At 47.1% G+C, this 103,701-nt stretch overlaps 2 protein-coding genes and 1 long non-coding RNA gene across 7 annotated transcripts; 2 read left to right on the top strand and 1 right to left on the bottom strand.

Annotated features, from left to right (window-relative positions):
- The first annotated feature begins 11,740 nt into the window (after positions 1-11,740).
- Positions 11,741-56,283, top strand: VOPP1 (VOPP1 WW domain binding protein). 3 transcript variants are annotated; one of them, XM_008261854.4, is made up of 6 exons: positions 13,930-14,137; positions 14,258-14,356; positions 37,945-38,003; positions 46,008-46,085; positions 47,914-48,050; positions 54,002-56,283. In XM_008261854.4, exons 5-6 carry the CDS (start codon positions 47,924-47,926, stop codon positions 54,190-54,192), a joined length of 318 nt encoding a protein of 105 aa, XP_008260076.3. In that variant the 5' UTR covers positions 13,930-14,137; positions 14,258-14,356; positions 37,945-38,003; positions 46,008-46,085; positions 47,914-47,923; the 3' UTR covers positions 54,193-56,283. The 3 variants fall into 3 exon arrangements, with proteins under 3 accessions (XP_051709092.1, XP_069914527.1, XP_008260076.3); XM_051853132.2 differs by lacking the exons at positions 13,930-14,137; positions 14,258-14,356 and adding an exon at positions 11,741-11,763; XM_070058426.1 differs by lacking the exons at positions 13,930-14,137; positions 14,258-14,356 and adding an exon at positions 13,434-13,646.
- Positions 56,284-61,668: 5,385 nt separating this feature from the next.
- On the top strand, positions 61,669-63,886 carry LOC138845521 (uncharacterized). The gene is made up of 2 exons (XR_011382806.1): positions 61,669-61,808; positions 62,884-63,886. It is a non-coding gene; the product is annotated as an uncharacterized lncRNA (long non-coding RNA).
- A 2,600-nt stretch (positions 63,887-66,486) lies between these two features.
- Positions 66,487-102,297, bottom strand: LANCL2 (LanC like glutathione S-transferase 2). Of its 3 annotated transcripts, none has more exons than XM_008261841.4 (9): positions 102,161-102,297; positions 88,266-88,383; positions 87,049-87,256; positions 85,787-85,934; positions 84,816-84,962; positions 79,787-79,969; positions 73,367-73,543; positions 70,926-70,998; positions 66,487-68,723 (listed from the first exon to the last, which is right to left on the bottom strand). In XM_008261841.4, the coding sequence occupies exons 1-9, from the start codon at positions 102,194-102,196 to the stop codon at positions 68,608-68,610; spliced, it is 1,206 nt and encodes a 401-aa protein (XP_008260063.1). In that variant the 5' UTR covers positions 102,197-102,297; the 3' UTR covers positions 66,487-68,607. The 3 variants fall into 3 exon arrangements, with proteins under 3 accessions (XP_008260063.1, XP_008260062.1, XP_017199837.1); XM_008261840.4 differs by lacking the exon at positions 102,161-102,297 and adding an exon at positions 100,491-100,819; XM_017344348.3 differs by lacking the exons at positions 66,487-68,723; positions 70,926-70,998; positions 73,367-73,543; positions 102,161-102,297 and adding exons at positions 75,205-76,039; positions 100,491-100,824.
- Positions 102,298-103,701: the final 1,404 nt, after the last annotated feature.

The following is a 103,701-nucleotide window of genomic DNA, read 5'->3' as shown; positions in this document are numbered from 1 at the left end:
AAATAAATAAAAAAAGGCAGAGTTACACAGAGGGAGAAGCACAGGCGGAGAGAGAAAGAGACAGAGAAGGGAGATCTTCCATCTGCTGGTTAACTCCCCAAATGGCCACAATGGCTGGGACTGGGCCAGGCTGGAGCCAGGAACTAGGAGCTTCTTCTAGGTCTCCCAAGAGAATGCAAGGGCTCCAGTACTTGCGCCATCTTCTACTGCTTTCTCAGGCACATCAGCAGGGAGTTGGATCAGAAGTGGAGCAGCTGAGACTTGAATGGCACCCATATGGGATGCCAGTATTGCAGGCAGTGGCTTGACCTTCTGTGCCACAGTGCTGGCCCCCCAATCATACTTTTAAAAGAATTAACATTTGCTTCTTATATGCAATTACTAAGTAAATCTAGAATTATTTTTCTATGATTTAAGGTGGGATTTAATTGAATTATTTTTTTCTATCCTTTAACAAAGTGCCTTCCTTCTCTATTAATGTAAAATATTCTTCATTCGTACACTGTGCTGGAGTCTGTTTCTAAGCTAATAGGTTCTGTGTGGAAAATACCACTATTTTAATAATGGCTATTACCCAGTCAACCATGATGTCTGACATAAAGATTTATTTGTTATTTTTACTGCTATCTTTATAAAGTTAATTTTGAGAGGCAGAGGGAGACACATAGAGTGTAATATAGAAAGAATTATCATCTTGATATGACTTATTCTCTTTTACTAACTTAAATCTCCATTTATTTAGGTCTTCTTTTATATGCTTATCATTTTATAATTTTCTTCATAAATACCTTGCATAGCTTTTTAAGATGAATTCAGCTTTTATGCTATGTTTTACAGGGTGAATACATGCATTGAATCAGGTTTAGAACAATACACATTCATGTGTAGTTATCAATCACATTGAAACTCAAAGAACATCTCATGGAAAATTTAAGAACTCCTGTGTGATTGTTACAGACGCTTGGTCCCTGTTCCCAGTGCTGAATCAAAATAACAAGGATACAGTTTGTGGGTAGAGGAAAGAGAAAGCTTAACCTATCGATAGATGAGGAGGTAGTAGGAGTTTTTGGTCTCAAGAACTACCATTCTGGGGCCATCATTGTGGCATGGAGAGTAGAGCCGCCATTTGAGATGCCAGCATCCAATATGGACACTGGTTCGTGTCCTGGCTGCTCCACTTCCAATCCAGTTCCTTTCTAATGGCCTAGGAAAGCAGCAGAGGATGGCCCAAGTGCTTAGGCCCCGGCTACCCCATGAGAGACCTAGATGAAGCTCCTGGTTCCTGGCTTTGGCCTAGCCCAGCACTGGCTATTGCAGCCATCTAGAGGGTGAACCAGTAGCTGAAAGATCTGTCTCTCACTCACTCTTCCAAACTCTCTGTAACTCTTTCAAAATAAATAAATGTCTTTAAAAAAAAGGAACTAATGTCTTGCTGAATGGGGGTCTTTAGAGTTTGCAAGGAGGAAGGGGTAGTCAGGAATAAGGAGAACAAAAGGTATGAACAGTTCTTGGTGGGGCTCCAGTTAAGCAGTAAGGAGCTGATTGGAGTCACAGCGTCGATTTGGTCTGGTTATATGTCCAGTTTGTGTCCAAGTTCCTGGTTGGTCAGCAACGCCATATTCTTCAGGAATTTTTATGATGGTCAAGTGGGCTTCAGCACTTTCCAGTGGATCTGAAAGTCCCCTAAACAAAACCCTTCAAGATAATACTAGTCATCAAGATGATATGAGATAAGTCAGGGACATGAGCTGGAAGTCACACTTACCCCACCCTATGCAATCTTATCTACCTACTTGTCATTCAAATAACCCCTTTCCCAGGAAGTATCTTCCTCACCTGGGACTGGACCTGGGGTTGTGTCATGTAACCACTCCCCTTTCAACCTCATAAGAGGCCAACAACTGGGAGGGACTCTCCTTTCTCTGCAGACAAAACTGGGAGCTATGGCACCATCTCTACCCCATCATTTTCCCTTCATGGCCTACCCATTCTACTCCTGAACAAAGCCCACATATGTATGTGTGTATCTGTGTGTATTTCCCTCACCTTTTAAATAAGCTTTATCACTTTATGCACCTTATTTAGAACTGTGCCTGTACTTAGAATGCTTCTCTAAATAGAAGGCAAGAACTTGGAATAGGAAGTTATCTGTTGGAGAAGCAGATGATCTCATGAGTCTGATGATTACAATCTTGTAGGACTGGCTGTACCACTTCCTCAATTCAGTGCATGGAGCTAAGAGAGGGAGGCTAGGAGATTGGGGCCTGATGGTAGCATCTGCATTCAAGGCACTGTTTGGGACAGTAGCAGACTTGATTATTGGTGGCCCATTACGCTCCCACAAGGAAAGTCATCCATTTGTAGGGAGGGGGCAAACCATGGGACTGTTAATCACTCTCCTTACAACAGCTTTAAGATGAAAAACTCATTCCGTACAGTCAATGCTTCCTTGGCCACAGGTGACACCTCCTTGGCCACAGGTGAGGTCCGTTGAATACATCATGTTAGCTGGAAACCAGCAGCAGGGCATCTTCAGAATTCAGACAGCATCTCTGCCAGCTTGAGCCTCAGAGGTCACTATTCGTATTCACACTTAATTGCATCATTCAGACAATGGTATCATTAATCATTCTTCCTATAATGGCCTTAAGACCTACAGCTAACTCCACCTATCCTGCTCACTCCTTCATGAACATAAAGCAGATGCTTTATATTCAAAGTTAGAGATTTGAGGAAGGCATTTGGTGCAGCAGTTCAGAAACCACTCGGTAGGCCTGCATCCCATATCAGAGTGACTGGGTTCAATTCCCAGCTCCACTTCTGATTCCAACTTCCTGCTAATGCACACCATGCGAGGCAGCAGGTGATGGTTCAAGTACCAAAATAACAGATGCAAACCCTACCTTATCATTCCTTACAATAAATGTAACTATTAATCTTGCAAAATAAAAGGCAGAGTTTTTTTTTATATTTGACAGATAGAGTTAGACAGTGAGAGAGAGAAGCAGAGAGAAAGGTCTTCCTTCCGTTGGCTCACCCCCCAAATGGCTGCTATGGCCGGAGCTATGCTGATCTGAAGCCAGGAGCCAGGTGCCTCCTCCTGGTCTCCCATGCGGGTGCAGGGACCCAAGCACCTGGGCCATCCTCCACTGCCCTCCAGGGCCACAGTAGAGAGCTGGACTGGAAGAGGAGCAACCGGGACTAGAACCAGCACCCATATGGGATGCTGGCACCACAGGCGGAGGATTAACCAAGTGAGCCATGGCACCGGCCCCAAAGGCAGAGTTTTTTTAAAGATTTATTTTATTTGTTTGTAAGTCAAAATCAGAGAGAACAAAAGGGAGAGAGAGATTTTTCCATCCTCTGGTTCATGTCCCAAATGGCCACAGCCAGGATCCAGGAGCTTCTAGGTCGCCCACATGGGTGCAGGGGTCCATGCACTTGAGCCATCTTCTGCTGCTTTCCCAGGCACATCAACAGGCAGCTGGATCAGAAGTGGAGCAGCCGGGCACCTACATAGCTACTTAACCCACTGTGCCACAGCACTGGCCCCAAGGCAGAGACTCTTAAAGCTAAGCCAGAGCACGTTACCCTTCAGCTCAAAATCCCCAAGTTATAATCCGTTTCTTTCAGAACTGAATCCAAAATCCTTTCCAGTAATGACTTTGTGTTTGAACTCAGGTTCCACCACCTCCATGGGAGCACAGAGCTCCAGCCCCTTGACTGTCCAGGAAATTCCCCAGGCCCCAGCTGCCCTGCCTCAGACCATGAGATGAAAGTTTTGTTAAGCTCCTTTGTGTCTCTGCTCATGGCAATTTGCCACAGGGGCCTGGCCTGGCACTCCTATTTTTGGTAGCAGCACTATTTCTCAAGTGCTTTGCTCTATTCTTCTTGGCACTTACCACCACATGATTTATACATATTTATTTATTCTATTATCTGTCACCCCTCACTAGACTGAAGTCTATCTGATGACAGCTACATTGCCTTTTTTCCCCTCCATTTCTTTGTTTGGTTCACTTTTCTGAACACCCAGAACTGTGTCTGGCCCAAAGTGGATGTAGGTAAATAAATATCTGTCCATCAAATTGCATAGCCTGCACAGAGGTTTTGCAGGGTGACTGCGGGTTAAGCCCTGCCCTTTTCTGCTACCTCAGGTTCTGGGATCCTCCCTCATTAAACAAAGAAGCCTGGCTGGAGTGTGAGTAGTCTTTCTCCCAGAAAACTGATCAGAGAATTTCTTCTAACCCCAGTTCAAGCTTTCTCTGAGGGTTGTTCTAATAAATACAGTTTTTTCCACCTTGTTACTTTTTCAATAATGTTTTGTGGCCTTATAATAACAAGAAAATAATACAGAAACAGCCTGGCTGACCAGACCCTCACCCCACTCTCTTTCGAGAGAGCACATAGAAGAGAGGCTACGTTGGGAGAAAAGCATCAGCAATGTTCTGAATTTATACCTGGAAAACTTTTTCACAAATTACAGGGAGCTGAACTCCACATAACTGTCTTTTCAGATAGAGATTCCAGAGGGAGGAAGGGGTTTATGTCAGGCAGGCAGTATTCAAAATGTAATGGAAACACAGTTAGCAAGTACACAGTGAATGCACCCCAAGGCCCCATTTACCCCACAGGAGAGGGAACCAGGAGGAAGACACAGCTGCCTCAAAGGAGAACGAAGGCAGCTGAAGTACATTCCCCAGCAAGCGCGGAAGAAAAGGGAATCTTTGAAAGGAGGTTGAGAGTTCCAAGATGGTGGAATAGGGAGGGAGCACACGGATGGTCCGGGAAGGGAAGGTTCAAAGAGGGGTGAGAATTTGTAGTTTCAGGGAAAGGGAAGCTTTTCTGAAACAGGGGAGACAGGGTGGACCTGTGAGGAGGACACGGACGCCTGAGGAGCAGGACACCAGCAGGAGTGTGTACGCACCAGCATTGGAAGCTGAGGTGAGACAGGGCGCTCACCCAGCACTGCTGTAGCAGCCGCCGCCACCCCTCCCCCAACCCACCCAGGGACAGACACTGAGACACGACTGAGTTGGGGAGGAAATAGAAAACGGAACAGAGTGAGTAGTGCCTGCGGAAAGAGTGAGCGATTCAGGGGGTCTGATTGAGGGACTGAACAATCCAGGATCCCTTCCCCAAGTCGGAGCTGCAGTGGGTGGGAAGCAGCCATTTTGTTTGTTTACATTCAGGCTTAAAGGAGAACTGCCTCTGCCTCCGCACTAACCTTTGGAGGCAGAGCCCAAAGGTGGAGTGGAGCGACACGACACTCCTTGCGAAAGGGCCGGCAGCGAGGGAGGGCAGCTCAAAGCCCTGACACCAGTCTACTCAAGTTACCAGAAAAAAAAAATTGAATAGCGCCCGCGGGAAGAGGGCAGGATCCAGGGGGACAAACTGAGGGATCAATAATGCCAGGATCATTAGGACCGCCCAACCCACAATCAGAGCTGCAGCGGGCAGAGTGCAGCCATCTTGTTTGTTTACATTCCGGCTTAAAGGAGGCTGGCCTCTGCTCCAAAGGAGGAAGCAGCAGGGGCGGAGTCCAAAGGTGGTCTGGAGCTACTTGACACTCCTCACGCAGGAGCTACAGTGAAAGAGAGTGGCTGACCAACGAACCCCAGGCACAGACACGTAAGGGCGAACATAGGAACAAGGAAACCGGTCCCCCAAGGGGCAGAGATTGGCACCTCAAAGCCCTGACACCAGCCCACTCAAGTTACAAAAAATAAATAAATAAGTAAAAAATAAACAAACAAACTCTAGAAGGCAGAGCAGCCTGCTTACACTGGATATTGGTACAGACTCACAGCAGCCCATAGCAGAGGGAAATCAACCTGAAAAACCACCCAGACGGAATGCCAAAAAAACAAAACAAAAACCCACAATAAGAATATAGAAGAACATATAAACTCGCCAATGGAGCAGGCTAAACCAACCATAACAGAGGCTGAAGGAGAAGAAGAATTTGAAACTATGCCAGAAAAAGAATTCAGCAAATTAATAATCAGAATACTTAGAAATAATGAGAAACAGTGTTGAGAGCTGAACGAAAAACAAGCCCAAGGATTAGAGATCCTAAAGAGAAGCCTGAATGAAATACTGGAAATGAAAAACTCAATTGACCATATAAAAAACACCATGGAATCCCTTGGAAATCGAACAGATGAAACAGAAGACCGAATATCAGACTTCGAAGACAAACTTCCAGAAATAATACAGTCAGTTCAAACACAGGAAGAAGAAATTAAAAAATTAAAAAATATGGTCGGAGACCTACAAGATTCAATCAAACGGTGTCATGTTCGGATAATAGGAGTCCCTGAGGGGGTGGAAAGAGAGAATGGATTGGAAGCTGTTTTCAATGAAATAATATCAGAAAACTTCAAACAAAGGCAGCTGGATAACAACAGGCAAATTCAACAGACAGCCAGGACTCCGAACAGGGTAGACCAGAAGAGAAATTCACCGTGACACATTGTGGCAACACTCAGCTCAGTGACACACAAAGAACAAATCCTAAAATGTGCCAGAGAAAAATGACAAATCACATTCAGGGGTAAGTTAATCAGACTCACCCCAGACTTCTCATTGCAAACACTACAGGCAAGAAGACAATGGCATGATATATTTCAAGTTTTAAAAGACAAACAATGCCAACCTAGAATACTATACCCTGCAAAGCTATCATTTATGAATGAAGGGGAAATAAAGATCTTCCAAGACAAACAGAAACTGAAAGAATTTGTATCCATGCGTCCAACCCTACAACACTTGCTCAAAGACATGCTGCACACAGAAATACAAAAACAAGAACTTCACTACAAAAAAAAAAAAGCGAATGTAGAGTAACCTACAAACAAAGTTCAAAATACATTAACAGCTCGTTTAGGAAACATGAATGGGAAAAGACAGTACTTAACAGTAATCACACTGAATGTGAATGGTCTTAATTCTACTACCAAAAGACATAGACTAGCTGATTGGATCAAGAAAGAGAATCCATCTATATGTTGCCTTCAGGAGACACACCTTATCAGCAAAGATGCACGCAGACTGAAAGTGAAAGGATGGAAAAAGATACTCCAAGCTAACAGAAATCAAAAAAGAGCTGGTGTAGCCATCCTGATATCAGACAAAATAGACTTTAACATAAAAACTATTAAAAGAGACAGAGAAGGACACTATATAATGATTAAAGGATCTATCCAACAGGAAGAGGTTACTATTATAAATGTATACGCACCTAATTACAGGGCACCTGGCTACTTGAAAGAATTACTAAAGGATTTAAAGGGAGATATAGATTCAAATACAATAGTAACAGGGGACTTCAACACCCCACTCTCACCAATGGACAGATCAACCAGTCAGAAATTCAACAAGGAAACAACAGAGTTAATTGACGCTATAGACCAAATAGACCTAATAGATATCTTCAGAACCTTCCACCCCACAGCCAAAGAGTTCACGTATTTCTCCCCAGTACATGGAACGTTCTCTAGGATTGACCATATGCTAGGCCATAAAAGAAGCCTCAACAAATTCTAAAAAATTGAAACTATACCATGCAGCTTCTCAGACCATAGCACAGTGAAACTCGAAATCAACAACCCAAGAATCTCTACACCATACGCAAATATATGGAGAATGGACAACATGATCCTAAACGAACAGTGGGTCATCGAAGAAATTAAAAGAGAAATCAAAAGATTTCTAGAAACAAATGAAAATGATAACACAACCTATCAAAACCTGTGGGACACGGCAAAAGCAGTGCTAAGAGGAAAGTTTATAGCAATTGGTGCCTACATCAAGAAGCTGGAAAGGAACCAAACAAATGAACTCTCCATGCACCTCAAGGATTTAGAAAAACAGCAGCAAATCAAGCCCAAATCCAGAAGGAGGAAAGAAATACTAAAGATCAGAGAAGAAATAAGCAGAATTGAAACCGAAAAAACAATACACAAGATCAACAAAACCAGGAGCTGGTTCTTTGAAAAAATAAATGAAATCGACACACCATTGGCCCAACTAACCAAAAAAAGGAGAGAGAAGACCCAAATCTGTAAAATCAAAGATGGTAATGGAAATGTAACAACAGACACAACAGAAATAAAAAGAATCACCAGAAACCACTACAAAGAGATGTATGCTAACAAGTTGGGGAACCTGGAAGAAATGGATAGATTCCTGGACAAATACAACCTTCCTAAACTGAGCCATGAAGATATAGAAAATCTAAACAGACCCATAACCATGGAAGAAATTCAATCAGTAATAAACGCACTACCGAAAAAGAAGAGCCCAGGACCGGATGGCTTCACCGCCGAGTTTTACCAGACATTTAGAGAACAATTAACCCCCGTTCTTCTCAAGTTATTCAAAACAATTGGAAGGGAGGGAATCCTCCCAAATTCTTTCTACGAAGCCAATATCACCTTAATTCCTAAGCCCGGAAAAGACACACAGAGAAAGAAAACTACAGACCTATCTCCCTGATGAACATAGATGCAAAAATACTCAACAAAATTCTGGCAAACCGAATCCAATTGCACATCAGAAAGATCATTCACCCAGACCAAGTGGGATTTATCCCTGGTATGCAGGGATGGTTCAATATTCAAAAGTCAATCAATGTAATACATCACATTAATAAATTGAGAAACAAAAATCATATGATTATCTCAATAGATGCAGAGAAAGCATTTGACAAAACACAACACCCTTTCATGATGAAAACCCCAAGCAAATTGGGGTTAGAAGGAACATTCCTCAACACAATTAAGGCAGTCTATGATAAACCAATGGCCAGCATCATATTGAATGGGGAAAAGTTGGAGGCATTTCCGTTGAAAACTGGCACCAGACAGAGATGCCCACTCTCACCATTGTTATTCAATATAGTCCTAGAAGTGCTAGCCAGGGCCATCCGGCAAGAAAAAGAAATTAAAGGGATACAAATGGGGAAGGAGGAAGTTAAACTATCCCTATTTGCAGATGACATGATACTATATATAGGGGACCCGTTAAACTCCTATAAGAGACTACTGGAACTCATAGAACAGTTTGTTAAAGTAGCAGGATACAAAGTCAACGCTCAGAAATCAACAGCCTTTGTATACACAGATAATGCCAGGGCTGAGGAAGAACTTCTAAGATCAATTCCATTCACGATAGCCACAAAGACAATAAAGTACCTTGGAATAAATTTAACCAAGAATGTCAAAGACCTCTATGATGAAAATTACAAAACACTAAAGAAAGAAATAGAAGACGACACAAAAAAATGGAAAAACCTGCCATGCTCATGGATTGGAAGAATCAATATCATCAAAATGTCCATTCTCCCAAAAGCAATTTACAAGTTCAATGCAATACCAATCAAAATACCAATGGCATTCTTCAAAGACCTAGAAAAAACGATGCTGAAATTCATACGGAGAAACAGGAGACCCAGAATAGCTAAAGCAATCCTTTACAATAAAAACAAGGCCGGAGGCATCACAATTCCAGACTTCAAGGCATACTACAGGGCAGTTATAATCAAAACAGCCTGGTACTGGTACAAAAACAGATGGATAGACCAATGGAACAGAATAGAAACACCAGAGATCAATCCAAACATCTATAACCAACTCATATTCGACAAAGGACCTAAAACCAACCCCTGGAAAAAGGACAGCCTCTTCAACAAATGGTGCTGGGAAAACTGGATGTCCACATGTTGAAGTATGAAGCAAGACCCCTACCTTACACCTTATACAAAAATCCACTCAACATGGATCAAAGAACTAGAGATGCGCCACGACACCATGAAACTAATTGAGAGCATAGGGGAAACCCTTTAAGATATTGGAACAGGCGAAGAATTCCTGGAGAAGACCCCAGAGGCACGGGTAATCAAAGATAAAATAAACAAATGGGATTACCTCAAATTGAAGAGTTTCTTTACAGCAAAGGAAACAGGAAAAGTGAAGAGGCAACCAACAGAATGGGAGACGTTATTCGCAAACTACACAACAGATAAAGGATTAACAACTAGAATCTATAAAATGATCAAAAAACACCACAAAATCAAAACAAACAACCCAATAAAAAGGGCCAAGGACCTTAACAGACATTTTTCAAAAGAGGAAATCCAAATGGCCAACAGACACATGAAAAAATGCTCAGGATCCCTAGCCATCAGGGAAATGTAGATCAAAACCACAATGAGGTTTCACCTCACTCCGGTTAGATTGGCTTACATACAGAAATCAACCAACAACAGATGCTGGCGAGGATGTGGGGAAAAAGGGACACTAATCCACTGTTGGTGGGAATGCAAACTGGTAAAGCCACTATGGAAGACAGTTTGGAGAGTCCTCAGAAACCTGAATATAGCACTACAGGACCCAGCCATCCCATTCCTTGGAATTTACCAAAATGGAATTAAAGGGGAGAAAAAAAAAGAGCCATTTGCACCTCAATATTTGTTGCAGTTCAATTCACAATAGCTAAGACATGGAATCAACCTAAATGTCCATCAACGGATGACTGGATAAAGAAACTATGGGATATGTACTCTATGGAACACTATACAGCAGTAAAAAACAATGAAATCCGGGCATTTACAACAAAATGGAGGAAGCTGGAAAACATCATGCTGAGTGAAATAAGCCAGTCCAAAAGGGACAAATATCATATGTTCTCCCTGATCGATGGCAACTAAACGAGCATCTAAAATGATACCAATTGAAGTGAAATGGACACTATGAGAGACAATGACATGATCAGCCCTTGTCTAGACTGTTGAGGAACAACTTACTATTTTATTCCTTTTAGTATTTTTGTTGTTGTTGTTGTTGCTCTGTTTGTTCTACATAAGACCACTGGTTGAACTCTGTAATCAATTCACAATCATTCTTAGGCGTATAAAATTAACAGAAAAGTGATCTCTGTTAAACAAAGGAGTGGGAATAAGAGAGGGAGGAGATATATAGGTTGTCACATGCTCACTCGGACTTACCTTCAATGGTGGAACTAGAAATGTGGCAGGGGATTTCAACTCAATCTTACCAAGGAGGCAGGTACCAATGCCAGCACACTTGGTAAAGTGATAAGTATAAATACACAACTGATCAAAAAGATAGGGTATGTGTCGATGAGATTTCACAAATAAGACCAGTGTAAGCAACTAATGAAGGATAGAATTAAAAGGGAGAGAATGACCCTGCGGGGGAAACAGGACACACAGCAGACTCATAGAATGGCAGCACTCCTGCCTCAGAATCAACCCTTGGGACATTCGGATCTGGCTAAAATGTCCATGAGAGTCTCACAGGCATGGAAAGCCATGACACGGTGGCAAAAAACAATCTAAATGAAAGTTCCTGGTGAACAAGACCCCAGCAGAAGGAACAGGCCATCAAGGAGAGAGGCGCCTTTCTCTGAAGAGAGGAAGGAACCTCCACTGTGATACGGCCTTGACTAAACAAGTTCAGAGTCGGTGAACTCAAGGGGCTTCCATAGCCTAGACAGCTCATAGCAAGAGTCTCGGGTGATTGCTGACGTCATAAATAAGAGTGCCAATTGTTAAATCAACAAAGGGAGTCACTGGGTACATGCTCCCCACGTAGGATCTCTGTCCTTAATGTGTTCTACTATGAAACTTAAAGACAACACTACTAGTCGAACAATACCCTATACCTTGTGCTGTTGTGTGAGTACAGCCTGTTGAAATCCTTGCTTAGTATATACTAAGTTGATCTTCAGTATATGAAGGTAAATGAAAATGAAATGTGATGAAGGGCGGGATGGGAGAGGGAGTGGGAGAGGGGAGGGCCATGGGAGGGAGGGAGGTTGGGGGGGGAAGCCACAACAATACAAAAGTTGCACTTTGTAAATTCACATTTATTAAATAAAAAATAACTATATAACAAAAAAAAAAAAAAAGAAAGGAGGTTGACAAATTAGAAAGCCTGGTACAGTTCTAACCATATCAGAGGGCACATGAATTTATAAAGGTTAGGATCATCTGATTGGTTAGGGCATAGACCGCCCCTTGACTGGATTGGCTGCCTTGGATATATAAGCAGCTATACCAACTGAAATAAACAAGTCTGCAGGCTGCTTGCCTCTGACCTGCTTTCACCCGGCTCCTGGCATCTGTGTGGTGACTCTGCGCCTCTTGCCTCCACTACATTCCTCCTCTCAGAACGAATCCACCTCAACAAGAGGGTACATGAATTTATAAAGGTTAGGATCATTTTACACCACTATTGGAAAAAAAATGTGTCTCTATCCAACAGTAAGCTTTCAGTTTAGTTTCTAGAAGTAGACTTCTGCTCTTAAAAAGAATTCTAAAATGGTATTGAGAGCATTGCAGGGTTGCAGCACAGGTGCCTAGCATGGAAGGCCAGGCACCTTTCTCCTCACCAGCACTTGCCATTTCTGGTGGGTGCAGCCTGATGGTGCATGGTCTGTACTCATTAGCCACGTGTGTGTGTGTGTGTGTGTGTGTGTGTCAGGGGCTGGGGGGGGGGGTTGTGAAAAAGTGTTTGGGATTTGTGAACAGGACTTGTGACTTGTTTCCCATATCCTCTGCTAGGGCCAGTTATCCCAGTACCTCCTACAAGCTCAACAACCTCACGAATGAGCTAGTCTCTGGGCCTTGTTATGGACAGCTAAGCGACTGCCAGGAAATGAGCACTGGGCAAAAGGGTAGGCTTGAAGGTGCCACCACTTGCGAAGGTGTTCATGTAGGTCAGAAAGATGTGTCATTAAAAACCCAACATTTGGAGGCAGGCATTTAGCAGTCACATCGCAGGGCCTGGGTTTCAGTCCTGGCTCCAGCTTCCCACTAATGTGCACCTGCGCAGGTGATGGCCCAGGCATTTGGGTCCTGCTGCCTACACTTGGCCTGGCCCAGCCCTGGCTTTTGGGCATCTGAGGAGTAAACCAGCTGAAAGGAGATCTCTTTCTCTCTCTGTCTTTCTAATAAAATAAACAGGACCAGCGCGGTGGTGCAGTGGGTTAAAAGCTGCTGTCCGAGGTACTGGCATCACACAGAGGCTCCGGTTGGAGTCCCAGCCCCTCCACTTCTGATCCAGCTCTTTGCGAAAGTGCCTGGGAAAGCAGCACAAGTGGCCCTGGAACCCACCTGGGAGGCCTGATGGGTCAGGCCCAGGTCCGGCCATTGGGGCCATCTGGGGAGTGAACCTGCGGAAGGAAGACCTATTTCTGTCTCTTCCTCTCTAACGCTGCCTTTCAAATACATAATACATCTTTAAAAAGAAAACAAGAAACACCGAGCAGCAGCACTTCAGCGAGAAGCGCATGGGATCCGCTAGTCAGGCCCTAAGGCCTGCAGGGCCGCAAAGCTCCGCCCCTTTCGGTCTCCCAGGGGCCGCCGGCACCGCCCCTCTCCCCGCCCCCGCCCCCGGTCCCGCCCCCGCCCCCGGCCAGCCCGCGGGCCTCGCGGACGCGCACGTCGGGAGCGCGCGGGCGGGGGCGGAGCTCGGCGAGGCTGCGGCGCCTCCCGGCTCCCTCCCGCCGGTGCTCCTGGCTCCCTCCCGCCGGAGCTGGCCCGAGAGCCGGGAGGACGCGGAGCCATGGGCCGCCTGCGCCGGAGGACCGCGGCGCTGCTGCTCGCGCTGCTGGCGGAGGTAGGGGCTCGGTTCCCGGGCCCCCGGGACGCCCGGGGCAGGTGTAGGAGCCGTGGGGGCCCTGGAGCCCGAGGCTCCAGCTTTCCCGCTGCTCCCAGGCGGCACCGGCACGGGCCTCGGAGTCCTCCGAGCGGGGCAGGGCCGGGCGCGCGGGTTCCCCGCGGGAGGCGCGGCCCCCAGCCCACGTGCGCCGCGCGGTGGTGGCGGGAGCGGGGCCGCTGACGTCCGAGGCCGTGGGCAGTGATTACCTCAGGTCTGCTGGGCCGTGCCCTGCGGGGAGTTCCTGCTTCCCTGGGCAGAGGCCCGCGAAGGCCGGCGTCGCGGGAGGAGGAGGAGGGCGGCGGCCCGGCCCGCGGGGCCGAGCGTGGCCGCCTGCCTCGGGCGCAGGGTCCCCTGGACCTGTGCTGGAGTCCCGCCCGGGGCTGCGAGACCCTCGTGCCGCTTCAGGCCGAGTTAGGAAGGGGGTCCCGACCGCTGGTGACGGAACTCAGGTGGGCGTCGCCAGAGCCGGGTGACCTTGGAGCGCTCCCGCCGCCCGGGCCGGGGTCTGCGTGGGACCCCGAGGGCCGCGAGGACCCGGTTCCTAACAAAGCAGCTGTTCCGTTGCATAGGAATTCATCATCATCAGGAGGAGTTCCAGGTTCCAGTCGTGTCTGAAGGGTTGGGAGACACTTAAAGGCAGAATCGCGTCCGAAAACTACAGCCTCGAGGTCTGAGATGATTGGCATTTTGTTTTGGGGGGGGGTGCGGTGTCACCCACCGAATGCCATACTCACCCAAACACTTGCAGTGGAGAGCTGCCGCCCAGAATTGAGGATATTTCGTCATAAAGCGTTTTACACCTGAGATTTTTCCCCTTGATTTGGTTGCTCAGCATGTATTTTATGAGGCTATTCTGATCTTTGAAGACTGGATTTCCTGTAGTGAGGAGGCCGAGGGCTCTGGTTTATTGAGTGCACACAAACAATGGAGGGAGGTGTTTGAAAGCCCCTGGCTTCTCACTGCTCCCTGCAGACTGGGACGGTTGTCTTTGTGTCTTTATTCTGCTTGAGCTGGTCTCACTGTGCTCTGTCATTGATTAGGAACACCTGGAAGGACAGGGCCTTCTGGGAGTGGCTGCTCCGCTGGCTGGCCCTGCCCAGGAGCTCCCAGAGAGGGTTCTGAAGCTGTTCTGGGAAGGGCTTTCCTCCCCGGCCTCCCCACCCTTACCTGCTAGACACATTCACGGAGTGCTCACCCTGAGCACTTCACTAATACTAACTCATGAATCCTGGCAGTGGGAGATGGGAACACCTTGTCTAGCCTCAGTGCAGCTGAGCTGGGGGCTTGAGAAGTAAACCCAGGCCAGCTGGCTCCACCCAGACCTCACCATCATGCCCTGCTTCCCTTCCAGCCACTGCCTAGTTCTGAACCTGTGAGGAATTTGCACTTTGTTTATCCCAAAGATGGGGTGGGGGTGGGGACCCTTGTGACCCCGTATATAGGTGTAACAGCAAATTACCCTCTGGGAGCACAGTCACCCCTTAGAAGGAACGTAGAATTTAGCATTAAAACTGTGACACTGTTACCGGTGAATGGCAGGGTTCTTGTCTTTGCTCAAGAAAGAATTCAGGCGTGAGACAGAGAGTAGTGGAAAGCAACATAGCAAGGTTTATTAGGGAAGGGACATCTGTAAGAACGGATGGGCACCTCTCCAGACAGGACCTGAGAGAGAGTGCCCAGTTGCTCGGACTGGGGGAGAGCGAGGTTACAGGGTTCAGTGGAGAGAGTACACCTGGGCAGGCCAGGTGGGCAGCTCAGCAGCAAGGCAGAGTGCTGAGCACACAGTCCGGGTGAGGCGGGGGTTGGGGGGTGTTAGGGGATGGGCCTTGCCTTGGACCTCTGCTCCTCTTGGAACAAATGACTTTTTGGATGTAAATACTAAACACTCCTGAGTTTTCCCCCTGAAGTTATCAGACTAGGGGAAACCTGGAAAGGTGAGCCTAACCCTTGGAGGATCCTCGGGAGCAGGATATTTGAAATGCAGATATCAGGCAGAAGGGGCGGGGACCCTCACCTGGCTGGGTAGAAGGGAAGGGGCAGGGCAGGATGCAAATGCTGGATGACTTTGAGATGCATATGCTGGACCCAAACCTTTCCTTAGGCCTTTGTCACACACACATAAGCTCATATCTGACTTCCTAACAAAACTACTCTGTTAATGACTCTGCCTGGATGGCAGGTGTCCACAGGGTGTCCCACAAACCCTGGCTGTGTCCCCACCCTGCGGCCATTGAGGAGGAGGAGGCAGCTAACTGCACGGACCCCCTCCCAGGGAGGGCTTCTTGAGAGCTCCTTACTGGAGTTACTTTTTTTTTTTTTTTCTGTTAAAGTTTCCAGTGAATTACATGAGCAGGTAGTGAGGGCTGTATTTCACCTCTTTCCTCCCAATCACTGTATGTCACCTGGTTAAGACCCAGGGACCCAGGCAGGCCACAAATATGGCATATTCTGTAGGCTGAGCACAAGCGTTAATTCCCACAAATAGGAGAACCCCAAAACCCATTTTGCGTCATAAAGTACAAAGGTTCCTTGCATCTTTCCTGCCACAGACAGTCATCTCAGGAGGAGTAAAGATACTGAGCTGTCTCCTGGATGCAGGAATTCCCACTGGGCTTTGCTGGGCACAGCAGCGCTTCAGAAATCAAAAGAAAAAGAGGTTTAGACCTTAGAGAAGTTTGGTTGAGCCTGGAGACTAATCAGGCCCTAAGCATGTGTATCTCCCTGGGGCTTTCCAGCAGAGTGCATTGTTTTCTAGATACTGTCACCTTTGAAATAGCTTTTTTTTTGGGGGGGGGGGGGGATAGGGCATCCATCAGAACGACAGAGAGTGCCAGGTCACTTGGACTAGGGGATGAAATAGCTTTTATTAGAAGGGACCTGTCCTTGCTGAAGTGAGCCCAGAAATGTACAGTGCACTATTTAGTATAAAATTTACCAGTGCCAAGTGCTGTAGGTTCTTCTGTCCACAGAGGGGATGAAGTAATTATGTTGAAGGATCAGCCTCAGTATCTTTCTGATCCTTTCCTGGATAACTCACTTCTGAGGCTGCTTCAAAGTTGTTCTGCAAAAACGCAGCCCTCTTTATAATAGAAAAAAGAGTGGTCATCTTTTGGGATGAGGTGAGAGCCCGAGGTGGGGGTTGTAAACTGCACATCTTTAGAAACTATTGAAAATAAGATACATGAGTATTCTAAAATCTTGTGTATTTTCAAGCCTGGGGACCTCAAAATTAGAACCGAGTTATGCTTAAGAGTGTTTTTCACCCCTTGCCAAATGATTTTCATGCCCTGGAATTCCAGCAAGTGTGGCAGTCCCTGGCTGCTGGTCTTCAGAGATAAAACTTTTCAGCATTCCCTCTCAGAGTTTTTAGCATCTGAACGACTTGCAACTGGAATGAGGAGAAGCCTGTAGGTTTTCTTTTAATCTCTGGAAGCTTCCTGGGAGGGGGGTGCTGATGGGCGAGTCTTGGCAGTGATAACTGAGCCAACACACTTGCTGGCTGGGACCTGATGGCAGGGATGCTGATCTGAAGTGGAAAAGCTCAAGGGAAGGTGTTTGGGGAGGACTGGGGCTCCACCTGGGGCTGGGTTTGGCCTTTGCCGCCTTTTAGCTTGTGCAGAGCTGTGTAGGCTAATGGGCAAGGGGACTCCAGAAATGCTTGGTGAGGCTCGGATGGGGCTAGTGGCCCTTGGATCCTTTGGCCTCAGGATACAAGTAATTTGCCTGCTACTCACTTTCATCATGGCCATCTTGCCTTGGTCACTCGATTTCCCTCCTTTCCAATACCTTCAAAAGTGATGAAATTTACTTTCCATCATGTAAGCACTTTAGGGTCAAAGATTATGATCCTAGCAGAGGTGAAACTCACTAGATATTTTAATGAATGAATAGATCAGTGGGTAATGAGGGAGGAGAGGAGAGGAGAGGAGAGGAGGTGAATGATTACTTCTGGGCCCTGAAGAGGGGGCACCTGTGCTGCTACTCCTGATCTTAGACCTGATCTATGCCCAGACACTGAGGGATGGACTCTCACTGTTTCTCAAGCAAAGCCACAGCTTTTGGGAAAACTTTGTCAAAGTTTTATATTACATGTCAGGGAAATGGTGGCATCATTCCTACCTTGTCCTAGTTCCATACTATTAGGTGCTTCAGATGTGACAGTCCCTCAGTCCTCAAAAATGGCTGTCATGGCCTTCGCTAAATGTGTTCATCTCCAAGCCTCTTTTCTGATTTTGACTCATCCACCCATCCTTGTAGCTGCAGTTTGAAAACTGCTGATCTGTACAGTGAGGATTTCTCAATCTTTATTGTTTGAAAATAATTGGTTCTCAAAAAAGGCCAAATCCATTTGAGCGGGTTAAATTTCCATAGTTAATATTGGGGAAAAGGTCGATTGGGTGTTTATTTTAAGGACACAAAATTCATATTGTAAAAGTAAATTAAGGGGCCGGCACTGTGGCATAGCAGGTAAAGCCGCTGCTTCCAGTGCCCACATCCTATATGGGCACTGGTTCAAGTCCCGGCTACTCCACTTCCAATCCAGCTCTCTGCTATGGCCTGGGAACCCAGTAGAAGATGGTCCAAGTCCTTGGGCCCCTGCACCTGCGTAGTAGACCCAGAAGCAGCTCCTGGCTCCTTGCTCCAGATCAGCGCAGCTCCGGCTGTTGTGGCCAACTGGGAAGTGAACCAGCAGATGGAAGATTTCTCTCTCTCCCTCTCTCTCTCTGCCCCTCCTTCTCTCTCTAACTCTTTCAAATAAATAAATATTTTTTTAAAAAAGTAAGTTAATTCATGAGTCAATTTTGGGGAAGAGTAATTTTCCTGGCACAATTCTGTGAGTTTCCCCTTGCATTGGACTTCAGTAGCTTGATCACAGGGAGGTTTTGCCCTGATGCTCTGGGCGTCAAGCACTACCCCACCCCACCCCCGCTTCTCTTGGTCCAGTTCATTCATGTTGCTCTCCTTTGGGTACCTGCTGGGTTGTTATAAATGGCTTGACTTCCAGGTTCTTTATTACCCTGACTTCCTGGAGATTCTGCAAGGTGCTTGTCAGTTTGTATAGTATCTGTTCTGAGATCAGAGGTGACAGAGCTGGAATGTTGAATGGGCACTGGGGTGTTGGTGGATTATTCTAGAAGCAAGGAGGTTTCTGGTAAAGACACAGTCATGATGCCCTTGGCTCGAACTTCTCACTGACACTTCCAGGAACAGTGAGGACACTGATCTGTGGCTCAGATCTAACTGGCACTGTCAGAACCTAGTTTGGACCTTGTCATCATGCAGATAAGATTATATTAGCAAGCCACTCCTTGCCAAGAGATTCACATTGAATTTTCGGTGAGACTTAAGTGTTTTAACAAGTGCTGTTTCTACCACAATCCTCACAACAGCTTTGGAGTTGTTTATTACTTTTCCAGAAACCTAAATTGAGGAATGTGAACTGGTTCTAGCTATATTTCTTGTAACTTCATCTTGTCGCCTTAAGCTTATCAATTTCTTGTTTTTTAAAGATTTATTTATTTATTTGAAAGAGTTACACAGAGGCTGGTGCCGCAGCTCAATAGGCTAATCCTCCACCTGCGGCGCCAGCACACCAGGTTCTAGTCCCGGTCGGGGCTCCGGATTCTGTCCCGGTTGCTCCTCTTCTAGTCCAGCTCTCTGCTGTGGCCCGAGAATGCAGTGGAGGATGGCCCACGTCCTTGGGCCTTGCACCTGCATGGGAGACCAGGAGAAGCACCTGGCTCCTAGCTTTGGATCAGCGTGGTGCGCCAGCCACAACGGCCATTGGAGGGTGAACCAACGGCAAAGGAAGACCTTTCTCTCTCTCTCACTGTCCACTCTGCCTGTCAAAAAAAAAAAAAAAAAAGTTACACAGAGAGAGAAGGAGATGCAGAGAGAGAGAGAGAGAGGTCTTCCATCTGCTGGTTCACTCCCCAGTTGGCTGCGATGGCTAGAGCTGCGCCAATCCAAAGCCAGGAGCCAGGAGCCAGGAGCCAGGAGCCAGGAGCCAGGAACTTCCTCTGGGTCTCCCATGCGGGTGCAGGGGCCCAAGGATTTAGGCCATTTTCTACTGCTTTCCCAGGCCATAGCAGAGAGCTGGATGGGAAGTGGAGCAGCCGGCACTCAAACCAGCAACCATATGGCATGCGGGCACTGCAGGCGGCCTCTTTACCTGCTATGCCACAGCGCCAGCTTCTCCACAAAACTTTTAAAGCTGTCTCGTATTATAGAGTCTCATCTCTTAGTGTACTGGCTGATACTCTTTGAGTAAATTAAGTAGTTATCTCTCTCTTACCAGTTGATTTACCTGTAAAAAATAATGCCTCACTGTTGATGGGACGCTCTTCGGTAAGTCCCCCACTTGGAATTTCACTCATGGCACAGGTTGGATTGGCAGATCATGAGTGTTAACAGTCGTTCCTAAGCAAAGCTCCTGTGTCCAAGTTCCCTGCCAGGATGGAGAATGCACCTAGAAAGTGATGGTTCCAATTACCCTTTTGTGTAAACTGTGCTTGCTTGTCCTTTCAGTATGTCAGTGATTAAACTGAAGAAAAGGGAAAGTTGGACTGTGAGTGCTGTCACCCCTGGTTCTTAATTGCTGCCAGTGGTAAAACCACAAAGGGCTGGAGAAAGCCCTCTGTCCCCTAGCGTGCTGTTTGCATGGTTGGGCTGAAGGCAGCAGCTGCTCAGGTAACAGCTTGCCTTTTAATTAACTGGGGGCAAAAATGAATGAAACTTTTTAGCTGGCCTCAATCTCAGTGTTTTGTAATGTGTTTCAGTATCATCAAGAGTTGAAATATGGCATTATGGAGAAAATGGGGACACATCCTAAACCATCATTGAGAGTTTGTGAGTGTGTGGAGGAGGGAGTGTGAATGTGTGGAGAGTGTGTGATGGTATGTGAAAGGGTGTGTGAGGAAGTGTGTGTATATGAAGGAGTGTGTGTGTGACAAAGTATATGTGAGGGTGTGTGTGTGTGAGAGGGAGCATATGTGTGAGGGAGCGTGTATATGGGGGAGTGGGTGTATGTATGAGGGAGCATGTGAGGAAGTGTGCATGAGGAAGTGCATTTGTGAGGGAGTGTGTGTGAGCAAGAGAGAGAGAGAGAGAGGGTGGATAGAATCTCCTTTGTGGAAGGTTGTAATTCCTCCTTTAATTGTGTAGAAAGAAGCTAGGTGAATGTGAGTTAAGTGCAACAAGGTCCCTATGGCCTTAGATTTTTTTTTAAGATTAATTTATTTATTTGAAAGAGTTACACAAAGAGAGAAGGAAACGCAGAGAGAGAGAGAAGTCTTCCATTTGCTGGTTCACTCCCCAATTGATTGCAACGGCGGGAGCTGCGCCGATACGAAGCCAGGAGCCAGGAGCTTCTTCTGGGTCTCCCAACACAGGTGTAGAGGCCCAAGGACTTGAGCCATCTTCCACTGCTTTCCTAGGCCATAGCAGAGGGCTAGATTGTAAGTGGAGCAGCCAGGACTCGAACCAGCACCCATATGGGATGCTGGCACTGCAGGCCAAGGCTTGATCTGCTACACCACAGTGCTGACCCCGCCCTTAGATATTTTTAAAGCTATGGTATCCCTTAGATAAAATCTCTTCAACCTCAGCTCTTTTTCCTTCAAGATAAATTAAGCCATCCAAATTCCTTAGAATCTTTTCAGAAACCCTGTTTTGCCTTGTCCTTTTTTACTTATTTCTAATCTTTCTCCTTTTGAATCCTTTCCTCTAGCTCAGAGATAGTAAACATTTTTGTTTGTGTATTGCCCATGGGCTCTGGAGATGTCAGGATCATGTGCAGGAAGTGGTGGGGCACAGTCAGATAGGAAAGTGTCACCACTCAGGTCTAGCTGACTTACCGTGGGTTTTTGATTTTTCACAAAAAGTTGTACATCTAAGTTTTTGTGTAAAGTTTCCATATTGTAAAATGGTTGTGGGCCAAACAGAACACATCTGTGGGAACCTAGCTGGAGATTACCATTCCCACCTCTGTTTCCAGAAGCCTGTCAACTTTTAATTGTGGAACACTTTTGGGTCCACAGGTACATTGCAGGGCTACCACAGATTTCCTGTACACCTTGTAGTTAACACCCTACATTGCACTGTTGCATTTGCCTAAGAGGGACTGCAACATGAGTATATTTATGACTGTTACTGAAACTCTAGGTTTTACTTGGATTGTGTAGATTTATCTACTGGAGCCCTTTTTTTCTGTTCCAGGACATAGCCGGGGGGCGCCATATTGAATTTAGAAATAATTTGGTTTTGCTAGAATTCCTTGCTTTTTACCCCCTCATGGTCTTTAGAGTGTACCAGTGTGCCTTTCCCTTTAGTTATCTTTGTACAACCATTTGTGAGTAGCTGAGCTCCCTGAGGATTGCATCTTCACTTGTGGTCTGTGTTCCACTCTCCCCTCCTCAGAGTGCCGTGAACTCTACATTGTTCACTATTAATGTCATTGGCCTGTGGCACAAGCCCAGAGGGATACCCAATGAGGACCTGAACTGTTTGACAGTCAGATCAGTAAATTAAATCCACCGAACTTTTGAAAATAGGAGCCTCAACTCCATCTGCCCCACGATGACCAATCTTCCAGTTCAGAAGGGTTCTAATTGCTTTACATTCTTGCCAACACATGTTATTATCTGTGTTCTTTTATTATTATTATGGCCATTGTAGTGCTGTCATTAAATGCTGTCTTCTGTGGCTTTTACCTACAATTCCCTAGTGACTGATGATGCTGTGCATCTTTTATGTTTCACTATCTGAGAGTTTTTGTTTTTTTTTTTTTTTTTTTTTTTTTTTTTATTTTTTTGACAGGCAGAGTGGACAGTGAGAGAGAGAGACAGAGAGAGAAAGGTCTTCCTTTTGCCGTTGGTTCACCCTCCAATGGCCGCCGCTGCAGCCAGCGCACCGCGCTGATCCGATGGCAGGAGCCAGGATCCAGGTGCTTTTCCTGGTCTCCCATGGGGTGCAGGGCCCAAGCACCTGGGCCATCCTCCACTGCACTCCCTGGCCATAGCAGAGAGCTGGCCTGGAAGAGGGGCAACCGGGACAGAATCCGGCGCCCCGACCGGGACTAGAACCCGGTGTGCCGGCGCCGCAAGGTGGAGGATTAGCCTATTGAGCCATGGCGCCGGCCACTATCTGAGAGTTTTTGTTGGAGAAATGTCCATTCAAATCCTTTGGCCATTTAAAAAAAAAGGAGGTATATTGAGTTACATAATTCACATGCTATAATGTGAATATATAGTGAACTGTGTTGAGATATAGTTTATCCATTTTGGAGCAAAAACTCTGGCTTTTAATATATTCAGATTGTACTAATAACACCACAATCACAAGTGTATTTATTAGCAGCTGTTCCTTTGCTTGCTGGAAAGGAATTTCCTTCCTTCCTTCCTTTTATTTAAGATTTTGTATATTTGAGAGGCAGAGTTACAGAAAGAGGGAGAGAAAGGAGAGGTCTTCCATCCACTGATTCATTCCCCAAGTGGCCGTAATGGCTGGAGCTGAGCCAATCTGAAGTCAGGAGCTTCTTCTGGTTTTCCCACGTGAGTGCAGGGACCCAAGGGCTTGGGCCATCTTCTACTGCTTTCCCAGGCCATAGCAGAGAGCTGGATCAGAAGAGGGGCAGCTGGGACATGAACTGAGTCCGTATGGGATGCCAGCACCAGAGGCAGAGGCTTAGCCTAATACACCATAGTGCCAGCCTGGGAATGTCTTTTTTAATCATTTAGTGGAAAGACTTCCTTAGACAAGTCCCTTATCAGCTGTGTGGCTGGCAAATAGTTTTTCCCTATTCTGTAGGTTGTGTTTTTACTCTCTTGTGATGTTGTTTACAGCCTGAAAGTTTTAAGTTTTGAGGTAGTCCAATCTATCAGTTTTGTTCTTTTGCTACTTTTGCATTTGGTGTCATGTCTTTCTAATTGTATTTTATTTTTAAAAATTTTTATTAGAGATGTATAAAGAGCACTCCTATCTTCTGTTCTTTCCCCAGATGCCTGCAATGGCCCTGGGCCCCGCTGGGCAGCTGAAATCAGGGGCTGGGAACTCTCAATCCAGTTTTCCCATGAGGGTGGCAGGATTCCAGTTACTTGAGCCATCACCTGCTGCCTTATGGGGTTTGCATCTAGCAGGAAGCTGGAGTCAGGAGCTGAGCAGAGCGTTGAATCCAGGCACTCTGATATGGGACATGAATGTCTTAACTGGCGTCTTAATCAGTAGGCCAAATGCCTGCCCCTTCATATATCTCTACTCAGTGTTTCTGGAAGCTGCTTCAGACTCTTGGGAGTATAAGCCAGACATAAAATAAAGCACGCTGTGTAATGGTGGCATCGACTCTGCCCTAGTGTCCTGTTGGTGGTGAACTTCTGAGCCCATATCTTTGTGGGGGTAGAAGCTGGCACTTGTGCACTTGCTCTTCAGCTGAGAGGCTCCATGGGGTCCATCACTGGTGAGGGACAGCACTTGTGCCACTGCTGTGATGGGGGCATTTGGCCGTCTTCCTTCATACAGGTGCATATTTAACCTCTGTTTCTGGTATGTCCTGGATGGGCAGCAGTTAACCTTTAAGTTAACCTTTAAGGCTGCTTCAGTGTCTGGGCATCTCCCAAAAGCGTGGCTGTTCCCATGTGCACAGAGGGGCTGAGGTGACGTCATAGACACTTGATCTCACAAATAGTTCTGGGCCACTCAAGCACAAGAACCATGGGAGATAATTTATTTTATGATTTAAACAGAAATATGTTTGCTTTTTAGCCAGGGGGCTTAGCCAACTTTTATACCATCGTTTTTGGGAGTAAATGAGCCCTAAGTTCTAAATGAAATTGGGGATACATTTTTGTTCCTTTGTTAGTGTTCTTTTCAGTAGCTATTCTATTACATTGTAGCCTGTGTGTGTGACATAGATACGTTATACAACAAATGCTCATATACATATACATGTGTGTATGTACATATATAGTGTGACTTAAATACATTACACAGGTGTACATGCACATATAACCATATGCATATACACATATGTGTACGTTATAAATATATTATGTATACATACACACATTTATTGTGTGTATATGCATGTGTGTGATGTAGATGCAGTATATATACATGTATACATGTGTATATGCATGGGTGACATAAGTACATCAATAACCACACATGTATACATACATGTATGTGACAGTGTATAACAGAATCACATATACACGTGTACATACATACATGTGAAAATTTGTAATACAGTGTACTCAGTAGTTACTGTCTGTGTTGTTGGTTCAGCAACCATGTGTGGCGTCTGCCCATGGCTGGAAGCATAGTACCTGCGACTCTGTCTTCCCTGTAGACCTGACATTTGCAGGGACCAGCGTGAATACCTTCCAGGCCAGAATTTGTGTCAGGCAGTGGGCCTGTGATGATCCAGCTGTGAATTATTCAGATTTTTTGTTTCTTGTCCTTTCAGCCTCACATTTGGCTGTTTCATAGCTCATTGGTTTTGTTTTAAGGGAGACACTGAATTAATTTTTTTTTGTAAAGGGTGAATGCCCATTGAAATGGCATTCTTAAATCATCTGGGGATTTCCCGTGTGTTGGTCTTTTTATTTCCATAGATAATTGATTTGATGGTTTTAAGTTTTTACACAAGATGAATACATGTACATGGTTAAAGCAATGAAAGACAACGTGGGCCTCCCTCCCCCATGCCATTCTCTGCAGAGGTAACTGCTGTTTCCTGTGCAGCCCTCTGAATTTTTCAAATTACTGTATTCAACTATTTTGCTAAGGGTGTGCAGATGTGACCGTATTATATACAATGTTTGTGGGTTTGTTTTTTGTTTTTTTTTTTTTTTTGACAGGCAGAGTTAGACAGTGAGAGAGAGAGAAAGAAAGGTTTTCCTTCCGTTGGTCCATCCCCCAAATGGCTGCTGTGGCTGGCTGCACTCCCAGGCCACAGCAGAAAGCTGGACTAGAGGAGGAGCAACCAGGACAGAACCCGGTGCCCCAACTGGGCCTAGAACCCAGGGTGCCGGCGCCGCAGGTGGAGGATTAGCCAAGTGAGCCACAGCGCCGGCCTGTTTTTTTGTTTTTTTTTTGTTTTTTTGTTTTGATTTGGAGATACTGCTTGGAGATATTTTCCTATCAACTGCGCAAACCCACTGCATTTTCCTTGGAGTTACAGAATGTTTTGTTCCTTATTATATGAATGTCTGACTCATTTTAAGCTTCTGTCTCTTGACAGATAGTTACGAGGTTTCTAGCCTTTTGCAAATATGTTATCTTATGCTCCTGTGTGGGTTTGAGTTGGTGGATTATTAGGCTTGTGATTAAACCATTAAGGTTTAATTAAACCTTGTGATTAAACCATTAAGCCACTTGTGTGGCTTGGGTTGTAAGATGGTTCAGTGTGTGTGATGTGGTTGTAGCCTGGCAGAAAAGGCTGAGTTCCTCAGACCTTGAGAAAGTATTTGGGCATTGATTTAAGAAAGAGCCTACGCATGTTATCTGTGTCAGGGCTACATCCAGATTCAGTGCTGGGCTTTGTGCAGCTTTGCGTTGCTTGGGATTTGCAGGCTGGAAGGACCCTGCTAAATCCTACACTGAGAAGCATGCCTAGAGACACATTGAACTTCTGTTCTGATCTCTCTCAGTACCCTGTGCTCCCAATTTCTCTGTCCTTGCTGCATTAGATATTCCTGGGTTTTAATCATCCCACATAAAGCAGTTGGGGCCAGTTTCTTCCTTTTGGAGTTGGGAGAGGTGCAACTAGGCCTGCAACCCTGCCTGTGAGTTGAGAATTTAATCTGTCAGTGAGGCATTGGGGTCCCTGGGGTGACCTGCACCTGGGCTCTTGGAGCTCACTAAGCTTTGCTCTCTTTTGTTTGTGTAATTGATCCAAGTAAGATAAAGTTGCATTCAGAAGAGAGGGTTTTGTGACTTCCGGCAGGGGGAGACCAGGATGCATGGGGGCACCTGTAGATTTAACAAAGTTGATGTGTTATGCCAGACCCTTCATTCTTGTGTCTAACAAAGCCTATGTAGCCCCCTGAGCGTGGTGGAGTCTCCTGAGAAATTAGGAGGGCAGGTGCAGGGTCAGCAACCACCCTGCCAGGCCTCCTGCAGCTGTACATCTTGGTGGGTGCTGACTGGGATGGTGGGGGGTTCTGGGACCGTCCCAACCTGGAGCTCATCTGTCCCTTTGGCACAGGTTGGCACTTGAATCTTTCTTGTGTTCCTCCTCCCTCACCAGGCACTCACTGACTCTCTGCCCACCTGACCACTGATGCTAGCAAGGTTGACCTCCATGATGGGGAGGCAAGAGAGAGCTTTGCCATGTGGATGGAGTGGACAGAATAGGAGGAACTGGGGACAGCACTGGGCTGTTATGAAGGAATGGGCAGTGTTGCTGGTCTCTGAAATCAAAAGGATTGCAGTATACTTGGTTCCCAGTTCTGGAGCTGTCTGGTGGGGGAGGTTCGTGGCATCTGGTCAGGATTCTAGCTGCAGGAGAGAACCCTGCACAGTGTTGTATTCTGGCATTCTCTCATGCTCAGGTCACCTGCATAAGGTCTCTAGCTGGAGAAGTGATGTGGGGAATTGTTATTTATTTATTTATTTATTTTTTGACAGAGTTAGAGACAGAAAGTTCTTCCTTCCATTGGTTCACCCCCCCCCCCCCAAATGACCACGGCGCGCTGCGCTGATCCGAAGCCAGGAGCCAGGTGCTTCCTCCTGGTCTCCCATGCGGGTGCAGGGCCCAAGCACTTGGGCCATCCTCCACTGCACTCCTGGCCCACAGCAGAGAGCTGGACTAGAAGAGGAGCAACCGGGACAGAATCCGGAGCCCCGACTGGGACTAGAACCCAGGGTGCTGGCACCGCAGGTGGAGAATTAGCCTAGTGAGCTGTGGCACTGGCCGAGCTGGTGACCTTTCCAACAGGAGGCATTGTGTGCACTGGAGGGCACAGCCTCTGCATGACAGCCCAGAGTGATAGTACAGAGCCAGCATGCGGCATGGAGATGGCAGGTTGCACTAGCCTTAGGAGGAACCCTTGTGAGTTAGGGTTAAACAGAGCTGATTGTGGAGATTGTGTTCAGGTTGGAACAGCAGGAAATGAAGACACCGCCTTGGCACTTACCCTGTGGGTCCTCGCAGTTGCAACTCACACTTTCACAGCACTTTCTCGTGCATAGGCAATATCTGAAACTTTCATCATTAAATCACTTCATCATGGTGTTAGGGTCCGAAAAAGCCCATCGCCCGAGGAACGACTCCAAGAGACTTTTCTCTCATGCAACCAGCAAAGGGTTAAATTTATTGATCCAACATGTTGGGGCCCTCTGAACATACAAGGACAGAGGAGCAGCGAGGAACTACAGCATAGGGTTTATAAAGGCAAAAACCCAAAAACCACAAAATCGGGAGGGGGGAGAGAATACACGGTTGCTAAGCAGTTGCTAAAATCTTACAATCAGCAATTATGATATTAAGACATAGACAAATCACATCTTCATTATTAGCCCAGGTAATCCAGGTGCAACCTTTCTACTTTTAAGCTTGAGCAATCATGCTAGGGGGTTTTTGTGCGTAGCCAAGGGTGATGTAGTGCACTGCTATTGTCCGACTATTTGAGATCATAGTTTCAGACCAGAGTCTCACGGTGGGGGGGTGCTTTCCCAGAATGGAGTCTCAAGTGCTCCAAAATGTAGTCCCTACTGTCAAGGTGCTACTTCACTCTGTTTTACTTTCACAGCTGCACCAGGAAGGTTTAAACCTGTAAGCTTAAGCTTAACTTTTTACACCTGCACATATACAATTTTAACTCTTCAATGGGAAACATGGTAGGTGATGTTATCAGATCTGATGATCATTTGTATTATCAGAATTGAGGGGGTAGTGGGAGAGAAATGAGACAAATCTTCTATGGCAGTGTTTCCTGGTTCCTTCCTGGGAAGAAAGTGGTGGTGGGTTCTGAGGATAGAGAAGAAGAAACCAATTCTGACTCAGTTTCTCCTCCTGTATGCACAATACAGGAGGTGTGTCATTTTCTTTTTTCTTTTTTTTTTTTAAGATTTATTTTATTTACTTGAAAGTCAGAGTTATACAGAGAGAGGAGAGGCAGAGAGAGAGAGGTCTTCCATCCAATGGTTCACTCCCCAGTTGGTCACAACAGCTGGAGCTGCACCGATCCGAAGCCAGGAGCTTCTTCTGGGTCTCCCACAAGGGTGCAGGGGCCCAAGGATTTGGGCCATCTTCTACTGCTTTCCCAGGCAACAGCAGAAAGCTGGATTGGAAGTGGAGCAGCCAGGTCTTGAACAGACGCCTATATGGGATGCCGGCGCTTCAGGCCAGGGCGTTAACCCAGTGTGCCAGAGCGCCGGCCCTGGTGTGTTGTTTTCTTTAAATAGCAAGGAACCAACTCCACAGCAGATCCTCTAAGACAACTGAGTTCTGACACTGTCCACACCACAGCCCAGGGACCAGGTCCCTAGGACTGTCCTACTTCAGACCAAGTCACAAGGCAGGGGCTCTGGAGTTTCTAACCTGGGGTTCCCACCACTGCCTCCTCAAGCTCCAGTTATTTTACATTCATCAGTTTATTATAAATATATCTTAAAGGCTACAAATAAGCATCCAGAGGAAGCGATAGTGTGTGTGGTGGTGGTGGTGGGGTTCTGGGCTTCTGTCCATGGAAGGGAGGGTGCAGCCTCCTGGAACCTGGCTGTGCTCTTTTCGCCTTCCTGGCAGGACTCCCTCTGAATGGACAGGCTGGATGCAGAAAGGGTTCAGACTCTTCAGCAGCTCTTTCTGCAGGACCCCCTGGAGTGAGGAGGCCTCTCAGAATCTGCTGCGTTTCTGTGGCCTACGCTGGGGAAGGAGTTATGGGCCAGGACACATGCGTGAAAACCAGGAAGTATGCACATCATAATACAGCACAGGCGTGCATGCTCCTGGGCCTGCTGTTCTGCAAGGAACAGGCTCTCCTTGGCAAAGCTCTGGGTGCTCTTGGGCTTCCTTTTTGCCCCTGGAAAGGCAGTGAATGACAGCATTGAGGTCTGAGGATGTTGGGAGATTTAATTCCTAATAGCCCATAGAAGTTTATTTTGGGGGAACAGAGGTGAATTCAGTGGTTGTACTTATGCCATTGCATTCTTTTTTCTATGTTTTCTACGAATGAATTCTTTTTTTTTTTTTTGACAGGCAGAGTTAGAGAGAGACAGAGAGAAAGGTCTACCTTTTCTGTTGGTTCACCCCCAAATGGCTGCTATGGCCGGCGTGCTGCGCCGATCAGGAGCCAGGAGCCAGGTGCTTCCTCTTGGTCTCCCATGCGGGTGCTGGGCCCAAGCACTTGGGCCATCCTCCACTGCCTTCCCGGGCCACAGCAGAGCTGGACTGGAAGAGGAGCAACCGGGACAGAACCCAGGGTGCCGGCGCCGCAGGCGGAGGATTAGCCTAGTGAGCCGCAGTACTGGCCTCTACGAATGAATTTTTTTCCTTGTTGAAATGAAGCACATGTAATATGTCTTAAATTGATTGTATGAAATGAAGATTTTTCATGAAGTTAAGCTTCTTATAAGCAGAATTTTAATTGCTGGCTATATTCGTTTTGGTATAATCTTTCTAGCCTGATACATTGTTTTTCAGAGACTTTGCTCATCTGTTACTTTTTAATTAAATCCTTGTTGGTCAATGTTAAAATAAAACTTAATTGAGATTTACAAATAAAAGCTGTGAGTTCCATACAGAAAAATTGGACCCTGACTACCAGAAAGTGCATACCTAACAGCTAATTTATTGCCAGTAGTTTGGTTCATATGTTTCCTATTATTTTCTCTCCTATGACATGATAAAAATACACAGTCCTAAATATTGGCTTTTTTATTAGCAAAGTAGTCCATATTAGCATATTTTTTCTCAGTCTAATAGTAAACACTTACTGTGTTGTTTTGTGGATATATTACATGTTTATTAACCAAAATTATATTGAAACTATAATTTGAGAAGCTATTTTGAAATATGAGCTTCAGAATTTTATTTTGAAAATTTTGGCCATTTCCAGATTTTTTTAAATGCTGTTCACAATTGTTATCATTTCCTTGGGATGAATGTAGTGGCCCTGCTGAAGTTGCATACATTTTAGGGATTTTTGAGATGGATTGAAAAATTGTCCTACTGAGACATGAGGCTTACTTTCTCAATATGTTGTGATATGTTTTTCCTTCATTCTCAACAATGAATACCAGGGCTTTTTTTTTCTTTAATCAACTTGATAAATAGAAACTGCCATTTATAATTTTCATTTATTTGTGTATTAATGAATATTATCTTACAATAGGATTATTGTCCTTTTATGTTTCCTTCAAAAATTCTTTTATGTATTTTTCACATTGTAATTATCTTAATGAATTATATAAGCTCTTTATTGTTTAAAGATATTACTTAGCTGTTTTCTGGTATTGTTTGTTTTGATTTGGTTTGTCATTTAGTTAATTCCCATCTGCTGGAGATGCGGTTTGTACCTGCACTGGGGACCTGGGGGACACTGCTGCCTCTGTTTCTTTCTTTTTTTTCTCTTAAAGATTTATTTTTTTTGAAAGTCTGAGTTGCAGAGAGACAAGAGACAGAGCTCCTCCATCCACTGTTTCATTGCTCAGATCTCCACAAAGGCCAGCGCTGGGCCAGGCTATCCTGGTCTCCCATGTGGGTGGCAGGAGCAGAAGCACTTGGGCCATATTTGGCTGCTTTCCCAGGCCATTAGCAGGGAGCTAGATCCAAAGTGCAGCAGCGGGGATACAAACTGACACCCATATGGGATCCTGGGTCACAGGCAGTGGCTTTACCCAGTACACGTCAGCACCAGCCCAGCCCGGCCCAGTGCCTCTCTCTGTTTTGTTGAAAACTATAGCAGATAAAGGAAGCATTCAGAGTAAGTTGTGAGAGCTCATGGAAGTCTCCCCAGATTTGAGATGGGCACGATTTGTATCTGAACACCTACATTTCCCTAGAGTCTTCCCGGTCTTGGGGAGTGTTGCTGTGTCTCTGGTCCTTGTTCGCTGTGGTCTCTTTTATGGGACACTGGAGGATCTTCTGTGTCTTGTCTTAAGGGCTTCTCCATTTTCTTCCCATGTGTAATTACAGTGCTTGTAGGAAGCCTTCCACTTCTACCCCTGAAAAATCAAGATGCTCCCTGACAAACAACATCTCCATAAACCCAAGGAAAGAGGAATTAGCACTTAGAGAATAAATTTAAATTCTAATACAGGAATTTAAGGCATGACCACTCCTCTCAGTTGAAGTTCAGAGACCTGGAGGTAATTGTTTGTCATTCCCTGCATGAATTCCTATTCGGAGTTGCAGGCTGTCACTGCCCTCCCTCTCTGTGCCTGGACCTGGCTGCATCCTGCCAGCTCCCTTTGTTCACAGTCTGTGTGGAATGTCAAGCGTTCCACCTTCACTGGGCTGGAACTTAGCTCAGTCAGCATCTCATTGCCTGTGTGTCAAGTTCAGCTTTTGACGAGCATGAAGCAGCACTGGGACACAGCAGGGGTCTCTCTCTCTCTGGACAGCAAGGCAAGAGAGCCCTGTTGGGTTGATGCTCCTGGGGCGTCTGCCCAATTTGAAGCAGATCTTGGGATTTGACCAGGACAGACTGCTGGGCTAAGACTGTTGCCATGACAAAGAAAGCAAGGAGCCCTACAGGTTCCAGGTGTGGCTGAGACTGGTTCTGTCAGCCATTCCTTTGTCTGCTGAAGAGCCCACTGTGTACCACATAGTCAACCAAAGGACAAAAGATGGAATTGAGACAGAATCCACATTGTTGTGAATATCTGGAACCTTGAGATTCACTCTGTGTGTCCCAGAGTTTGACCATACCTTGCCCTAACTTGGGATAGGAGAACAGAGCGTGTTATTCTGGGCACTCCACATCTAGCACACATAGACACAGAGACTCTGGGTCAGTATGAGGATTACATGGTGATTAGCAAGGATTTGTGCTGTGGGGCTTATTGAGATCCTGGCTAAATATGGATATACTTAGGCTTGCTCAGCTGCATCTGCAGATATGCTTGTCCTTGAGCAGTCAGCACCGGGGTTCTCCTCAGTGCCGACATCCCACAGACCTCTCCAGGCCCAGCTGTGGAGTCCCTGGTTCCTTGCTCCTGCAGGCAGCCACTTCCTCAGGACCCCACTTGGCTAACACGCTACAACTCTTGGTGATCTCCTCAAGGAGCAGACAGCTGTGTTTATTGTGTTTGTTTATGTTGTGCACTTGGAAGAAATGCTGTGTTTTGAGCTCTCCGAGAGCCTGCTGTTTGCCCAGAACCTTGTGTGGGGTCCTAACTGCCGTGGATGCCTGGTCCGTGACGAAAAACACCCAACCTCTCCCACAAATGTGTTTTCTGGTTACTCAGGCTGTCATTCCTTAAGAAACCATCTCCCTGTCTTTGTAAAATGAGTAAGCTTACTTTCAGGTGTGGAAATAAAACCCTAAACTTTGTTTTTTTTCTTCTTAGTTTGTATACAGTTTAAACAGTTTTTGAAGAGAATGTGGTGGGTTTTTTTGGTAATTCTTTTGACTTATTTTTTTGAAAAATACTCAGTTCAAACATCAAATTATATTAAAAGATGCATTTGGAAAAATCCATTCTCATTCTTGTCTCTTCCACCCTCCCCCTCTTCCCACAGAGTGAAAACATCCGTCATTACTGTACATTCCTGCAATTCTTTTTGTAGACAGCAGCAGCCACGTGTACTAAAGGTTGCATAGTAAATGTACCTTTCTTGTGTCTGCTTTTTCAGTGTAGTACCTGCTGTGGAGCACTGCCGTGCATTAACCAGTTCTTGCTGCTGTGTGAAAACAGTGCCATGCAGTAGCCATTTCTTGCTGCTGTGTGGCATCTGTGTATGGGAGCAGTGCCATGCGTTAATCAGTTTTTATTTTAAAAATTTATTTATTTGAAAGGCAGCCTTAGAGAGATTGATCTTCTATCCTCTGGTTCACCCCTGAGAAGGCTGCCGTGTCCAGGGCTGGGCCAGACTAAAGCCAGGAGCTTTGTTCCAGGTCTCCCATGTGGGTGCAGGGGCTCAAGACCTTGGGCCATCCTGCGTTGCTTTCCCAGGTGCATTAGCAGGGAGCAGCTGGGACTGCTCCACCACAGTGCTGGCCCCAGTTAACCAGTTGCCATGCAACAACCAGTTCTTGCTGCTGCATGGTGTTTGCTGTGTGGGAGCACTGCTGTACTTCAGCTAGATCTTGTTGCCCTGTGGTATCCTCTCTGTGGTAGCATTGCCATGCTTTAACCAGTTCTTTTTTTTTTTTTTTTAAGATTTATTTATTTACTTGAATTACACAGAAAGAGGAGCGGGGGGGGGAGGGAGGGAGAGGTCTTCCATCTGCTGGTTCACTCCCCAATTGGCTGCAATGGCCAGAGTTGGGCTAATCCAAACCCAGGAGCCACGAGCTTCTTCCGGGTCTCCCACGCAGCTGCAGGGGCCCAAGGACTTGCACCATCTTCTACTGCTTTCCCAAGCTGTAGCAGAGAGCTGGATCCAAAGTGGAGCAGCTGGATTTGAACGGGCACCCATATGGGATGCCGGCATTGCAGGCTGCGGCTTTACCTGATACGCCACAGCGCTGGCCCCTTAAATAGTTCTTGTTGTGTGGTATCTGCTGTGTGGAGCACTGCCATGCATTAACCAGTTCTTGTTGCTGGGTGGTGTCCTGTGTGGGAGCACTGCTGTGCTTTAATTAGTTCTTGTTGCTATGTGGTATCCTCTGTGGGAGCACCTCCAGGTATTAACAAGCCTTCTCTGCTGGTCATTTGCATTGTCAGGCTTTTCCTGTAAGAAATAATGCCATAGTAAGTAGCTCTGTGGAAATGGAATTGCTTGTATATAAAGAGACCCTCAGGGCTTAGAGGTAAATACAAGAGTAGTTTTCCAAATATTCCTAAATTTCTTTCCCAACAGACATTTCTGAGTGTTTCGGGGAATTGTGCTATATGTAACAATTCAGTGCTTATGTATCACTTTTTTTTTTAAGTTTGTATTACTTGAAAGGAGAGTGACAGGGAAGGAGAGACAGATTTTCCTTCTACCAGTTCAATCCCCAAATGGCTGCAATGGCCAGGACTGGGCCAGGATGAAGCCAGGAGCCTGGAACCCCATCCAAGTCTCTTACATGGGTGACAGGGTTCCAAGCACTTGGACCATCTTCGGCTGCTTTCCCAGGAGCATTAACAGGGAGCTGGATCAGAATCAGAGCAGATGGGACTTTAACTGGTACTCCTGTATGAGATGCCTGCACTGCAGGTGATGGCTTAACTCACTGTGCCACACTGCTGACCGCTCATGTCACCTTTTACAGCCTTAAAGCATGCCCACACACACACCCAACATGAGCAGCTGAGCATTTTGTGTTGAGGCAGCCGGGATACCTTTCCAAGGCTGTCATCCTGTGACTGGCAGGCTCTCCATGTCTACCTGCTATGCTATAGTCTCACCCCAGCACTGGGGGTTGGGGTGGGCACAGGAAATACAGCAGTGTTTGTCAGTCTAAGAGACCCAGTGTTGAGGGTTGATTTTGCCACTTTCAAAACAGGTAACTCTGAGGAGGACACTGCCTAAGTGCTCCAGTGTTTTCACCTGTAAAATGGCATGCCTTATACTCAGTGTTCCAGAGATCATGTGAGCTGAAAACCGTGAAATGACTTTGGAAGGATGGAAGGAAGAGTGCTTTCTAAACTGCTGCAGCTTGGTTGCTGCCCTGAGAGTTAGGGGTATGGTGCTGGAGGACCGGGGCTCCTTGAGTTGGGGAATTCCAGGGAGGAAGCTGTGGAAGAGGGAGCTGCATTCATTTCCAGGCCACCTCTGTGTGCTGGCCCTGTGCGTGAGTCTGTGGTGCCACCTGCAAGAGCAGCCAGGGCTGCAGGAGGCTGCAGGCTGCAGGTCTGGGGCTCCTGGTATCTGGAGAGATTCTAGATTGTGTGGAGCTTGCAATGGTGCCAGGAGGGTTTGCAGCTGTCTGGTAGAGGTGGAGAGTAAAGAAGCATTTAAATGCTACAGGGAAGAAAGACCTGTTTTCTCCTCTGTTCATCGCAGAAAACTACAGAGGCCAACTGTAATTGGGGCAAAGGAGACTTTAGTGAAATGAGTTGAATCATGGGGCAGAGAGGCCTGAAATTGCCCTTTCTTGCCAAAATACATTGATTTCTTCAACAATCTGAGTGTCATTTATTTTTATTTTATTTATTTGAGAGGTAGAATTATAGACAGAGGGAAAGACAGAGATAGAGTTCTTCTGTCCAGTAGTTCACTCCCCAGATAGCCGCAGTGGCAGGAGCTGAACTGGCCTGAAGCCAGGAGCTTTTTCTAGGTCTCCCACCTGGGTGCAGGGGCCCAAGCACTTGGGCCATCTTACGCTTTCCCAGGCCATAAGCAGAGAGCTGGATCGGAAGAGGAGCAGCTGGGACACAAAGCGGCGCCCATATGGGATGCTGGAACCACAGGCGGAGGCTTAGCCTATTACACCACTGAGCTTCATTTCTTGAACTGAGCATGAGCTTACCTGGTCTAAATTAAATCTTTTTCCATTAATAAAAACTGGTCACTTTGCTTCTTGACATTTAGTATGCTTCTGAATGTCTTGAAATGCATTCCAGAAATCCTGTTGTCATGGGCTGTTTTCATAGCCCAGCGTAATAGGTACCACGTGCAGTTGGCTGCTGCTGGAAATTTGTCCATTTCTAAGATGTTGTGGCTGTGGAGCAGACTGTGGTCATCTCCTCTCCTGCCTTGAGGGTGGGGCCTGGGCAGGACAGTGAGCCCTTCCTTTTCCAAAGAAAGCTTTGTATTACTTTTTTTCCCCCATGTGTTCTTTAGTAATCTGAAGTATGGGAGGTCTTCAAAAAGTTCATGGAAATGCATATTTTGAGAATCAGCATAGATTTCAAAATTTTTTGTACCAAAACAAATGCATTTTCATGATATTTTCCCACAGACTTTTTTTTTTTAAGACTTATTTATTTATTTGAAAGTCAGAGTTACAGAGACATACAGAGAGAGACAGAGAGAGACAAGAGAGGTCTTCCATCCGCTGGCACACTCCCTAGATGGCCACAACAGCCGAGGCTGGGCCAGGTTGATGCCAGGAGCCAGGAGCTTCATCCAGATCCACCACATGGGTGCAGGGGCCCAAGCACTTGGGCCGTCTTCCGCTACTTTCTCAGTCCATTATCAGGGAGCTGGATTGGAAGTGGAACAGCCAGGACGTGAACTGACACCCATATATGATGCTGGTGTCACAGGTGGTGGCTTTACCTGATGCGCCACAACACTGGCCCCTCTCACAAACTTTCTAAAGTACTCTCATATCCTACCATGTAAACTTTAATAAGTGAATTATCTTTTTTACCTTTTTAATGAAATGGTTATCGTCTATTTTAAATTTTATATATTTTTCTTTTTAACATTTATACAATTTTGGGAGGCAGAGAGACAGGAAAGAATCAGAACTCCCACCTGCTGGTTCACTCCTCAGATGCCTGTCGCTGGGGTGGCAGGGACTCGACTACTTGAAGCATCTTTGTTGCCTCCCAGGGTCTGCATTAACAGGAAGCTAGAGTCAATTGCTGGGTCTAGGAATGGAACCCAGGTATGTGGATATAGGATTCAGGCATCCTAACTGCTCTGCTAAATGCCCTGCCTCTCAATGTATTTAAAGATGTGAAACTCTAGTAAAGTAATAGGAAAATAGGTACTTTGCTTCCTTTATAAAACTTTAAAAAAATAAGAAGTCGTAGCAGGGTTAAGCTGCCACTAGCTGTGCCAACATTGCATACAGTTGCTGATTTGAGCATCCCATATGGGTGCCCCACTTCTGATCCAGCTCCTTGCTAATGGCCTAGGAAAGCAGCCGGAAAATGGCCCAAGTGCTTGAGCTCCTGCACCCACATGGGAGATTCCCATGAAGCTCCTGGCTCCCAGATTTAATCTGGTCCAGCCCTGGCTGTTGTGTCCATTTGGGAGAGTGAACCAGTGGATGGAAGACTTCTCTCTCTGCCTTTGCCTCTCTGTAACTCTGCCTTTCAAATCAATAAATAAATCTTAAAAAAAAAAAAAAAAAAAGCCATGAGAGAGGGAGGTGGATGACAGCTTCCTGGTTCTAAAGTATCCTTGGTCCTCCTGCTGTATGTGAGATCTTATCAACAGAGTACATGTTCTTTGCCCTGACAGTGTTTCTCTTGCTTCTGTTTGCAGTGCTCAGAGGCCAAAAAACATTGCTGGTACTTTGAAGGACTCTATCCAACGTATTATATGTAAGTATTTGCACTGTTGGTTTCATCCTGTGTTTCATCACATCTTTCTCTGGGGATTATTTCTTTATAGGTAGAAGATTGCATTATGGGAAAGAAAGCCCCCGTGTGATACAGCCTCCAACCCAGGTTTCAGGCCTGCTGGTACTCAGGGACAAGCAGGTGGCCTTGCTGGCAGCAAGTAGCTGCTCAGACCAGGCACTTTGCTGGCAGCATGAAATACCTGCTCTGTTCTGTGACGCAGGTCAGCTTTTGTGTGGTTCATATCAAGGGGCAAGGTATCTAGGGAAGGCACAAGTTATTTTGGTTTGTACAGATTTTCTTGTGAAAGAGAGCAGGGGTAATAGGAATAGATTTTACAGTCTTGGGCAGGACGAGAAACATTCCTTGGCTGGTCTGCTGTGACTGCATGCGTGTGTGCATGTGTGTACTCTGTATGTGAAATCCCAGTGATTGCCCATCCTGAGCTCCTCTCAAAACAGGCACTGTCACAGCCTTGCTGGCTCTGGCCGCAGGATTTTTTCTCTTCCTGTGCCCACGTCAGTGTCTGCCAGTTTGGCTCTAATTAAGGCACAGTTTTCTGTCTGTTGTTTTCATGTGCTTTAATATCTGGCTAGCCACCAGCTGTGGGGAGCAGCCTGCCTAGGTGGCCAGATTGTCGGTTACTGGTTTTCATTGTGTTTGAAATTCCACAGATTTTGAGTGGAATATCCTAAACCAGTTTTCCCCAGAAGCTGTTATTTTTAATATTGTAAAATATGAGCCTATTTTTTTAAAGATTTATTTATTTGAAAGGCAGAGTTAGAGAGAGGGAGGGAGAGAGGGATAAATCTTCCACCTGCTGGTTTACTCCCCAAATGGCTACAATGGCCAGGGTTGGGCCAGACTGAAGTGAAGAGCCTGGAAGTCCATCTGGGTCTCTCATGGAAGTGCAGGGGCCCAAGCACCTGGGTCATCCTCTGCTGCTTTCTCAGGTGTGTTAACAAGGAGTTGGATCAGAGCTGGAGTGCTGGAACTCAAACTGAGGCCCATGTAGAATTGCTGGTATGGCAGGCAGCAACTTAACCTGCTGCCTCACAACACCAGCTCCAAATAAGAGATTTTTTTTTAGGAATGAACATGAATGCTATGAACTCTCACACCAAGAGTAACTGGACAGGAGATATATAACACAGCTGGCTCTTCCTAGTTGCAGTTTTCACATTCCATGAAGGATATCAAGGAAAAAATTATGTCTGTATTTAGCAAGTACAAACTTCTTGCTGTTATTCACCAAACAATGTAGTAATACAATATGCCAATTATTTACCTAGAGTGTACACTGTGTTAGGGTCAGGGATAATCTGGAGAAGAATTGATATATATGGGAGCATGTGTGTAGTTCTGTGGGAACGCTATCCCATTTCGCATAAGGGACTTGGGCACCCGTGAGGGCCTGGAACTGGTCTCTGCCAATTTTCAGTGGCCACTGTGATAGCAGAAGGTCCCAGTGTTTGTTCCCTGGCGCTTTTCTTTTTTCTTTTCTTTTCTTTTCTTTTTAAATATTTATTTACTTATTTGAAAGGCAGAGTTACAGAGAGGCAGAGGCAGAGAGAGACAGAGAGATCTTCCATCTGCTGGGTTGATCCCCAGATGGCTGCAGTGGTCAGAGCTGTGCTGATCTGAAGCCAGGAGCTTCTTCCGGGTTTCCCACACGGGTGCAGGAGGCCAAGGACTTGGGCCATCTTCCACTGCTTTCCCAAGCCATAGCAGAGAGCTGGGTAGGAAGTGGAGCAGCTGGGACTTGAACCAGCACCCATATGGGATGCCAGCACTGCAGGCGGTGGCTTTACCCGCTGTGCCACAGCACTGGCCCCCCTTGGCGTTCTTGAGAAGACCCACACAGGAGGGAGAAGGCTGCCTGCCTCAGCATGGGAGATTGCTGGTATCTCTTGTCTTGTTTCATGTTGACGAGCAGGAGACCTTAATGCCCCTGTTTTGTGGGAGCCTCAGCAGAAAGCCTTTACAGCTGTGAGAAGAAAAAGCTCTCTTGGAAAATGCAGCAGTGGCCTGAGGACCATGACTCTCATTACAGTTATCAGGTTGAAGAAAAATGGCTGTGGGACAACAGGGAGATAAAACACTTTGGTTCTTCTCAGTAGAGTGAATCCCGTTGGTAAGGCTCATGTCCTTGATTCAGCTTCTGACACAAATGTGGATCAAGCTCCCTCTGATGTGTTCATCCTGGAGCACAGGCGCTTTTCCAGCTGTGCCTCAGGTTGGGAGTCAGAGATCACTTTGTGTTCTTGTTCACTCACTTTTTAACGTATCATGAAAGTGTTCTCACACTGGGCTGGAGCTGGGGAACACCTGCCAACATGCTGCTTTGGTTTCCTTCTGCCTCTTCTCTTCCATTGTGAGGAGGAGGAACCGGCGTCCCAGAAGCGCTGTCCTGGAGAACGAAAAAGTCGCTGTGGAGAGTGAGCCGTGCACTTGGTGATGCTTCGTGCCGCCTGCATGAATGGCGTCTTCAATCTCATAGCTGCTGGAAGCCCCAGCCACACCGCTGCTCTCCTGGATTCTGACCTTTCTGAGTCTCTCCTCCCTGTTCCCCAGGCCCCAGTTCACACTCACCTGAACCATTGTAGAAACTTTCTGTGGGTCTTCTCTCAGTCTCTTTTTACATCCAGTTCTCTTTCCTTCTAAATTTTCATGTTACTTCTCTGCTTAAAAGCATTAGGTTCAGGGCTGGTGTTGTGGTACAGGGGGCTGAGCTGCCACCTACAATGCTGGCATCAGTAGGTTTTCAACAGTAGGTTTTCAAGATCCTTGGCAGCTGTGTCTTCACTATTGTGAGTCCCTGAGTACAGTGACTCATAAATATTTGAGGTCCCTGTGCCTAGGACAGTGCCTGACATATGGCAGACGTGCTGAATGTTGAGTTCTCCGCTGGGCACACTGCCCCTGTCCTGGCAAGCCTTCCATGATTCAGCCGCTTCTCTTGCCTCCAGCATGTGGGTACATGACACAAGGAGGCCTGCAAAGCAGGGAGCTGCTGCCTTCCCCCAGTGCCCGGACCCTGGACCTCCCACTCCAGAACTATGACAAATGAATGTCTTTGGTTTTGTCACAGTAGCCCAAGCAAAGACAGTGTTCAGTGGGGCCTGGACATGTCTTATCTGATTTGTAGAGCCACTGAAAAGGAATCGGAGTGGAGGTGTAGTGACAGCCCATGGAGTCTGTAATGTTGTAAGTGAATTCCTGTCCACTCTGTTCCATGTACTAGCCATTTCTGCCTGCATAGCTCCCTCTGTTCCCTTTGTATCTGTGGGGAGTGGAGTGGAAGTGGGACAAATTTTTGTCTTCTTCCTCAGATGTGAGGACAAGTAAGCTGCGGGCTCGGGTTTCAGAGCAGCAAATGCTTCCTCCTGACCCTGGCTGTCAAAGGGAGGCACTTCAGGAAATCCACATCCCTGCTTCCCTCTTCTGTCCACATTTGTGGTTACCAGCATTGGATGGTGTCCGAAGGCCCCTTCCCGCCTGTGCAGAGCTGACACAGCTCTCGTTATCCTTGGGGGAAAATAACACAGGGGGCATTATGGTGGCACTGAGCTCAGGTCACTGCTGAACTCCTCGTAGCTACGGGTGTCTGCCCATATTTCCTGCCCCTCGGGGAGCAGGGTGCTCCCATTTGAGAGGATCTGCGAGAGTGTTGCACCCTCCAGGGTTTGCTCACCCCAGGACATTAAAGAGTAGAATTGGGGGTGGTGATGTTTGGCTTAGTGGTTAAGACACTGATTGGGATGCCTGCATCCACGTCAGAGAACCGTGGTTTGGTAGCCAGCTCCTGCTCCTGCCTCCAGCTTCCTGCCAGTGCACACCCTGGGAGGCGGCAGTGATGGCTCAGGTAGTTGAGTCCCTTCCATCCACATGGGAGACCTGGATTGTGTTCCTGGCTCCCAGCTTTGGCATCTGGGGAGTGAAACAATGTATGGGAACTCTTTCTTTGTCTCTCTATCCCTCCTTCTCACTCTCAAATAAGTAAGTAAATAGATAAAGATTTTAAATAAATAAATATATCTTGATTCCATTAAAATTACTTTTATAAAAGTAGTAGAATTGGAGCAAGAATAGCCATGGTCATTTTTGTTTTACAAAAAGATTTATTGGAAGGCAGAATTAGAGAGATTGTTTTTCCATGTGTTGGCTCACTCTCCAAATGGCCTAAAGGGCTGGGCCTGGGTCATGCTGAAGCCAGGAGGCTGGAACTCCATCTGGGTCTCCCATGTGAGTGCAGGGACCCAAGGACTTCAGTCATCTTTGCTGTTTTCCCAGGCACATTAGCAGGAAGCTGGATTGAAAGTGGGGCAGCCAGGGTTTGAACTGGAGCCCATGTGGCTGCTGTACCATAACTGTTGGCCACAGTAGCCGTTTGACCTTTGTTACACACAGAATACTAGCACTGTGAACAGTGGGAGGTGACCTCCTGGTCAGGGGACTTGGGCCATTGGGACTTTCCCGGAGGATGATAGGAGCCAACTGTAGACATGACAGAATTTGAACCTATCTACTTTGACCCAGGGCTTCCCCAGCATTAGCTCTGAAGAAATGAGGCTTACATTGTTTGTGATACACACCCACCCTTGTGCATGTGTGAGCATATGTGACAGTTCTTACTTTGCTGCTCTCTCATTTTTTGAAGTCAGTTTTCACCATTGTGAAATAGAACCGCATAAATTTCTCAATCCACTTTTGGGCTTAGGCACCTGGGAACATTGTCCTGGTGCCTGGTATTACAGAGGCATTGGTGGCTCACCCCATCTGATGCACCTGTTATTTCTGTCTTGACAACTGAGTTAGCTGCAAACTGGGCATTACTGACATGGAAAGTATACTTCTGGGACTGTGTCTGGTCAGCATGGGCATTGTTAAAGAGTGGGCTGTGTCCCAGAGCCCTCCTGACCTGTGCCCAGGAATCACTACATTTTCTCCACGCTGGCTCTGTGGTCTTCCTACAGTGGGGCCAAGGAATAAGGGGAGAACTGAGGCAGTGGAGGAGGCGGCCCTTAGTTACTCAGACGAAGTGTGGCAAGAGAGGCTGTGTCTGTGCAGAGTGCTGTCCTGCGATGCTGGCAGGTCCACTCGTGGCTTCACGAGGAGTGGCCTAGATGGAGAGGAGGCACAGCGTGACTCATCTCCTAAGCTCATTTCAAACATGGCTCTGATAACATGAGCGTTCTTCAACAACCTTATGGGAAAATGGAATTAAAACATGTTTGTTTATTTTTTTAAAGATTTATTTTAAAGGCAGATTTACAGAAAGAGGGAGAGAAGAGAGATCTTCCATTTGCTAGTTCACTCCTTAAATGGCTACAACAGCTGGGGCTGGGCCAGGCAAAAGCCAGGAGCCAGGAGCTTCTTCCTGGTCTCGCATGTGGATGGGAGGGGCCGAAGCACTTGGGCCATCTTCCACTGCTTTCCCAGGCCATTAGCAGGGAGTTGGGTCAGAAGTGGAGCAGCCAGGACTTGAACCAGTGCTCATATGGGATGCTGGCACAACAGTGGCCCCAAGATAAGTTTATTTTGTTGAAAAACAGTATTAATGTTAGACGTGTTTATATTCTTGTTTATTCTATTCTGCAGTAGCAAATCACTATGCATTTAGCAGCTTGGAGCAATATACATTTACCACCTATAGATGTGTGGGCATGGCACAGAAGGTCCTCTTCAGAGCTGCACAAGACAAACAAGGGCCTGACTGGCTGCGGCCCTCATCTGGTTCTTTCAGGTCATAGGCAATGTTCATTTGCTGTGATTGGGACAGTGGTCCAGCTGAGACTGCTTTTAGCTCCTAGAGACCCTGTGCGGACCTGGCCATGTGGCCCTCACAGCTCGTGGCAGGGGCATCTGCAGTTGGCCACAGTGGAGTTTTATGTTCGTGGCAGTGACCATCCCATCATACTCACAGGACCCTACACTGAAGGGAGAGCAGATGTGTACACTAGGGGTGGACATTTGGGGACATCTTGGATTCTGCCTGCCACACTGTCAGGCTCTGTGAATCTAACACAATCACTAAGGATTTTCATGGCCACATCTCTTAGTTTACAGTTAATTGCCTGAGCTCTACTCCCCTAAAAGCAGAAGTCCTGCATGTCTCTGAGTGCCCCCCTCCATAACCCCCACGTGCATGCACACCCACACGTGTTGTATCACACCAACACTTTTCTCCTTATCCTGTCTTCCAGAAGGGAGGCTCCTCCACAGCAAGAGTTCCATCTTGGTTAGGATTGCTCCATCCCTCCTCCCCCACCACACACCAGGATCAAGCTCCCTGTAGCTCCTCGGTGGCTGTTTGTGGACTGCGTCGGTTTTAAGAATCAGCAGGATTTCTAAGCACCCATTTAGGCCACTCTGCTGGATGCTTGTTGGCTAAAGCAGGTTAAACAGACTCGTTTAGGTCACTGTTGTGGGAGGATCTCATTGCAATTGCAGCGACACTCATATTGTCTGTGGGATGTTGTGTTGCTCTGTGTGTCTGTGCACATCAGGAGACAGGGACAGTGGCAGTGTGGGGTATTTGTCAGCCCAGTTTGTCCTTGAAATGATAGTTCGCTTCAGTCAGTGCTGGGTGTGTACAGAAAGAGGGAACCAGCCTGGGAGCCCCAGGGACCTGCCATGCTGAGGAACTGGGAAGCAGCTGCTTTGTAGCAAACCTGCTGAGCTACAGGCCACTGCTGATGCCTCTCTCCAGCCAGTTCTCAAGGGAGCTGTTTCCTACACATTTTCCTACAAAACAGAGGCTTTGTTTGCATTACCCAAGATCTTGAGTAGAATTATGCATTTCTCCCAGATACCCCTTTTATTTTTTTATTTTTTAAGATTTATTTATTTGAAAAGCAGAGTAAAACAGAGAGAAGGAGAGGCAGAGAGAGGTCTTCCATCTGCTGGTTCACTCCCCAATTGGCTGCAATGGTGGGAGCTGCGCTGCTCTGAAGCCAGGAGCCAGGAGCTTCTTCTGGGTCTTCCCTGCAGGTGCAGGGGCCCAAAAACTTGGACCATCTTTCCCTGCTTTTCCAGGCCACAGCAGAGAGCTGGATCGAAAGTGGAGCAGCTGGGACTCGAACCAGCTCCCATATGGGATGCAGGTGGTGGCTTTACCCGATACGCTACAGCGCGGGCCCCACCAGATACCCCTTTTAAAAGTAAAGAGTTGGCAGACATCTGAGTCACCAGCATGTGATCATTCAGTGCTGTTGAGAAACAGCCTCTGTGTGCTGCCGCTTGGACTCAGTTGCTCTGGTACAAGTTTCCTGTGAATACTAAAGTGTGGTAGGAAAGGATTTGAGCTTTTATAGTATCTTCCCTTTGCAAAGGCAAACCATGTGGGGTCAGGGAAGGACAGAAACATTGAAGGATCTGAGTGACCTGTGGCCTGCACTGGGTCCTCCCGTGTGTGCCCCCTTGGTGGGCTGTGCTGGGGGAGGGCACCTCCAGAGCCTATACCTGCCTGGGTCCCTGAAGCCTCAGGCACACTAGGGAGTGTGAGCACACTGTGTATGGGAAGGACAGACCTGCACTGTGTGTCAGAGGTGGGGCACACGCTTCACAGTTATGAGTGGTGAGATGAGGGTAGTACCTCTGTATGACTCCACGACCTCTGCTCTTAGCCTCATTGGACTTAGGGAGGTATGTCCACCCTTTCCACACCATCAAGCAGTGAGGCCTCAGGGGGTTGGCACCTTATTGATGCCAGGTTGCTGCCTTTCTGCTGACTGCAGTGCTGGCAAGAGTTGATGCCCCAGCAGGAATCCGTGTGGCATGTGGAGTGTGTAGTAAGGCACTGACCACATCCATCTCAGCACCTTCTACTGGTTTCCTGACATGCAGGCATGGCAGTACATACCTCATCACTGTTACTTTCTCTTCTAAGCATGATTACGTCATGACCTTGTGACACAGAGCAGTAGCCATCCTGTGCTCTCCTGCTGGTGAAAGCGGTAATCAGCCTGTGTTCTCTTTCTGCAGATGCCGTTCCTACGAGGATTGCTGTGGCTCCCGGTGCTGCGTGCGGGCCCTCTCCATACAGAGACTGTGGTATTTCTGGTAGGTCACAGCTCTGCTCCTCTGTTTCCCCAGTCCCCAAGGGCTCTGCATATCACCTGTGTTGTCTCAGTCTTGGTGACATCTCTTTCACCCTGGGGCAAGCTGGGTCAAGAAAACAAATGCTTCGTGGCTGCACTTGTGCTCACCGTGCACGTCGAAGGCTCATTCCCCTCCAGGCTTCTGGCCAGGGCATGGGTGGCAAGGGGAGGAAGGAGCCACTTTCAGAAAATGGCTGCACAGTAGCTCTTTGGCCGGCCAAGGCTGCTTGTCCTGAGTAAGGAGAGAATCAGCAAATCGAGATACTTCTGCTGCCTGGAAATCTTCCCCATTCATTGGGGTTGGCTGAATCTGAGCTTGGAAGACTGGCAGCTGCCTCCTGTCTCACCATCTGGCTCCTCTGAGGGATCAGCTTCTCTAGTCTTCGTCATGGCCCTTGTGTAACTCTGCACCCAAACTGTACACTCACCCTGGAGGTGGGTGCTTGGTGCAGTTAAGGTGCTGCTTGGGAAGCCTACCTCCTCCCATATTGGAGGGTCCGGGTTCTACATCTGGCTCCACCCCAGACCAGCTTCCTGCTAAGGCACACCTTGGGAGGCAGTGGTGATGGCTCAAGCAGTTGGGCTCACACAGTTGGAAGATCTAGATGGAGAGTTCTTGGCTCCAGTGGCTGTTAGAGGCCTTGGGAGAGTAAACCAAAGATCTTCCTGTCTTTCAAACAAATAAAATACATGATTCTTTTTTAAAATAAAATACTGCCACAGTGGTAAGCTCTGTTAAGTCTGTTTTACCACATGCAGGCATCAGAACCCACTTTCGCATCTTTCATATTTTTGGGCACTCACCAAAGTTGTACCTTTGTGTTCCCTGTCTGCTTCCCTGGTCAGAACTCTAGTTGGGTGGGCAGGGGCCTTTCTGTCTCCTTGCTGTGTGCTCAGCATGGTGTGAGGAGTGTGGATGGGGCTAAAGAATGTTGAATGAATTGTACCACAGCTCACAGAGCTGCATTTCAGTCTTTTCCCAAGTCCCGTGCTGTCCTGGGCCTGTGACTGCAGTTCCTACTCAGTGTTGCAGGGTTATGCAGTAAACACGTGTCGACGGGCTGGCAGACTTGCACTTGGCATCGTGGTAATGTTCCCAAAGGCTTTGCTGACTGTTCTTTTCCTCAATAGCTGCTAAGTGTGGACATTATGCCATGGCATGGCCAGCTCTGCCGTGTTCATCCTGCGTGAAGCAAGGGCTCTCCTTTCAGAGTATGGGTTTGTCGTGTGAAGTTCTGAAAGGTTCCGTGGGTCCCATCATAATTTCAGTTGCCTGTTTGTCAGTTTTATCTATTACTTATTGGCTCTTCTCAGAGTGAGTCCTTTTTCTAGAAACAAAAGTAGAGCACAGATGGGAAATGGAAGGAAGTCATTTCTTACACCGTGGTGACCTGGTGACCAGTGAGGGTTCTCAGGCCTGTTTTTGAAGTCTTCAGCCCCCCGGCTGAGAATTTTCTAGATCTCCAGAGAGATCTAGACAGGGCTCCCTTCCAGAGCTGCCCAGTGTCTGGGGCCTCCATCTAGGGGATGTCCAGGAGCCTGCAGGCTGGGTGTTGCCGGCTTTCCTCCTCCAGAGGAAGAGCCTTGGGGGAAACAGTGCAGAGAGGACCAAGTCCAGGGCACGAGTGCTTCTGACCAGGAACCTAGTGGCTCTGCCCTGCCCTCTCGTCTGACTGCCTGAGATCTGAGTTCATGCATCCACAAGGCCTCTCGAGTCCCTGGCTGAGTCCTCGAGGTCGTGCCTGAATGGCTGCTTGCTCTGAGCTCTACTTCCTGTCTGTTCTCCCCAGGTTCCTGCTCATGATGGGTGTGCTCTTCTGCTGCGGGGCTGGCTTCTTCATCCGGAGGCGAATGTACCCCCCACCATTGATCGAGGAGCCCGCATTCAATGTGTCCTACACAAGGCAGCCCCCAAACCCCGCTTCAGGTCAGCCAGCCCCTGTCTTTGTCTCTTCCCTGTACATTTCATGGGTCCTCTTCAGACATCTCTGAAGGTCACTCCCACAGACCGTGCTAGAAGAGAGGACACTCAGGCCATCCCTGTAAGTTGGTGATGGCTTGATCGTGCATTCGGAGTGCGTGTGCATCACCTCGTACTCTAACCTGATCATTCGGGTACTTGACACACAGGTGGTACCATCACATGTGCGTAGTGTGCACTCCCTGCCAGTCTCAAAGCTGTTGACCTAAATGTTAATTCTGCCACTGAACGGTAATTGTTCTTTCATTGCTGACAATTTATTTTGTTTTTCTCTTTTGCCTTTTATCACTCAGCAAGTGTTTATTGTGTGCTTAATAGTATCTGAGTAATTATATCCATAGTGCAGCTCAAGACATTTTTGCACAGATGACTTTTGTCCTGTTAGAGGTTAACATGCAATGCAATTTTCCAGGGTCAGAGTTCCTTGTTTCTTAATTCCCATAAAACATCACCGTCACTCTCAAGCTCCCTGTCAGGACACAGGCTGGTGCTGTGATTTTTATGTCCTGTGAAGTATTTCCCTTCCTTAGAGGGAACCCTCTGATGACTGAGGGAGCACAGGCAGGCAGCGCTCTTGAGAGTCAGGTGTGTGGGGAGTGAGGTGTCGGTGTGTTACCCAGGCCGCTGTGCTCCCAGTCACCGTTTCCACCCAGGGATGGGTAGGGACAGGGAGCAGTCTCCACTGATGACCTCAGGTGGATGGTCAGAATTCTTGGAGCAAAATACTTTTACAAAGTTTCAGTTATGCAAAGTAAGTAACTCCTACAGGTCTACTGACAGCACAGAGCCTATGATTAATAAAGATGCAGTATATTACTAAAAATTTGCCAAGAGGGCAGGCATGAGTTACATGTTGTTAGCCCGCATTTTGTCTCCACCATTGTAAACACAAGAGTGGAGAGGATGCTGGGAGGAGGCAGTGACGGTGTCGATGTCTGCATGGGGTGTCTCTGACACCACGCTCATCAGGTTGTGTGCGTTTAATATGTACAGCTTCCTACAAGTTAGTCCTGCCTTGATAAAGTGGGTTAAAACAGAAATGAGAAGTAGGGGGTGAGTGGAGAGGCAGAAGCAGCCTTCTCTCTGGTTCTCTCAGTACAAAGGGAATGGAGCTGATCTCTGCAGTTTTGTTCCCTTTTGCTTTTCCTTTAAATTTTTTTCAATATTGTCTTTAAAAATGTTACTCAGAAAGGTAGATCTGCATTTCCTATAGCAGCTGAGCTGGGCTGTGCCTTAAACTTTAACTCAGGCTCTTTCGTCATCTTGAACAGTTTCAAATCTGTGTTCTGACAAATGCTCAGTGAAAGCGGGTGACCAGAGCCCTCACTCATTGGGCTGTATCTGGCTTAGCCAGAGTTTTCAGTGTAGGAACAGTGCCTGCTGAGCCACTGCCTGGATGGAGCTGGGGTGGAGGCAGTGGTGGTTCGGGCCTGAGCTCCTGCTGTAGGATAGCTTGGGTGTTCCATGGCCCCTCCATGTTTCTAGGAGAGGGTGTGGCATGTGTGCCTTCCTTCCTCATCTCACTCCCCCGTGTGGCTGTGTGCCCTGTCTGCCGGGTAGACTCCAGATTCCTCTCCCAGCAGCACCCATCAAATGGGTCAACAGGTCTACAGATTGAGCTGACCTTGCCTGAGACCCTCATCTCACCCTCAGGCAGTGCCTGCCCCGTCCGCTCAGCCCTGCTATCTTCCCTGTGGCCCCCAGCTTGGGGCTGTGTTTCTGCCACCTGGCTTCCCTCACAGTTGCAGGTCCAGATTCTGCAGTAGAGACCCAGGGCAGGGAATCGGATTTGCTTTCTCTTTGTCTCTGTTTTCTTTCTGGTGGTCTCTCTTGCCCTTGTCCTCTATGTCCAGATTTGTTCCAGGCTGCAAGTCCCTGGGCTTGAGTTTCTCTGCTCCTGCATTTGTTCCTGGTAGTAACCCCAGGTTAGGATTGGTTACACAGCTCCATTTAGGACTTTCAGGGGTTTGCTCTCACCGTGCTCATTCGCAATTGAGACATTGAGGTTTGATTTTAGGGTACTTTTGATTCCAGAATCATGTGCTATAGAACTGTATGTTCTGGGAACATCCTGGAAATGATGCTGGGCCCTCGCTGGCCTTCTCTCCATGAGTGAGGCTCCACCTTGGTCTGAGTTGGGCCGCTTCTCTGTGGAGCCCGAGTGGCCACTGTGGGCTGTGTCCTGTTGAGGGTTCAGTTTGGGTCACGTGAACAGATCCTGCAGGGCCCTGTGCTCCTCTGAGAGCTGTCTCTGGTGGAGCTGATCCTGTTCTCGCCTAAGTGCCCCATCACTGGGGGCTCCCAGTGAAGCTGCAGCCATCTCTGCTGCCCTGAGCCTTGCCTCCAGTTGTGCCAGCATGTTCCATCCCCATGGATACCAGGAGTTTTCACCTAAGGGTTTGTGTTCTTGAAGAATATTCTCAGTTTCTTGAAGAGTTATCCATCTCTTGTCTGTTCAATATCTACTATATTCTAAATGCCTCTCCATGTTCAAATAGTTCCATCCCACTAATTCCTGGCAATACCTCTAAGTTGTGACTGTTAGTGTGAAAATGTCCACTAAATAGACACAGGTGCCAGGGTTTTTCACTGCACTCCAGGGTGAGCAGCCATGCCTAAGTAACTCAGGTACAGGTTCCATGTACCCCACCCTCATCTGCGGTGGGGAGTTGGGCTGGGGGTCAGCAGGCTTGTAGGGCGATCAGCTAGCCCTTACTCTCTGTCTCAGGAAACTGCCCAGCATGACCTGGCATAAGGACCAAACCCTGATCGCTTTTTGCCTCCCCGATCTTGGTTGCTCATCTGTCTCCTTGTCTGTGGGCATTTGCTACCAGCCCAGCACCATCTGAGGCATTCCTGTCCTTTCCTCATATGCACAGCGCTCTGAAGAGCGTACTGCACTGTGCAGGTTCCACAAGACCCACCCACTGTGTTGTCCTGGATGCTGAGAGCACAGGGGTGCCTGCTCCAGCTAGGACGGCATGGACAGGCACTGCCGTGTGGCTCCCCAGAGCTTGGGGTTCTGAGCTGAGACTTGAAAGATAAACAGGAATTAGCCAGGTGAGAGGTAGTGAGGAGCAGGGCCTTGAGCTGGGGTCTGTGTGTCGAAAACCCAGGAGATGATTTCTGGTGAGGACTCAGGGAGGGTGAGCAAGACACTGACAATGTAGGGGTTGTTGGGAGATAAAAGAGTAAGGCAGGACAGTGAGAAGTAAGACTGGACTGGCAGGAAGCTGACTCTGAGGTCTCGGTTCCTCAGGAGGACCCATAACTTACTTATAGTCTCACCAGTGACTGGTGCAGCCACATGGGAATGGGGGTGGATGCAGGAAGAGGAGTGCTGTGTTCAGACGCCCCCCTGTGTCTCTATGAGGTTTTCAAATCCCGCCTGTGTCTCTGTGACATTGTTCAGACCCCACCTGTGTCTCTCTGAGGTGTTCAGACCCCGCTTGTGCCTCTGTGACATTGTTCAAACCCCATCTGTGTCTCTCTGAGGTGTTCAGACCCCGCTTGTGCCTCTGTGACATTGTTCAGACCCTGCCTGTGCTCTGTGGTGTGTTCAGACCCTGCCTGTGTCTCTGTGACATTGTTCAGACACTGCCTGTGCCTCTGTGAGGTATTCAGACCCCATCTGTGTCTCTGTGACATTGTTCAGACCCCGCCTGTGCCTCTGTGAGGTGTTCAGACCCCATCTGTGTCTATGTGACATTGTTCAGACCCTACCTGTGTGTGACAGTGTTTAGACCCTTCCTGTGTCTCTGTGACATTGTTCAGACCCTGCCTGTGCCTCTGTGAGGTGTTCAGACCCCATCTGTGTCTCTGTGACATTGTTCAGACCCTAACTGTGCGTCTGTGACAGTGTTTAGACCCCATCTGTGCCTCTGTGGCATTGTTCAGACCCCACCTGTGTCTCTGTGGTGTGTTCAGACCCTGCTTTTGTCTCTGTGACATTGTTCAGACCCTGCCTGTGCTCTGTGGTGTGTTCCGAACCTGCCTGTGCTCTGTGGTGTGCTCATACCCTGCCTGTGTCTCATAACATTGTTAAGACTCTGCCTGTGCCTCTGTGACATTGTTTAGACCCTGCCTGTGCCTCTCTGACATTGTTCAGACCCCGCCTGTATCTCTATGACATTGTTCAGACCCCGCCTGTGCCTCTGTGACATTGTTCAGATCCCACCTGTGTCTTTGTGACATTGTTCATATCCCGCCTGTGTCTCTGTGACATTGTTCAGATCCCGCCTGTGGCTCTGTGACATTGTTCAGATCCTGCCTGTGTCTTTGTGACATTGTTCAGACCCTGCCTGTGTCTCTGTGACAGTGTTTAGACCCTGCCTGTGCCTCTGTGACATTGTTCAGACCCCGCCTGTGCCTCTGTGACATTGTTCAGATCCCGCCTGTGTCTTTGTGGTGTGTTCAGACCCTTCCTGTGTCTCTTGACATTGTTCAGACTCCACCTGTGTCTCTGTGAGGTGTTCAGACCCCATCTGTGCCTCTGTGACATTGTTCAGACCCTGCCTGTGTCTTTGTGACATTGTTAAGATCCCACCTGTGTCTCTGTGACATTGTTCAGATCCCGCCTGTGTCTTTGTGACATTATTTAGACCCTGCCTGTGTCTCTGTGACATTGTTCAGACTCCACCTGTGTCTCTGTGAGATGTTCAGATCCCATCTGTGTCTCTGTGACATTGTTCAGACACTGCCTGTGCCTCTGTGACATTGTTCAGATCCTGTCTGTACCTCTCTGACATTGTTCAGACCCTTCCTGTGTCTCTGTGACATTGTTCAGACTCCACCTGTGTCTCTGAGGTGTTCAGACCTCATCTGTGCCTCTGTGACAGTGTTTAGACCCTGCTTGTGTCTCTGTGACATTGTTCAGACCCTGCCTGTGCCTCTGTGACATTGTTCAGATCCCGCCTGTGTCTTTGTGACATTATTCAGACCCTGTCTGTGTCTCTGTGACATTGTTCAGACTCCACCTGTGTCTCTGTGAGGTGTTCAGACCCCGTCTGGGCCTCTGTGACATTGTTCAGACCCTGCCTGTGCCTCTGTGACATTGTTCAGACCCTGCCTGTGTCTTTGTGACATTGTTCAGATCCCGCCTGTGTCTTTGTGACATATTCAGGCCTCTGTGTCCGGCTCCCTGGCCTGCGTCTAAGACCCTTGGCCTGGAGAAGAGAATGTCTGGCAGCATCCAGTGAAGTAGAGCTCCCATAGACCAACCAGCACAGCTCTGCCTCCAGTGTGTGCCCTGGCAGGTTGTCTCCTGGTCTGTTTCCTTGGGCCTGCCTGGAGGATAGGCAGTCCCTGCCTTGAGAAGATGCTAACCTACATGTGGGAATGGAGGCCACACTTCAGAAATGGTCACCAGAAAATTGGCGCTTGTAGGCTTATGGAGTTGCCAGCAGTAAATCTGGGCTGAAAGTCAGGAAGGCAGGTTGCTTTTCTGGTTCTTTCCACACAGCTGCACATCGAATGACCTTACGAGGGCCTGGCCCCCACCAGCAGTGTGCATGCCCTCTGTTGGCCACCTCTGCATACATGCACACCTTTAGCTGGTCACTCCTTGGGTGCTTCCTTACCTCTATCGCAGAGCAGCCTTCTCTTCAGGTTCTGGGTCAGTGCCATCCACACCACCATCCCTCTGATAACTCACGATGCCCTGGGAGCCTACCTGTGGCTCTCTGATGACCTGTCTTTTCTGGTTGAACAGAGGCCCTGGAGGGCAGGCCCCTGCTGATGCCTCTGCGTGTCCTCATGGCCATGTTGGGTGCTTGACACACAACTCATTAGGAACTGAGTGGGGCCCATTTCCCCACAGCTCTCCGGCAACAAGTGCTTTGGTTGTCACAGGTGCTGGTTTTCTCTCCCTTGCTCACACGAGGCTGTCTGTCTTTCAGGAGCCCAGCAGCCGGGGCCGCCGTATTACACTGACCCTGGAGGACCGGGCGTGAATCCTGCTGGGAACACCATGGCTGTGGCCTTCCAGGTCCAGCCCAGCTCATCCCAGGGAAGCTCAGCCTATCCACCCCCTCCTTCCTACTGCAACACGCCCCCACCCCCCTACGAACAGGTGGTGAAGGCCAAGTAGGACCGCTGCCCACTGGACAGGGAGGTATCCACTCAGCACCCTCCCCACCAATGCTCACTTCCAGGAATGGTCCAAGGGCAGATCTTCTTGATACCTTCAGAGCAAGCAGAGGCCTTTTCAAGTTTTCCGTGAGGATGTTTGAATTCACACCGTGTCTGCTCTGCTGCTTCTGTCCCAGTGTAACGTGGCTCTCTGCATTGTGGCAAAGTTCCCAGGGGTTGGTGCTCTTAGGGAGGCATCGCCAGACCCCCAGGAGAAGGGGAGGAAGGCAGAGCTGCATGGGAGGGGCACAGATGGAGGGCCGGGCCCAGCCGAACCCTGTACACAGCAGTGTGACAGATGAGGCCCGCAGGGTCACTGTTCTGGCACATTCTCCCATCAGTCTTCCTCTTCTAGAAGCTGTTAGAGATGCATTCAGGGGAGACAAGTCCCTCAATCCTTTTCTGTCTTCATTCACATTCTAAACACAGGCTCCCTCCAAACAGCCAGGAACGGGCTGGCGGCCTGCAAGCATCTTTCTCCTCCACAGTACGTGCAGGTCACTGAGGAAGGCTGTGTAGCCGTGGGAAATCACTCCAAGCATTTTATCAACTCTTGGGATAAAAATGCTCCACCCTTTTCAGTGTATTTGTAAAAGTATGTGAATAGCATCCTCTCCTCAGAAATCAGACCAGGCATGTGTCTCTTGTGTCCCTGCCTCTCCAATGTGGTCTTGGACCCAGAGGCTCCTGTAACCTACCCAGGGCAGTGCCAGGGGTGGGTTTGATGGCCACTGGAAAGGAGAAACACTGGCTGAGGCCACCCAGCCACACACAGCAAGCATTATTGAGCCTGGGGTGGTCAGCGGTTGTTTGGTCTTGGCAGGTTGTGGGGGTGGGGGCTCTGTGAAAGAGGAGCTTGCTGAGAGATGGGAAGGTACTGACTGGATTGCATTGAGCACATAATCAGAACGAGGAGGGAGAGGGTATGCGTGGGAATGCAGCTCCCTGGGTAGGACTCATCTCTCATCCCAGGATCATACATGCAGTCTGATTGGCAGAGAGAGGGAGGTCCCATCCCAGGATCATACATGCAGTCTGATTGGCAGTCAGCAGGGAGCTTGCTCTGTCCCCTGCATAGTTTGTAGTGTTGATGTATATTTAATCCCAGGCTAAGTGTCGTGTGTTCTAAGAGCAAAGCAGTGTAGCCAAGACGCCTAGATCCCCATGTGTGTGTAGTATTGTGGGGAGCGATTCTTGTGTGTGTAGTGTCATGGGGAGCAGGGTGGGCCACGTGTGTTTTTGAAATGAACTAATCAGAGCTTCTTGAGAAATTGTTGAACTTGAGCATCAAGGCATCCACTGCAGTGGATTCTGGTTTTCATTTCCTAGGCCAAAGGGCTCCGTGTCCATGCTCTGCCCGTGTTTACACGGGGTGGGCTGAAGAATAAGACATGGCTGAATAGCCAGCCCCTTGGACTCGTTTACTCCAAGGACGTGGACTCCTGGGCCTCTGCAGGACATGCTGGGGGACACTGCTGCTCTGACTGGGACTCCCCACCCCGGGGTCCTGGTTTCGATGATGCAACAAAGCACAACTTGCACTGTTTACAACTTGGACATCCACGTGGGTCCAAATCATTCCTCTACCCCCAGGTCATTTGTGTGTGTTTTGACTTCAATTCCTCTCCTTTTTTAAACAAAGAAGCACACTGGAACACTGCTGCCCTGGGACTGGTCAGGGTAACCCAAATGCCCACAACTCCATTTTGTTTGTCTTTTTGAAAGCAAAGTTCTTAAGCCTGATGACTGAGAGGGCTCAACGATTTTATATTTCCATGTTTGTGTAAGATAAACTTTGTTTTCCGTTGAACCTGGGTCAGGGTCCTGCGATGGTGGATGCTGGTGGTGTCCATGGGAACCCACTTCTGTGCGTCTCCTCTGTGCTGCTTCTGGATGTGACCCCACCCCTGGGTGAGAGGTCCTTTGGCAGGGGTGAACTTGAAGCTGACCTGTGCATGTTTCTCTGAGAAACTTGGCTCATTTCTACTTTGTTCTCTTTTGATAGGGTCTTAATTCCTGTGTATGCAAAATAAAGTAAATTGGGCATTAATTTCTTCACTTTGCTGGGGAGTGGGAAGAAGGCAGAGATGACATTTCTGGTGAGAAGAATAGGCAGGGGTCCTTAGTTCAGTGGGTGGGGTGGGGACACACACAATCTCAGGAGAAGGAAGGGACTTCTCCTTCCCCAGCACATTGGAAAACCAAGCCGAGGAAGGAGTTGTCGCTGGGGAGCAGGTGTGGAGAAGCCTTGCTGGGGTCACCCAGCCCGCTGAGGCAGCCTCATCGGCCTGGCACCTCCAACTGCTTGTACAGCCAGGTGAGCCGTCATTTGGAGATCCAGCTCTGTAAATAGATAAGTAAGTAAGTAATAAAGAAGGAGTGAATACCTGGGTTCAAGTCCTGCTTCCAGTTCCAGCTTCCTGCTGATACACTCCCTGAGAGGCAACAGTGATGGCTCAGGGGGGTGGGGTCCTGACACCTGTGTGGAAGACCTGCCAGTTGCAACCATTTGAGGAGTGAACTGGAAGATGGGATCTCTCTCTCTGTGTGTGTCTCTCTCTCTCACTCACTCACTCAAATATTTTTTTAAGATTTATTTATTTATTAGAGAGGCAGAGGTAGAGAGAGAGAGGTCTTCTGTCTGCTGGTTCACTCCCCAGATGGCCGCAACAGCCGGAGCTGTGCCGATCTGGAGCCAGGAGCTTCTTCCGGGTCTCCCACGTGGGTGCTGGGGCCCAAGGACTTGAGCCAAGGACTTCTGCTTTCCCAGGCCATTAGCAGAGAGCTGGATTGGAAGCGAAACAGCCAGGACTTGACCCCGGTGCCCATATGGGATGCCTGCACTGCAGGCGGTGGCTTTACCCACTACGCCACAGCGGTGGCCCCACTCACTCAAATTTTTTTTTTTAAATTAACACCCAGCTTCCCATGATCAGAAGCTGTACTCTTGACATGCCCTTCTGTGCTGAAGAAACATTTGCAAACCCCTAGTACAGCACCGTCCTGAGAACCCATCTGAGATGCTCTGATGGTATCTGTCTCTCAGAGGTTGGCCGTGCACCTCCAGCACTTATCCACTTAGACCACAGTCCTTTAGCAGGGGTGAGAGGGGCTCCACCCATGCTGTGGGGGCTGCCCTGGCTCTCCATGACTCTGGCTTCTTGCTCAGGTGCCTGAGAACATTGGACCCTGAAGGCACAGCTCACCCCTAGGGAGTGGGGCCGCCTTCCTCTTATTCCTCCTAGACACTGTGTCTGGGTCTTCCTTGTCCTCAGCCCCAGAATCTGGGAGTGGTGGTGGTGGTGGTGGTGGTGGGAGCAGGGAGAGTTCACTGTTGTGCTCTTGGGCTGTGGGCGGACACCAAGATGACAACTGAGCTTCATGGGAACCTCCTGCTGCCTCTTCCCCTCTCTGTAAAGCGGGGTCGAGGGGGCCCTTGGGGTATGCTGGGGGTTGAGAGGGTGAGAGACCCCTGTGGGGGGATCCCAGTGCTGTTCCAGGTGCTGCTACAGATCCAGGCACAAAGTGGGGGCCACAAGCCTGGGTCTGCGCCCACCCCACCCCCCTTCCTGCTGGCACTTACACTCCTCCAGCCCCTTGGTATGCCTTGCTCACACCTGGTTCATGGAGGGCAAGGTCATGACCTGTAGGAGCATTGGTGCTGAGAGGTGTCTCTGGGAGAACCTGCTAAGCACTAACAGGTTTTCATTCAAAAACAAACCAAGCCTGTGTGGTCTTTTTAAAAAAATAATTATGAAAATAGCAGATGCTCATTGCAGAAGAACGTAGACACTACCAGAAACATCAAGGAGCAGGGAAAGCACCATGTGGGACCCCCAGCAGGTTTGTAATCCACCCCTTTCTTGCTCTTGGGCCCTGGCCACACAACTTGGGACCGGACCTATCTTCCTGGCCAGTTTCCTCAGCCCTAAAGATGCTCCTCCTCCCCCCACCAGCTGGAGTCGCTGCTGGGTATCAAAGGCTCACCCTGGAGCAGGTGCACTCACAGCCCTGCTTCCCTGACTGGAGTCGGAGGGTCCGTTGAGGGCCCAGGTCCCTGGGGCCCGCAGACTTACTCTAGGAGTGCACCATTCCTGAGATGCCCCAGGCCGCTGTTCCCGTGAGTGGCAGCTGGGTTCCTGCAAACCCTTGGGCACTGCCCCCACCATCAGCCCCCATTTTGCTTATGTTCTCTTTGCTTTTCTTTGTGAGTTTACCCCTTAAGTGTTCTCTTTCATTTTGAACTTTATGATAATATATTCTCTCCAATTTACTTTTCTGTTCGAGCTGTTGCTCACTTTCCTCTGTGGTAAATAAGGAGGTGCTGAGCACGTTTCTTGAACTTGTTTCCTGATATTTTGTTTATGTAAGTGACACAAATTACCTTCAGAATGATCATGCTGACGGGCTCCACCAGCCTTTGCCAATGCTATCTTATTGGCAGTTACATATGAAAATCATTACAGTGCTAATAATGCTTTCAAGTGAATCACAAGAGTAATTGCTCCAAATGATTTAGTCCATGTTTGATTTTGCCAGTTTGAGAAATGAGTGCCATTTCCTTATTGCCGGAGTCCCTCACTGCCTGTGAGAGCCATGTCCTTGAAAGGATCTTTGGTTGGTGAAATCAAGGCTGGCAGGATTGCACTTTCCCAGGAAACAGGGAAGTGGGGAAGATGACGACACTGCATTTAACGTGTGAGCTGTAGCACTAAGCATGTTAAGTTTACAGCACATATAGTGTCAGATGTGTGTAAGGAATGTGGCATTAAACTGTGCACCTGTGAAGTCTCAAGATGCAGAGGTTTAAAGCTGTTTACCAAACTCCTGAGTAGCAGTCATCTTTGCTGCACTGTCTACCAGTCCTTTGATGATGTGGCTGGTCCTCTTGTTGTCCCCAGCAGTGGACGACTGTCATTTCTGTCATTTCCAGAGGCTCCAAAACTACCTGGAGGAGAGCCAAGGTCTCTTCCATGTTAGGATGGTAGGCTTACTGACTGCAAAGAGCTCACTCTCCAAATTGCTGCATGTGCATGTAGCACAAGACAAGCATACTTGGAGTCTGTACATATTGACTAGCTCTTTTCCCAGCTCTGAGCTGGTCAAGGCAGTAAGTTCAGCCTTTGGCCTGAAGTTTTGGGTGGCAATGCCTGAGTCTGCACTTGAGTGAGACCCACTGTGGCATAGCCTGCCTTTCTAATGCCTTCCTCCATGAAACTGCTGCCGTCAGTGAGCCATTCAACATCTAGGTTTTGCAGTGGTTCATCTTATGGACGAGGTTTGCTGGAGAGCTGCTCTGTGGTCTCTACACAAGAACCAGCTTTTCGGAAGGCAGGAGAGTAGCTAGATTGAGGACTTGGTATACCTGAGAGTAACCTGGGGTAAGTCTAAAAGGAGAGCCTGGTACTTAGTAAGGTCTCTTCCTATTAACCACTGGTGTCCTTTAATCTCTAGAGCTTCTGGTGTGGAGGTTGAACTAAAAGGGCTGACATAAAGCCAGCTTGGTGGTTTTCTCTACCAAAGTGTGGTAGTCACAGCATCTCTCAAGGATGCAGGCCATCCTGTGGTCACTGATTTCTCTTGTTTGGGAAAACAGCCACTGGTCATAAATGGCTCAATTTTTGAGTGAAAACACCTGGGGCTATTCCTCGCCATTCTGCTGCAGAGTGAAAGGCTTGTCTAGATTAGGGATTCCTAGTGCAGGAGTCTTCGTCAGTTGGTCCTATTTTGAAAGTCCTTTCAGGTGGGTCAGTGTCAGTACTCTTTAAGGCCTCAAACAAGGGTTTGGCTATCAACCCAAATCCTGGAATCCAGATCCTGCAGAAAACTGCCATTCCCAGGAGTGTTCCAGCTGTTCCTTGTGGTGGCCTTCTATGTAATACAGTTTGCTGTCACTTCAGAAGGCATGCTTCCTTGGGGTCAGGACATATCCCAGGTAGGTGACTTCCTCTTTAGAAATCAGAGCTTTGGGTTGGGAGACTTTATATCTTCATTCCCCTAAAAGCCTAAGACTTAGATGGTGTTTCATCTACATCCTCCTTAGAAGGACTGCAAATGAGAATATTATCTACACATTGTAGATTGGCTCCAGTCTTTATTGAAGCACCCTAAGGTGAAGGCTATCCCTAAAGCTCTGAGAAAGGACCTTCCATATGTACTGTTGAGTTGTATTTGAGGATGGATCAGTATATTCAAAAGCAGACAGACATTCTGGTTGTCTTTTTTTTTTTTTTAATTAATTTAATTGAAAGTCAAAGATCTTCCATCCACTGGTTCACTCCCGAGATGGTCACAACAGCCAGGCTTGGGCCATTCTGAAGCTGGGAACCAGGAGCTTCTTCCAGGTCTCCCATGTGTATATCCAGGTGTTAAGCACATGGGCCATCTTCTGCTTTCCCCAGGCCATTAGCAGGGAGCTGGATTGGGAATGGAGCAGCTGGGACTTGAACCAGCACCCATATAGGATGCTGGCAGTCCAGGCAGCAGCTTTACCCACTATACCGCAACGCCGGCCCCCAGGATTCTGGGTTCAATGATATACAGAAGAATGTATACTCAGGTCTAAGGCTGAACCAAGAGGTACCTTCAGTTATCTGGGCTGATAGTAGAGGGATTTGGTACAACTGGATGATGTGAAATCACTGCCTCACTAATTGTATTCCACAATTGGCTTTGAAACAGGCAGAATAGGGGTAGTATAAGGATACTGATCTGGACTGAAGTGTTAGAGTCTCCACTTAGCGTTTTGTCTTAAGAGGTACTGGTGTCCATGAGGAAATGTCTTAAGAGAATTGTAATGGGGTGCTGTGTAGGACGTGTCCAGGTGTGCCTTGATCCCAGACTTGAGGATCTGCTCTATCTTTTGATTTCTGGAGGAAGATCAAAAGGCCTACGCCTTATCTCAGTACTCATTAGAGTCTTGACAAAAGATTCAGACTTGGAAGCAGTTAACCTGAGAGAAATGCCCAGTGCTGATAGCAGATTGCTGCCTATGTAAAGGACACTTGGGCACCACCTAAAACTGGGGAGAGATGAGAACATCTTCTGTCTGGCAAACTAAGGGCAAAGTAAATTTTGGGGAGTGAGACCTGCCATCAACTCCTGTGCTGACACAGCTGTATGAGGACAGGGGTCCTGTGTCACAGTTCAGTAAAATGGCTCCTGGGTCAACTAGGAAGTCAGTATTCTTTCCTGCAACATCAAAGGTTGACCCCGAGGCTCCAGGTGTGAGATGTTTTTTGGGCTGTGGGAGCTGCTTTGAGTCATGTAATGGGGAAACAGTTGGGAGACCCTGGTGGGTGTTTTGCAAGCACTGTTTTTAATGTGTGAATTTTTCCATTTGACAAAAATAGACTTTCCATACAGGACTAAATCACAAAATTAAGATGCTGGCAAAATATTCCAATGTGAGAGTATCAGAAAATCATAGTCTGGGGGCCAACAGTGCCTGCCTCACACCAACTCTGAGCAAGCTTCCAACAAAGGACAGCAGTGCTGATGACCGCAGTGACCACAGGGAGCTCCATGTATGCTAATTATGATGGCTGCCCAGTGCCACTCCAGGAAGTTACCCAGGTGAGAGCCTCTAGCCGTCATCTTTCAAGACCAGCCAGGAGCCCAGGCAGTGAGTCTGGGGAGAGCCTGTGCTGGTCCTGCTCTCCAAGCCCAGCTTCCTTCCACAGACAGCAGAGGATGGCAACGGAGCAGAGCAAGGTGGGTGAAAGGACAGAGCAGTGTGTGCCGTGAGCTCACAGCACCGAAAGCCACTGTGAGGGATCGGCAGCCAGGACAATGGAGAAGGTGAAACACAGGGTCTTTGACTCAGTGACCTCCTGAAATGAAAGGGGCTGCTCTTCCTGTGATGGCTCAGCAGGGACTGATGAGACCCAGCAACCGACCCCAGTGTCCCCCAACTGCGAGGCCAGCATCAGCTTGAGGTCCCCCAGTCCTCTGCACTGCATGATCATGCTCCTGCAAAGTGAAAGATAAACACAAGCCAACAGGAGGTGGCAATTCAGATGAACCACAAGGCAAGCTGCAGGTGGCCAGAATGAAGCACATGGCGTTGCTGACTCATCACTGCTGTTCAAGGCCATGTGGGCCCTGAACACCTCAAGGCCTTGCCTCTAACCAGCCCTCTGGAGCCAGAGGGGGCAGGAGCACTTGTTTTCCAAGGGGGTCCCTGGCTCTGCAGCAGCACTGCAGGTTCTCAGGCCCCACCCCAGACCTCCTGAGCCAGACACTTTCCCTGCAGCCTGTTTTCATGACTCCTGGTCTCTCCTGGGCAAGGCTTTTCACTCTCTTCTCTTCAATGCCAGCACTTGCCCCCTCTTCCCCCTACTCAGCAGATGCTGGCTGGCTCCTCCTGCCTCACTGAGGAAACCTAAGCCATCAGAAGAGATTCCCACTCAGTCCTCCAACCCAGCATCTGTCACTGGTGGTGACGCAGGCCTGCCTCCTTCCTGAAGCCATCCCTCTCGCCCACTCTTGTCCTCTCCTGCACTCATTTATTTCCAGTCATTCCCATTAATTCACAGACATGCTGTTCATTTTCTGAACTTAAATTTTCTTGATCTTGTTTCTTTTTCATCAGCTAAGTTGTTTCTTTTGTAATGAAACCCCTTTACAGTGCTGTCCATGCTGCCCACAGGTTCACCAGGGCTGCCTGTGGTAAATTCAGCAGTGGGAGCTTCATCCCCCTCCTACTAAGCACTTAGTGGAAGCACCATCACCATCGCTGTCACTTGGGCACACTGCTCTGCAACATCTCGGTGCTGCCGTGGCCTGAGGCTCCGCCTTGGTCTCGTCTCTGAAGGCTGCAGCCATCTCATGGCTGAAAATGACATCAACAACATGACACTTCCATCCCAGACTTCTCCCCAACTCCACACCTGTGCCTGGCTCACCCTCACCTTCCTTGCCTGACCTCTCCACCTCAGCCCTGCAGCCCAGCTCTGGCAAGCCCCTTCCAGCCTCTCCACTCAAGCAAATGCTGTGCAGTCTTTGCCAGCTCTTTCACACTTTGTACCTGATCATCAGGGAGCCATCTCTCTGGCTCTTGCTTCAAGAAAATACTGAGTCTGGTGCCTCTCACCATCCAGGGCTCCCAACTCTTCTGAGCCATCACTGTCTCATCTCAGAGCTGTCCCTGGATGTGCACTGGACATCCCTTCCTGTGCTCAGAACTCAGGAGCCCTGCTCCATCTGGAGCAAAGCCACACCTAAGCACTGCCTTGTGCGATCCCCAAACCCTTCTTGTCTTCCCCAGAAGTGAGACCCTGTGGGATGCACCTTCCACCAACACCGTCTCCAGGTTCACTCCTGGGCCACCCAGACCCAGTGTGCTGTGTCTTTCCCATCACTGCTGCCTCCCTGCTTCGCTTTGCTTTAGCTTATTTGCCACCTTACGACGCATCAGAAAACCTGCTTATATAGGTTTACTGGTTTAGTTTTACTTTCCTGTTGTGATCATGGTAGGGGGTGGGTCCAAATGCCTAGAATGGTGTCTGGTGTTGAGTAAATACTTAATGAAGAGTTGAGTACTCATATTGCAACCAAGAAATAAAAACAAGATCTTGTACAAAGGTACACTGAGAACAAGACAAATTCCTGAAACTCAGAAGCAGGACTGGAAAGTAAAGCAAAAACATACAGGCATATAAAATAGAAGACAAGACTGAGACTATATTTGGAGATTTATTATCCAAGTAACAGGTGTTCAAGAAAAAAAGGACATTGGAGGGGAAAACTGCACTAAGAAAATAATTGAACGTTTTCTAGAATTCAAAGACTTCACAGCACCAGGCCCATTATCATGAAAGATGATAAAATGCCCCACAGCTTCCAAAGTGAGCAGATAAAACACAAAACTGCTGAGAAACTGGAACTGCAATGGCTGTGAAATCCCCACCAGCAATGCTGGAAGCCAGAAGGCAGTAGAGCAGCGCCTTGAGATTTCAGTAGGAAAGGGATTCCAGTCACAAATTCTGTCGGCAGAGCAGAGCCAAGCCATCTTCCAGGCATGGGAAATTCTCCCTTTTTGTGTTGAGGGCACAGAGCATGTGGCCCCCATGCTTGCTCTGGCAGCTTCAGGAAGGGCTGTGTGAGATGCTCAGGGGAAGACAGCACCCTCTGGTTTGTCAAGAGAGTGGAGGTCATCGGTCCTGTTGGGGCCACCCCTAATGGGCAGCCCCTGAGTGAAAGGCTGGCCCTCTCTGTTCTTGGGACTGTTGAGGGTATTTCTAGCATCAGGGTGGTTTGGAGGAATGGGTTGCTCCGTGTGTTTTCTTCTGTGGGCAGAACTTGAGTGGGGTCAAGTCTTATCACCATGGGATCAGCCTAAGGATGATAATCCAATCAGCTCTCTCTTGTACAGCAGTGGGCAGGAGGATTGCCTGGCCCAACAAGCCCTATGGGGCACAAAACAAAGCAGCCAGAGATGCCTAGAACCTAGCCCTTTGTGCCCCAGGCTTTGAGCAAGCCTGAAACCATGGCTGAGGGCATCCTTACTGCTGCATCCAGTTTCCCTGGAAACACCTTGTGCTGGTGAGGGATATAGGAGCACATTACACACATGGCATGCAGTTGACTAAAGCTCCAGATGGCTGAGCAGGCCTGTGGTGAGCATGGGACTCTGATATGGACTAGGTTTTCATGGCAGCACCAGGCACATCAAAGCCATGCACCTGTCTGTACCAGGTTTGCCTTCTACCTGAGATTCCTAGTGCTCCCACCAGCCTAATGAGGCGGACCTGTCATTCCTGACTGCAGACAAGATGTGGAGAGTCAGAAATTGCTCAAGTTCACAGAGTGAACACAGCCCAGAGGCACTGCTCTTCAACCACACAACACTTGTGTGGGATTGGCCTGCCAGTGGGAATGTTTTTTGATGCTGTCTGCCCCATCTTGTGCCTAGGACCAGGACCACCCCCTCCTTCAAGCCCAGTGAGTGTTACACTGGAGGCTGGGCTGACTACTGCCTGGAAGATGCACACACTGCCCACCTGGAGGCCTGCTGCCTGACTGCAGAGGGCTGCTGGGGTCCTGCTCAAGGGTGCTTTCCTCCAGCAGGTACTCTTTAGTGACTGAGCTGCGTGAAGACAGCATCATGGTGACAGTTCTCCATTTCACTGCCAGCACCTAGCACAATGCCCGACATGCTGCAGGCACTCAGTACACCTGTGCTGGATGAAGGACTCAAGCTTCCTATCTCCAGATGGGGCAGGAAATGGGGCAGCAGTATTTGTGAGGCACACTGGACCATCTGAGGTCACTGGTGCTTCAGTGATCTAGCTGTGGTCCATGGAGCCAGAGTATTGGCAAAGCTTGCCCCAAAAGGAGCCCACAGCTTGTTCTGATAGAGACAAGGAGTACCGTTGCAGAGTGGGCTGAATGCTGAGCAGCTGGGACCACCACCACCTGCAGCTCAGCTGCCTGCACCAGGAAGGCCACGACAGGCTGCAGGACCAGAGCACAAGTCCAACTGATTGGCAATTTGCTCTCACCAAGAATATGCCACAGCAATAAATTCAGACCTGCAGTTGGCATTTTCCACCAGGAGGGGTCTCTGTCAGCACTTAACTTGATTCCACATCCCACAGAACAGCTTGCCGACAGGGTATTGCTAACCCCACCACACGCCTGTTAGTCCAGGAGGCTTGAAGCTCTGAGGAAGAGTAGGAACCATATCCACGCATGTGACTCGTCTGCTCCTCCTCAGGCCAACACCCACCCCTACTCTACCTCCTGCCTCCTACAGACTTTGAGGCTTAGGAAAGGTGGGGCCCTAGAAGTTTGTAAACATGAGGAGGAAAGGAACCTGGGCTTTCGCTTGGATTACTGTTTTTGTGAATTTAACAGATGAAGCAATAATACAAAACTGTGTTTCTCAGTTAAAAGTGGCATCCACTGGAAGGAATGGATGCAGGGCCCCTGGGGTGGTGAGGCAAATGCCCAGTCACACGCTTGGCTGCGTGTGGTGTAGAGGAGGAGCTCAGTGCCATCCAGAAGTACCACCACTGCTGAGACCACGTGGCACTGAGCTGCTCCCATGAACAGCCACCCCAGCCCATCATTCTCTTATGTGGGAAAGTGGTCAGCAACCTCAACATCATGAGCCAGAGTTTGGGAGGTCTTGGTAGAATGCACAAGAATGAGTAACTGTGGCATTTCAGCAATGAACCCAGTGGTCAGGACCGGCGCAGATGCCCCTATTGTTCTCAACAGACGTGAGAACAAACGAAGATACCAAAGGTTGTCACAACAGACTGCCTTTTATTTATTTATTAACAAAACCAAAGAACCCCACACACATTTTGTGGATGTCAACTTTTTGCCCTCAGATTTTAATTGCATTGTGAACACATGTATTTTAAGATTTAGACACATTCTGGAGAGCACCACGGTAGACTGGAACAAATCCAAGAAATGAACATGAGATATCTGACTTCAGATGCCTACAACGACCAAGGGGCATCTGTAAATCCCGTTCTGTGATGTCCAGGGACCAAGGTGAACGTGCCAATAGCAGCCCATACAGCACACAAGGAAGTGGTTAAAGCAAAGCCACGACCCACACACCCTGTTACCTCTGGTGGATGAATGGCTTTTAAAAAGTACATCCGCAGGAAAAACAAAACTCTCTCCAAGATATTACTCCACAGGTATCTTATCTTTCCCACAGCAGGCTAGTCAAACTATTTTAAGATGTATGTGAGTGGACCTTGAAGTCCATCCTGGCCAGTGATACATCTGTGAGCTTCCTCCTCCTCACTGAGAAGGATTGTGCTACAGAGGCCCGAGGTGGCCACCAGCGTCCCTCAGAAACGAACATACCATTTCCAGTGAAGAGGGTGAGTATGATGGGCACAGTGTTGCTCTGAGGATGGCTCAGCCTGTACGTGGCCCATGTCGTGCCTTTAGGACTACAGGAGCTGGACCCCAAAAAGCACAGCCCAAATAAAACTGCAAGGATCTGCACACATGGAAACCACCTGCCTCACACAGGAGCAAAAAAATGGAGAGAGGCACAGGTTCAAAAGTAGCAGGTCATGTATTCAGCATGCCAGCACCACCAGGAAGGGTCAGAAGTATCAAAAGGCTGCAAATGCATCAAGGGTTTCTTCAGATCGATGCTCTTCTTTCTCCTTTATGAAAGGGGTGTCCAGGGTGGTTAAGGGTTCCAGGGTTGGGAAACCTTTTTTCTGCCAAGCGCCATCTGAATATTTATAGTATCATTCATGGGTCACACAAAATTAACAACTTAAAAATTAGCCTGCTATACAGATTTACTGAATTTTGAGTTCTGTCTGCACTTGCTTTGGCAGAGCCAAACCAAATGATTTCATGGTTCTTATACGGCCTGCAGGCTGGATGTTTCCTACCCCTGGGAAAACTCCCGGGCTGATAAGGGTTGAGACAGTATCCTTCTAAAGACAAATCAGTGCACATTTTATGAGACAGAAAAATGTCATACAACTAATACTGTCATTTTTTTGGTTAGAACACTGTATCCCATACGTAATGCAAACCAGACTTCTGATTTATTCCACCCCAAAGTGGACATGAAGTAGGAACTGTGTTCATCCCAAGTCTGTGCTTTGATGACTCCCCACATTTTGAAATGTGCTAATGGCAGAGCCCTGGGTCTAGCTGAGAGTCAGCTCATCATGCTATGGACTGCATTCTCTCTCCCAGTATCCGTAAGTTATGGTGTTGACACAAGAGTATGTTGAATAATTGGAGTCTGTGCCTGGCAAGTGTCCAAGATGGCCATGCTCAGTAGGCTTCCCCTGACATCACTCTCCAGGGCCTGAATTCTTCCCAAGACAGCCTTGGGCTGCAAGGGGCCTTTACCCAAAGCTCCTACAACCTGTGCTGACAGCAGGGTCCTGGAAACTGCTTGTGCCACCTGGGGCTTCTTAAAAACACTACGGTGAGCACAAGCAGAGAGGCTGCCCACTGTTCACTTCCCAAACCCCACTTGTTTCTTTCCCTCAAGCATCCCTGCCTCATCTTTCTGACACAAGAGACCTGACCACCTCTGTTAATTTGGAAGATACTCCCCTGGGTAGAGGGGAGCTGCAAGCTCATGGGGGTCAAAGGGGCTTTGCACTAACAACCACCTACACCTGCAGACACAAACACCAAGAAACATGCAGACACCACACAGGTCTGGAAGTGGAAAATCCATATTGCACATGGGTGAGGGAACACGGTCACAAAACGCAGGTAGGGTTTCTGTCAGTCATGCTCTGACTCAAAGGTCTTTGTGAGGAAAGGGACCATGAAGGTGTTTGCTGCTTTTCATTCCAGGATTCACAGCTGGTCTGTGTCAGGCACTAAGCAGTCTGCGGCTTTTGGTCCAACTGGCATTTTAGTTGTCTTTTTGTACCTTTTCATCCCTCTGTGCACAGCCAAGTTCAAATGCTGGAAACCGTGATGTCTCTGGCACCAGGATGTCAGAGAGGAAGTGAACAGCGCCAGCCATGCCTGCAACATAGAGTGTGGACAGCTCGTGAGTGGGCACAAGGGCAGTGTGTTTCAGTTTCTTCCTTTCTGGAGAATGTGAACATGTGGGGAAGGAGTCAGTGGCGAATCACCTGCACAGTACCCAGCTGGCATAGTACCAGTGCTCTCTGCTTGTATAAGAGGCTTCAAGACATTTGTGGGAAATAGGATTAAGACATTTAAGTTTATTTCAGTGTATACGTTTTTGAAATTCTTGCATGTGAGGGAGGGGTCTTCAAGAAGTTCACAGAAAATGAATACTATGAAAAGTGTATGCCATGCTGAGATGACCTGTTTCCCCAAGTGGGTGAAGGACAGCAGATCCAGAGGACTGGGCTCTTCCTAGAGGAGACTGCCCCACCATCAGTGACCACACAGGACTCAGCATGACATCGCTTGGTCCTTCTGACAGAACCTGTTTGGTTCCTACTGTGGTGAGACAGGGCAGAGAGTTGACCTGTTAACTCCATGACCTTTAGCCAGTTCTCCATTGAAAGACTCTAGCCCACTATTGTAAACCTGAATTTACAAAGCTGAATGAACTTGGGTTTCGATTGTTAAATCTGCTGCAGATACACTGCATTTTTATGACATCAGAAAGGACTAAATGTTTTATCTGAGAAGTATTTTTTCTATGATTTCTCTGAATAAAAAGAACATATTCCACAAAAGACCTAACAAATGCTCTGTATCCTGTTCATATGATCATAAGATTTTAGGGGCCGGCGCTGTGGCACAGTAGGTTAATCCTCCACGTGCAGTGCCGGCATCCCATATGGGCACCGGTTCTAGTCCCGGCTGCTCCTCTTCCAATCCAGCTCTCTGCTGTGGCCTAGGAGAGCAGTAGAAGATGGCCCAAGTCCTTGGGCCCCTGAACCCACGTGGGAGACCCGGAAGAAGCTCCTGGCTCCTGGCTTTGGACTGGCAAAGCTCTGGTCGTTGCAGCCATTTGGGGAGTGAACCAATGGGTGGAAGACCTTTCTCTCTCTCCCTCTCACTGTCTGTAACTCTACCTCTCAAATAAATAAAAAAATATAAAAATTTTTTTAAATATTACACATATCAGGAATAAAACAGGACATGTCACTAAATACAGTTCAGACACCAGAAGGGTAGCAGAGGAATACAACACCAGCTTTAACACACAAGAATTGGACCTCATAGAAGAAATGGACAGTTTCTCAAAAGCTGCAGAAAGAATTCTCCAGGCCTAGCAGGTTTTACTGGAGAATTCAGACATCTGAATTGGATTAACAGTTCTTTCACCAGTGACACCAACTGGTGTGCCAGGCAACAAGAGGACAGAGCACTTTTCAGGTATCTGATTTTCAGGATCCGATTCAGATCCAAATCAAATAGGGACAGCACAAACTTCATGACTACAGATGCAGAAATCTTTAACAAATATTAGCAAAAGCAATTCTGCAACATTTAAAGATGAGGTAAGTGTGGAGATACAAGACTGGCTTAACTGGAAATCAACCAATGTCATCTACAATATTAATGGGCTAAAAACAGAAAAATCGCAAGATCTCATCAGCAAGAGAGTAACCATTTCATTAAATTCAACACTCACCTGTTGATTTTTTTTTAAATCAAGTATTTACTCATTTAAGGTGTGGCTCTAAATAATCAAAAATTCTAATCAGTTTATTCCAATGTCAGTTAACCTTTGCTTTTGAATTCTGTGGCTGATGCTGTACATTTTGTCACACACAAATACAAAACATCAGGGGCCTCTCTGGAGGGCTCCACCCAGCTTTCCTGAACCACATCCTCTCTACTGTACCAGCACCAGGGTCTGTGAATGGCCTCAGTGCTTTGACAGACTGCTGCTCTTTCTATAACTTCCTTCAATATTTGCTTGGTTCTTTCTAATTAGTAGTATTTCTAACCATTAATATTCCTACATGCTATTATTCATATTTCTTTATATGATTTACATAGTAAGTATACTTAACTATTCAAGCTTCCTGTTATGGTAATCACTGTTAATATGTGACATATGTAACATCCACAAAAGGCATGAGCTGCCTGCCTGCAAACTTCACCAAAGACCTAAAATGACCTGGCAAACATCCTCAGGAGCGAAAAACAGTAAAGTGAAGCAAGACTAGAGCTCATGCTCATCCACGGAGATGGTTCCACCCGAACGCCTAAACCCAGTGTTGTGCTCCCTCCTACCTTCAAAGAGGGAGTAGGGTCTGTCAGGAATGCGGCACCCATGTGCTCCGTAGTCCAGACACCACTCTGCAAACTAAACAGACATTTCTTTTTAGGAATGAGGTTTTCACCGAAGGACACAGCCACCCTTCTCAGCAGGACATGGCCAAGGCACTACCTCGCCCTGCTTCCTCCCATAAGGTGGCACTCACTACACAAAGCACTGGGAAGCCAGAAGCAGAACATTTTGACCCTGGTGTCTACCTCCTGCCCTTAAGTGAGAATTCTCTTCCATCCCCAGTAAATACCCTCTGGTTCCTGCAGCACCTGCAAACCAGCTGAGAAATCCCCAGTACTAACCAAATGGTGACGCCCAGCCCACACTCTCACCGCATGGTGCTGTCTCCAGTTAGAAAACCCTTGATCTGCAGCTCTCAGCTGTTTCCTGGGAGTCCCTTGGGCCCTAGAGGTTCCAGAATTATCTAATAAACTATCCTTTGGTGCACAAACCACAATGGCATTTGTATGCCAGGGGTCTTCAGTGATGAACACAGTGAGTAGCAAATCCAGTACTTGTGAAGCAAAACTGACTGCTTTCTACCCTGCCAATCTGTTCACCCTTGGAGCTGCTTCAGACCACACTTAGCTTTCTGAGCCAGGCAACAGGGACATACATGGACACCTCCACCTCTCCACATAAAAACAATGCCCTAAACTCTGTGGGTTCCACCTAGAAGATCTTTTTATCAGCATCAACGATGCCTTGGTTTTGTAACTTGGCATTTCTTGCATCAAGAGTTGAGCCACAGTGAAGCCCAGGCCTCCTGCCCACCACTGCCATCTAACTGCCCCCTGGCACACCTCTGGTTCAGTATTCATGTATCCCTGGGATGCATGATTATGAAGCGACTCCTCTGTCTCAAGCAGGACCCAGGGGGAGGACTCACAGGGTGGCTGTGACTACCTGTCTGACCTTAGCACTTACCACTCCCCTGCATGAACCCTGTCGTGCTCCTGTTTCCTGCCTCTGTGGCAGGAACATACGCCAACTCGCCAGGGCATTCCTGGCCCCCATCTCAGACCACATAAATTCCCAATATTTACTTAATCACCTACATATAATCAAGGCTGATGAAGCCTTCCGCTCTGGCTGCTCCCACCTCTGCCTCTTGGGCTGCACATCAGTTTTTCACCATCCTGTAGTATCTCGTCCTCCTTAACTCTCACTGTCCTTCAGGGCTTGGCCTAGATGCCATATCCTGACTCCCACTCTATGAGTACAGGTGCTGCTGCTGCTGCATAGCATGTGGCTGTCGTGTTCCATGTGTGCTCTGAGTATGTGGGTGCCATGTTGCTTGGGCTGGGGAAAAGCCTCATGACACAGATGGCCCCACTTGGAATGCACCGGCCCTGTGCTGCCACCCACCAACTCTCACCCATAAACCCTACTTTCCTTCTCTGTGTGTGGGAGGGCAGTTGCAATCTGTGAAGTGCATGTAGGAACAAAGCCCTACACGTGCCCTGTGTCCCTTTCGCCACACATGGAAGAAGGTTCTAGTTGGTGCTGCCTTCTGTATCAGGAATGGGCAGTGACCCACAGAAATAAGGTCATGGAGCTTACAGTACTGTATAAACATTAAAAATACACAGTGAAAGACTAGGTGATCCTCCCATGGGGAAGATCTCAAAAGCCTCTGAAATTTCAGTTAAGTGAATATCTGAAAGGCAGGGATTTATTGTGCAATTTCAGGGAGAAGAGCTCTGCTACTGAGGGAGACAGCAAGAGCAGGTTGACAAGAAACAGCAGGGACTGTTCCTTAGGGCCCAATGTGGCTGCTGTGGAGTGGGCTAGGCTGGGCTGAGGCCTGCAGGGCTCTGAACCTGGGAGGGGGTGGGTCTGATCTGAAGTACATTGGGACCTCACTCAGGATTCCATACAGGGACAACTCAGATGACTGCATAGCATCTCAGGTTAACTCCTCCTGCCATCCTCAAGATGGGTTTTATTATTCCACTTTTACAAAACAGGGAACCAAGCTCTTAAAAAGAAATGTGTCCACATCATAAAGCAACACCAGGTATAGCCAATAAGCTGAACCCTACTAAGGCAGGGTCTCCCAGTAGACAGTAACCTTGACCCTAACCAGGCAGTCTGACTCCAGGTACAGACACTCCCCTAACCACATAGTGCAACTCCAGGCACAGACTGTACTGGTACCCCTAACTATAACCAGGCAGTCTGGCCCCAAAACTCATGTTCTTCAGAAATCATTTTTACCACTCTATCACCACTTTACAGATACAGATGCTGTGGCCCTGAGGCCAGGGACAAGACTGTGAAGCAGGAACCTCAAACCCACAAAATTGGGAGAAATAGGTTCACAGAAGGAAGAGGGCTTGTATTCCTCGACTGTGCCATGTCCTAGGGTGTCTAGATGTTGTCTGGGTAAAGCTGCCCTTACCTTGCAGGCCCGGTAGAGGTACTTTTTGTCCTGCGTGAGGCGGTAGAGGGACAGGAAGCAGTAGCCATTTCCAGCAGTCCCGTGGCAGATCCCATAGCCCTTCCGGAGCAAGCCCCGCTGCCAGATCACATCACTGCAGTCCATGGCCTCCTTCAAGTACTTCTCCTCCTTAAAGACCTGGGCAATGAGAAGACTCAGCACAGCACTTTCCCTTTCTGGTGGAAAATTGTACTACACCAGGGAAATGGAAATGGCTCTGGGGATAAAAAATAAAACCTTGTAGCAGTAGCAGACAGCACCTTACGACTGCAACTGGCCAGTATATGCCTCCTACCCTCTTCCTCACTGTAGAGCAAATGTAATTAAAAACAAACAAACAAAAAAAGATTTATTGGGGCTGGTGTTGTGGCGTAGCAGGTAAAGCTGCTGCCTGTCATGCTGGTATTCCATATGGGTGCCAGTTCAAGACAGAGCTGCTCCACTTCTGGTCCAGTTCTCTGCTAACAGGCTGGGAAAAACAATGGGAATGTTTGGGACCTTGCAGCCATGTGGAAGACCCAGAAGAAGCTCCTGGTTCCTGGCTTCAGCCTGGCCCAGCTCTGGCCCTTGCTGCTACTTGGAGAGTGAACCACCGGATGGAAGATCTTTCTCTTTCTCTTTCTCTCTGTAATTCTTTCAAATAAATAAATACATCTTTTAAAAAAAAAAGTTTATTTATTTGAAAAGCAAGAGTTAGAGCGAGGAGAGACAGGTATCTTCCACCTGCTGCTTCACTTCCTAAATGGCCACAACATCCAGATATGGACCAGGCCAAAGCCAGGAACCAGGAACTCTGTTCTGGTCTTCCTCGTGGGTGGCAGGGACCCAACATCCAGGCCAACATCTGCTGTCTCCCAGGTCCATTAGCAGGATGCTAGATGGGAGTGGAGTAGCCATGTCTTACATTAGCACTCTGCCCTGTGCAAAAGTAATTCTAAAATCCACTTTGGACAATGAAAACCCTGCCACACTCTTTGGCAAGACGTTTGGTCACAAATAAACCATTCAGTGTTGCAGAGGGCATACCTGCTGCAGCTCTAAGCTGCTCCAGTGGAAGACAACCCGTGGACTGAGGATTCCACGATGTCCTGTTGCTAGGACAAGACAACCCCATCTCCTGCGCTGACCCACACACTGATAGGACCCTGAGCACCACGCCCTACCAAGGCTGTGGTATCTGTCAGAATCCACCACAAGGAAGCTGTACAAAACTTTCTGCCATCCAGAGCACACCTGCCTGGATGGAGGCAAATGATAGATGGGAGGGGATTTTCTCACCTTCTCAGATGCCTTTTAGGTTTTCTTTCTCCTCACACTCACTTACTGTTTCCCTGTCCTTTCCTGGGTAGTCATTTCCATCTGCTTAACCCCTTCCATCCTATCACGAGTGAGCTTGGACAAGGAACCAGATGTGTGAACTGGAGCTGTGGTCACTGAGCAGCTCTGAGCCCTCATCTGAGAAGGGTTCTGTTCAGTGTCTATGCAGGCAGAGGTAACGGGTCAGATGTTCTTGGAGCTGGGCTGCCAAACAGAAACAAAACTCCTTTCTTTTCTTTTTCTTTAAAGTTCTGATTTACTTGAAAGACAGATAAAGAGATCTCCCCACAACAGCCAGGTCTGGGCCAGGCTGAAGCCAGGAACTCCATCTAGGTCTCTCACTTGGGGACTGAGACCCAAGGACATCAACCATCATCTGCTGCCTCCTAGGTACGTTAGCAGGAAGCTGGATCAGAAGTAAACAGAATCATACTGGATAGAACAGAACTGTACCAGACAGAACAGAATAATACCAAACAGAAGCTGGGATCTCGGGGGGTGGGTGTGAGCACTGAAAATAAGAAACATATTTGTAAATATCAAAGTGCCTTATATATCTTTATTTCTTTAAAATACTCAGGATTATTTAAAGAAGAAATGATAATGTGCCACTGGAGGTAATAGTTATAGTAACACATTTTACAGTCAAATGGGAGGAATACAATCATAAGCTGATGTGAGGTGGATGATGTGAGAAGTCAGGGAAGGATACGCAGGCCCTACAGCAACCAGTAAAAAAGAGCTATAGAGTCAACAGAGAAATGAAAATCAAATTCTGAAAAATACCCACCTGAACTCTCCTCCCACTCTGAGAAAAAGCAGGAAAGGAAAAAATGAGGGGGATGGGGAACAGGTTATAACTGAAGAAACCACATGAAAATATGGCAAAGCTAACTCTAACCGTATCAGTAAACACACATGAACTTAAACATTCCAATGGCAAAGCTGAGAATTCTAAAATGTATGAAACTAAAGTCCCCACTTTGAAGAGACACATTTTAAGTATAAAGCTCAGAAAAGTTGAAAGCAAAAAGAGGGTAAAGATACGTCATGTAAACCATAATGATAAAATGCTGGATTGGCTGTAATTTACTTTTTAAATTTGTTTATTTGAAATGCAAAGCATCAGAGAGAGAGGGAGGGAGACAGAGACGCAGATCTTCCATCTGTTTGTTCACTCCTCAAATGGCTTCAATGGCTGGGACAGGGCTACACTGAAGCCCAGGACCAGGAACTATCCGAGTCTTCCACATGGGAGGGAGGGATCCAAGCGCTTTGGCCATCATTCACAGCCTTCCCAGGTGTATTAACAGGAAGCTGGATTGGAAGTGGAAGAGATGAGACTTGAACAAGCTCTCTCACAAGGGATGCTGGTGTCATAAGCAGTGACTTGATCCGTTGTACTGCAATGGCCCCTATGCAAAAGTAATTCTAAAGTCTACTTTGAAAAATGAAAAAGTTTCCAAAGTAGACTTCAATACAAAAACATTGTCTTGACTATCTTGAGACTATCCCCTGAGACAAGAGACATTTCATAATGACAAAAGAACCAATTAATTAGGAAGATATAATCATAAAAGTTCACAGAAAAATTGAATTAAAAGATTTTATTTTGGTGCAAAAAATGTTTAGAATCCCATGTTTTGTTATAATAGTCATTCCCCAAAATGCTCTGACGTACGCTGGTTTAAAAATATGCCTGGTAACAGAGCCTCAAAGTGCAGGAACCAAAAGCCAATAAAATCGAAGAGAAGAAATAAATAAGCCACACTAACATATGGGAGATTATAATAGGAGACCAAATGTAGAAGGTCAGAGAGTGGGGGTCAGCAGACTACAAGCCATCCGGCATGATTCTGTCAACAAAACTTCTTGGGAACAGGGCCAAGGCCACTCTGCCCAACACTGACTTGGATCCTCACAGCAGGAACTGTGCAAACCACAGTCCCAGAGAGTGCTGAGCCCGTCAAACAGCATGAGAGCAACTCCTCCAACCACCCTACTTGACACATTCACAGAACACAGAGGTGCACTTGGCACACTCACCCTGACACAGGCTGGAACACACAATGAGTCTACTCAGACCCTGAATGACTCAAATCACACAGGGCTTGTTCTCTGACAACAATGGACTAAAAACCAGCAATCAATAAAAATATCTAGAAAACTCAAACACTTGGAAAATACACAACACACTTATCCCATGGGTCAAAAGAAAATCTTAAGGATAATTTAAAAATACATGAGCAGCAGTTTCTAAGTCTTAACCCCCCCAAAAATGAGAACATATGTTCACAGAAAGACCCAGACAAGAATGTTTTAACAACTTACTCATAATGGAAACTGATAAACTGTGGTATACTTATATAAGTGATGCTTAAAATTAGGACATTACAAAATCTTGAGAAAGATGGAAATAAAGTTTGCAAAGACCTCTTTAAGTAATTCTGATACACACCCAGAGAAAGACATCCCAATGTTTCAAATCAGTTATATGCAAAATTGGAGCATCATTTACATGAAAACATTCTGACTTAAGCACTGGCTGCTGCTCCTCCGAGAGAGGGAGCATTCCGAGGGTAGTCTTCAGAGTGAAGAGAAAGGGACCTGAAGGACAGGCTGCTATTCGCCCATCTGGTACAGAATCCATGAACTGCCAAGTATCACTGTGGTAAGACCTGCATGTGGTTTTCTCAGGCATCATGTTGACCTCTGTAAACAATCTCCTTTAAGCAGTGTGGCCATTTGTATACATTCAGTACCTGAACCCACAAAAATTGCCAAGGCTCTAGAGCTCCAAATGTGAGATGAGAAGGTAGAATTTGCTACCATTACCTGTTATTTACTGTCAGATAATCAAGAGCTGACTGCAGGTTTTCATCAAAACTGCTTCCACCTATGGGGTCTGAAAATGTAATTTGGTAGAAAATCACTCACAATTAACAAAATCCCCAAGGCAACACAGAACAAGACCATCTAAAGTACACTTTCATTTACAGAAGCATGTTTCCTAGTTAAATATCAAAACAGGATTAGCATCTATAGGGACAGAAAGAAAATTTTATGAATCTAGAGTCAACTGTTTTATTTGTGAAACACATCAATTTTTTTTCAAATACTCGGAAACTATGCCATCATAATCACAGCTGAAGAACTGGACTTTATATGCCAGCATGGGAAACTGATCACACATAAAACTTAAAACACTTCCTGCCTAGTTTTAAGAGACAGCATCAATGAACACAGGCCCTCCTAACTTAAGCCACGGTGACTGGAAAGAAAATACAGCCTAAAGGTTCCCCAGGGCTGCCCCTGCCCCTGCCTTGGTCAAATGCAAATGCCACTGTCCATTCAGTGACAGCTGTGCAGAAGGCAGGAAGGCTTAGTCTAAATTTATTTTCTGAAATTCACACTATGAAGACACACTATCAGTCTGACTATAAACCTGTATTTTATGTGCTTTCTTAAATCACCACTGCTGCCTTCCTGCCCTGGAAGGCTGTGACATTCCTCTCTTACCTCATGTTAATGCAGAGAACAAAACTAAGTTTGAGTGACTATATATGGGATCTTGACCTCCTCTGCTCTGTGCTTTCCACATGACACTTCCGTTTTGTAATCAGCAGGGCAGGGAGAGGTGTCCAGAGGGTGTTCTGAAGCTGGTCCAGGCCATGGAAGGCCCATGGGTAGAAGGGCACTGTGATGCTGGCTCCACTCCCCACATACCCAGCCGTGGTGTAAAGAGCAGGGGCTCTATTAGCAGAGTCAACTGGAATGAAACCGCCCAGGAGGAAAGCGCCCCTAGGAAGTCATGGCACAGGTGTGGAAGGCAGTGGGAAAGCACCCCCAACAGCCGAGATGGTCAGGCCAGGAGCACCCCAGCTGCAACAAGCTGAGCCTCTTTAATGTAAAATGGAGTCTGGCCAATAGAGGCTCCCCTTCCTAGCAGCTGCTCCTCTGTGTGGAAGATCCAGGGGTCTCTGTGTTGTCACCTTTCTGCTTGTTGGACACTGGTAATGATGATACAAGGATTGCTCTATCTAACACCCTAGGAATGGGAGAACTGTGTCTCGAGTTAAAAATTAAATTCTTCTGGTTAAAAGTAGTTCATTTCATTTCTCTTGCAAATACCATAACTTATTTTCTTGAAGGCTCATATCTTTTATCTTATTTAAGTATTATTGGTATCTGCTGAGGAATAAACAATTCTGGGGCCTAAGTCAGGAGACATTATTTTCTATAATTTTTCTAATGAATTTATTGTAGTTAGTCATAATGGGAAAATAGAACTGATTCAGGTTCCATCCTTTTGTTATTTTCATGAAAGAAAAAGGAATTCTGTTCTATTAGTTCCATATATTTCTCCAAAATAAAGAGATTGCTAAAATCCTGGGCTGAACACAGCAATGACTGTAGGTGTGTTGTGTACTTTCACCCAGCATCACCCATTACACATAAAGACACATTAAATGGAAAATAAAACTGCCCCAGAAGCATTCTGTTTTTACTTACATATAAATATTGGTTCAGAAAAGAAACCAACAGCATTCTTAACACTGCACTCAAATACACCTAGAACCTACCAGAATTGGTAAGTGAAGGCCTTGTTTTCCTGTAATACCCTGGACATTTAAAACTGTGAGTATACTCCAATCCTAATTTCAGAGTAATTCTAAAACTCAAATTTAAAAGGTCCTCAGAATAATCCATCAATAAAGGCTTATTGGAGCAAGGAAATGATGATGTGAACATAAGCCACCTGGATAACAGTGTCCGCTGGATAGTATCATCACTCCCTAGGAGGAGCATCACCATCCATCCGTCACCAAGGCTTTCTTACACCTGAACATAAGCTTGTTAAACACATTTACACACACACACACACACACACATATAGTACTAACTGTGGTGTGTTGATGAACAGTGAAATAAAGAAACTTTATACGTATTTTGTTAAAAATTAATTCTAAAAGACTTTTAACGTACAAAATCAGATGATCTCACCACAGTCAAACTGAAAACCTGGCAATAAAAACTAGGTCTGAGAAAAACTGAAGGACTGACCTTGTATGCCTGCATCAGCATGTGCACAACTCCTGGGGCTCCATGGCACCAGTGCACCAGCCGATCTGTCTCATTGCTCAAGGACGATGGGTAGTTCCCTGATCGGAATTTTTTGTGGCGCACATAATCAATACTAGGCTTCACCATTTCCATTAAGGTTTCTTGGTCCACCTTTGCTGCTGGCTGTAAACAAAAATGAATCACTTGTTTTTTCTGAAGCTTGTTTTTTTAAAACTATTATGTCACAACTAATAAAATAAAGCATCAGTTACCTGGAACCAAGCACAAATAAATGAGAATCACAATGATCTGGTTATTTAAGACCTAAGCAGACAATGTCTGGTTTCAACTCTTTTTGAAATCTCCTAAAATGAATCAGTGATGTAACACATTGAACACACATAGTTTTTGACAAATCAGGACCACTGCCCTGCAGTGCAGGAGCAGAGAGAGCAGGGAAGGTGACAAAACTGGATCTTGAATGAACCATGGTTCCACTTGGTATAAGTACTACTCTTTGGTTTCCTCTCTATGTCTCATCTCCTGAAAAGCCACATACCCATTTCTCCCACATCTAATGGCTGGCTTTGTCATTCCAGGGATATCACCTCACCCGTGTTTGCATCTGTGTGAAAGGCACTCCAGCACTGCACACTCACACCTTCACCCAATCACCTGTGTGCCATAACAGCTACTAACAAGTGCTCATTAAATGCTGCCTAACAGACTGCATTACCAACCTTGTGCTAACATTTTACTATTGCGACTAAGACCAAAAACACAATTGAGATAATTCTGAGGCATTTAACACAAAAATATTCAGTCTCAATCCACTGCACAGGTTCCATGAAAAACAGTGGTGACAATTAAATGGCAAGGTAAAACAATTACATGTCTCATAGGACAAATCAGGAAGCCCAATCTGCATTACTGCAGAGCTGAGGCTTGAGTCAGTCTTCACTTGGGTGGCAAATGCCCATAAACTACACTTAGTACCTAAGCTGAGATACGGCTTTAAAATGTATAGTATTCTTGGAGCCAGTGCTGTGGCATAATGGGTAAAGTTGCTGCCTACAGTGCCAGCATCCCATATGGACGCCGGTTCGAGTCCCGGCTGCTCCACTTCCAATCCAGCTCTCTGCTATGGTCTGGGAAAGCAGCAGCAGATGGCCTAAGTCCTTGGGCCCCTGCACCCAGGTGGGAGACCTGGAAGAAGCTCCTGGCTCTTGGCTTTGGATCAGCACAGCTCTGTCCATTGCAGCCATCTAGGGAGTGAACCAGCAGATGGAAGACCTCTCTTTTTCTCTCTGCCTCTCTGTAACTCCTCCATTCAAATGAATAAATAAATCTTTAAAAAAAATTTATAGTATCCTATTAAAGCCAAAGAAAATCCAGATGCTTTCCTGAATAAACAAAAACATCATTTTAAAAAAATATTTACTTACTAATTTTGAAAGGCAGAGCTGGAGAGACAGAGACAGAAACAGAGGTATCTATCTTCTATCTGCTAATTTACTACCTAAATGGCTGCAATGGCCAGGACTGGGTTAGGTAAAGCCGGGAGATTCATCTGGATCTCCCATGTGGATGCAGGGGCCCAAGCACCTTCTGCTTTCCCAGGCCATTAGCAGGGAGCCAAACTGAAGTGGAGCATCTGGGACACAAACTGGTGCCCATGTGGGATCCTGTGTAACTAGGCTGACTTTGGCCTAGTCTAGCCCCCGCTGCTGTGGCCATTTGGGGGGTGAACCAGCAGATGAAGATCTGTTTCTCCTTCTAACTCTGTGCTTCAAATAAATACATAAATCTTAAAAAAATAAAATAAAGGTTATGGTCAATGCATATTATGAAAAGCTATGCATAGATATAAATTTTTTCTGCATGAAAACAAATTACCTTTAAATTCCATTTCCCTTGAGCCTTTTCAAATGCCCTCACATCATCTGTATGACAGTAATCTCTGAAGCACCATTCAGCCTTCCAGGCTCCAGTTCCGCCTCCCCTCCCACTGTCAGAGGTGCTGAGCATGACTGGCTATGGCAAGAGGGTAGTCTCACCACAGGCTGCCATTTGTTGAAGCTCCTCCAAGTCCCCTCTAAGCCTGACTTTCTGAATCCTAAGAGCCAGTTCAGTTCTTCCAGCAGGAGTTAAATAGAGAGACAGTCATTCCTAGGTGCTGGGTGATATCCTGAGAGGTGAACTTGTTCTTGGAAGATGTTCATGCCCCACAGAAGGCAGAGAAAGGAAGAGTTTGTTCCTCTCTGCTGCCAGCTTGAGCTGGGACATCCATGTCCTCCTGCCGTAGGACTGGGACTGAGCTGGGACATCCCTATTCTCCTGTCCTGGGGCGGGAACTACACCATGGGCTCCCCACATTCTCAGGTCTTTGGACCTAGATGAGATGGGCAATTCCAGCTTTCCTGTGTCTCCAAGTGTGGATGGCAAGTGATGGGAATTATTGACATGTATATCGCATGAGCCTATTCCTATAAGTCTCCTTTGTGTGTGTGTTTTTGTATAACACATGTGCATATACATGAGGGGACCTAAAAGTCTGTGGAAAATTCAATGAAAAGAGAAGTGTTCTTTGGTGGGAGCAAAACTGAATTCTATGTTTAGTTTCTTTCTGAATACAGATTTCTATAAACATTTTGACAACACGCATGCACATGCATGCACACACGGATGTCTTGTGTATTTTTTAAGATTTATGAAGTATGAAAGGCAGAGTTACAGAGAAACACAGGCAGAGGCAGAGAAAGAGATCTTCCACCTCTGGTTCACCCCGCAAAACGGCCGCAATGGCCAGAGCTGGGATGGTTTGCAGTCAGGAGCTTCTTCTGGGTCTCCTATGCAGGTGGCAGAGGCCCAAGCACTTGGACCATCTTCTACTGCTCTCCATAGCACAGAGCTGAATCAGAAGTGGAGCAGCCATATGGGACGCCGGCACTGCAGATGATGGCTTTACCGGCTATACCACAGCACTAGTCCCCACACACATACAGTAATACATGTATGTGTGTATCTATCTCCTGTAGTGGTCTTGTTTCTCTGGAGAACACTGACACACAGAATCTACTCATTACTAAGAATGACTGTACTATTTTTAAATGAGACATGGAATTCTGGTTATTTTGGAAACAAATGTACCCCTGCAGTTTGTATGCAGGAACAAAACAGGCCTTACTTTCTGCAACAGTGACAGAGAACCTGACACCAGAACAGGGAGTATCAGTCTTGGGCAGCTGTGATTCCCCTATTTCAATTCATTGAATAATGGCACAATGTAGTAGGTTCCAAAAAAAAAAAAAAAAAGGAGAGGGGGAGGTTTAATGTAAAAATTTTTTAAAAGAAAACATGGCCTTTTCAATCAGAAACATTGACATGGCTTGAACAGGATTTTGCTCCCAAACTGATGCAGACATTTGATTCTTAAGGTCATAAACTGATTATATAGCACTAAGAGGGTGGACTTTTTCTTTTTTAAAGATTTATTTATCTATTTGAAAGTCAGAATTACACACACATACACACACACACACACAGAGGCAGAGAGAGAAAGAAAGGTCTTCCATCTGCTAACTCACCCTCCAGTTGGCTGCAACAGCTGGAGTTGCACTGATCTGAAGCTAGGAGCTTCCTCCTTGTCTTCCTACGTGGGTGCAGGGGCCCAATTACTTGGGCCATCTTTCACTGCTCTCCCAGGCGATAGCAGAGAACTGGATCGGAAGTGGAGCAGCCAGGACTTGAACCGGTGCCCATATGGGACATCAGCACTGCAGTAGTGGCTCTATCGGCTACCCTACATCACTGGCCCGAGGGTGGATATTTGATTTAATTATGGCTTTTGGGAGGTTGGCCCTCCCAAAAGCAGTGGGAGCTGCCCCAAGGGGAGGTTCTCCTGAGAAGGTTGGTTGCCAGGCCCAGCCACTTTCTGCACTCATACCACCACAACCTGAGCCTCCCTAGCTTCTCTCAGTCACTTTGGGTGCTGATACAAGGCTGACTGCTGCAGCTATTGTGAACTCTAAACCATGTTCTTTGACTTTCTAGCCTTGTGGTTTTACAAAATACCAATACTGAAAAAAGGCAAAAAGGAAGGAGGTTGTAGATACTGCAGGGAAGGCAACCCCATGCCATGTAGCAGTATTTGGCATGGGGCCTCTGAGTGCCTGGCAGAGTCATCAGTACCCCATGTAACAGGTGTCAGGGATGCCTGAGACAAGATCCCGATCCTAGCTATAACCTCACTAGAAACAGGCAAGTTGGGGCATCCTGTGACACAACCTCTGCCACCTCAGGCTTCTCTGTGCTCCCTGAAGTCCCCTTAGAACAGCTCCTGCTTCAATCAGCAGGAAGACAAGGACAAACAAGTGTGGGTGGCAGACAGTTGAGCTGACAAAAAACTGTGTAAAGGCTGTTCTCTCAGGAACTCAGAGTCTACATGTCCATGATTCAAAGTCCAGTTCTTATTTCAATTCAGCCTGCCTGGTTTGCACTAAGTTTCATTTCCATTTTTCATATTTGATCTAATTTATTATTAGGTGGTTACTACATGAGGTGTTTTCACAAAGTTTATGCAAAATGTATATTACCAAAAAAACTATACATGGATTTCAAAATTTTTGTATCAAAATAATTACCTTTAAAAATTTCATTTATTTATTTGAGAGGTGGAAAGAGAGAGACAGACAGACAAGAGTGTTCCCATCTGCTGGTTCACTTTCCAAGTGCACATACTGACTACTGGCTGATAGCAGCTGGGTGCTAGGAACTCCATCTATGTCACTCATATGCATGGTAGGGACCCAAGTATTGGAGTCATCATCTGTCACCTCCCAGTCTGTGCATTAGCAGGAAGCTGGAGTCAAGCTAAAGCCAAGAATGAAATACAGGTACTCTGATGTGGGATTCAAGCATCTTAACGGTGGGGCCCAATGCCCACTCTACACCTACCTTTTAATTCCATTTTCCACAAAGTTTCCACAAAAGTGTCCTCATACTAGGATCTCACGATCTTCCCACTAACCTGCATCAACATGTAGTAGATTCCAGCCATGCCATGGGCTGCTCCAAGGTACTGCTTCCTGTGCCACTGATACAACAGGGGACAGCGCTCAGCTTTTCTTTCTTCCCTTGACAAAGCCTTACCTGACTCGATGATGGCATCAACTACCTACAGAGACAATGAGAAAGCATCAATCTAAAACATTACCTGCACTCTGCTCCAGTTTAATTAACACTAACAGCATTCCCAAATATAGAGACAGATCTAGAGAAAGAGCATGGAGGAGAGAGATTAGTTCATCTTTCAGCAATTAGCAGCTATAAATTATTCACAAATGCAGGCAGACAGAAATCAGAAAACAGGGTCAGAGTTCAGGAAAGCTGGGAGACCTGGCTTCACTGTAGCAAGGCGAAGAAAGTGAGGGTCTACTGTGGCATGAGGATTCTCGGTGGACTAGAGAACATCACCTCTGCTGTGACCACATGCCATGCGTGTATTCTGGTACACACCCCTCTCACCATCCAGTAGCAGACTGAGTGTTCCAGCAGGACACCGCATTCCCAGCTCAGAAGGCAGAACGCAGTTAGTGGGTGAGTGCTGGCAAAGGGCTGCGAGCAGAGTGAGGGGCAACTAGGACGGGTCCCTTAGAAGGAAGCTGTTCACTCTCCACTCCCTTCCCCCTTCTAGGAGCTGGGGGCACTCAGCTAGCTTTGGCATGAGGGAGAGTGCATTCCTGGGACAATACAGGAGGACAGACATCCCATGAAAGAAAGAAACAAGCATTCTAACGTTCTCAAGTTGCTATTGCTTGGTTCCAGGAAAAACAGCTGAATAAAGGATGAAGAACATAATTTTTTAAATGTTACTAGAAAGAAAAATGGGGCTATTAAAAAACTGTAATTAGATACTTTGAAAATCAGTCCCACCTAGAAGCAGAGTCCAGCTCTTGCCATAAACGGTTTGAATGGCAGAGAAGAGAACGCCCACCGTACCTCTTTAATAGCTGACTCACACACAGTGCCTGGACCAATCTCCGTGTTCAGGTACAGCAAGGCGTACAGGTAACCTGCCCGCCCATAAAGCAGCTCATCCGGAAGGTCTGAGTCCTGGCAGACAACAGTTCTGTGGAGCTGCAGAAGTCTAATCAACAGAAAAATCTCATTTTCCCAGGGAAGTGAGTCACTCTGACATTTTAGGAATTACCTGTTACTTATCTTTAAACTTGAAACTGTGATTAAAAAAATTCAAACCCCCAAAAACTTCCACTTTACTAATTCTTCTCCCAAATACCAAAATAAAGCACAACTTCCTGCTCAGAATTTCTACTTTGTATTTGTTCTAATCCATGTAATATAAGATAGTTTGTTGTAAATCCAGAATTAGAAGCAAGTGATTTAAAATCTAAATAGAACCCCACTGGGCCAGTGAAAAGCCCCCACCTGCAATGCCAGCATCCCACATGGGAACCAGATTGTGTTCTGGCTGCTCTACTTCTGATCTAGCTCCCTACTAACGGCCAGGGAAAGAAAAAGGTTGCCCAAATACTTGGGCACCTGCCACTGAGGTGAGAGACTAGAGGAAATTTTTGGCTCTGGCTTCAGCCTGGCCAAGTGCTAGCAGTTGTGGCCATCTGGAAAGTGAACCAGCAGATGGAAGACCTCTCTCTTCGCTTCCCTCTCCATCTCTAACTCTTTCAAATAAATCTTTAAAAAATTATAAAAAACAAAAATCCTGTGCTTGGGAATTAGTTGAGTCATTTTGTACTCAAACAAGCATCAGCTGACCAGCTTTACTCAGGTGCTACAGCAGACCCAGAAGTGAGTCCTGATTTTTGCCTCTTTGAGCAACAGTAGAAGCAAATGAGTGTAATAAAGGTCATACTCTCTAACTTTCTAGCATTAGCATATGCAGCCATGTATGTCAATGTTAAACCTCAGATTAATTTAGTTACTATAGTGGATTAACTAAGACATGGGAGCTAATTTTCATGCACTAAGCCAGCCAAGAATTGCTTAGGAAAAATGATTAGAGCCACTCAAAGACATACATTTATTCCCCATAAATTAAGGCACATCCGAGCTTGGGCATATAGACAACATACAATCCCACTGTTATAATCAAGGATAACATATACACCTCTTCACTTCTTGAAGAGGCCTATTTTTAACAGCTCATGAACTAAAAATTTTAGTTTTGACTACCTTTCTACAGCAAAAACCGAGAATTTGGAGAAAATGTAGTTTTAAAAACTCACTTTGTGATGCACTCCCGGGACTCACAATCACTTCTGAGTTGATGATAAATTACAGCTCCTACAGCGAGGGGCCCAGCATCTCCACAGAGGAAAGTGACCCTGCGACCATTCAGATTCCGAAGGGTTCTCTTCACATAATCCAGGGACCGGAGCAGGTAGGTCTGGTCACATGTGACCCTGTACAACTGCAGGTACAAAAGGGCTATGCCTAGAATAATTCCCCCACCCCAGAAGACAACAATTACTACATTTCCTTCTTACTTTCAGGGCACTGTTCCCTAATCACATGAAAAAATATCTTCTATAAAAATCCTGTTTCTGAAGGGGCAACATTAAAAAAAATTAAATAAAAGGAATTTCTTTAAATAAAAAAAAAAAAAAACACAACACACCCAGGGCGAGTGTTGTGGTGTAGCAGGTTAAGCTGTCGCCTGCAATGCTAGCATCCTATATGGGTGCCAGTTCAAGTCACAGCTGCTCCACTTCTGATCCAGCTCCCTGCTAATGTTCCTGGGAAAGCAGCGGAGGGTGGCCCCAGTACTTGGGCCCTGCTACTCATGTGGCAAACTCGGGAGAAATTCCTGGCTTTTGCCTTTGGCCTGGCCTAGCCCTGTTCATTGCAGCCATCTGGGGACTGAACCAGGGGATGGAAAACCCTCTCTCTCTCTCTTCTCTCTGTAACTCTGCCTTCAAATTAATTAATTAATTAATAAAAAAGACTGTCATAGGCAGGTTAATTCTGAAACTAGTTTTTCAAGTGAAGTGTATTATTGATGGCTTGCTTAATTGTAATCAAAACAAAAATAATGTCCCCTTATGTGTGTACATATGAGTCAAACGAGTACAAGCAGTAGGGTAACAGTCCACATAACAGACCAAAGAACCACTCAACCAGTCTTGTCACCAAAAAAACCACACACACACACACACAAAACCACAAAGCAAATAACTGACACTTGGACAAGTCTGCTTCTTTACACATTTTCATGTTAGGTTAAATCAACAGCGCTATAAAAATATGACACACTACATATTAAAATGTAAACTTTGGTGGAAAGCCTTTAATTAGAAATAAATTTTCAAAGCATCTCATCAGTGAAGACACAGTTAAAGGTTTTAGCTAAAGGAGATAAAACTACCATTTTAAGAGAAAAGAAAGCTTTAACTCTTATTACACGGGGTGAAACATTTCAGTAACTGGTTCCCCATATACTCACCTGTCCAGCCGGTATATGCTGAGCAGTCATGGGGATCAGCTGTTTTCAACCCTTCTTCCATTTGCTGCAGAAGATCTTTGATTTTGGTTTGGATCTGCCGCATGAAATTATGAATGATCTAAGAACCAAAAGATACAAGTTTAAATTGCACAAGAGAACAACCTTGCAATACATACTTTAACTGACAGCTTAAGCTATACAAACCTAATAGAAGTTATTTCACCTGGTCCCTCTCGGTACTTCTTTAGGTAGAGTCTTCTTGGCTTTTATATGGTTAGTTTTATAATGAGACAATGCCTGCATGAACTATTTCATAAACAGGATAGTCTAGTGGTTAAGACACAGGTTAAGGGGCTGGCATTGTGGTACAGTGGGTTAAGCTGCCCCTGTGATGCTGGCATCCCATATGGGCATGGGTTCAAATCCCAGCTGCTCCACTTCCGATCTAGCTCTCTGCTAATGTGCCTGGGAAAGCAGCAGCTGATGACCCAAGTACTTGGGCCCCTGCACCAACATGGGAGAACGGGAAGAAGCTCCTGGCTCCTGGCTTTGGATTGGTCCAGCTCTGGCCATTGCAGCCATTTTGGAGAGTAAACCAGTGGACTGAAGATCTCTAACTGTGCCTTCAAATAAATGCATAAATCTTAAAAAAAAAAAAAAAAAAAAAAAAAAAGACAGGTTAAGGTGCTTGCATCCCAAATCAGAGTATCTGGGTTCCAGTACCCAGTTCTGCTCCTGGCTCCAGACTCCTGCGAATGCAGACACAGGAAAGCAGCAGTGATGATTCAAGTAATTGAGTTCTTGCCAGTCATGTGTGAGACCTGGAGTTCCTGCCTTTCTGCTGACCCAGCCCCAGCAACAGCATCAGCCTCCCCACCAACTTTTTGAAGTACCATCATATGTGTTAGTTACTGTGCTAAGCAGTTTACAGAGAAGCCAGGCTGTGTGATCCCAAAGCGTATATTTTAATCACTAGGCTACACTGTCTTCCCAGCTCTCCATCAGACTCTGCACTCAGGAAAGACCATGGTGTATCCACTTTATCTCCTCAACAACCAACAGGGCTTACCATTAAAGAAATGCTTGCAAAATAAATGAATAAATAGTATGGTACTGAAAAAAAAAAAAGAGAAATACTGACTGGAACATGTGAACCAATTATGTTCATGATAAAAACTGACATGTTCTTCAAATTCTAGTCATGGAAAAATTTCTAAACTGTTAAATTATTTTGTAATAAAGAATAATTGGTTAGGAAACTAATTTGAGGGTGGGAATAAAAGAACATTTTGCATGTGAAATGCATTAAAAGGAAAAACTCTTGAAAAAACCAGTTTCCTCATTATAACAAATGACGGCAAAAAGCCAAACATCTGTAGAATCAAGCAAAAATTTCATGATACTAGTGTTTTGGGAAGTAGTTATATAATTGTGTTGTCTGCAATAGTAGCATAATTTATTAGTGTATGTGATATAATTCCAACATTCCTATTGTCACACAAACTCCATATTTCTATGTTAGTTTCCTGAAGCCCATCTTTTAAATAGTTTTTGTTAAAATATGATTTTAATTGTAAAAATCATTTTCTAAGAATATAAAAATGTTCATGTAATCAGCTTGAGAAGACATTTTAGTCAATATTTTATAATTTAAAATAAAATATATTAATACTGCAAAAAAAAGTAGATGGGAGCTCTCTTTCATGTCTGTCTGCCTCTCCAATAGTAAAAAAAAAAAAAAATAACGACAAAGGGGAATTATTTGCATAATACGAATCTAAAGAACATAATACAGAAATAGACCCAAAATCATTAATGCACTCTCATACAAGAAGAAAAATGTGCAAAAATGTTCCATTTTGCAGTGAATGCATATGAAAACTTTTTCAATATTTTTTAAAAGTCCTAAGGCTTCTAGGAGCAAAGGAGAAAGGAATTCTAACTGCTAGTGGTCTTTTCCAATGTTTTTAAATGCATAGCCAACAGTGTAAAACTGCTATATGAACTGCTGAGGGAGATTAAAATTCGAATATAGCTGTGAATTGTTTATTTCTCCCTTTAATAGTCTTTGGTTTTGCTTTCCTGTACTTTGAGGTTCTATTATTAGGCAAAAATGTATGATTCTTACATCTTTCTGACAAACTGATTCATTTTCATAATGAAATCTCCCTCTGTGGAACTGTAGAGAAAATGCTTTTATGTTTCCACACAATGAGGGTTTTCAGGGCAACTTTTACTAAAACTTGGGATTCTGAACTAAAGTTAATCTGAGGAATTTACCCACAATATATTAAGAGGCTCCTTTAGCCTGAGGTACATGTTCACATGACTTGCAGCACTGAAGGTAAAGGGTTTATCTTATCCACACAGAGATTTCTGTGCTTTGGGTTGGAGCAAGGTGTTTCCAGTGAGACTCTCAGAAGCAGAAGGGGAGTCCAGGGCTTCTTTCCCCTTCACAAGAACCACAGAAAATGCATTTTTTCTTCATCCCTGTCTGCATGACAGACTGCTTGCACTGTGTTGTCCCCTCAGGTAAAGCAGTAAGAAATCTCTGATCCAAATCTGTATGTGCACATTAAAGACAGAAACCAGAAGCCTAATGCCTCCTCTTTTTGCCACAGACTGTACGGTCTGCAGCCTGACTCCTGCATAGAAGACAGCAGGGTCTTCCTGCCTGAATGCTGCCAGTTCCTTCTAATAGTCTCATCTGGGCATCTGGCCTTCTGGCGTCGATGGTACCAGCGAACCTGTGTCCCAATCATCCTTTCCCTCTTGTTCCTTTCTTGCCTCTCCCTTTATTCACATTTTTTTAAACATGTTTCAGAACTGCATTTCAATTTTCGTGTTGAGCATTTAGTGGGATCTTCTGCCAACATTTTTAGTGGCTGTTCTGGAGGACATAACAGAGATAGCTCCTCACAATCCACTTGCTCTAAGGAACCACTTCATGTACAATGCAGAAAGCAGAGCCTTACAGGTCATTTCCTACCCTCTATCCTTTCCCACAAGGTAATGCTGTAACTTCTGCTTAAAGTAATTACCCGTTTTGTAAGCAAATGAAGAGCAGTTTTGGCACATACCCAGATATGCACCATTTTCATTTTTCTTCATGTTTCTTCTAGGATGAGCTTACAACTGGCATCGCCCCCTTACATTTCTCATAGTGCTAATCTGCTATGACAAATCCTCTGAAATACTGTTGCTTTTTAATCTGAAAAAATATGTATTTTGCCTTCATTTTTGAAGGATCTGGGTGGCACTTTCCTTCAATTCTTTCTCATGTCATTCCATAATCCTCAGGCACCATGGTTTCTCATGAGAAACCAGTCATTCATCAAATTCCATCTTTCATGGACTTTTTTTATTTGAAAGTTTATTTTATTTGAAAAGCAGAATGGAAGAGAAACAGAATGATCTCCCAAGTGCCAACAGTTGGGGCTAGGCCAGCAAAAATCTGGAGCTGGGAACTCAAAAACATTTTTGAACCATCATCACGTGCTGCCTCCCGGGGTCTGCACTAGCAGGAAGGTAACATCAGGAAAGGAGCTGGGGCTCACACCCAGACATTCTGATATGGGATGCAGGCGTTAAACAGTTTAACACCTGTGCCACATACCTGCTCCTTCATGATAAAAAAGACCAGATGATGCAGGAGCAGAAAAGGGACATTCCTTTGTTGCCTTCCCTACTTTTTCCCTGCTGTTCCTCTCTTACCGCTTCCAACAACATGTTCCCTGTGTCTGTCATTATTTCCCTGCCAGGTTTTCTTCTCTCCCTCCACCTCCTCCAAGGAAATCCAACCTAACTCAGGCCTACACCCCAAGCCTCCTCTCTTGCCTGCTCCCTTCAATGAAAAGCCAGCTACAGGGAGAACAGGGAGAAAGGAAACAGCCTTGATCTATGTTAAGATCAAGGGTTAAGGGTTTTTCTGATCCAATTGAGGACTCTACAGGCCTTCTTAAGGAATGAGACTTAAACAGTCAAACTTAAGAGCACAGGTTCTTCAACGTTTATTAGCCAGTCATGTTAGTCTCTGGAAGAAAAACTGAACATGGATAAAGAAAAAAAAAAAAAAGAAGAGTATTTTGGCAAAGTGAGCAAAGCAGATCAATATGACACTTGTCAATGTGGCAAAGGACCTTTATGAGGCCAAAGCTCAAACATTTCAAAAGGTGGCTGAGTGGAATAAGATTCAAGAGAGAAGAAAACCAGACCAATCCAACCCTGAGTTACGACTGATGAATGCTTTGAAAAAGCTTCCAAATAATATTCTGGAATGGCTGAAGCCAGTTATCAAAATGATGCTATCCTAAACCCTAACTTCCTAAGTGGACTAGATTATGGCCCAGCCATTTGGGCAAACACTCAAAACCCGGGACGTCATCAATCTGAAGGATCAAATTCTGAGTACTCTCCAGAAAATGGACAAAAACGAGGTTCCAAAATCATGAACTGACAGCTTCCATGGCCAAACGAGGCCCTCAGCCAGAGGAGCTGGAAGTTTGTGGAAGTTTGAGAGGAATTTCCTTTTACTGTAAAAAGCCTGGGCATTTTTTTTTTTTTTTTTTTTGACAGGCAGAGTGGACAGTGAGAGAGAGACAGAAAGAAAGGTCTTCCTTTTGCCGTTGGTTCACCCTCCAATGGCCGCCGCGGCCGGCATGCTGCGGCCGGCGCATCGTGCTGATCCGAAGCCAGGAGCCAGGTGCTTTTCCTGGTCTCCCATGGGGTGCAGGGCCCAAGCACTTGGGCCATCCTCCACTGCACTCCCGGGCCACAGCAGAGAGCTGGCCTGGAAGAGGGGCAACCGGGACAGAATTGGGCTCCACTACCGGGACTAGAACCTGGTGTGCCGGAGCCGCAAGGCGGAGGATTAGCCTAGTGAGCCGTGGCGCCGGCCTTCTCCAAGTATCTTAATCAACACCTCAGGGGAGACAGAAGTTTAGTTAAACAGAATCACACCCTTTCAGACACTGGCACCACAACGCTGTGTTCTTGATCCTGAACGTTAAACTGCCCCTTCCTCAGAGTAAGGGGCTGTACAGAGGAGACTTTCTAACCAACCCTGACCATGCAGATCCTGACCTGCTAAATCCCAACTGAGAATTTTAAACAGTTCCGATTCTTTTCCGCTTGCTCCTCTGACCACCATACATCTTCTTGGTAGAGATTCTTGGTAGAGATCAAAGAAAAACTTTGAAACCTACAACATCCACATTCCCTTCTCTCAAAAGGGAGACATGTGACATATTCCTAGAAATGGGGGGCCGGCGCCGCGGCTCACTAGGCTAATCATCCGCCTTGCGGCGCCGGCACACTGGGTTCTAGTCCCGGTCGGGGCACCGGATTCTGTCCCGGTTGCCCCTCTTCCAGGCCAGCTCTCTGCTGTGGCCAGGGAGTGCAGTGGAGGATGGCCCAAGTGCTTGGGCCCTGCACCCCATGGGAGACCAGGATGAGTACCTGGCTCCTGCCATCGGATCAGCGCGGTACGCCGGCCGCAGCGCGCTGGCTGCGGTGCCCATTGGAGGGTGAACCAACGGCAAAAAGGAAGACCTTTCTCTCTGTCTCTCTCTCTCACTGTCCACTCTGCCTGTCAAAAAAAAAAAAAAAAAAAAAGAAATGGGACTGAATGAGAAGGAAAAAGAACACATTGAGGGGGCCAGTGCCGTGGTACAGCGCCAGCATCTCATACGGGCGCCAGTTTGAGTACCAGCTGCTCCACCTCCAATCCAGCTCCCTGCTAACATGCCTGGGAAAGCAGCAGAAGATGGTCCAAGTCCCTGAGCCCCTGCCACCCATGTGGGAGACTGGAAGGAGCTCCTGGCTCCAACCTGGCCCAGCCCTGGTCATTGTGGCCATTTGGGGAGTGATGCGAGAGCTCTCGCTCTCTCTGCTCGCTCTCTCTCTGCCTCTCCCTTTCTCTCTCTGTGGCTTTCAGATGAATAAATAAATCTTAAAAAATCGAAATAAAAACAACAGATTCAAACCTGACGAAATTGCTCCAATCTGGATTTACTGAATGGTGGTCACGCCCCACTCAAACTCTGACCAACCATTCCAGGTCTCAACACCTGCCCTCCCTCACTCATCCCAGAGACTGGAAAGATTTTCACCCACTCCTATTAAAGTGGAAGTAGGGAGCCAGCACTGTGGCAAAGTGAGTGAGACCGCCACCTGCAGTGCCATCATCCCATATGGGCTCCAGTTCAGGACCAGCTGCTCCACTTCTGATCCGGTTCTCTGCTATGGCCTGAGAAAGCAGTGGAAGATGGCCCAAGTCCTGGTCCCTGCACTCATGTGGGAGAGCTGGAGGAAGCTCCTGGCTCCTGGCTTCGGATTAGTACAGCTCTGGCCGTTGCAGCCATCTGGGGCAGATGGAAGACCTTTCTCTTTCTCTCTCTGCCTCTGCTTCTCTGTAACTCTGCTTTTCAAGTAAATAAATAAATCTTAAAAAAAAAAAAAGCTGAAGTAGATGAATCTACACTGCCAAATATAAAACAATATTCCCTAAAACCAGGGCCAGACCAATAATAAAATATACAAGAAAGGTCCTTAGAACACTCAAACCCTCCCAGTAAGGAGGAAGAGCTGGCATTTTGTACAAGACTTAAGAGCGATTATGGGGGCCTGTGCTGTGGCACAGTGGGTTAAGCCGCCACCTGCAGCACCGGCATCCAATATGGGTACCAGTTCAGGCCCCGCTGCTCCACTTCTGATCCAGCTCCCTGCTAGTGCACCTGGGGAAGTGGCAAAGGGTGGCCTAAGTGCTTGGGCCCCTGCACCAACATGGGAGACCTGGAGGAGGCTCCTGGCTTTGGCCTGACCCAGCCCCAGCTATTGCGGCCATTTGGGTAGTGAATCAGTGACTCTCCCTCTAATTTTCACTTATAAGTAAATAAAATAAATCTTGAATATAATTCCTAGGCATCCGGTAGTACCCAACTCCTGTACTCTTTTATCAGCTACTCTTGCCGGAAGTAAAGCATTCACAGTTACCAACCTGTACGATGCCTGTTTGGTACCCCGAGGGTTGCTAATAGCCAATATTCGTTTCCCTTCATAGAATGGTGGCCTAGATCTGGACTATAATGACTCCAGTTATACTGAAAGCCCCGCTTACCTGTTCCAAATACTAAGACTCTGGTTCAGCAGAGTCGAACTTCCCAAGAGGATCCACACTTAATGAGGGTACAGATGACCTGGGATGTTCTCCAAGCACTCAGGCTTCCCAAGACCAACAGCACTGATTTTTTTCTCAATTGGCTTTAGAGGGGCACAAGATCTCCAAGGATAAACAATTCTGACAAATCTTAGAAAACTACCCAGAACCCTTAATTTCAGAAGTGCTGTTAATAAACTCAGATTGGATCAAAGGTATTTTGGGCTTTACTGAGCCTTCTGGAAAAAGACACTGTTAAGGATGTCTAAGACTGGTTGGATACTGCACTGTAGTTTTACCTGATAGCTCAACCCTTACATGTCTCTTTAGGAAGACAACCTGACTACCATCTCACAGTCCCCAGAAGGGGACTCATCAGTGGCTGCCATTGTAGTGCAGATTAAGCCTCACCCTGATGACATCAGCATTCCACTTATTTGCCAGTTCAAATCCCAGCTGCTCTACTTCTGATCCAGCTCCCTGCTAATGGTCTGAGAAAGTAGCAGAAGATGATCCAAGTGCTTGGGCTCTTGCGGCCCACAGGGGAAACCCAGATGAAGCTCCTACCTCCTGACTCCATCCTGGCCATTGTGGCCATTTAGGGAAGGAATCAACAGATGGAGGAATTCTCTCTCTCTGTCTCCCTTTGTCACTTTGCCCTTCAAATAAATAAATGAATAAATCAGCAAGGGCTTCTCCTCTATTTGTGTTTCTCATTCCATGGAAAGTCTCCCAAACTGATCAGACACAGCATGACTCTGTCAACAGACATGCAACACATGAAGTTCATCTTTATCCTTATCTTGTATTTTTTTTCTATCATTGCAACTAAATACCTGGCAACAGTACTCTTAAAGGGAAAAAGTTTATTTCAGCTTAGGGTTTTGGAGGTTCACAGTCCAAAGTGAAGAGGCCCCATCACAGTCCAAAGTGAAGAGGCCCCATCGCCTGACATCTGATGAGGGCAAGAGCAGAGGAACGATCACACTGAGCCAAGCAGCAGAGACAATGGCTTCCAAGGACTCATCTCCAGTGACCTAATAAGGACCTCCCATTAGGTCCACCTCCCAAAACTATAACTGAATTAAGTGTCCACCTTCCTAGCACCACCAACCTATGATTCTGGGGATCAAACATCTGCATGAGTTCAGGAGTCAAATCCTGTTCAAACCATAGCACTACCTCTTCACTGTGCCATCACCCTCTGACATGACACCCCATGACTGTGCTAGGTTGATTGACCAACTTTTCACCCCAGAAAAGACCTATGCACAATGCAGTTGTGGTTTTACAGATGGACCCTATCTGCAATGACTCAAGGAAATATAGTTCAGGATATTCACTAACAGAGATCAAGAGAACACCCCCTTTCCCACATGCAAATCAGCCCAACCAGTGCATGTCAAAGGATAGAAGATACCTAGTTACACAGACAGTGGACACACACTTTGGGCAGCCCATGTCCAACACGTCTCCAATGTTTCAGAAGCAATTCGAACACTGAAATCTTTGGCTACATAAGAATTCCTAGACATTCAAAATTATACAACTTGGAAAGTAAAGGCAATCAGTTTGAGGATGCTATGGTGAAACCATGGCGTTAAAAAAAATCTATGACCTTTATTTAAAAAAAAAAAAAAAAACAGTAACTACTATGATCTCAGCTCAGCATCAAGCAGAGGGGATATTTAAAAGTAATAACTCAAGGGGCTGGCGCCGTGGCACAGATTAATCCTCCACCTGTGGTGCCGGCATCCCATATGGGCGCCAGCTCTAGTCCCAGCTGCTCCTCTTTCAATCCAGCTCCCTGCTATGGCCTGGGGAAGCAGTGGAAGATGGCCCAAGTCCTTGGGCCACTGCACCCACCTGGAAGACCCAGAAAAATCTCCTGGCTTTAGATTGGCCCAGCTCTGGCCATTGCGGCCATTTGAAGAGTGAACCATCAGACAGAAGACCTTTCTCTCTGTCTCTCTCACTGTCTTTGACTCTACCTCTCAAATAAGTAATCTTAAAAAAAAAAAAAAAAAAAAAAAAACCCAAAAAAGTAATAACTCAAGCATATGAAAACAATCGTGTTGTCCAAGACTGAAGTGGGGGAAGAGAAACAAAAATGAATTTTAGTGGACCTTTGTCAATCATGAATTCAATGTCTGGGGTTTCAAGCATAGACACGTGAACCTGAAGCCTCATGTCACAATGCAGCAACATGAAATTCTAGTGAGGTCCTTGTGTGAACAGAAGGGGTTGGTGCAAACCTGGGCAGACTTCCCAACCTGCGTGTCTATAAGGGGTGATGAGGAAGGTGAGGAGGGTCATGGAATGGGATTTACAAATCAGGAGGCACTCACAGTCTGAGGACATGCCCATATGTACATTGCACCCCCAATTATATTGTCCTCAGAAGGAAAGAGAGACAAGAAAAAGCATTTCCCTAAGAATGTGAAAAGTAATACTTCTGTATTCTACAGAAAATATAAAAAACTTCGAGAAATTTCATTATCACATGTTATACTATAATAGAATAGTATATGTAATAATCAATAGCTATCATCAACTTCAGTTCCGCTCCAGTATCTGAGTGCCAGTCTCAATTCCCCAGGGTTCAGGTCCTAGCTGCTTCACTTCCAACTCAGCTCCCCACTAATGCACCTGGGAAGGCAGTGGAAGATGGCCCAAGCACTTGGTCCCTACTACCACGTGGGAGACCTGGCCTAGCCTCAGCTGTTGAGGCCATCTGGAATGTGAATGAGCGGATGGAAGATTCTCTCTCTCTCTACCACCTTGCCTTTCAGATAAATAAATAAACCTTAAAAAAATTAAAGCATTTATAGTAGCTTAAGATTATGCCAATTAGATACCAAACAAAAGTTTTCCTGACTTCTTTGTGTAAAAAGGTTTTTTTTTTTTTAAAAAAGATTTATTTATTTATTTGAAAGGCATAGTTACAGAGAGGTTTTCCACGCGCTGGTTCACTCCCTAAATGGCCTCAACAACCACGGCTGCGCCAGTCTGAAGCCAGGAGCCAGGAGCTTCTTCAGGGTCTCCCACGCAGGTGCAGGGGGTGGGAGGCCAAGGACTTGGCCCAACTTTCACTGCTTTCCCAAGCCATAGCAGAGAGCTGGATCAGAAGTGCAGCAGCTGGGACTAGAACCAGGACCAACATGCGATGCCAGCACTGCAGGCAGAGGCTTCACCTGCTACGCCACAGCATCGGTCCCCTGTGTAAAAAGTTTTAAAATCTTTAAACTCACTGAGTCTATCAGAATCTGCTCCAATCTATCTTTTTGATGCTGTCTTATCCAGTGATATTTCACTTTCGGACTGCCTCATGATGCAGTGCTGTATTTCCAATTCCCTGCCCATGTGTTTCGCCACCTAAGCCTGGCTAATCCCACCTAGTCCTTCAAGGACCACATAATCGTCACCTGCGTCAATGGGCAGAATTAATCTTTCCTGTGCCTTCTTGATACTCTCGATGTATTCTCCCTTCACACACACTGCATGGCTCCGGAGAGCACATTTCATCACAGGGCAGTCCAGCCAGCCAGTGAACAGGCGCTTGCACCCCTAGGCAAGACCCAGCCCTAGCTGCAGGGCTCTAAGTCCTGGCAAACTGATGCTCCTGGGTGATCCTCTCCCATCAGTGTGGGCTGGACTCTGTCCTGCTCTGATGAACAGAACAGGGCAGAAGGATGACACCTCTGAGGTTAAGAAACCACTGCAGCTTCCACCTGGTGCCTGTGAATACTCCATCTGCTCGATCTTTCTCTGGGAAAGCAGCTAGTATGTCATGGGGCAGCCCCCATGGAGAGACCAGTGTGGTGAAAAACTCAACGCTCCTGCCACCAACCAGGAGAATGTGTGTGTGTGCATGTTTAATATTTGCTAGAGACATTTTTGTCATAAAAAACCTGAACACTAAATCACAAATGTAACAGATATATGCATGTGGAAATAGTAGAAATCTGGAGGAAAACCAAAACTGACACATGAATTCTGAACCGTATGACTAAAGTGGTTAAGTTTACAGCACTACGACTATAGAGTCACTTATTGACGGTCTACCGAGATCACCGAGTTTGCAGGCAAGTTGCAAACATGATCAAATACAATCACTAATATCCTTGGGAAGCAAAAATTGCGCCCAGCTTTTAACCATACGAATATCTAGAACTTGCCTTAAATTACATTTTCAGACCAAGGGATATTTCAAAACTGATTTCTTAGTTTTGGCCAATTTGTCTCTTTTGAAACACAAAACACGTGAGTGGGCGGTGAGGGAGCCTGGCAAACACCTCAGGGGCAGGACGACGTGACCGGTGCAGGTTGCATCAACTTGAAGACAACGGTGACGACACTCCCGTGCCCCAAAGCCACCTCAAATAAGCCACTTTGGATACAGATCACTTTGAGCTAAAAGCATCTGAAAACGGCACAAGGCGCTCTAAATCTCTTAACTCCACGAAAAGGCCTGGCTCCCCGTATGACCAAAGTACAGGAGATATAAGAAGGAAGAGTTGGCTGCCGTCATGCAGTGCAAGGGCAGATTCGCACAGCGTTCAGGCCACTGTTACTAAGCACTGTGCTGTTTCAGGGCCGCCCTTTAATCCTCCCCTAGGAAGGACATTTCTCACAGGCAGCCAGAACGGAGCAACTCGGCCCCAGTCAGGGTCCCACTCCAGTCAGCGGCTCCCTGTTCTCATCCTCGAGCCCCAAGGACGCAGAGAGGCTCGGGCTCCCGCCCGGCTGCACCCACCTCCCAGGCCGGGCACACAGCAACCAGGGCGCCCTGCGGCTTGGGGCGGCGCCGGGGGCGTGCGGCAGGTGCGGCGCCGGGGTGCGAGCGCGCCCGCGGGTCCGCGTATCCGGCCGTGCCAGGGCCGCGAGCCGCCTCGCCCAGCCATGCCAGAAGCCCCCCGGCACGCGCCCCACGCCGCGGCAGGGACGCGCGCTGAGGACGTCAGCCGGCGCGCGAGACCAGCGTCACGCCAGAGCGCGCGGGCGGCACGCGCAGACGCTACCACCGCGGCGCCTGCTCCGGCCCTCACAACCGCCGAGGCCCGACTCACCTTCCCGTCCTGGTGGAAGGGGAGGCCGGGCTCGTCCGTGGCGGGCGGGGGCCGAGCGCAGCCCGTGCCCTCGGCCCCGGCGGCCGCGAGCGCCGCAGAGGCGGCGGGCTCGTAGTCCGGGAAGGGGTTGGGGAACGCCCGCTCCTCCATCTCTGCCTCCCCTCCCAGCTGCTGCTTCAGCCTCTTCGATATGGTCTCGCCCATCGCCGCGCGCTTCCGGCGCCGGCCGCGGACGGCGCTCGCGCGGGGACAAACCTCCTGCGGGCCCGGCGCCTCCGCAACGCCCCTGCCGCGCCCGCGCCTCGGGGCCGCGGCTCCTCAGGAAGAACGAGGCTGCGGGCTGGGCGGGCGCGCGGGGCCTCGCAGCGGTGCCAGTCCCCGGCACATCTGGGCGCGGCAGCTCGGAGACCGCTCGCGCCCGGCCGCCCCTTCCTTGGGCGGCGACGGGGGCAGAGACGGGGCCGCGGCCCCGCTGCCCCGAAGATGCCTCCGCACTGCGCTCCCACCGCCCTCGCCGCCCCGGCGGGAGCAGCCGCTCCTCGGGCGTTCAGGAAAAAATGTCAAAGAAAAGAATTCGAAGCAGCCGCAGCCCTGCCCGAGCCTCCCGGGGAAGGGAGGAAGCCGGTCCCTCCCATTCATCGCAGTCGGTGGGGGGGTGCCTCGGAGGAGGAGCCACGGCTGCCCCCCCACCCCCGTTTTATGTCTTATTTCCAATCTTTATTTTGGGAAGTCCTTAGGTACCATGAGAGACAGGGAGGCAGCCTCAGTTTTCAGAGCTGGATGGACCGTGCCCACTGCCGGAGCATAGGCGCACCAGAAAGGTTACAGTGGGGTTAGCTTCTAGCGGCAGGAGGGCGGCAGTGAGGTGTTGGTCTACCTTAGGTCACAGTCTTGGTTGGTTCTCTTGTTGATGTATTTGGAACCAAAGATTTAAGGATTTCTCATCCTTGAGGGTAATGTCTGATTGCACTTCATCTCACAAACGTGAACTGAGAAGTGATTGGTACTGTGGTTGAGCAAATAGCGATAAAGAAGTCTCTGGGGATTCCCAGTTGGTGAAAGGGGTAAGAATTAAGTTTCTTTGGAGCTGAGTGCATGTTACTGTGTGCAAAGGTGACACGAGGGAGAAGGGGCTCGGTTGCCTGCCTCTGGTCTCAGGCGGGGTGGGTTCCCACTACTGTCCTGGGCTAAGTGTGACCCCGCGGGGATGATAACCTTACAGGGGCTGCGCTACATGACCTCCCCGGAATCGGACTTCCCAGGACTGCTGGACCCATTTAGGAAGAAATGTTTAGAACCCAAGACCGGAGTCCTGTGTGTGCTTACTGCTTCTGGACCACTTCATGCACAGACCTAAAAAAAGTACTTTTAGTGAAAAAGGCTATGGAGAAAAGCAAACAGGGAAGAGGCAAGGGTAAGAGCTTTAAAAGGGAATGAGGGAATTAAGAACAAATTTGTGCGTGGAAAGGGAAGGGCAAATACCCTCACACCCATGCTCATGGTGAGGGGGTATCCCAGGGCTGAGTGCTCCCAAGGCAATCGGCAGTTCGGCTGGAGGGAGTGTTACTGGATGGACAGCAGGCCCTCATGTGCACACAATTACTAACATAAAAACACTGGATTCACCTGAGAAACAAAACATTTGTGGTTGTTATCACTAATGTAATTACCTGTTGGAGAAGGAGCAGGTCATGGTGAAGCCACATCCAAGAGCTTGGGATTTAGGGTTAGGATACATGGGGCGCAGCTGGGTGTAAGAAAGCCACAGAACATGGCAGGTGCAGAGGAGGAAGTGGGAAAAGTCTTTGGGTAGGGGTCTTGACAAATCTTGACTGTATACATGGCATGCTCAAAGATGGCTGCTGAAAGGTCATGGTGGGGACAGTGTCATCGTCATAATGAACCCCATTGCAACACCTGTCTGCAGTCTGTGCAGGAATGTGGCTGCAGCCAGATCTGTCCAGTTTCATTAGGGACCCTGGAAAGACAGTTCCAAAGATTTTTTTTTTTTTTTTTAAGCAGAAACAGCTACTATGGGCTATAAGTTACTATGCAACAAGCAGGCACATGCCTATTACAGGCTGTTAGTACCTTAGACTCCCTCAGACTGCTGTCCAGCAACAGAAGGGGCACCAGTGAGGGGAAGCACATTGAGTGAGAAGCACATTGAAGAGAAGCATGTTTTGGGGGGAAGCTGTGTTGTGCAGAGAAGCAGTACAATCGGACAGCTCAGGAACAGACTTGAGACAAACCCCTCCTCAGATACACTCCAGAAGCCAGTGGGGTGGAGACCAGGGTGATGGAATTTAAAGTTTCCCTCTCATCTGCTTGTTCATCTGGAATATGGTCAGTTGCTCACTGCACTTCATTTCAAGGGAGGCAGGCTTTGGTATAACACACTGCACTGTTGAAAGTGTCCTGTGAGGGCTCTTAAAATATTCATGGAAAAGTGGAATTAAAGAAAAGTTTGTTTGAATGCAAACATTTTGAAATACCCACAAACATATAAATATTTATAGAGAGACAGAGGGAAAGACAGAAGGGAAAGAGAAGAGAGGGTCGATTTACTTTGGGACCACTACTTGAAGGGCACAGGCATTGGAGCCCAGCTTATGAGCAAAGAGTCTCTTGTTTTATCCCCACTTGGTCAGGCTGTGAGATTGTTTTCTTTCTGTGACAGGACTGATTATGGTCCCCTTGGCCCTTAAAAAATGAGGGTCAGATTCACCAGCTTTGGCAAACACCTTCGTGGGGAACACTGAGTACCATGACCCTTATCCTCCTGGGATCCTGCTGCATCCTTATCACTGGCCTGGGACTCGCTAACCTTGTCATTTCTAAGAAGCTTTCATCAGTGTGGACACAAATTTATGCAGGAGCTTTGTTTGATCTTAAGTACATGAGTTAACCCAGGCTCACAATTTTGTAGGTGGATATGCTGGAGACTGTTTTGCAGGGTGATTTAAGGCTGTTGGCTGCAAGTAAATGAACAGAAAGTCATAGGCACCCAGAGTGTTTGTGTCCACCATGGGACAGGGAGGAAGGAGGCATGGAGAGCAAGCAAAGTTTTATAGGGACCTTCAGAGAATTGTGCTTTCATGAACTTCATGTTGTGGTGAGAACTCTACATCCACTTTTTGCTGTTTAAGATACAACACGTTGCCAACTATACTCATCATGCTGTGCAAGAAATCAATCTTTTGGGCTTCCT

The sequence above is a fragment of the Oryctolagus cuniculus genome, chromosome 16, assembly GCF_964237555.1.
Source record: "Oryctolagus cuniculus chromosome 16, mOryCun1.1, whole genome shotgun sequence".
Lineage (NCBI taxonomy): Eukaryota > Metazoa > Chordata > Mammalia > Lagomorpha > Leporidae > Oryctolagus > Oryctolagus cuniculus.
The sequence above is the reverse complement of the archived record's forward strand: the minus strand, read 5'-3'. Positions and strand labels throughout refer to the sequence as shown.

Excerpts from the sequence above, each read along its gene's own strand:
- VOPP1 (XM_070058426.1), top strand. The coding sequence starts at position 13,593 with ATGGGCCGCCTGCGCCGGAGGACCGCGGCGCTGCTGCTCGCGCTGCTG. Across the intron at positions 46,086-47,913 it reads CAGAGACTGTGGTATTTCTG|GTTCCTGCTCATGATGGGTG; the intron begins GTAGGTCACAGC and ends TGTTCTCCCCAG. Across the intron at positions 48,051-54,001 it reads GCCCCCAAACCCCGCTTCAG|GAGCCCAGCAGCCGGGGCCG; the intron begins GTCAGCCAGCCC and ends TCTGTCTTTCAG.
- LANCL2 (XM_008261840.4), bottom strand. The coding sequence starts at position 100,694 with ATGGGCGAGACCATATCGAAGAGGCTGAAGCAGCAGCTGGGAGGGGAG. Across the intron at positions 88,384-100,490 it reads CCTTCCACCAGGACGGGAAG|ATCATTCATAATTTCATGCG; the intron begins GTGAGTCGGGCC and ends TTTGGTTCTTAG. Across the intron at positions 79,970-84,815 it reads TCTACTACATGTTGATGCAG|CCAGCAGCAAAGGTGGACCA; the intron begins GTTAGTGGGAAG and ends TTTTGTTTACAG.